This window comes from Budorcas taxicolor, chromosome 4 (genome assembly GCF_023091745.1).
Source record: "Budorcas taxicolor isolate Tak-1 chromosome 4, Takin1.1, whole genome shotgun sequence".
Taxonomy (NCBI): domain Eukaryota; kingdom Metazoa; phylum Chordata; class Mammalia; order Artiodactyla; family Bovidae; genus Budorcas; species Budorcas taxicolor.
The window spans coordinates 33,661,916-33,806,094 of NC_068913.1; the positions used below are offsets into that span (position 1 = coordinate 33,661,916).

General features: G+C 39.8%; 2 protein-coding genes across 2 annotated transcripts; both read left to right on the forward strand.

Annotated features, from left to right (window-relative positions):
* The first annotated feature begins 41,987 nt into the window (after positions 1–41,987).
* On the forward strand, positions 41,988–94,992 carry KLHL7 (kelch like family member 7). The gene is made up of 11 exons (XM_052638674.1): positions 41,988–42,277; positions 58,422–58,524; positions 59,416–59,509; positions 59,803–59,927; positions 61,628–61,803; positions 63,460–63,634; positions 71,992–72,134; positions 86,774–87,014; positions 89,250–89,451; positions 92,577–92,674; positions 94,605–94,992. The coding sequence occupies exons 1-11, from the start codon at positions 42,158–42,160 to the stop codon at positions 94,886–94,888; spliced, it is 1,761 nt and encodes a 586-aa protein (XP_052494634.1). The 5' UTR covers positions 41,988–42,157; the 3' UTR covers positions 94,889–94,992.
* A 6,417-nt stretch (positions 94,993–101,409) lies between these two features.
* Positions 101,410–115,420, forward strand: NUP42 (nucleoporin 42). Its single transcript, XM_052638675.1, has 7 exons — positions 101,410–101,580; positions 103,999–104,227; positions 105,575–105,669; positions 110,267–110,343; positions 111,103–111,189; positions 113,767–113,851; positions 114,782–115,420. The coding sequence occupies exons 1-7, from the start codon at positions 101,469–101,471 to the stop codon at positions 115,357–115,359; spliced, it is 1,263 nt and encodes a 420-aa protein (XP_052494635.1). The 5' UTR covers positions 101,410–101,468; the 3' UTR covers positions 115,360–115,420.
* Positions 115,421–144,179: the final 28,759 nt, after the last annotated feature.

Genomic DNA, 144,179 nt, shown 5'->3' on the forward strand with positions numbered 1-144,179 from the left:
CATATAACCACTATCACAATTTACGATAGAGTACATTTCTACCACTCCCCAAAGTTCCCATGTGCCCCTTTGTGGTCACTCCCTGGCCTACAGCTATTCCTATGGCTTTAACTTTTCCACAGTGTCACATAGGTTGAGACAGAGAGCATGTGGCCTTATAAGTGTGACTTCTTTCAGTTAGTGTAACACATTTGACATCTGTCCCTTGTGCTGCTGAATCATAGTCCATGGTATGGAATTCCATCGTACGGAATGCATTACAGTACATGTGTACACTTTGCAGACATACTGTTATTTACTCATCCTTTCACATGTAATGAACATCTGTGTTGTTTGCATTTTTTTTGGTGGTTATGAATAGGCTTCTATAAGCATTAATGTACACAGTCTTTTGTAAACATATATTTGTATTTCCATTGGGTAAAAACTTGGATGATGAGTTAGGTCATGTAGAAAGATCATGTTTAACTTCATAAAAAACTGTCATGCTGTTGTTTCAAAGTGGCTGCACCATGTTTCATGTTACCCACAGTGTGTGAGAGTTCCAGTGGCACGGCATCCCCTCACCAACACTAAGATCTGTGATGATATCTCATTGTGGTTTTAATTTATGAAATGTATGAAATTTCATTATGTATGAATTTATGTATGAAATGTCTGTTCACATATTTTCTCTGTTTTTTAAAGAACTTTGTCTGTTTGTAATTATTGAGTTGTTAGGGTTCTTTACACATTAGGCAATGGCACCCCACTCCAGTACTCTTGCCTGGAAAAGCCCATGGACGGAGGAGCCTGGTGGGCTGCAGTCCATGGGGTCGCTAAGAGTCGGACACGACTGGGCAACTTCTTTCACTTTTCATTTTCATGCATTGGAGAAGGGAATGACAACCCACTCCAGTGTTCTTGCCTGGAGAATCCCAGGGATGGCGGAGCCTGGTGGGCTGCCATCTCTGGGGTCGCACAGGGTCGGACACGACTGAAGCGACTTAACAGCAGCAATGATGGAAAAGGCAATGGCAACCCATTCCAGTACTCTCGCCTGGAGAATCCCATGGACGGAGGAACCTGGTGGGCTGCCGTCTAGGGGGTCGCACAGGGTCAGACACGACTGAAGCGACTCAGCAGCAGCAGCAGCAGCAGCAGCAGCACATTAATGAAATCAGTCTTTTACTAGATAGTGTTTTACAAGTATCTATTTCCAGTCTGTGGCTTCTCTTTCATTTTCTTAATATTGTTTTTTGAAGAGTGGATGCTTTTTATTTTGATCAAGTCTTATTTATCAACTTTTTCTATTTTGGTTTGAATTTTTTTGGATGCTCTTTACAAAATTTTTGCCTAACCCACGTTCATAAAGATTTTCACCTCTTTCCTCCTAGAAATGTTATACTTTAGGTTTTACATTTAGGTCTGTGGTCTATTTTGAGTTAAATTTTTATTATAGTGTAAGGTATAAGTGAATGTTCGGATTTTTTGTACATGTATGTCTAGCATCTGTTGTTGCAGCAGCAACATACTGAAAGCCTAGAATTTCTACATCACATGATTGCATAGTTTTCTCAGCATGTTTGTCAAAAATCAATTAATCATGTATGAGTTGTTTTATGTTTGGATTCTGTTCTAGGGTTTGGCCAACTTTTCCTGTGAAGGAATGGATAAGAAAGATTTTAGGATGTCAGGCTACAATCTTCGTTGTAACTAATCGACCCTGTCATTACAGCATAGCACCAGCCATGGACAATATGTAAACAAAAAAGCCCGACAATTTTTTTGTATCAAAACTTTCTTTTCGAAACAGAGAGCAGGCCAGATTGAGGCTTTTAGGCTGTAGTTTGACAACTCTTGGTGGAGTCTGTTTTACTGTTCTGTATCTATACTTTTGCCAGTACCACACTGTACTGATTACTGTGGCTTGTAAGTTTTGAAATCAGGTAGTCATGTGATTCTTCCAACTTTTATCTTTTTTCATAATTGTTTTACCTTTCATTTATTTTAGCCATTTTTCTGCAGAATTTTTTTGACTATCCTTTTCGCTTTCCTATATAAGTTTAAGATATGCTTGCCAGTTTCCAGAAAAGAAAAGAAAAGAAAGAATGCTGGAATTTTTATTAGAATTACAATGAATCTACAATTGGGAGTAATTGGAATCTTAACAATATTGAGTCTTCCAGTCCATAAACTCAGATACTTCTTTCTTTAGAGACTTTGATTCTACTATCAATATTTTGGACTTCCCTGAAGGTTTAGACAGTAAAGAATCTGCCTGTAATGTAAGAGACCTGGGTTTGATCCCTGGGTTGGGAAGATCCCCCGGAGAAGGGAATGACTACCCACCCCAGTAATCTTGCCTGGAGAATTCCATGGACAGAGGAGCCTGGTGGGCTACCGTCCACAGGGCTGCAAAAGGTTGGACATGACTGAGCAACTAACACTACTTATCAATATTTTGTAGTTTTCAGCATATAAAACTGGCACATATTTTGTTAGGTTTACACCTAACAAACAAAGTTAGACAAAGTATTTAATGGTTTTAGTCCTGTTGTGACATGGTACTTTTTATTTCACTTTCCAACTTTTGCTAACATATGTACACAGTTGATTTTTGCATATTGAGCATATCCTACAACCTTGTTAAATTCGCCTATTAGTTACAGAAGCTATTTTGTAAATTCTTGGGGATTTTTTACGTAGACAGTCATGTCACCTGCAAATAGAAACAGCTTAATTTCTTCTTTTTCAATTTCTGCATTTTTTTTTCCTTTCCTTATTGCACTGGCTACAACCTCCAATAAGGTAATAAATAGCAATGGTGGGAGAATACAATCCTCCCTTGTTCCTGAAAGTAGAAGAAAGTATCCAGTCTTTCACCGTTGAGTATAATGTTAGTTATAGCTTTTTCATAGATCTTTTATTAAGTTGAGTAAGTTTCTATTTCTAGTCTGCTTAGAGTTTATATCATGAACAAATGTCAAATTCTGTTTAATGCTTATTCTGCATCCACTGGAATGATCATACAGTTTTTCTTCTTTAGTCTATTGATAGTATAAATTACATTGATTTTGTTACAATATTAAGCCAACTTGCCTTCCTGGGACAAACTTCCTTAAACAGGATGCATTATCCTTTTAGGGTATGCATTATCCATACTGTTGGATTTGATTTGACAATACTTTGTTGGGAATTTTATGCAGAATATTAGTTAGTAGCTTTATTTTCTTAAAATGATTTTGTTTGATTTCAGTATCAGGATAACATCGGCCTCATAAAAACAGTTTCCTATATCACCCATCCCAATACAAACTAGACAGCTTTTCAATTCACACCCACTTACTTGACAAACATTGAAAAACAAAAGAGCCTCTTCAAAGTGACTCCCTTTTCTCTGTTTTAAAAATTTTGGCCATACCCTGCAGCATGTGGGACCTTGGTTCTCCAATCAGGGATCGAACCCCTGCAGTGGAAGGCGGAGTCTTAACCACTGGACTGCTAGGTAAGTCCCCCAGAGTGACTCCTTATATGAAAAATAGTATGCATCAACAAAGCTTCTTTAGGATGGGGATGACAAGCAGTAAGGTAGACATACTCATTGGTTCATTAACTGAATCTAGAACCTCAGACTCTTAGTATAAAAGAAAAGATTCTAAGTCTCAGCACAATTGTATATTAGTATACCTCATTTGTCTCTTACTGGCTTGAGACTAGCCAAAAAACACACATTAAATCTAATTGAGTCTGCGTCTCTGTAATTGCTACTCTAATTTTTGTTTTTAAAACAATTATTTCTCTCTAGAATATAATCTCTTTATGGACATGGCATATACTTTATTATCTTTGTATTTGCAAGGCTAGTGCTAGGCTTGGAAAATCTTGGACATTAGCATAATTTATTTAATGAATGAATGAGCACTAGAAAAAGCTATACTTTGTACAGCTTTTCCTTGTACATAACCCTTATTTCAGAACAGAAAAATACTCCTGAAACAACACATATGTCATAAACACTAAAATTAAAATCTTTTACTTTGCTAGAAGTATTCTATTTGTCTTCGGGTTTTACAGGAGAATGTCAAATTGTATTAAATATAAATAATGATAATTGTTGCTTTCTTTTAATGGAAGCTTTAATAAGCCCCAAGATCATATTGAAATCATAATAGTCTCAAAATACCAGCTACATTACACTATGAGTTACAATAGTACTGGTTATGTATATTCTTTTTGCAGAAATATTTTTTAGTTAGGCTTTAACATCTCCTTCAACTTTCAAAATAACCACAATTTTGTATTTATGGCAGTTCTATGTCTGTGTCAGTAAGAGAAAGAAATCTACATGAGAAATCTGCATGAAGACTTTTATGTCTGTACCTCATGAATCAAGACCAAAAAAAAATTTGAATTCCTTGTCTTTGAGGTAGCTGATCAGTGAGCTGGCCTATACTACAATGACATCTACTGGTACAAGTAGGACTGAACATCCAGAGATAATTTTAAAATGACATAGCAGTCTTTGAGTCTTCCTTTACGATTGCTGGCTGGTAACATGAGCTGCACCAGGCAGAACTTCTTAAGAACAAAGCTCATGTGTTTTTGATCTTTGACTCTCTGGTACCTAGTATTGTGCTTCTCACATTAAAAATGCTCCACAAATGTGTTGGAAGATCATGAATGTAATAGCTGGTAGTAACCTTTTTAAATGGCAACCCACTCTGGTATTCTTGCCAAGGAAATTCCACAGACAGAAGAGCCTGGTGGGATACTGTCCATGGGGTCATAAAGAGTCAGAAATAACTGAGCGACTAACACTTTCACTACTTTCACAACATTTTAAAAGCATGAAATCTGATAATATTGTAACAGTGGTTTACATTTTTAAAAAATAATAGAATATAATGGTAGCCCTTCATCTTTGAAAAGCTCATAAATTCTAACAATAAAAATAGATCCCATGTTCCAGAAAATTCACACACAATTTTACAAGCCATTTCACAAAGGTCCTGAATCCCATCTCTCAACTCCAGGTTACAAATCCCAGTTCAGGAGGGAGCAATATGCTTTAAGATATTTCAATATGTATGTGGACAAATTAAAACAGCAATGAGGGACTTCCTGGATGGTCCAGTGGCTAAGACTCTGCTTCCAATGCAGAGGGCACAGGTTCAATCCCTGGTCAGGGGACTAGATCCCACATACCACAACTAAAGATCCCAAGTGCCACAATTAAGATCGAGTGCAGCCTAATAAAGAATTAATAAATAAATAAAACAATCAGATGTCACTAGGTACCTATTAGAAAGGCTAAAACCCAAAACATGGACAACACCAAAGACTAACACATACGTGAAGCAACAGGAACTCTCATTTATTGTTGGTAGAAATGTAAAATGTTACAGTCACTTTGGAAAACAGTTTTGTAGTTCCTCAGAGAACTAAACATCCATTAATGTATGACCAAATACTCATGCTCCTTGGTATTTGCCCAAATGGGTTAAAAACCTATGTTCACACGAAAATTTGCAAGCAGATTTTTATAACAATTTTATCCATAATTTCCAAAAGCAACAAAGATGTCCTTTAGTGATAAAGGATGGAGAAACAAAAGATGAACAAATTGTTGGAATTTGTGCAATGAAATATTACTTAGCAATGAAAATAAATAAACTGTTAAGTCATGCAAAGACTTGGATGAACCTTAAGGATAAAGAAAATTTCTTATGGTCTTCTAGGTTCTTCTGGCTGGTCTGAGAACTAAATTGACATGAGACAGATTAACAGGAGAAGAATCACACGAAAGTTTAGTAACGTGTACATGGGACAGACCCAGGAAAACTGAGTAACTCAGCAAAATGACTGAAACCCTCACTGAAATGCCCTCTTTGGCTAAATACAAGAGTATGCTGGGGGTAGTAATTTGGGTCTTGAAAGCAGAGGAAGGCAATTCACATGAAGTTGGAAGAGCAAATATTTGGTAAACAAATGTGTGCTGGGCCACTCAATGTCAAGGGGACACAGAGTGTCACCACACCTCGCCCATGTTCTTTTCGTATATTGCTAGTGATCGCTCTATTCTGGGAACAGACCCTTTAAATTCTTTAGACAGCAAATGCATGCATGCTATGCATCCTAAGCCGCTCAGTCGTGTCTGACTCTTTGTGACCCTGTGGTCTGTAGCCTGCCAGGCTACTCTGTCCATGGGTTTCTCCCAGGCGAGAATGCTGGAGTGGGTTGCCGTGCCCTCCTCCAGGGGATCTATCTCCCTGACCCAGGGATCAAAAGTGCATCTCTTATGTCACCTGCATTGGTAGGCAGGTTCTTTACCACTAGTGCCACCGGGGTCAGAGTTTCTTCCTAAGTCTCTCAGGCCTTGATTGTTTTCAGCTCAAAAGAAACCACAAGCCAAAAAGATATTTTGGGCTGGCAAAAAACTATTCTGTTAGGATACGGTAATGATGGGTATATCATTCATTATCATTATACATTAGTTCAAACCCAGAGAAACTACAACAGAGAGAGTGAACAGTATTGTAAACTATGAACTTGCATCAATAATAGTTGATGACTATTGGCTCAATTTCAACAAGTGTATCACACTAATGCACAATCTTAATAGTAGGAGAAACTCGAGGGAAGGGAAGGCATTGAAGAAGGAGACGTATAGGAACTCTGTGCTTCCTGATTAATTCTTCTAAAAACCTAAAACTATTGTAAGAAAAAATAGTCTGAAGGAGTGGTAGGGAGGCTCAAGGGAAAGGAGATATATGTACACATATAGCTAATTCTCTGTGTTGTACAACAGAAACTAACACAACATTGTAAAGCAATTATCCTCCAACAATTAAAAAATGACCTGCCTCTTGAGAAACCTGTATGCAGGTCAGGAAGCAACAGTTAGAACTGGACATGGAACAACAGACTGGTTCCAAATAGGGAAAGGAGTACGTCAAGGCTGTATATTGTCACCTGCTTATTTAACTTATATGCATAGTACATCATGAGAAATGTTGGGCTGGATGAAGCATAAGTTGGAATCAAGATTGCCGGGAGAAATGTAAATAACCTCACATATGCAGATGACACCACCCGTAATGGCAGAAAGTGAAGAACTGAAGAGCCTCTTGATGAAAGTGAAAGAGGAGAGTGAAAAAGTTGGCCTAAAGCTCAACATTCAGAAATCTAAGATCATGGCATCCAGTCCCATCACCTCATGGCAAATAGATGGGGAAACAGTGGAAACAGTGGCTGACTTTATTTTGGGGGGCTCCAAAATCACTGCAGATAATGATTGCAGCCATGAAATTAAAAGACGCTTACTCCTTGGAAGGAAAGTTATGACCAACCTAGACAGCATATTCAAAAGCAGAGACATTACTTTGCCAACAATGGTCTGTCTAGTCAAGGCTATGGTTTTTCCAGTGGTCATGTATGGATGTGAGAGTTGGACTATAAAGAAAGCTGAGCACCCAAAGATTGATGTTTTTGAACTGTGGTCTTGGAGAAGACTCTTGAGAGTTCCTTGGACTGCAAGGAAATCCAACCAGTCCATCCTAAAGGAAATCAGTCCTGGGTGTTCCTTGGAAGGACTGATGCTAAAGCTGAAACTCCAATACTTTGGCCACCTGATGCAAAGAGCTGACTCGTTTGAAAAGACCCTGATGCTGCGAAAGATTGAGGGCAGGAGGAGAAGGGGATGACAGAGGATGAGATGGTCGGATCGCATCACCGACTCGATGGACATGGGTTTGGGTGGACTCCAGGAGCTGGTGATGGATAGGGAGGCCTGGTGTGCTGTGGTTCATGGGGCCGCGAAGAGGCGGACACTACTGAGCAACTGAACTGAACTGAATTTAAAAAAAGGAAAAGAAAAAGTAGTTTATTAATTTAAAAAATAAAAAGAAATAAACTACTATCATACTGACATATCATTTGTTACAGTGAAGAAAGTGCATGTGGTCCTATGAGGGATGAATTGAACAAGTCTACCTTCTAACGTTATTCTCTGCTACAATTTTAAATGATACATAATCTGTTGGGGTAGCAGGGTTTGCTCAGTCATGTCTGACTCTTTGCAGCCCAGTAGCCTGCCAGGCTTCTCTGTCCATGGAATTCTCCAGGCAAGAATATTGAAATGGGGTGCCATTTCCTACGCCAATGGATCTTCCCGGCCCAGGGATTGAACCTGTATCTCTTGCATCAACAGGCAGATTCTTTACTACTAGCGCCACCTGGGGAGCCTACATACTCTATGCAAAAAGTTTACTTTATACATAATCCTGTAATCAAGTCTGTCTAACAGAAAGCTATTATAAACACTACAGAGAAAAAGATGTTGTACTTAACTGTTGGGCTGACGAAATTAAACACTTCATTTAGTGTGCTTTTCATTTTGATGTTCCTTAGGACTGAGACTTGCCTTTCTCAGAAAGCACTGTAAATCAACTGTGGTTTGCAGATGTGACAGAGGGAAGAAGGATGATTTAATGATGGCTTCCGCCAAGAGCTCTCAAGCCCATCTAGCAAGCTGCTGCCAAGAAATGTTTAATCATGTAATAGGGAGTTCTACTCCCTGGATCTTTGTGAAAAACTGAAAATTGCTTTTGGCCTGTCAGTTGCATTGTAAAAAGTCTTAGGCTTAAAAACTGATCTTCACTTTATCTTAGAAAGCAGAATGGCAGTCTAGGAAATCATGATTCCTACAAGTCCTCTTTTGAACCCCTGGTGCTTACCAAAGTAGAACTATTTTTAATGCTTCCCCATAAAGTTCAAAGGAAGGTGGACCTTTGGGCCATAGCTTGAGCAATTTCAAAATAGCAGTTTGTCTTCTGGCCTGAGTTACTTGAAGTTTGGGTCTATTATTTGAAAAAAAAAAAAAAAAGAAAAACCTTCATGTCTTCACCAGGGAGCAGACCTAAACTTAGGTAACCGGGAAAAAAGTAAATAATAGTAAGATAAGCTTGGGCTTTTCTGGTGGCTCAACAGTAAACATCAACCTGCGGTGCCAGAGATGAGGGACATGCGGGTTAGATCTCTGGGTCGGGAAGATCCCCTGGAGGAGGAAATGGTTACCCACTCCAATATTCTTGCTTAGAAAACTCCACGGACAGAGGAGCTTGGTGGGCTACAGTCCATAGGGGTCACAAAGAGTTGGACATGACTGAGCAACTGAATGAACACACAAGTTAAGCTTATGGCTATAACTGTTCATGTTATTTAGGTTTAAAGATATTATTTTGCTGTGACTAAATGTACTTGGTTGGTGTCTAAGGAAAAGACTCTGCCCCCAAAAGAAGAGATAAAGCCAAAGGCAGTGAATCTCTGCACTCCCACTGGAGTCCTAGCTTGCGCTCAGCTTGCTGGGTGTGCGTATACAGAAGTCTAGTCCACCAGGGCCAAGGGAAGCTTTCTGATGGAGAGCAGACCTCATGAGATGTGACCAGTCTCAGAGAGTCTCCTTTAAGACCTCTATCTACATTAACATCTCTGCCTTCTCAGACTTCTGTTAGAAATGCATTTGTCTTGTTTTGTTAGTTGCAGTTCTTTCTGCTCACTCTCTGTAACACTCTGGAACGAATTCATCTGTCAGATTTCACTCTTGCAGCATCTGGCCAAAAAAACAGGACTCTAAAGAAACTAATATACTCTTACGTATCTATTGAAGACAGGAAGGAGGAATGATTTTGGAAGAAGAAAGTATTGGGATTGCCCCAAAGCACTGTCACAGCAGCACTTCTGCTTACAAGTATTTATTACAATCTGCAATAGCAACTAGGCAGGTGTGTTTGCCTCCTACTCAGTATCTAGATTCCTTTGCTGAGAAACTCAGAGGGTGAAATAACTAGTTGATAACTGTTAGTGACGTGGGAGATAGATGGGCTCCAGATTAGACATTCACTGGCCTCCTGTTTACATCTCATGGGCACAAAGAAGTAGGCTTCAGGCTGGATACTTAAAACTGTTAGCATTTTCTGAGAAAAGACATAGGTGGGCTCCAGTGAAGGTATTTACAACCAGCCTCCTGTTTGCTCTCCAAAATGGAAGTAACAGCAGAAACAAGGTAAATAGCCAGTGTTTGTCTCTTGAAAACACCTTAAGGTAATTGTCACGGCAAGGACAAAGAGGGGCAAAGCCCTGTTTGAGTAAAGGATTAAGGGATCTCTGCTCTCCCCTTATCTGGGACAAGGGAGACACTATATATGCGCAGAAAGCTCCCTGTGGATCAAAAGAGTCAGGGTATAACGCCGCCGTAATGAGTCTTGCTCCTCCCAGAAACCTTTACTTCCAGATCCATCTTGGCTGAGGGCTGCATGAGCAGCCAGGGGGTGGTCTCAAATAGGTAAGGTATAGAGGAAGAAACCAGATAATTGGCCCGAAAGAAGACAAAGACCCGGAAGAACTGACTGACAGAAATGACTTTTACTGCCTCTTCACTGCGTTCCTCCTCGCTGAGGAGGACACCCACACCCTTTCTCTCCAGGTGTACATCTCCGCCTCGCTCTGTCTTAACTAAACAAACCGTTTCTCTGTGTGTTCTCCGGTTGTTGTGCTGTCTCTAATAATAAACTTTGTACCTGCTTTTACAGTTTCTGTTTCTGTGACTAATGCATGTTTCACTGGGGACAAAGCTCCAGGGAAAAAATAGCTTCTAGCCTCTAACCCTTGCTAATCTGGTGGCTAGGGTTCCTGGTTTTCATCCAGGCTCCCCAGCTTCAATTCCTGGATCTCACTTCACACCCCTGCTCACTGCTGCCTCGCCGAGATCATTGGCACCTTTACTAACATTTCCCCTTCCTTTCAGCACTAAATGTTTACCTCGTGAAAATCCTTTGGCCAGACATTAATTTGAGATACTATCTGCTTATCTCTAAGGTAGAGGAGTCTGAGTTGCTATACTCAAAGCAGCTGCTGCTGCTGCTAAGTCACTTCAGTCGTGTCCTGCTCTGTGCGACCCCATAGACGGCAGCCCACCAGGCTCCCCCGTCCCTGGGATTCTCCAGGCAAGAACACCGGAGTGGGCTGCCATTTCCTTCTCCAATGCATGAAAGGAAAAGTGAAAGTGAGGTCCCTCAGTCGTGTCCGACTCTTAGCAACCCCATGGACTGCAGTCTGCCCGGCTTCTCTGTCCATGGGATTTTCCAGGCAAGAGTACTGGAGTGGGGTGCCATCACCTTCTCAGACTCAAAGCAGCATCAACCTGATTTTAATAAGTAACTTGTTATTAATTAAACCTATCAAAATAGAAAGAAATGATTGTAGGGAAAGCGGAAATGTTGTAGACATACTACTAAAACAGGTCATATTCTTAAAACCTATTTATTAACATAAGCCATATATTTGATACTAAGAGTCTGATATTTTGGCCTAGGTCACACAATTGCTAAGTAACAGAGTCAGGATTCAGGCTCTAAGCTCATCTGACTCACACTATCTCCCCCATTATTACAACATCTGCTCAATGACTCATTAAATTTCAGTCACTGTTTTACATGCTTTGTGTCCATTAACTCTTTAATCATCCCTGTAGTTCTATGAAGTAGGGACTATTATTATCTCCATTTACACATGAAGACCCTTGAGACAGTGACAGCAAAAATAATCTGCCACAAGCTCTGCAGCTAATAAATGGTAAAGCTTGGATCTGACCCCAGATAACCTTCCTTGGAGGTGATAGAATTCCAGTTGAGCTCTTTCAAATCCTAAAAGATGATGCTGTGAAAGTGCTGTACTCAATATGCCAGCAAATTTGCAAAACTCAGAAGTGGCCACAGGACTGGAAAAGGTCAGTTTTCATTCTAATCCCAAAGAAATGCAACGCTAAAGAATGTTTAAACTACAGCACAATTGTACTCATCTCACATGCTAGTAAAGTAATGCTCAAAATTCTCCAAGCTGGGCTTCAATAGGATGTGAACTGTGAACTTCCAGATGTTCAACTGGTTTTAGAAAAGGCAGAGGAAGCAGAGATCAAATTGCCAACATCTGCTGGATCATCGAAAAAGCAAGAGAGTTCCAGAAAAACACCTATTTCTGCTTTATTGACTATGCCAAAGCCTTTGACTGTATGGATCACAACAAACTGGAATAATCTGAAAGAGATGGGAATACCAGACCACTTGACCTGCCTCTTGAGAAATCTGTATGCAGGTCAAGAAGCAACAGTCAGTACTGGACATGGAACAACAGACTGGCTCCAAATAGGAAAAGGAGTACATCAAGGCTGTATATTGTCACCCTGCTTATTTAACTAATATGCACAGTACATCATGAGAAACACTGGGCTGGATGAAGCACAAGCTGGAAACAAGATTGCCAGGAGAAACATCAATAACCTCAGATATGCAGATGACACCACCCTTAATGGCAGAAAGTGAAGAACTAAAGATCCTCTTGATGATGTTATGCCCAAGTCGCAAAATCTCCCAATGACCACCAGGGAGCCGATATCTGATGCAAAAGCAAGAAAGTTTTTATTACCAAGCTTGAGCTGGGGCTCCCACTGTTACTGACGCAGCGGCTAAGGAGAGGAGCCCCAAGTTTTGGGTTACAATGCTTATATAGGGAATATTCAGGTGAAAGGGTAACAAAGAGGGTGTTCAGGCTGAAGGACTACTGATTGGTTACCCTCTTCTATAGGGTTGTGTGTGGATTTCTGATTGGTTTTTTTACTTCCACGGTAAATCATTACTTCCAAGGTAAATCACAAATTCTTGAACTTAAAGTCAGGAGGTTTAACCTAAGGGCTGATTGGCTCGTGCACAGTGGGGCAAGTTTAGGCAATATCCAAAGTCTAAGTCTGTTTGCCCGGTACCTTTGCGAAATGGAGCTCTTTTACAAGATGGAGTAGCTTAGGCTCTTCAATGAAAGTGAAAGAGGAGAGTGAAAAAGTTGGCTTAAAACTCAACATTCAGAAAACGAAGATCATGGCATCTGGTCCCATCACTTCATGGGAAATAGATGGGGAAACAGTGGAAACAGTGACAGACTTTATTGTCCTGGGCTCCAAAATCACTGCAGATGGTGACTGCACCCATGAAATTAAAAGACATTTGCTCCTTGGAAGGAAAGCTATGACCAACCTAGAGAGCATATTAAAAAGCAGAGACATTACTTTGCCAACAAAGGTCTGTCTAGTCAAAGCTATGGTTTTTCCAATAGTCATGTATGGATGTGAGAGTTGGAGTATAAAGAAAGCTGAGTGCCGAGGAATTGATGCTTTTGAACTGTGGTGTTGGAGAACACTCTTGAGAGTCCCTTGGACTGCGAGGAAATCCAACCAGTCCATCCTAAAGGAAATGAAGGATGCTAAAAGGATGCTGAAGCTGAAACTCCAATCCTTTGACCACCTGATGGAAAGAACTGACTCATTTGAAAAGACCCTGATGCTGGGAAAGATTGAAGGCAGGAGGAGAAGGGGACAATAGAGGATGAGATGGTTGGATGGCATCACGGACTCAATGGACACAAGTTTGAGTAAACTCTGGGAGTTGGTGGATTGACAAGGAGGCCTGGCATGCTGCAGTCCATGGGGTCGCATAGTCGGACATGACTGAGTGACTGAACTGAACTAAACTGAACTGAACCTTCCCTGGAGGCTCAGCAGTAAAGAATCCACCTGCAATGCAGGAGACATTGGTTCGATCCCTGGGTCAGGAAGATCCTCTGGAGGAGGAAATGGCGACCCACTCTAGTATTCTTACTTGAAGAATTCCACAGACAGAGGGTTACAGTCCATGGGGTTGCAAAGAGTTGGATACGACTGAAGCAACTAAGCATTCACGCACAGCCTTGACAATACAGTAATGTTTCTCTAAAACTACAACTTGAGATTTGTCTTCTTACAAATGAATTTTGAATTCCTCCCCCGTGGTGATCAGTTTCAGCCTTTATAAGACGTCTCGCTTCCCACTTCCTTTCCACACTCTCATCTTCACCTGTAGCTGGTGAGTTTAGTGAGCGCAGCACACCTCAGACATTCAGCAGGCTCGCTCTGAGTCAATGGACAGGATTCAGAGCCTAACTCCTGGCTGTGTACACATGGGCACGTTCCAGAACCTCTCTTGTCTATAAAATGAGGATGTTCAACCTTATCTCATGTAATTGTTATGAAGATTAAAAACGTATGTCTGCATGCACCCCAGTGTTCATAGCAGCACTATTTACAATGGCCAAGACATAGAAGTGACCTACGTATCCATCAACAATAAATGGATAAAGATGTGGTACATATATATACAATGAAATACTACTCATCCATAGAAAAGAATGAAGTGATTCCATTTGCAGCAACATGGATGAACCTAGAGAATATCAAATTGAGTAAAGTCAGACAGAGAAGAAATATACCATATGATATCACTTATATGTGGAACCTAAAAATTAATACTAATGAATTTACTTACAAAACAGGAACAGACTCCCAGACACAGAAGCCAAACTTATGGTTACCAAAGGGGAAAGAGGGGAGGGGTAAATTAGGAATATGGGATTAACAGAAACGCATCACTATATACAAAATAGATAGGCAACACCATGCTTATATATGTGTATGTATGTATATAGTATATTAATATAGCTAAATCATTTGGCTGTACATCTGAAATTAACACAGTATTATAAATCAATTATAACTGTACTTCAATCAAAAATGAAAAAAAATGTATGTGTGTGAAAATATTCTCGGACCAGTGACTGGCTATCATTATTGTTAATCATTATGATTGTGATTATATTACTGCTCTACTGCTATACTGGGAACATAAAATGATGAATGCTTGCCATTTTCAGTTACATATTCGTGTACGGTTTCCATAGGAAGATATTCACATTTTCAATCCTGAGAAAGATCACTCACGTTATTCTTTCTTCAAAAACATTTGAAGCAAAGCACTAAGAATTTGGAACAATAATATGCTTTAGGAAAAACATCATATACCAAAGAATGACAGTTATTTCTCACAAGTGCAAAGTCAGAAACTTGAACTTAACTTTTTGCATTAAGCGAACAGATCAGGGATGACAGAGAAGCAGTAGTTATTAAGGAGTATCATCTCCAACCCATAAGCAACAGCGACTCAGCACAGTGACACTGCCTACGCGGGTCCGCCGTCATGCGCCTTTCACTGGTAGTAGACTTTAGCGTACGACCCTGTAGCAGACACTGTGGATCCAGCCGCCTTTCTTCCTTTCTCCATCACTACCAGAAAGCCAAACTCCATCAAGCATCAGGCAGCAAAATGCTCAGGGAAGTTCGATTCTGCCTCTGGGAATCAATCATAATTGGCCTAAATCAGTACTGATAATCTCATTGCCCTTAATTTCACTGCCAAAGGATGAAAGAATGACACAATTGGGGTCAATTAATTATAATGGAAAATAAACTGAAGGTTATTTGTTAAATTCTCTGATAAAAGAGTCAAAGGAAAAGAAAACCCTTTCTTTTTGCTCATGTCTGATGAGGGCATACTGTTTAGAATGTTAGCAGTTATCTCATGAGCATGAGGAGAAAAACAAGAAAATTGCGGTGTAGCTGATCAAGAGCTCAAGAATCATTAATTCTGGAATGTCCCACCTCTAGAGTTTTTATATAAGATAACAGACTTCCATTGTTTAGCTATGTTTAGTCAGTTATTCCCATTACTTGCAGCCAAAAGCTTCCTAATTAATTCAAACCATAATCCACTCAATTCTAAACTAAAATTTATGGGTGAAGTTAGAAGAGTCCCTAAAGCTCTCTGTGAAAGTGATGTATTACGGGGAAATAAATAAAACAATTAACTCTGGCTTATAATAAATATCCCAAACATTCCTCACACATTAGGATGGGAAAAGAATGAAAAGAAAGTGAATTTTAGGATGAGACAGATATGGACTTAAATGGACTGTATCATTTAACAGCAGTGTGATCTTAAGCAATTTATTTAACATCTCTGAGCCTCTCTCTTTTGACCATGCGGATACTGGGACGTTGTTATTCAGTCGCTAAGTCATGTCTGACTCTCTGTGACCCCACAGACTGTAGCCTGTCAGGCTCCTCTGTCTATTGGGTTCTCCAGGCAAGAATACTGGAGTGGGTTGCCATTTCCCTCTCCAGGGGATCTTCCCGACCCAGGGATCAAACCCAGGTCTCCTCATTGCAGGCAGATTCTTTACCATCTGAGCCACCAGGGAAGCCCATTGTATAGTAGGTTATTTAAATCAGGACTGTGTTTAGTGTTTCACTATATTGTGCCCCCTTTAATATACGTAAGTGTCATGGTCCCGGAGTGGGTTGGAAAAGAATTTCCAGACGTGAGACAGAATGAGAGGGAAATAAAGTGTGTTAAAGTGGGAGACGCTGTTAGAACAGCGGGCCAGCTCAAGCAAGATCTGATGTGGAACAGGGGTCCTTAGTCCACTTTTATAGCCAGGGTACAAGGAGTGGGATGGGGTCTTGCGGGTCATTTGCTGATTGGATTGTTGTAGCCACATGTTCCGGGAAACAAACTCACTCAGAAGGACAACGCAGATAGTGGAGTGCGGTTTATTACACCGGTGGGCCCAAGGCAGAGTCTCCTCTTAGCCAAGGACCCCGACCAGTTTTTGTGAAAACCTTATATACCCTAAGTGCACATCCCCAAATCCACTTCACCAAATTCCCTGAAAGTAATCTGAACAAAGCAAAAGAAAGATACAATCAAAGTTACCCCGTGATTCATATGCCTTAAGCCTAGGTAGTTAACAGTGGACAATTATCAATAGGCCTGTGGTCATACCCCAATAAGCCTAATAGAATTTATGATTCTATTCAGTTACACAGATAATTAGGGTATTCTTTTAGGTGATAGAGAGTCTAGGTACGAGCCCTGGGGCTCTTCCATGGGGGTGGAGGGGCGGGATGTGGGGTGGAGGTGGTGAGGGGGTCTGGTTTTCCCGTTGGTATGTCGTTTCCATAGATACTGGGCATACAGCTCAAAGTCCACAGTCCAGCCCAAGATGGAGTCCTGCTTTCAAGATGGAGCCTGTTCTGTCTGTTTCCTCCTTCAGGATGAGGCATGTGATACTGGGCTGGGGAAGAGTAGGGCAAATACCTTCTCCCTATGGGGTAGAAGGTGAGACAGGTTATAGTCTAACATTAATAGTTACAACATGGGGGAGGGAAGGATGATAAGGATCCGGTTTTTCCATTCCTGCATTCCAAGACCCTCCTTGGTTTTATCTGCTCTTTCTTCCTTGGGTCACCACAGTAAGTATCTCAACTCTTTCTGTAGTTTGTTTTAGGAAAAATATACAAAATATATATATTAAAATTTAAAATCATAACCATACTGAGCAACTGAACAACAGCAATTGAACCCAGACTCCACAGGGGGCAAGCAAAGAACAATATAGTGTTTTTCTCCCCACTGCCCTTGCAGATCCTCTCTGATTGTTCTTTCCTGTCCCTTGATTAAAACCTTTGGCAGATCTCACAGCTTTTTCTTGCCATTCTTGGTAAGAAAGGAATGTTCTCCTTATTTTCAGGTCTTAAATAATTCAATTGAGTGAAATATCAAAACTTTAAACCCTCATCCAGCTGAAAACGTCTCTCCTGCCTCCTCTCAGCTAGGATGGAATCAAGACCTGCAGGAGTAATGCCTCTGCTTCTCGTCTCATATTATCATTTCCTCCACCTGCTGGCTGCCATATAAGATCTCTTAAAGGTTTGGAGCAGGAGTGAAGGAGAAACATAACGCACAGGAACAGTCCTTGACCAGTAGTTTTAATCTGACTGTGCTAATTTCCAAAAGCACCCTCTTCCCCTGTGGGGCACCATCTTGGGATCGCTGGTGAAGCCCCACCCTTACCTCCTCTGCACCCACCTACCTCTGGGACCAGCTGTCTCCACATCTGTTGAGATAGGTGATGCATCCTGAGATGGCCCTGACTTTGCTTCTGAAAGGTTGTTGCTGAACCACAAAAGACATTGGGATTCTTGGTCTCCGGAGGAGAAGAATTCAATCTGGGGCCAGGGACAAGGCTTGATTGCTCAGAGCTTTTGTGTAATAAAGTTTTTCAGTTCAATTCACTCACTAAGTCAAGTCCGACTCTTTTTAACCCCATGACTCACAGCACGCCAGGCCTCCCTGTCCATCACCAACTCCTGGAGTTCACTCAAACTTATGTGCATTGAGTCGGTGATGCCATCCAGCCATCTCATCCTCTGTCATCCCCTTCTTCTCCTGCCCCCAATCCCTCCCAGTATCAGGGTCTTTTCCAATGAGTCAACTCTTCGCATGAGGTGGCCAAAGAATTGGAATTTCAGCTTCAGCATGAGTCCTTCCAATGAACCCCCAGGACTGATCTCCTTTAGGATGGACTAGTTGGATTTCCTTGCTTAAAGTAGAAAAGAGAGAGAGAAAGCTTCTGACATAGATATCAGAAGGGGGCAGAAAGAGTGCCCCTCTGCTAGTCTTTAGCTGGATATTATATAGCTACTTACAGTCTACTAATTATAGAAAGGAGATGCCTCAAAACAGAGACTGGCACCGGGCCCCTCGTTCACAACATGCATTTTGAGATAACATTGGCCTCAGGTTAGTCATCCCAAGCCATAAAATGATTGACATGAATCTTGAAGAAAAGCAGGTTTCCAAGCAAGTACAGTCTCATTAACATAGCTTAAGAGAACATTTGCATGAGAAAAACATACTAGTTTGTCAAGGTGGTTCTGAGTCTTAAGTGGAACCGACTTGAAGACTGAGTCTACATTAAGTACATAATTCATTAACATAGCTTAAGACAAACATTTCCGTAAGAAAACCGCATTGGTTAGCTCAAGGTCTGAGGAAAGTTAAGTTCAGGTGGAACCAGGTGTTGTCATTGTCACACAAAATTTTAAGAGAAACCTTTTTAAATTTGTATAGAGAAGGGGAAAAATATCTAACACTTGTTTGTTTCCACCTGCTGCTTAAGAGAGAGAGAAAAAAATGTCTGACACTTGCAGCCTATTTCCTCCATTTGGAGACCGCTGGCCTTCCTGCCTGTTACCCTCTCACTTCCGCATCTGAAAGTTCATCTGTAGCTTCTTCCCACTATGGTTCCCTCTCCCTTATCAGGAGGTCTCTTCAGTTCAGTTCAGTTCAGTTCAGTCGCTCAGTCATGTCCGACTCTTTGAGACCCCATGAATTGCAGCACGCCAGGCCTCCCTGTTCATCACCATTTCCCGGAGTTCACTCAAACTCACGTCCATCGAGTCAGTGATGCCATCCAGCCATCTCAGCCTCTGTCGACCCCTTCTCCTCCTGCCCCCAATCCCTCCCAGCATCAGAGTCTTTTCCAATGAGTCAACTCTTCGCATGAGGTGGCCAAAGTACTGGAGTTTCAGCTTCAGCATCATTCCCTCCAAAGAAAACCCAGGGCTGATCTCCTTCAGAATGGACTGGTTGGATCTCCTTGCAGTCCAAGGGATTCTCAAGAGTCTTCTCCAACACCACAGTTCAAAAGCATCAATTCTTCAGTGCTCAGGTTTCTTCACAGTCCAACTCTCACATCCATACATGACCACTGGAAAAACCATAGCCTTGACTAGACAGACCTTTGTTGGCAAAGTAATGTCTCTGCTTTTCAATATGCTATCTAGGTTGGTCATAGCTTTCCTTCCAAGGAGTAAGTGTCTTTTATTTCATGGCTGCAATCACCATCTGCAGTGATTTTGAAGTCCCCAAAAATAAAGTCTGACACTGTTTCCACTGTTTCCCCATCTATTTCCCACGAAGTGATGGGACCAGATGCCATGATCTTCATTTTCTGAATGTTGAGCTTTAAGCAAACTGTTTCACTCTCCACTTTCACTTTCATCAAGAGGCTTTTTAGTTCCTCTTCATTTTCTGCCATAAGGGTGGTGTCATCTGCATATCTGAGGTTATTGATATTTCTCCCGGCAATCTTGATTCCAGCTTGTGTTTCTTCCAGTCCAGCGTTTCTTATGATGTACTCTGCATATAAGTTAAATAAGCAGGGTGACAATATACAGCCTTGACGTACTCCTTTTCCTATTTGGAACCAGTCTATTGTTCCATGTCCAGTTCTAACTGTTGCTTCCTGACCTGCATATAGGTTTCTCAAGAGGCAGGCCAGGTGGTCTGGTATTCCCATCTCTTTCAGAATACTCCACAGTTTTTTTGTGATCCACACAGTCAAAGGCTTTGGCATAGTCAATAAAGCAGAAATAGATGCTTCACTGGAACTCTCTTGCTTTTTCAATGATCCAGTGGATGTTGGCAATTTGATCTCTGGTTCCTCTGCCTTTTCTAAATCCAGCCTCAACATCTGGAGTTCACGGTTCATGTATTGCTGAAGCCTGGCTTGGAGAATTTTGAGCATTACTTTACTAGCATGTGAGATGACCACAATTGTGCGGTAGTTTGAGCATTCTTTGGCATTGCCTTTCTTTGGGATTGGAATGACAACTGACCTTTTCCAGTCCTGTGGCCACTGCTGAGTTTTCCAAATTTGCTGGCATATTAAGTGCAGCACTTTCACAGCATCATCTTTCAGGATTTGAAATAGCTCAACTGGAATTTCATCACTTCCACTAGCTTTGTTCGTAGGATGCTTTCTAAGGCCCACTTGACTTCACATTCCAGGATGTCTGGCTCTAGGTGAGTGATCACACCATCGTGATTATCCGGGTCGTGAAGATCTTTTTTGTATAGTTCTGTGTATTCTTGCCACCTCTTCTTAATATCTTCTGCTTCTGTTAGGTCTATACCATTTCTGACCTTTATCGAGCTCATCTTTGCATGAAATGTTCTCTTGGTATCTCTGATTTTCTTGAAGAGATCTCTACCCTTTCCCATTCTGTTGTTTTCCTCGATTTCTTTGCATTGATCGCTGAGGAAGGCTTTCTTATCTCTTCTTGCTATTCTTTGGAACTCTGCACTCAGATGCTTGTATCTTTCCTTTTCTCCTTTGCTTTTCACTTCTCTTCTTTTCACAGCTATTTGTAAGGCCTCCCCAGACAGCCATTTTGCTTTTTGCATTTCTTTTCCATGGGGATGGTCTTGATCCCTGTCTCCTGTACAATGTCACGAACTTCCGTCCATAGTTCATCAGGCTCTCTATCTATTAGATCTAGGCGCTTACATCTATTTCTCACTTCCACTGTATAATCAGAAGGGATTTGATTTAGGTCATACCTGAATGGTCTAGTGGTTTTCCCTACTTTCTTCAATTTCAGTCTGAATTTGGCAATAAGGAATTCATGATCTGAGCCACAGTCAGCTCCCGGTCTTGTTTTTGTTGACTCTATAGAGCTTCTCCATCTTTAGCTGCAAAGAATATAATCAATCTGATTTTGGTGTTGACCATCTGGTGATGTCCATGTATAGAGTTTTCTCTTGTGTTGTTGGAAGAGGGTGTTTGCTATGACCAGTGCATTTTGGGCAAAACTCTATTAGCCTTTGCCCTGCTTCATTCCATATTCCAAGGCCAAATTTGCCTGTTAACTCCAGGTGTTTCTTGACTTCCTACTTTTGCATTCCAGTCCCCTATAATGAAAGGACATCTCTTTTGGGTGTTAGTTCTACAAGGTCTTGTAGGTCTTCATAGAACCGTTCAACTTCAGCTTCTTCAGCGTTACTGGTTGGGACATAGACTTGGATTACTGCGATATTCAATGGTTTGCCTTGGAAACGAACAGAGATCATTCTGTCATTTTTGAGATTGCATCCAAGTACTGCATTTCAGACTCTTTTGTTGACCATGATGGCTACTCCATTTCTTCTGAGGGATTCCTGCCCGCAGTAGTAGATATAATGGTCATCTGAGTTAAATTCACCCATTCCAGTCCATTTTAGTTTGCTGATTCCTAGAATGTCGATGTTCACTCTTGCCATCTCCTGTTTGACCACTTCCAATTTGCCTTGATTCATGGACCTCACATTCCAGGTTCCTATGCAATGTTGCTCTTTACAGCATCGAACCTTTCTTCTATCACCAGTCACATCCACAACTGGGTATTGTTTTTGCTTTGGCTCCATCCCTGCATTCTTTCTGGAGTTATTTCTCCACTGATCTCCAGTAGCATATTGGGCACCTACTGACCTGGGGAGTTCCTCTTTCAGTATCCTATCATTTTGCCTCTGCATACTGTTTATGGGGTTCTCAAGGCAAGAATACTGAAGTGGGTTTGCCATTCCCTTCTCCAGTGGACCACATTGTGTCAGACCTCTCCACCATGCCCGCCCGTCTTGGGTGGCCCCACAGGGCATGGCTTAGTTTCATTGAGTTAAACAAGGCTGTGGTCCTAGTGTGATTAGATTGACTAGTTTTCTGTGATTATGGTTTCAGTGTGTCTGCCCTCTGATGCCCTCTTGCAACACCTACCGTCTTACTTGGGTTTCTCTTACCCTGGACGTGGGGTATGTCTTCACGGCTGCTCCAGCAAAGCTCAGCTGTTTCTCCTTACCTTGGATGAGGGGTATCTCAAGGAGGTTTCTTGGGCATGGCGAATTTCAAGGTAATAACCCATGCCCAGATTTAATCTGCAGCATCCACTCTAGCCCAGAGGAAATATGGTTGTGTTTCTGACCTGCTGAAACACTGCCTACCCTGTCAAATCCAGGTGCAACTTCAGAATTTTCAGGTATGAGCCCAGCATCAGTCGTGTCCATGCCCCAACTCCAGGGACATATGCCAAGTTCTTCAAGTGGCTCCACTATTGTGCTGGCTCAGATTGTTAGGTAGGGAGAATAGGGGAAAAGGAGTCCAAAATGGCAGTGGCTAAAAGACAAGGAAGGGAAAAGCCCACGAAAATGGAACAAAAGAAGGTCCAAGAACTGGAGTGAGGACCTCAGGTCAAACAAACAAAATTCCTGGCTGGCACAATTTACGTAGGACAGGCCCAGGGAGAGATAAACATATAAACAGAGGAGCCAAAGCCAGCTCTCTCTCTCTCCCCCGCGTGCTGGGGCGCTCTTCTCCTCGTGTCTTTGGATCAAAGTGTCCTCATGCCCTGAAGATGGATTTTCCTGCTATCTTCTAAATAAAATAGAGCTGTAACACTGAGCTGTAACAGTGATTTGTCTAAGAGCTATAACATGGTCCATTCGAGACCTGAGACCTATACACGGTCTATCCAAGACCTGAGAGTTGTGACAAGCCGAGGGGGCTTTAATGTCCGTCACTTCAAATCTTTGTTGTGACGAGACAAAGAACCGAGGAACATACACTCGCGTGACGAGACGAAGGTTCAGTCTCTCCCTTCTTCATCCCTCCTTGGAGGCAAGAAGAAAGGTACAGAACCCCACCCTCCTCCCAAACCTCTTTCAAACTTGAGTGCCCACATCTTCTGTGATAGCCTGAAGTGGGACGTGGGCAACGGCAGCAGTGTGAGGCCATACTGATGTAGCCTTGCCTTTTCTTCAGGGTGTGAAAGTTATTAGCACCTGCTGTATTATTTTTGCCCTTTGAAACTGAAGGGATTCAGAACAAGCCTCCCAAAAAATGTGCCAGTGTGGCCAATGGACTATTTTGAGTTGAAGACAACAGAGGCTCAAAAGACTTAGGAAGAGTTTTGTCTCTCCCCCTCATCTGCCTAAAAGAATTCAGATGAAGGGCCTGATCCAGGAAGAAAACCATTACACAAGATAACTACAAAGAACGTGGGCTAAGTGTGATGGGCGGGGAGGAACTCAGCAGGGCCCATTTATTCAACTGCATGGCAAGGCAAACATTTGTTTACCTAACATTTGCTCTTGCCATCTTCTGGTGAATTGTTTTCCTTCCCTTAGAAGTACCAGGACCCTACCTGCATCTTCCTAGCTCAGAAAGGCATCAAAACCTCAACTGTCTAACTGTTAGGAACTGTCTCACTGTTTTTGTGGGACTCCCATAATATGTAATTAAATTTGGTTATCTCCTATTCATCTCTCATATGTTAATTTAGCTGATAGGCCAGCTGAAAGAACCGCAGAGGGTAGAGAACAATTTTTCCTCCCTTACAAAGCTTCTGCTAAAACTTTGAGATAACAGGAAAAGTTCATTCAATATCCAGTTCCCAAGGTATATTATAATATTAAATGAACGTTATAAATGAATATCTTCTCTTGGAGATTGTTTAATACCCCTTCCAGGGGCAATGCCCACCCCCTATGTAGTTGAGGAAGATCACTGTTTTATACATCGTCGCGCTTGTGTTCAGTCATGTCGGACTCTTTGTGACCCCACGGACTGTAATCCCCCAGGCTCCTCTGTCCATGGGATTTTCCAGGCAAGAATACTGGAGTGGGTTGCAATTTCCTCCTCCAGGGGATCTTTCCAACTCAGGGACTGAACCCACGATTCCTGTGTCTCCTGCATTGGCAGGCAGATTCTTTACCACTGAGCCACCTGGGAAGCTCCGTTTTATTCATAAAAAATACTCAATCTTCTGGACATTCTTCTTGGGGCCCAGGCATGTTTGAATCCACTCAGATTTGGTACCTGGGATCAAGGATCAGTAGAGACCTCTGCCCAGATATAATATCTGACTTTGGCGAGCTGTAACTGGTGGCTGAATTTAATGAGGTTTACAACAAAACTGAAAATGCTGAGACTCTTCAGCCATGGTACAGTTAGGGTTCCCTAGGTCATTAGAACTGGAAAGACTTTGTCTAAGGGATCAGTAAGATCTGAGCTTTGAGACATCATTTCAGCCATTGTTTCCTTTTGCTATGATCAGGAGCATCTTGGGGTTGGAATGCTCATATAAAGCCATGAAATTGAGTCAAAATGACTGGAGATGTGAACACATGATTATATCGTCACTGGTTTCATGGTCATGGCAACTGAATTCACATTGCAGAGACCATTCCCTAGAATGCTGTTTCTCATTTTGCCCAGAATGGTTGCAAAATATTTGCAGTTCTGCTCCTGACTAGATAATCTAAGAGTCTGGATTTTCCCATAAAGTCTATATCAATATGATTCTGAGTTTTGAAAGGATTTTATAGGCCCAAAGATATGGATAAAGGAGAAAAAATTCTACCAAGAAGGTTATAACTCTCAGAGTATCATTCCACAGGACATAAGGCTATCAAAGTTGTTTGTTTGATTTTGTTATCAAAGTATCTCTGCTCACCCTAGGTGTCAGCACAGTAATGGAACACACAGTAGCTGCGGCATTTCCTCGTTGGAGGAGTCAGTTCATTTCCCAGATCTTATCAAGTCCTGATGGAGTTAGAAATTGGAATCTCCTCTACGAGTTTCTACAACACTCATCTCTGGATAGGAGCCTGTATGAAGTGATTTCCGTTTCTTAAAAGCCCTGAACAGTAGGAGCAGTATTAATTCTGTGAGTTATGGCTCCTGTTGGGATTCCCAGGTGGAGCAGTGGTAAAGAATCCGGCCGCCAGTGCAGGAGATACAGGAGACTCAGGTTCCACCTCTGGGCTGGGGAGATCCCCTGGAGGAGGAAATAGCAATCCACTCCAGTATTCTTGCCTGGAAAATCCCAGGGACAGAGAAGCCTGGTGGGCTACAGTCCATGGGGTCTCAAAGAGTTAGACACGACTGAGCGCGTGCGCCCACACACACACACACACACACACACACACACGCATGCATGCACACCATACGGCTCCTGTTAGAACACTGCTTCTAATCTTCCCAGATGTCTGTCAACCAGGAGAAGAGGCAGTATCTCCTTCTGAGATGACAAATGTCACAGTGAAGCAACTCATTGTCCTGAAGTCGTCTATCCCAGAGCCTGACCACCATGGGTTGCACAGGAAACATAACAATGCAAATGAGACTTCTTTTGATCAGAGATTAAGGATGGGTGATAAATGAAAATGATTCCTATTGCCTAGCCTATAATGACAAGTAATTTGGAGATAACAAATTTTTCTTTCGTATTCCTAAATAAATCTCATCACTCCTGGCTGCCACCCAACCTCAAAATACTCAGGCACCTAAAAGCAAACGTCAACCTTCAGGTCAGGTATATCCTAAATTGTGCTCCACCATGTTGCCTAAGAACAGATGAGACCTAAGAGTGGAATACAAATCTGATTTGCTAAAATGTTATTCAACTTGAGCCCTGACAATGTAAAGTGTCAGTGTAACAGCAGCTGTACTTTGAAAAATCCACATAGTCTCCTCTTTTGCTTTTCCTAGTCATGACCTTCTCTTTAAAGAGCTAAAAGCACCCATCTTCCATCTTTGGGAAAGGGTAGTAATTAAGAATGAAAGAAATAACAGGCAGCTTCTGACGTGGAAGCTAGGATTTTACAATGAGAAACAGTCAAGGTGAATAAGATTTTTTTTTTTCTACTTCTCTTTGACTCCCATTTAACATGCTAGGAGCTAGACTTGGCAAACCACATCATATAGGTTTTCCTATTTTGCTTAAACACTGTGCCAAGAAACCTCTTACTCTGTAGGTGGGTAGAAAGAAGACGTGATAGAGAAGAAGTACAAGAAGACCGTCCTCTTGGCCTGGGGGATGTTGAGAAGGGAAAGAGGGATCAGAGGAAGGGAAGGGGACAGAGAGAGACTCACACTCCAAGGCAGTCATCTTGTCCATGTAGGGTCCCGGGAGAGTTATGCCAAGTGGCTCCACTTCAACAAGTTAGAAGGCCTCTGTGCTGAGGTCCCTCCCTGGGAGAAAGAAAGAGGGAAAACTTAATTTGCACTCCAAAACCTGCTGTGGTACCCATGACATGGACACAGAGCTTGGAGCCAGAAGCTAGCCATGGGACCTGTTGTGGCAATAGATGATCCCACAGTGCTCTCAGGATGGAGAGCCTGGCCAGGGGCTGGATGGGGAAACACCCAAAAGTTCTGCAGCCAGAGAGAGTCGAAGGAAGGCCAAGCAAATAAGGAAGGATGACCAAGCCCTGATAGAATCAGGGGGAAATAGACCACTTCAGGAGCCACTGAAGTCTGTAGACAAAACTTGGATGAACTGACCAGAACACAATCAAGAACCAGGACAAGGGCATACAGATCCCCTCTCCCTACCCCACACCATAAGAATACAATAAGCTGCATCCTTCCCCATGTCAGGTAAAAGGGCAGCGAGAAGTGAAAATGTGAAAAATCTGAGAACCGAAAAATTTTCTAATGAGGTGGTTAAGTTATTGGTTGAAATATGAAACCAGATTAGTCAAGTTAGTCTTGTTTTGTTTTTTCTTTCCCACCACCTACCAGGCCACAAGACCAGATCAACTATAGACAAAATAAAGAAGCTAAATTTTTTCTTTTTTTTTTTTTAGCTAAATTTTTTCTAAATTTCTGTATTGTGAGTAACTTGCAATCCTGCTACAAAACACTGAGATCAAATAATAAGTTCACATCAGACTGCATTTAACCCCACAGAAATAGTTTTTTATTCCTCAGGACTTTGTTATTAATAAAGATCTTCATTTATGAGAGATTTTAGTACATGAAATTGGCTTCCCAGGTGGCACTAGTGGTAAAGAATCCGCCTGCTAGTGCAAGAGATGCAGAAGACTTGGGTTCAATCACTGGGTTGGGATGACCCGCTGGAGCAGGAAATGGCAACTCACTCCAGCTATTCTTGCCTCGAGAATCCCATGGACAGAGGAGCCTGGCGGCCCACAGTGCACAGGGCTGCAACAATTCAGACACAACTGGGCACACACGCACTATTACGACTTAGTACATGAAGAATGGTCGCTACTATTTGTACATTTGTATCCAATGTTTTAATCTCATGGATGTAATAAGAGTGGTAGACTACATTACTTGCTCGCAAGTCTTCCCTCCCTCCCCTGCTTTGCCACGATTCACTGCAGGCAGCGCATTTCTTACCTTTTTGATGTTGGCCTTGGCCGTGTGACTTGCTTTGACAATGGAATGTGGGTAGACAAGAGAGCCTGTCAGTTTCGAGTCCAGGTAATTACCCATTTCTACTCTCTTCTCTTGTACTTCAGTGATTTGACTTGAAAAGATTCTTGAGTATTCACTGATCCCACAATAGAAACACATGGAACATACTTAATGCAGAGTTTGAAGGCGACTCACCAGTCCCCACCTATAGGCCATGAATATGAAATAAGAGATTTAGGAGTTGTATTTTATACATCAGTATTATATGATCAGCAGGAACCTGACTGATGCATTAAGCAATCAGCATTTCTTTAGTTACTAAGCAATAAACGTTATCCAAAATATTCATACATTCAAATTCCCAATAAATCACAGATTTAACAAGTCAAAATTTCTCAGATACTCAAGCACTGATTACAAATTTATTTAAAATTATAGTGTCTAAATAATGGCTTAAGGACTTCTCTGGAGGTCAGGTGGTTAAGAAACCACGCTTCCAATGCAGGGGACCTGAGTTTGACTCCTGGTCAGGGAACTAAGCTCCCACAGGTCACATGGCCAAAAAATAAAGGTAAATAAATGATTTAAAATCATAAATTAACATATCAGATTCTTATAAATGCTTTCAAAACCTATAATGAGGACAAAACATACACACATATTATGCTGATTATTAGCACTGAAGGATTTGGATAGGCAAATTGTTGCTTCTCAATTGGATTTGGAATTCAATTATACAGTTCTACTGCAAACCAGTGCTGCTGCTGCTGCTGCTGCTAAGTCGCCTCAGTCGTGTCCGACTCTGTGCAACCCCATAGACGGCAGCCCACCAGGTTCCCCCGTCCCTAGGATTTTCCAGGCAAGGACACTGGAGCGGGTTGCCATTTCCTTCTCCAATGCATGAAAGTGAAAAGTGAAAGTGAAGTCGCTCAGTCCTGCCCGACTCTTAGCGACCCCACGGACTGCAGCCCACCAGGCTCCTCCGTCCATGGGAGTTTCCAGGCAAGAGTACTGGAGTGGGGTGCCATTGCCTTCTCCAGTGACTCTACCCCAAACCACAGGTTACTAAATTAAACCTCTATTATAGTCAAAACTCACCGTTACTTTTAATTAACTGCCTCTCATATAGATTTTAATGTTTTGATACATAGTTTTTCTCTACAAAATATTACGTTCTTTCACATTTTCTATGCCTGGCCATAAACCAAATAGCTTACCGCTCTGACTTAACAGTTTAACGTGAAGGTTTAATTGAAGGCTTCCATTTGATGTGTCTCACTATAACTAGCAGAATATGTAGATCAGGGTTTTGCAAACTTTAAGGTACATGAAAATCACCTGTGAAACTTGTTAAACTACAGACTTTGATTCTTTAGGTTTATAGGACCTGAAATTCTACATCTCCTTTTCTTTCTTTCCTTTTTTTTTGGATTCTACATTTCTTGCAAGCTCCCAAGTGATCCTAATGCTACTGGTCCTTGAACCACACTTTGCATAGCAAAGATATAGATATATCTTCTCCTGGGTGGTTAGGGGTTGAGTCTATGTAGCCAATTCTCTTTGGTATAAATGGCTCTTTTATTTTCTTGGAATACATTATCTTCTTGCACAACTAATGGGTGTGCTGAAAAATTGTCAAACCCTCATTCTGTCACTTCATGTGGCTGCTGGTGTTGATCATTTTTTGTTTCTTGTAACAATATCTACCTCTATTAATGCCTGTATATATTCTTCCCTGTATACAGACATAAAAATAAAGACATTTATATGCTTTATATGGAGAAAGCAATGGCACCCCACTCCAGGACTCTTGCCTGGAAAATTCCATAGACCGAGGAGCCTGGTGGGCTGCAGTCCATTATGTCTTTACAAGTCGGACATGACTGAGCGACTTCACTTTCACTTTTCACTTTCCTGCATTGGAGAAGGAAATGGCAACCCACTCCAGTGTTCTTGCCTGGAGAATCCCAGGGATGGGGGAGCCTGGTGGGCTGCCGTCTACGGGGTCGCACAGAGTCGGACACGACTTAAGTGACTTAGCGGCAGCAGCAGTATATACTTTATAAACAGACTGTGAGGAAAAATTGTGAAAGACTTTGAAATTTGGAAAAAAAAATTGTTAACTGTCCTATCTAGTACAATTTTCTATTGATTCATTGATGGGGTTCAGGACATAGTACCTCAAAATATGGCACCTTGGCATATTGACTATATTATGCTGAAGAAATCTGAGAGACAGCATGTGCAGGACAGGCTTTGCCTTACTCTGAAGCAGTTTATAAGACCCTCATGTGAGGGCTTCTCTGGTGGTGCAGTGGATAGGAATCCACCTGCCAATGCAGGAGACCTGGGTTCGATCCCTGATCTGGGAAGATCCCACAGGCCACAGAGCAACTAAGCCCATGTGGGCCACAACTGTTGGGCCTGTGCTCTAGAGTCTGGGAGCCACAGCTGCGAAGCCCCCACACCCTAGAGCCTCGGCTCTGCAGCTAGAGAGGCCGCAGCACTGAGAAATCCACGCACCACAGCTAGAGAGTAGCCTCCGCTCTCCACAGCTAGAGAAAGTCCGTGCAGCAACAAAGACCCAGCACGGCCAGAAATAGATAAATGAAACAATTTAAAAATAAATCCTCATGTGAATGGTACACTCTCAATACTTCGGGAAAGGAACATCCTTATCTCCAAGAGAGGAATCTGAACAGGTTTCTATACGTGGCTCATATCCTTTCTTGTCCTATCACATTGTTGCACCACTCTCTACTCTTCATCAGACCTAGCCTTAAAACACTCAGACCATTTCAATTTTTTTTTCCTGTTTCTAATCTTGGAAACTGCTACAGTCCAAGGAGTCCAGGCTCGTTTTTGGTGGAGAAAATATCAAAGACCCAAATATTGGTATTATAAGTACGCATGAGAGTTAGTGGTGAGTCAGTGCTACTGCTGCTGGGGCACTGGAGAAGTCAGTGTCAGAAAACATATATGTTTTTGAAGTGTTGAGTTCATACTCATTTCCCCATGTATTAAGTTGCTATGTCATACTTTTCTTATAGGCTGAGGTTTTACTGACCCCTGAGACTCTTTACCATATGTCTGCTAAAGGAAACATGCTAAACCCTAGAAAAACTCCTAAACTTAGCTTTCTAGATGCACAGAAGGTGGCTTGGGGGAGAGCTGCAAAACAAATATTTGTATCTTAATCCTAACTTATATCCTTGTCCTAATCTTCTTCATAGTTATTCACATATGACCAGAGAACGGAACAGAGTTGGCAATCACAAAGATTTGGGAAAATCACTCAGAGACAGAATGAGGACAAGATATGAATCATGAACAAGAAATCAAAGATTCTGTCTTAATCTCCATTCCTCTGAGTTCAAACTGGGTTCCAACATTGGATGAAGTGAAATATTCATTCTAACCTCTCCCTTGGTGGTGACAGAGAGTCAGTGTTCTCTGAGAACACTGCAACTGTGGCTTGGGCTCCCCTGGAGCTTTCTCTAAAGCAGGAAACACAATTTTCTTTTTTACTGTTGAGGTTTTTCGCTTTGGCTATGAGAACCAAGTACAACTTGATTCTAAAGAGTTTTCCTCTTTTCAGCTCATTCCCTACTGAGCTTCCTTCCCTTAGTGGCACTTTCAGAACAAATTGCATCCTGCCTCACTCAGAGAACTGGAGCCGTGACTAATGTCAGCTTCTTAGATCTAAGCATTAAATACAGCTGCATCTAGTTCACAGACTGAGGCATCCTCTTAGTCCCCATGTGAGGCAGCCAGAGGGTGAAGGGATCACAGCACCTTCCATGGATTGGTTGTGCCTTAACACAGAGCTCCTGTGACTTGGGACCAATCTCTCTCTTAAAATCTAGATTATTTCTCAGACAATCGAATCAACATTCAAGTGCCCATCTCTTTCACACACAAACACGCACAAATACACACACAAACACACCTCAAATAGTTAAATGCTTTTGTGCTATAATAAGATTCTTCCTAAAACTTTATCACAGATTACCAGGTAACGAATGGACTTGAATGACTTCTACACATTTTGTGAGAATACTGTAGGGTCTATCAACAAATAATGATATTTCTGTCTTGAAAATGACTTCCTCTCTCCTTGTCTCTGTGAAGCAAGTCACAGTTAATGCCCAGTAAGTAGAAAGTACAAAGTGTTCTGTTCATTTCTGATGGCTTAGAAATTAATATTACCCCCAAAGAGAAGTTGTCCTTTAAGAACCACAATGAACCAAATTTGGGGACACATTTGATTACTATCTCTTTGAATCATTTGTGGAAGACAAAATTTAGAGGACTCAGCCTCACAAATGGAGGAAGATGAGGAAATGTATAGAAGATTTTCACTAATCAAAGACATGAAGGTGAGGGTAACAGGATACCTTATTGCCTTCAGTTCAGTTGCTCAGTCATGTCCGACTCTTTGCGACCCCATGAATCACAGCACGCCAGGCCTCCCTGTCCATCACCAACTCCCGGAGTTCCCTCAAACTTATGTGCATCAAGTCGGTGATGCCATCCAGCCATCTCATCCTCTGTCATCCCCTTCTCCTCCTGCCCCCAATCCCTCCCAGCATCAGGGTCTTTCCAATGAGTCAACTCTTCGCATGAGGTGGCCAAAGTATTGGAGTTTCAGCTTTAGCATCAGTCCTTCCAATGAACACCCAGGACTGATCTCCTTTAGGATGGACTGGTTGGATCTCCTTGAAATTTGAACAGGCAATTCACACGCTCTGTTTAGTACTAGGTTAAGTTTACAGACAAGAAGCATTAATGTTTATAGTCTAGTTAAGCTTGTATAGGCTTACTTCATTTTACTGAGTGTTTGCCATGTTAGGACTAAGCATACGAAGGTAAGAAGGAAAAACAAACCCTTGCCACCAGAATTTCACTTGGTCCTGACTTTACAAGCAGTTCTTTGACTCGTTTCTTTTTAAATTTTATTTATTTTTAATTAAAGGATAATTACAAAGAGTCAGACATGACTGAGCGACTGAACTGAACTGAACTGAACTGACAATGTTGTTTTGGTTTCTGCCATACGTCAACATGGATCAGCCATAGGTATACATATGTCCCCTCCCTCTTGGGCCCCCCTCCCACCTCCCTCCCCATCCCATCCCTCTAGGTTGTCACAGAGCTCGAGCTGGGTTTGAGTTCCTGGAGTCATACAGCAAATTCCCGCTGGCTATTTATTTTACATGACTCTTGAATTTAAAAGAAGCAGCTTTGGTTGTGAAGGCAGCTAGAAGGGAATGATCATTTTGCCTAAAGAGTTCTCAGTGGGGAATTACCTGGTGGATAATAGATGTTTCTGAGCAGCCAAAACCAATTTCACACGTTCCAAATACTGAAAGTCACAGGAAGAATCCCTAGGCGTGCCTCCTGGAGCCTTTATTCCTATTTTATACACAATTCTAGCCATGGTGGTATGTGAAAATACTGGCTCCCTTACAAAGACACATTTTGAGAACTTTCAAAGTTAATACTGGAGGGAGATTCTTCACTAGGGAGGTAGAGTGGAACCATGCAGTCCTGGTTTACCCTCATCTGATTCTAGTAGCTTTGTTTTCAAGGTATATTTGACCAACACCCACAACTGATAAAAGAGCAAATGGTGCCATAGCCCTAGAAAGTTGGAGGTTACCCTGAAGGATTTGATAAGGTGTTATGATTGTATAACCTTTAGAGAAATTAACCCAGAAGATACTATGGTTTTATTACCCTGTAGAATGTTCCCCAGGTTTGTATCTCATTTAACCACATTTCCTTTTGCTAACTGTATACACGTTTGTGTGTGTGTGAAGCAAGAAGACCAACTCTATTGTCTAATTGCTTAATTCCTGATTCCCTCACTAATAAAAATTAGATGTGTGAATGCTAAGTTGCTTTAGTCATGTCCGACTCTTTGTGACCCTATGGACTGTAGCCCTTCAAGATCCTCTGTCCATGGGATTCTCCAGGCAAGAATACTAGAGCAGGTTGCCATGCCCTGCTCCAGGGGACCTTCCCAGCCCAGGGATCAAACCTGCATCCCTCATATCTCCTGCATTGGCAGGCAGATTCTTTACCACTAGTACCACCTGGGAAATCCAAAAATTAGACACATTCGAACAAATAACTTTGTTCAAGAATTTTGCTTTTAAAGTTCTGTATTCTCATAGCTAAGTCGGTAAATAATCTGCCTGCAGTGCAGGAGACCTGGGTTTGATCCCTGGGTTGGGAAGATCCTCTGGAGAAGGAAATGGCACCGCACTCCAGTATTCTTGTCTGGAGAATCCCATGGACAGAGGAGAGCCTGGCAGGCTACCGTCCATGGGGTTGCAAGAGTCGGACATGACTTAGCAACTAAACCACTACCATTTGCTTTTATAGCTCTGTCGCACACAGTATCTGAGATACTTAGCTGCTCTTCAAAGACTGAGAGAATTTCAAGGATATCTCATCCTTGTTACTTTCTTCTTAGCTCCTACCCCATCTACAGAAGGAGGCAACCATCTCAACATTCATGCCAGAGTATCTTTTATTGGTAGTTTTGATGGCTTTGTGGTTGGGGCCAGTAGAGATGTATTCTTAGCTCATGGCAGCTGCTCAGGCCTCTCCTTCCCAGCCTCTCATCAGTTGACTGGCACTATGAAGGACCTGATCAGGACCTTTTAGATACTTCAGTGTGAGTATCTGAATGTAACAAAGTGCCAAAATTCTGTGCCAAGAGACACGTATCCAGAAGCATTTCTTAAAGAACTTTGTAATATTTGTAACTCCCATATATTTGCTGTTTCTATTACGGCTTTTCCCTGGTAGCTCAGACGGTGAAGAATCTGCCTGCAACACAGCAGACTGGGTTCAGTCCTTATTTGTTTCTCTAAAACAAATGTTAAAACTTCAAATAAGAAGAGCCTATGTTGAGAGATCATGAGAATAATTTTTCCTTTTTAATTTATGTTCTTCCTCTGTAAATAAGCACTGTTAGCAGTTTGATTTATAGTTTGGTTTCCAGACAGTTTTTCTACACATTTTCAATATGTTCTGCTATCTTTCCATATCATAGGCTGTCTCTTTGAACCACTTCCTCACAGTTATGAAAGTTTTTGCAAAAGACTTTGAATGTTGGTACAACAATGGATACGTGAAAATTGTGCTCAATCTATTTGGGGATTTATAAAAGAATTGCTTGGAATTTTTCTGTTTTGTCTATTGTTGGAAAGATTTATGAAGTATGGGGAAAGGCTGGTGAAAACATGGAGAAGACGATAGAAAAGAAACTTAGAGAAGCTGGAAAGAGCTACCTAGAAAGTCTGGTCTGTAAGTCTCCAGTGAGAAGGGGGTGTAGGAGCAGAATTCTTACTGACTTTATAGGGTCGCTCCTATATGTGTATTTGTCAGGGAGAGGAGAGGGCGGTGACAAATGATGAGGACAGATTAGTGCAGGAGAACACAACTGTCCTTAAAAACATGGGCGTGAGTGAAGCTGAGAAACTGAGAAAAGAGTATCAGATGGCTATTCCAGATGAGCTGGACAAAGATGCTTGTTACCAAACTCAGCTTCGGGTGTTCACTGCTCTAAAGCCAGTGCTGGAGAGGAAAGCGTTGATTGGAAAAGGAAAGCTTGCCTATATTCAGGAGGCCAGAAACCTGGGGAAAAGGAAGACTCGTATCCCAGAACCAACTCCAAAGATTCTGCTTGGCCATGAAAATTTTTCACTCAAAAGACCTGAACACTTTGATGGATTTCAGGCAAGTACCTATGCGAATTATAAGCATTTGAAGGTGGTCAGGCCGAGTCATATTGGGTGCACATCCAGTTAGTGTTTATAGCAGAGAAAGTTTATTCATGAGGCAACCAAGCAAGGAGATGGGAGAACAAGTCTCAGATCTGCCCTCTGGAAGGCAAAATATTTATGGGATATTAAAGCAGGGCAGGGCTTGCCTGGTGGCTCAGTGGTAAAGGATCCACCTGCCAATACAGGAGACATGGGTTCGACCCCAATTCCAGAAGAGCCCACGTGCTGCAGAGCAACTAAGCCCGTGCTCCACCACCACTGGCCTGGGTTCTAGAGCCCAGGAGCTGCAGCTGCTGAGGCCTGAGCACACTAGAGCCCATGCTCTGCAGCGAGAGCAGCCCCCGCAGTGAGAAGCCTGCAAGCAGAACCCCGGGAGCAGCCCCTGTTGGCCTCGACTAGAGAAAAGCCCGTGGAGCAAGCAAGGCCCGGCACAGCCAAAAATAAACAAAATAAACACTTTTTTAAAAGCAGGGTGGTTTTAGGTGTGGGGAAAGGTGATTGGAGGTAGGGAAAAGGTGAGATAATCATTGTTCTGCAGAGGTGTTTCTGGGTTATGTGCTTCTTCATGGGACACATGTTCAAAAATGGCAGTTTTTAGCCTCCTGATGTCAAAAGGTCATTCACTGGACACCTGGGCAGGCCCAGTCTGGGGGCTGGTGGTCCCAACCACTCTTGACCAGTTTGAACTGGATAAGAGTCAACTCTAGGTTTCTAGAAAACAACTTAAATCCACCTGTTACCATAGTGACCCATATGTCAGAGACATTATCTATAGGGGTGGTTAAGGAGCCCTGTAATATATTATCTGGGTTACATGAAGCTTGGAGGGTAGACAGTTAAGAAAAACAACAACTAAATTAGTTGTTTAAGAAAAACAACTCATTTACTAATTAGTAAAGGGAGGTTACAAACAGAGAGGGTTTTAATAAGCTATTCCCTTATCTACTGTTTTGTAAGACACACTTGGGATTTAAGATGCCAGTTTCGGTTAACCCTATAGGGTACAGTTTCAATTTCACATGACAACAAATTGTGCATTTCTCCTTTGTACAAAGAGAACAGCCATCGCCTGGGCTAGGATCTGTGGCATAATTATAGCCACTCTGTTAGGTTGGCCTGGGTCAGTAGACAGCAACCCTGAGGTTCAGGGTCAGCAAGGGAGTGACAGTGCTGATGGTCTCTGGGTAACAACAGCTTGGGCTGGTCAGGGCATGCCTGCAGTCTGCTCGGGTTTCAGAAGGCAGTGTACCAGGCATTTCGGTCCACAAAGCAACAGCAGCACGTTATGGAGTGTTACAGCATCAGGGCCTTTCTGCGGAATCCTCTGACCTCAAGGGGGCACTCTGAGTTTTGGGTTTAAGGAGGAAAAATAATAGCTAGACAAATATTTGGACATGAATCAGAACGCCCGGGGCTTCTTGTATATACAGTTCTTGGGGAGTAAAACTCAAAAAAGACTGGACTTCCTGCAGTCATGGATGCCACACTAAATTGTATAATATAGGGAAGCATGACTGGTAAGGATCATATGAGGCCATGCTTATCCAGATCACTCTGAATACTTCATTTTCTGCTTCTGCTGAATTCTTTTCTTCCTCAGGGTCAAATCTGTATTCTATTTTCCCTAGTGAGTATTCTTTTCTTGTTGGCCTTATCCTGTGTCTTCAATGACTTACTGGATATTTTATGCATATATTATCTCACACTTAATTTGCCTAAAACCCACCTTAACAAACCATGCTTGTAGCTGAAATTCAGCTTCTGTACCCTAGTACCAAACTGAATCTCAGAGACAGAGCTTTGGGTGAAATAGAAAAGAACAGCTTTATTGCTTTACCAGGCAAGGGGAAGCAGAGCAGACTAATGCCCTCAGAACTATGTGGTGGCTCCAGAGGAGGTAATGAGTTTTATAGTAACCGTTCAAAGAGGCGGGTGTGATCAGCTCATAGCCATTCTTCTGATTGGTTGATGGTGAGGTAATTGGGAGTCAGCATTGTCAATCTTCTGGTCCAACCAATCTGGGGTCTACATGCTGGTGGGACGAACACGGTTATCTTTTTCTGGTAGGGGTTTCAGTATCGGCAAAATAGCTCTAAGATATTGCTGTGTATATTCATTGAGGGGGTGGGGGGAAACCAGGAGCCTGCCCCCAGGCTGTACTATTGTTTCTTGATTGCTCTTCTCCTGTTTCTGCATCTCCTCCCTTCCTTGATTAGCAGCTCTTTGAACCTGCCCTTGGGAACTCAGGGAAGGTCATGGAAGCTATGTGAAGACTATTTCCTACAAACAAGAAATGCACTGAAAGACTTTTGTGCCCTGAAGACCCACAGGGTCCTGCTCGGTTTCATGCTTACAAATCAATAAGAAAAAAAATATCCAAAAGGAAAATGAACAAAGGACATAGACAATATAGAAAATGCATGAAATAAAAAACATAAATGACCAATAAACATGAAAAAATGTTCAGTCTCATTAGGAATTTCTAAAATAACATGCAAAAAAAAAATCACTTTTTTGCCTGTCATATTGATAAAGGTTTCTAAAACCTAGAGTTCCACTGTCATAATGTTGCAGTGACAAGGAAAAGAGGAATGAGGGTTTTTTTTTTCCCTTTCCTGAGAACAAAGAAGATAAAACAGTGAGTAGGCCTGAACATTCCTAGTTTTTTAACTTCTGCATGTCTTTAAGCTTGCTTTTCTGCCCCCTAACTGCAGGAGTTACAATTCACATTTTCTCCTTTGATTCTATGCTAAATACATCCCCTATCTGGTGTTTACCCTTACAACACCCTTCCCCTTAAAGTTACATATACGAAAGGAGGTCAGAGCCACTGAACTGCCAGAATCAGATAACCTGGTTACTGACATCAGTTTATGACTATCTCTGAAACAATGCAAGAGGAAGTAATCAAGATCCTGTCACCTTTGCTCCTCATCACTGATCCTGAATGCGAGCCCTTGCCTTACATAAGCCCCTAGACTCCTCGTGGAGGGGGAGCACAGTTCTTGAGGCATGAATCTACTGTATTCCCTTCTCTGCAGGCTGAGAATAAAAGCCATCTTTCTATTTCTTCAAACTCTGTCTCCACATTTTTCATTTGGCCTCGGTGGGCAGAGAAGGCAAAGATTTTGGCTGGCAACAATGATCCAGATTTAAAGTTCTTTTTCAGGTAGTGATTCCAACGTCTCCAAGACTGAAGTCAGTTTTCTGGTCTGCCCGGGATTCTTCCCTCCAGGTGAATGAGCCCTCCATTCATTAGTTAATGTTTACAAAAGAAACAAAGGAGGTTTTCAGACATTTCGAAAAGCTAAGAAACCTCAAAATGTCATCTACAACAGCAAATTATACCTAATCAAGTTTCAAGCAATAGGGATAAGTCATTTCCAAACACTTCACAGACAAGTATACTTGAGATTTTTCTCTGAGAAGGACACATTACTTGTTTCCCAAAGTAGTATTCCCAGGGATCCTATTTCAGGAGAGAGGAGGGGGATGGATTATAGAACTGGTTTCTGAGGAACACATTTTAGGAAATTCTGGATTAAATAACAATAGTTAATATTGTCAACTCAGTAAAGTGATACTCTTTGCCTTGCTCTGGCACCAAGCTAAGTGTTACAAGAAGCACACTGACTAAAACCGCCCACCCTGGCCAGGCACCATAGTAACCATTTGCATTAATTATTTTACAATAGGAGGTCCTGGTAATGAACATGGAAGTAATAATCCAGCACCAACCAGGAAAGTGAAGTGAAAGCCACTCAGTCGTGTCTAACTCTTTGTGACCCCATGGACTGTAGTCCTCCAGGCTTCTCTGTCCATAGAATTCTCCAGCCAACAATACTGAAGTGGGTTGCCATTCCCTTCTCCAGGGATCTTCCTGACCCAGCGATCGAACCTGGGTCTCTTGCATTGCAGGCAGATTCTTTATCATCTGAGCCACCAGGGAAGCCATGTGAGACATCAGGGAAGCCCCACCAACTGGAAAAGTTCGGGAAAGGTCAAAAGGAGACGCCACTATGACCTCCCAGAATCCTTCTCGCTGACATCCATCTTGGCTGAGCAATGCACGCACCACCAGGAAGGATTCTGAGTCAGAATGATTGGCCAAAGACAACCGGGAAACTAACCCCATCACCATAAAACCTGAGACTGTGAGCCACGTGTCACAGCAGTTCTCCTGGCTTCCTTTACCCTACTGCTCTCCACCCAGGTACCCCAATACTATCTCTTGCTTTGTCAGCACGTGCGTCTCCTCAGACAATTCATTTCCAAGTGTTAGACAAGTGCCCCCTTTCGGGCCCTGGAAGGGGTTCCCCTTCCCACAACATAAGTATTTTTGCAAACCTTATAACAGTTCCATGGTAAGTTTTATTTTTACAGATAAGGAGACTTAAACACAAGAGAGGCTAAGCAACTTGTTCAAAGTTGGCAGTCTAGAGAGTGGCATACTTGACTCTGCATCCAGGCAAGCCTTCGCCTAACCTCTGTGCTGTATAACTTTCATGGTCTCTAAGCTCTGAATCCTAAGGCTCTCCCATGGCCTTTAGTGTTCCGTGTTCTGCAGTACGTGAAAGGACTTTTTCTGACATCAAGTAGAGAGGATGCTATTCCTTGATTCCTTTGCCTTATTACAGAACTGCATGCTACCTCATCGCCTACATTTCTGCCTTTGAATCCAGGATCCTTGGTGTCTTCCAAAGCCTTAGAGTAAGAAGACAGGTTTCCACTTCCTTTCAATTAAAATAAAAAAGTTTAAATATACTCATTCTTCACTTTTCTAGGTCATTTAATAAAGTAAACAAAATTTTCCTCTAACTCCATTAGGGGATAAATGGTTTCTATTGTCAGGGTCCACTCTAAAGTCTCAAATTACAGTTGGTTCTTTAACAACAGGGGTCTGAACTGAGTACTGACACAGTGATTTTTATTTTAATAAGTACATGCAGTACTACATGATCCACAATTGGTTGAATCACCTGTTGCAGAACCATGGATATGGAGGGTTCGCTATGGGATTCTGAGCATTTGTGGATTTTGGTATCCCCAACAGCTTCTGGACCCAACCTGCAAATACTCAAGGATGACTGTCTTGACTAGTTAAAACAGAAGATCCAAGAACATTTAGATTAAAAAAAATTATAAGGTACACAGAGGTATAAATGTCTTATTCTTTTCTAAGAATGCTTATAATTTTTTTTTTTTGGCTGCACCTTCCTCCACCAGGAATCCAACCAGCACCCCAGGTGGAAGCAGTGGAAGCACAGTCATAACCATGGACCACCAGGAAACTCCCTTTTTTAAAGCTTTTTTTTTTTTTTTGCTTATATTTTAGTTTGTTTGTTTTTGGAGGGCCTTATAAGCCACTTGCTCTTTCATCTGAATTATACTGTATTGCTTTCTCCTAATCAAGAGAAAGTATAATGCTTTGATAGAGTAAATTATTTTACTTAGAGCATGTTTCTATATATTCCTATATGCATGCATGCATGCATGCTAAGTCGCTTCAGTCGTGTCTGACTCTGTGCGACCCTATGGACAGCAGCCCACCAGGCTCCTCTGTCCACGGGATTTTTCAGGCAAGAATACTGGAGTGGGTTGCCATTTCCTTCTCCCATATTCCTATACAGACCTAGGTAGAAAATTAAAGGGATATGTATAAGTTTTCAAAATGTAAATTTCAAATAATCTTATCTTATAGATATTATATGCTAGAAATAATATGATTTATAGTTACAAAAAGCATCTCATGAGTTCTGTGATTACTTGGGGAAGCCTAATTGGAGATTTCTGGAGCTGACACCTGATCTTAGTTTCAAACACTGAGAAGTAAACCAGCCTAAGCAGGCAGCCATTCCACATCAGGGAAACACCAATGGGGACTGTGCATCCTTGCTTTATGACTCCCAAGCAAATAAACCTTATTTTCCATGCAATAAACCTTAACTTGCAGTACGTGGTGGTCTACTCCCATTTAATATTGAGCGCCTACAGCATGTCATCTTCTGACACGGCAGTGAAGAAACACCGACGCTGGTCCTTACGGAGTTTACGCTAACGGGACGCTCTTTAATGCCTTCTATCACCCAATTATCCCCAAAAGATAATCTCGCCACGTCAGCCAAATTTGTAAAACCTGTCTTGGGCAAAGGGAAAGGAACGCGCAACTCCGGACCAGCTAGAAACCAAAACAGCCGGCGCACGGAAAGGACGTTCGGCACCGGCCTCCAGCCGCTCGGAGAGGCGCGCGGCTCTGACGCGTAGACCCCGCCCCCCACTCCCTCTTGGCGGCCCCGCCCCCTCGAGCCAAGTGCGCAGGCTCCTCCTCCGGGCTCCGGTTCTGCTGGAGACGCAGCCCAGCGACTACATCGCCTTACAGCGATCTTCTGAGCGGGTCGTCTGGCCTTGCCCTCCTGCAAGGTCTGCGGTGTCCCCGCGCTTCCGCAGGCGGAGTGGTACAGCCAGCCACTCTCCCAGCCTCGGTGGTTTGGTGAACACAAGCCCCAGCGTGCCTGGAGAGTGCAACCCCTCGCCCGGCCCGGCGAGTCCCGGGCGTGAGCCGCGCTGACCGAAGGAGGATGGCAGCCTCTGGGGTAGAGAAGAGCAGCAAGAAGAAGACCGAGAAGAAACTTGCTGCTCGAGAGGAAGCCAAATTGTTGGCAGGTTTCATGGGCGTCATGAATAACATGCGGAAACAGGTACCGCCTCTGTGGGAGTGACCGTCGGCGTGGGGGAGGTGGTCCGGGGCTTGGGCCCCTGACGGACCCGGCTGAAACCCGCGCCGCGTGGATCGCGACCCTCTTCTTCCTCTGTCCTCGCCCTTCCTTGCATTTTCGCACGCCGGCGAAGCAGCTGCTGGTGGAGGGTCGCGTTAAACAGCTCTCCAGCAGAAGTGCCTCGTTGTCCGCCGATGCTGTGGCTCCCAGGTCAGACTCCTAGGGGACCTCTCGGACTGGCGTCCGGCGTCGGGTATCGGTTGTATAACAGCTGTGCCCTAGTTATCTCTTTGTGAGCCGAGCATCCCTCCATTGGCCAGCCGTTTTTAGCTGCCGTGAGATCTCGTGCGAAGAATCCCATTGGCACAGCCCAAACCGAAGCCCTCGAGGAAGGGAGAAGCATTGCTGGCCCTGACATCAGCTCCTCTTAAATAAGGATCCCCGCCTCCCTTCTGTGTTACCGGGGTGGAGCTAGGAGAAGGCAGAGTCTCCTGTACGTGTTAATTTAGAGCAGAAACAGTCGTGGATAAATTCCGTGCCATCCATTAAGGGCCCCTTGCGCCTCTGTTATTTAAGAGGAGTCTTTGTTCTGTCTTTGATGTGTGGCGTTTTAGTGACAGTCTTCGGCACGTCGGCGAAAGGTGGGTTGTGAAAAGAACGGGTTTTAACGCCAAAGAATGTAACCAGAGAATCTGTTTGTTTATGAATGCCTCTTAGACCAGAAAAGTCGCTTGGTCATTTTCCTCATCCTGGAAGCTTTGTTTGTAGAAATGTGCGTCCAGGGAGATCTGTGGGAATGTTTCAGTTTTGTGTCTGTGGTCCTGTTTTTCATGACAAAAGCAGGATGTGAGTGTAACTGCAAAACCTAGCTTGCTCATTTGGTGGTGCTGAAACTGCACAAACCAGATTGGGACTTGAACTTAATTGAGAGCATACAGCTGGTCTCCGGACTTTATTGAAGGTCGGTTTCTTTTTTCCTGCGGCTTTGTAGGATTAGTTCCTCAGGTAGGAATTGAACCAGCGCCCCCAGCAGTGAAAGCCGAGTCCTAACCTCTGGGCCTCCAGGGAATTCCCAAAGCTCAGTATCTTTGTCTTATGGTGGAAGTGAAGTGACAGGTAAGAAGTGGATTTATTTAGAGGTGCACAACCCATAGACAGAATGCAGTCTGTCTCAGTACCTGAGAATGCACCTTTATATGGTTAGTTTTCCTGGGCTGGATAATTTCATAGGCTAACGAGTGGGAAGATTATTCCAACGGTTTCAGGGGAAGGGGCAGAGATTTCTGGGAACTGGGCCATCACCCACTTTTTGGCCTTTTATGGTTAACCTCAGAAGAGTCAGGGCACTGGTGGGTGTGTCATTTAGTTTGTGCTAATGCATTACAGTAAGTGTGTGATGAGGCTCAAGGTCCACTGGAAGTCGAATCTTCCACCATCTTGGACCAAGTTGGTTTTAACCAGTTTTTGTCGTGTCGAGTGGCTGCGCCACCCTTTTAAAGGTTGTGCCCTGCCTCCTTTCCTACCGTTTCTGTTCTGATGGGAATATGGACAATAATAGAGGAATTTCAAGATTTTTTTGAAGATAATAATTGCTGGTGTCTTTAAGCAAACTCTGCTGGCATCTTGTTTTTGTTCATTAGCTCCTGACATCGTGCATGAGTGCAGTAGATGGTAGTGGGAGTGCATTTAAATCTTTCCTGGTCTTTGGGCTGAAGTAGCTGTGAATGCCTGAATTCAATATTTTATGTAACTTTCATGGATAAATTTACATGTATACATTCATGTTCCTTTCATGTGAACCTTTTTTGTTTGACACCGCTGACATTATTGATGCATTTAACTAGTGTCTGCCTCTAAAAGGTAAATGAACCCTAGTTGACTAGCGCCCAGATTTGTTTCCAACAACCCTCCCATTCCCCCAAATGCGTGTTTTCATATGCAGACTATAGCATTGTGAAGCATTGCCTCATTCTGTAGATAGGGTGCGACTGGGCTGGAGCATCAAATGTCTGCTTGAGAAGGAGGGGATTGTTTGAGACTATGTTTAGCTTTGGGGGTTTAAAATTGATTCATAACCACTTTTTAGACTTAGCCTTAAGCAATATTAGTATCTATTTATTGTTACAATAGAAATACAGAATACTAAGTAGCAGGATTCTGTTACTGAGTGGGAAGGGAAAAATGGACCCTGGATGAGCCATCAGGAATTTCTTCCACAATGGCCTTAATCTGCCAGTTTCTGCTTTTTGTCGATGGCTTTGCTAACAGTTCTCCAGTAGCATTTTTACCATCTTAGAATCCTGCATCTTTTGTTAAGATGTGTAGTTTGACTTTTGCAGTTGATTTACGTTGTACACGTATTGTCCTGTTTGACATAATACAGAAGAGGCTCACCAAGGACTGACAAGGGCAGTTGATGGGAAGTGGCAGAGGAGAAGCTAGTGTAAGCTAGAGGAGGAATGTTGAAGTGAGGACCAGTTTTTAAATTGTCATTGTTCTCTGGTGAATACTTTTGTGTTATTACTATTTTTTGCATCCCCTTATGTCCTCATTACTTTGAAAATGGGATGACAAGGGCCCTTCTATACACACCCAGAAACATCCCTACAAGAATTGAAGAGCACTGTGAACTTAGAATTCCTGAATCCCAATTCCTGCTCTATCATTAAGTAGTTCTGTGATCTTAGACAATAGGATTTAGGTCATTCATCTCTCTGTGACACTTGAGTCAATCTGTATGTAGTGGTGAAAGGGGATGCTGCTGAGCCAGCTGCTGCTGCTCAGCTTCCTGTGAAGCCTTTTCTTCCATTATCCTTTCAGTCATTTCTGGCCTCCTGTTTTTAAGTAAACTTGACAATGAAGTGTAAGATTGACAAAAAGGATCCAGATCATAAATGTGCAGCTCAAAGAATTACTGCAAAATGAACATACCCCCTCCAAGAAAAAGAACATGACTGATACACCAGAGGTCTCCCTCTTATGCCCTTCTCAGTTGCTACCTCCTCAAAGGTAACCACTATTCTAATTTCTGTGGCCACAGACTTGTTTTTCCTGCTTTTGAACTTGTGTACATTGAATCATAGAGCATACATTCATGTGTCTTGGTTTCTTAAAGCTCACATTTTGTTTGGGAGATTTATATATATTGTCGTTTGTTGCTCTAGTCCGTCTTCATTGTATGTAGTTTGCATACATACAGACTTGCATGAACATTGCATGAACACACCACAATTTATCCCTTCTATCATGTTGGGTATTTGGGATTATTAAAACTAGTACTACTGTGAACATTTTTGTAAATGTCTTTTGATGTGTACACACGTGCCTTTGTTGGGAAATACCCAAGAATGGAGTTGCTGAGTCACAAGGTAGGCTACATTCAGCTTTACTCGGTATAGGGGTACAATTTCTGAAGTTGTGCCAGTTCACACTTCAGCCAGTTCTGTATGACAGAGGCTTTTGCTCTGTCTTAGCCAACACTTGGTATCGTCAGTCTCTATGACATTAGCCATTCTAGTGGCTGTATGCTGCTGCTGCTAAGTCACTTCAGTCGTGTCCAACTCTGTGTGACCCCAGAGACGGCAGCCTACCAGGCTCCCCCGTCCCTGGGATTCTCCAGGCAAGAACACTGGAGGGGATTGCCATTTCCTTCCCCAGTGCATGAAAGTGAAAAGTGAAAGTGAAGTTGCTCAGTCATGTCCAACTCCTCTCAACCCCGTGGACTGCAGCCTACCGGGCTCCTCCGTCCATGGGATTTGCCAGGCAAGAGTACTGGAGTGGGGTGCCATTGCCTTCTCCGAGTGGCTGTATAGTAGCATCTTATTTTATTTGGTGGAGTGCCTTGTCATTTTTCCAACTTTTTGTTTAGGTTCACATTATCTGTTACACTAGAAAGGGGCTTTTCAAAGCAGGGCAGGGTCATTAGTCACTACTGCACGTATCCAGTGCTGATGCTGTTTGTTAATGCAGTGCGGAAGATCCTTATCAATTGAGAGATGTTTTGAGAACTTGGAGTACCACTATAGTTTAGTTTCCTCAGGTTAAATGAATTAAAGAATAATTAGAAAGTAAGAGCTTATGGTAAAGCCCCATTGAGGGTGAAGTGAGAGAACTGCAAAGCTAATTTTGAGGACTGGATGCTTGCTGAGCCGTCACCTCAGTTCTCTTACTAACTGTTATTAAAATAACTCAACCTCTGTATGCTCACTTCTCCAAGACTGTCAGTTATTACACGTCGGTAACCCTTAGGGTCTCCTGCAATGATCGAAGCCTTCTGCATCAAATCCTCAATAATAGAAACACTTCTCAAGCATTTACTTTGGCTATAACAGCCATTCTGCAAAGTGTTTTACAGGCTTTTCTCATTGAATTTTCATAACAATGCCCACTGACAACTCCTTATTATCCAGACCTCCCTATCCTTAACTCTTCTCAATTTTCTCTTTTTGTCTGTCCGGTTTAGGAGATATATCTCTCTCTTTGCTCTCTTTTCAGTGTCCCAAGCTTTCTTGGCCCTCTGTCCTTTTTTTCACATCCTTTGGGCAAACAGCATTGATGACTGTTCACCTTTGTGCAAGGCTTCCAAGCACAGCTGAAGAATATCCCATTACTGGGCAGCCCTCCACCGGGTGAGTCCTGACTTCACCTGGCCTGGCAGTACTACTTACTGGTGAGCAATCCCACTTACCTATTTATTTTACTGTTTTCCTCTAACCTGAACCCTGTATCCTCACTTTCAGTAGATCATCCCTCTTTTGACATCACAAATAAATATAAGTCATTAGTCTGGAACTATCTATCTTTCATCTTTCCACCACCAAATCTGTAAACTTGTTTTGGCACTTTTAAAAAATTCTGCTACAGTGACTAAGGCCATTGAAAGCCAGCACTTCCATCTGGGCCTTGACTTTCTCAGTACTAGTCTAATCAGAAAAGTTGCTGCACCGTTGATTACACTATCCTTGTTAGGCATCATTAACTTCTCCTCTGCTGGATGCTACTGTCAGCATTTAGGCATGTTTTAACCTCTCTAGCTTGTAAACCAACCAATAAACCAATCCATCTATTCTTCGTCTCTGTAGTTCCCTGTAAATACCTCTCTCCCTGTTTGGCTCACTGGTTATCCATCCCCTGTTGCAGTTTGGCTTTTTAACTCATCCTTTCAGGTGAGTATCTGTTGAGAATCATTGTGTGAGACCTACTTAACATAAAATGGCAGGTACCAGAGACTGGTAAAAGGCCAGTGTGACTGGAGCACAGAACGTAGCGGGAGGATGGTGAAAGATGAAAATGGACAAGTTGCTAGAGATCTACCCGGGTACAGCCTCATAAGTCAAGTTAGTGGGTTTTGCCTTTTCTCTGATACCCTTTCAAATATATCTGTGAGAGGAGGAAGAGGTGTTATCAGTTTTTCTTTTGACAGAGATGATTGACTGTTCTGTGAAATAAGTGAATTAACTAGGTAGTTGCTGACAGACCAAACAGAAGTTCCCAGTGAGATGGTCCTTTGGACAGAGGTGAGAGCAGCAACAGCAATACCAGTGAAGTTGTTGTTCAGCCACTGAGTCTTGTCCAGCTCTTTGCAACCCCATGGGCTGCAGCACACCAGGCTTCCTTGTCCTTCACTGTCTCCTAGAGTTTGCTCAAACTCATGTCCATTGATTGAGTCAGTGATGCTGTCTAACCATCTCATCCTCTGCCGCCCCCTTCTCCTTTTACTCTCAATCTTTCCCAGCATCAGGGTCTTTTCCAGTGAGTCGGCTCTTCGTATCAGGTGGCCAAAGTATTGGAGCTTCACCACAGGTGATATATTCAAGAGATTTAGGAGATAAGATCAACAGGTTAGGCATAATAACCATCCTGTGTGGCTGTGATGACTAAATTAGATAATCAAGATAACTTAAAACAGGACTTGATAATGCATACGTTCTCAATAAAAGTTGGCTGCTTTTTTTGCTTTTGTGAAGGTGGTGATTGATTGAATGCGGAAGACTTCTGTACAGGATGTCAATTCATGATCCCCAGGGTTCTAGAGTGCATAACTAAATGGATCATGACACTGTTTACTAAAAAAGGAGATACTAAAAATGGACCACGGCTTTTATTTTTTGGATTAAGGCTTTGAGGATAAGGTAATTTGCATTTTAATTGGTTCACAGTGCTGCTGAGACATTGAGGTATCTGAGTGGACAGGTCTGGAGAATTGTGGGTTAAAAATATGAATTTATGAGTTACCTGCAGATAGAAGATAACTTCACTGAAGCTGTGGAGACTTAAGAGACTAGGATAAAGGCTGGATGGGGAATGAGCCTGTAAGGAAAACAAAGAAGGAATGGCTGGAAGAGTAGGAAGAAGGTGAGAGTTTTGAGACTCAGAGAAGAAATTGTTTCAGAAAGAAGAGGGCAAATTTTGAAGCCTATGAGAAGTCAGTAAGACAAGAACTAAAAATGCTTGTGGGATGTAATAACAAAGAGGGGTTTATTGACTTTGATAAGGAGAATGGAAGTCAGATTAGTGTGAGTAGGATATCAGAAAATGGAGACAGTTCATTTGAGAAATTTGACCCTAAATGGAGACAGGGAGTCAAATGAAGGCTTTTGATGTTATTTGTTTAAATGGGAGATGTATGTGTGTTTAAAAACTAGTAGGAAGAATTCATTTGAGATGGAGAGGTTGAGTTCTTATGAGACAGAACAGGTAGTTGATAGATAATTCCTGAGATGAAGTCCGAATTAGAGGTGAGTAACCTCATATGGAGGAAGGAGGATGGTTCACCTTCCATAGGACTAGGAAGGAAGAGAGGGTTGGTAACTAGGCTGCAAAAACCCCGGAGCCAAGGTTACAATGCAGGGACAGTCTTGACGACTAGCTCGTGCCACCATAAAGACGTCTCCATCTCCCCACACTCTGCCCTATCGTTCCATCATTCACTCGGGTTTCAAAATTCTGGAAGTAGGTGTCTAATTGGCTGGCCTTTGATTGTTGGCCAGATTAGGTCTTTGCTAAGGAGTGAAAAGAAGAACTGTCTGACTTACGGGTTCCATAATGAGAGGCAGGCTCCGAGAATTGCCCTCTCTCCAGGATAGTTCATAATGAGGATTCTTCTCCCCAGAAATGAGAGTTTGAAGTTCTAATAGGAGGGGGAAATTGGAAGCTAGATTGCCAGAATCCACAGATACCCACTATGACCTCTACCTTAGGCTGTCCAATGCAAACATGCATGCTCTTATTCTCATTCCTATAATTAAAGATATGTATAGATACCGCCAAAATTTTTTTCACTTGTAGTGTCTAACTCCAGGATCACTTACTGATATCCATTCCTTCTAGGTCACTTTAAGATCCTAAGGGCTATATATGATAACTGATGGTTTATATGATCTTGGAGGGGAAGGGCAACTATTATGTAAATATTTTATAAAAAAGAAAAAAAGTAGAAGCCACGTTCATTGTTTATCATGGTTTATTAATTGTTGTATTTGTGACTTCTTTCTTCACTGGCCATCCTATTCTTTGTCTTTAGCCAACCCCTCAAGTTTCTTTACCTGATGGGGTGGTGACCTGATCTTTTCTTCCTAGGTATCTTGAACCTTCGGGCTTCCCTGTATAGGATTACTTTAGTCTCACACTAACATTTACCACGACATTTGGCAGCATCAGTGTTACCTCTGGGATCTGATTTTATGTTACTTAAAAGCTGACTGAGTTAGCCTGTTACTGTTGGATGGATGCTGGCAGAAGACTTGGCTAGCCGCTGCACAGCGTCCCCCGCGTCAGCGTGAATGCCCCAGTTCCCCTTGCCCCAGAAGTACTGTGAGGGTGACGTGGGGGGGCCTGGCTGGATATCACACACACAGTGGGTTTGTGTTGGAGCTAAGAGAGGGGAACAATGAGTTTAAGGAGTCCGCCAATTTTACAGCAAACCATAGACGGGCTTGCTTTTTATCCTCGAAGGGAGACGTTGTCTCACTGTCATGGTCACTTTCTGCCAGCAAAACCCTGAGAAATGGGGGCTTGGATAAAAAGCAACAGAACCTTGCATTCTTGGCATGTTCAGGAACTCGAGAACTGTAGAGGATTGTCTCTCCCAACAACCAGAAGGAGTCCAGTGGGGGTCCCTTGAGTTCCAGTCATCTTTTGTCTCATGGAGAAGAATAATAATTTTTTTTCTTGACGGCCAGGATCAGGCACCTACCCCACTGTAGTAACTTTTTACCTGGTGGCATGAGGAGGCCAAAATGGCCAGGTCACAGTTTTAACTTTGAATTTTGTGGAAATGCTGTTTTATCACTTGATTAAATGATTCTTTTTCTGGGTCCCCAAATCTCTAAACTGCTACCATAACGCACCTCCAGAAGGACTAATTGCTGAGATCAGAAACAAAAGTTTTGTAAATGAATCATTAAGCATATTAGTGAGGGGAGCCTCTGCCATACCTTGGTTGCCAGGCTAGTTCTGGCTAGAAACCATTTTGTTTATACAAAATAAATGAAATCAAATCATTTGAAAATAGATTCAACTGCTTAAAGAAAAAGCTTTGAAAACCACTCATCCAACGTTTTTCCCAGAAAAAAGAGTAAACTGCGTGTGTCTGTCTTTCTGTGTCTATGTGGTACTGAGAACAGAATATTTCTGATCATACTTCTCTCAAAGGAAAGGCGCAAGGTGTCTTGAGTTCACATCTCTCTTCCTGATTTTACCCAACAACAGCGAAGTTGCTAGTAAAATTAAATTAGAACAAAAGGCATTGCTGTTTTATTAATGATGAGATTCCTCACATACTTCTGCTTGAGTTCCCCATCTGCTCAATAGGACAGGTAAGATGTGTCTTACGGTGGACTCTGTATGCTGGACTTGGGCCCAGCCATCTTCCCCACTGCCCCCCTTGCAGGACACATGAATATTCAGATTATAAAATTTAGATTATTGGAATTTACAAGGTGTTCTTCTCAAGCAAAGCCTCGTCTTCCAACTTTATTTCACTAGAGAAGCACTGCCTATGGGGGATTACCAGGTAGTTGCTCATCTGTCACTAGGGTGTTGTATTATGTCTCTTTTGGCTGTTGATCTTCAGATAAACTCCCTGAGCTGAGATCTTAGAGCGGTGAACCGGGCACCAGCGCTCTTCACAGACGTTAAGTGGACACAGCACTGTGAGTTCGTATTCCCAGGTTTGTTTATCTTCCAGGTGCTCTGTTCCTGGCACAGGGGGTGCTTTGTTCTGTCTCAAATGCTGACGAGGCATCCTCCATCAATTGACTGTTCCTTTGTGTAGCCTCTGAAGAACAGTTCAGGAAATTATTTAATTTTTTTACTCCAGAAAGCTATGGAATGCAGAAAGGTGTGGAATGGGTAGATATCTGTTAACTCTAGACTTGGAAGGCCACTTCCATTTCTCATCTCAAATTGTTCTCAGCCAAGATGTCATTCATAGCTCTCTCGACTGTCTGCAGTGAACAAATGACAGTATTCTGTCTAATTTCATACTAGCAACAAAATCCCCCAAGTCTGCCTGTTATGAACCCCCTTATTGTTGAATTCCCACATCTATAATCTCCCTGTCAGTTAAAGCAGTTGATAGGCAAAAGTCTGCTCTCCCTATTTTCTTATGCTGCTGAGTGGCAGCCGTAAGGCATTCACTTAAGTGTTAAGGTCAAGTCAGGATAACTTCTTCAGCACCTTCAGTGTAGGTTGTCTTCCATCGGAATAGACTGTTAATTGAGCACTTCCAGAACGTCTCCAATTTCAAAGTAGTTTGTGTCACGTTTTCAGTATGGCAGAGGGTCTCCAGGACTCTTAAGATTAGCATAGTGTCACCCCCATCCCCACAAGCTTGAAACTGTACAAGCACATCTCCCACCTCTCAATAAATAGTAAAGATGTTTACGTAATACTATATGGTCCTAACCCACTGTTATTGTTGCCAGCCAAAAACAGAGCAGAAACTTTGTTTCTGGTGAAACAGTTTTCAAAGAAAAATCTTGGCTTTTGATTTTGACAGATTGCTAGCCTTTGTCAGCTGTCTGTAATAGATAGACCCTAAGACTAAACTCAGCCTGGAGGAATCACTTTGATCAGGAGGCTAATGGGCAAACTGTTTCCTGGAGAAGGAATTTCATCTATGCATAATAATGCTTTGTTGGCATAGGATACATTGTTTTCCATGGAAATTTGCCAGTGGAGTTTCTCAGCTGCTGACTCTGCTAGAGTCTCTTTTCTCCTTGTGGTCCATCGTGCACGTTTAAGATTAATTTTCATTTTCTTATTTGAACCTTGTGTTCCTGGCAACTTGGTGCCAAAATAGTTGAGTTTTGTCTAGTGACAAAGTCTCTCCTGTTTGGGAGGAGAGGGATTCACATTCGTAACGGGCGGTTGTGCAGAGCAGTTTGTGGCCTTGAATCCTCCACAGTTCTGATCCTCCTGGTTGTTCTGCACCTTTGTGTCCTTGTTACAATCCTCACCTGCTGTGAAATTCCTTATATATTCATATATATGTGTGTATAAAATACATTGAAGTATAGTTACTCTATGGTGTAGTTTCAAGTGTACAGCAGAGTGATCCAGTCTCCTTCTATGTATTAATCTTAGTTCATGGAAGAGCCTTTTCTTTTTTTCCCCTCCGTTTGTCTCAGCTGGAGTGTGACCTTTAACAGACTCCTCTAAGGCCTGTGGCCCTTTACAGCATGCTCCTCGAAACCTTGCCTTTCTTCTTCATCTTTTGTTTGCCAGGCCTGGAAAACTTGGTGATAGCAGACACATTCCTTTCTGTTTCCTATTTGTGTCGAAGTGGGCTGTGTCTTTGTGTCCATTTGTTCCTTCCAGACAACCCCAACTGAGTTGCTAGCCTGTTAAAGTTGAATACTTTCCTATCCTGTAGAGCTAACATTGCTTAGATCAAATGCCTCTTTTCCTTTTCATTTTAGCCCCAGATGTTTTGCTAACCTATTTCTTCTACTAGTGCCTTTCAAAGTCTATAGACATTGCCATGGTAGAAAATATAAGAGGTCTGTGTTAGGTTTACTGCCAACCCTTAACCACCCTCAGTAAGGTAATTTTAATTATGGGGAAGCCCAGCGTCTAACAGGTCTGAATTATTTGGCTCCCCTTAATGTGACCTAGTACTCTCTTGTAGTCTTAATTTCCAGAAACTTCGCCGATATGTTTCGGTAGAGCGTTTACCATTCCTGTCTTCTCGCCAGATCACCTTGCAGAGTATTTAATAATGCATGTGATACTCTACTGCTGATCTTCATTTCCCCTTTTCAAATCAGTCTGAACTTACTGTAATCACCTACTGTAACTGCCCCAGTCTTTCGAGGGCAGTCCTGTAATTGTGTGTTTGATTTCTTACCTTTAGCTTTAAAAGAAATCTTATAAAAAATTCCTAGGTCAAACTTTTTTCTGAGAGAGATTGTTTAGTCTGCTTCTGAATTCTTTCTTCCTGTTATGTATCTCTTTGGTCCACATCACCTTCATTGAATAAATAACAACAAAAGTAACCTTTTTTCCCCTCTAATCTCATCTTTTAAAGATCAGTTGCACCAAAATTTATCTGCTTTTCTTTTCAAAGCTGTTTGACTGAGCTTGTCATATATTTCCCTTAAGGAAGGAAATCTCCTTTATTAATCTAGGTATGTTCCTATGTTTTTCTTTTACTTTCCCACTTGCCTTATCCTGATTATACATGTATTTAAGCCCAGTGCTGTTTTTCTTGCTTTTCTGAACAAAAAAGATTTCTAAAGTCATGTAAATTATTTTTTTCTCTTAACCTTTGGGTTTATTATTGCTTTGTTGAGGCTTTTCTGGGCTTCCCTGAGGCTTTTCTAGTAAATCTCAATCCAAAATGATGATTTATTCCTGTGTAATAAGGGTTCCATTTTCATTTATCCTTTCAGTGATTTAAATCCACCACCCAACTATAGTTGAATCTACAGTCTACCCAGGGATCTGTACCCAGGGTCAACTTGAATTCACGCTGGGAGGGACTGATTGCAGAACCTTGTTGACAAGCCACATAAATCCAAAGGTTAGTCATTCCTCAGTCCTCTCCTTGGGATACAGTGAAGAATAGAACTTGGGACTGCTGCTTGCATGCCTTCTCCTAACGCCAACACATACTGCAGAGAGCTAGAACCTCATGCAATGCTGTGGAATTTACAGGAACCTAAAGTGCCTTTTTGCAGGCCTATCTGGCAACTACTTAAAGAGAGCGAAAGGTCATTCCACAAATGCATGTCTAAAATGCTTGCCTTTAGGGGGGTTTTGAGGGGCATCTTTTCAAGCCAAAGGACTTTCCCCACAAAAGTGCCTAATACCTGCAAACCCTAAGCAGCCCCAGAGTTGCTGTTTGCCTTGGTTTGAGTGTCTATCCATAGTGGTTTGAGGGACCCTCTTCTGGTTCTAAATATTTCAGAAATAGACACAGGAGACATAAATTAAGGGTGATGACAGACTAGTGAGCATGGTCTTGACTTGAGCATAAAGAGGCTTCCTCCTCTTCTCCCCCTTAACTAAAAACTTTCCCACCCAATCTGAGGCAGAGCAGCTGAGGAATGGAAACAGTCCTCTCCTGCCATAGGCGGAGGCAAGCCTGTCCCAGTGAATTCAGTTCTGCTCGGGGAGCAGATTCCTGGAAGAATGAGCTGGGAAACCTGGCTCTGTGTGGTCAGTGACCTTTACCATGCTCTTGCTCATCCGGCAGTCACTCTTCCACCAGCGACGGATGGAGAAAAGGACTGAGACGTCCTTCCCAGTATTTACCGTCACCAGAGGAAGAGAGAGCACTTTGAGAGAGAAAACTATTATTTATTTTCTCATAAATTGGTAACAGCCACTCCAATACCATTTTGTCAGTTATCAAATCTCTCTCCACCTTTTTTAAATTAAACTTTTTTTAGAGCAGTTTTAACAGAAAAATTGAGCAGAAAGTAGTTTCCATTTACCCCTTTCATCCCCCTGCCCCAGTTTCCCCTTATTAACATCTTGTCTAAGTGTGAGGCATTTGTTAAAATGGATGAGGCCTTGTTACATTTTTAACCATAGTGTATCTTAGAGTTCATTCTTTCTACATTCTGTGGTTTTGACAGATGTATAATGACATATATCCATTGTTAACAGTATCAAGCAAAATAATTTCACTGCCTTAACCGTTACCTGTGCCCCACCTCCTCACCACATACTTGAAATGGTATCTTTATCATATGCCAAATTCCCATTAATGTAGATCCCTCACATTGCTTAGGTTTATTTCTAGATATTTAATTATTTTCTTACTGCTGTGATTAGGATTTTTTTTCTCATTTGTGTGTTTTTTTTAATGGCATATTACTCACATCTAATTGGCTTTTCATATTTATCTTCTTTGTCTAGCCACCTTACTGACTTTCAATATAAGTTCTAATAGTGTTAAATTGATTAATCTTTATTTCTGTACTGATTTGGCTAAAAATTCCAGGAAAATGTGACAGGATGTATGTATATGTGTATATATATATTTCAAACTTGAATGAGAATGCCTCTTCTGTTTCACTATTAAATGTGTGTTTGCTGTTGATTCTGATGAATGACCTTAAGCGGACAGATACATCATTTTCTTTATTGAAGAATCTCAGGAAATGAATTTTTAATATTATCACACACCCTTTTGTCATATATTGAACCTTTTCTACGTGAAAAATTTCTTTTAACCCATCAGTATGATGAATTACATTAATAGATATATTGTTCTTGAACCCTTCTTGCATGCCTAGAACAATACCCTGCTGGACTGAGTTTGCAAATACTTGACAGATCTCTATATAAGTCCCTGATAGAGGAAAAAAAGCAAAGAATACGTGACCAAAATAACAACTGACAGTTAAAAAAATGAAGATAGCAAGGAAATAATAAATAGCTTTTAAAAAGTAGCATATGTAAAATGAAATTAAGTTATTAGTGATAAACAGGATTATGTTAAACTCTATTTAAAATTATCTTTGTGGGAACCTCAGGCAAGGTTACACAAAAATTATGCTTTTATAAGAGACTTAAGATTCAAAAGCTGAAAATAATAAATACAAAGATGTAACAAATATGGGAGGACATAAACAGAAATTGCAAGTTTTTGGTGTGTTTAATCTAGTGAAGATATGTTGTTCAAAAGGTAGTTTTGTTTAAGTTTCTGTTCTATTCACCTTGGGCTTTCATTCTCCAGCTTCCTGAGTCTCTGTCTCCCCATTTCCTGTTTGTGCATACCGCTCTTTCCCAAGGACAGATAGCAGGAGGGACCTCTCTCTTTAGGTCAGTCCCATTTCTTGTTGAATAGGACCTATTAATCTGTTGTAGTCCAGTCAAATAAATGTACCATTTGGATGTAAACGATTGCTCCCATTTCACCTCCTCCCACTTGCTGTACACATTTATATCCAGCTAGAGATTAATCTTAGACTAAGACTAAATTGTACAAAGATTCTTCTGATTTCCCTGACTTCCTTCTGTGTCTGTTAATTCACTACACTAACATTTCCCATCCCCAAGTATGCCTTGGGAAGGTTTTTTGCTCCTTTTCAGTTTAACTTGACGTTTTCTGGAACTTCCCTTCAGCAGCCATAGGCCCCTCTCCTATCTAATTTGCTTGCTATTCTGTTGGTATTCTTTCTTCCTCTTTTTTTCTTTCCTTCCCTCCTTCACTTCTCCCTGTCTTTTTCTCTTTCTTCCTCTTAAGCAAACTTGATCAAGCTTGTTTTTGATGGTAACCAAACAGTTGGCTTGGTTTTGCTACCTAGTATTTTGTGGTGCAGCAAAATCACCTGCAAGCTATGCCTATTCTGTATCCCTTCCCCAAATAAATGGAAATAAAAATGTAAGACATTATTGGAGTAACAGTGGCTTTAATTATGATCTGCATATAATGTCTAAGCAATAGTCTATAGTTCCTAGTAGTGTTAGTCACTCAGTTGTATCTGACTCTTTGTGAACCCATGGACTGTGGCCCACCAGGCTCCTCCATCCATGTAATTCCCCAGACAAGAATATTGGAGGGGACTGACATTTCCTTCTCCAGGGGATCTTCCCGAACTAGGGAGCAAACTCTGGTCTCCCACATTTGCGGGCAGTTTCTTTACCGTCTGCGCCACCAGGGAAGCCCCTTAAAAAAAAAAAAAGTCCTTAAGTAAGCTGTAAGAATGAAATGTTCATTTCTTAGCCCACTAAGAACCCATTTTAGGGTTCTGAAAAAATGGGACCCATTTTTTTTCTCATTCTAAGTGTTAACTATCTTATTTGGGTTTTTATTCGTGGAATAGTAATGTAGGAAATAGTGATTTATCTATCAGAAACTATATCAGTAGTTTTAGTAAAATACCTAAATTTGCAAAATTCCGTATCTTCTGAGCTATTGGGCCATTATTTAGATTTGTGAGTACTATTACTCTGAAAATATTATTTGCCTCGTATTCCCAGTGCCTAAGAGAGCGCTTTACATATTTTTTTCTGAGCCAAATCTATACATTATATCTTTAACTTCATTAAGAAATTGAAATTTTATTTGATAAATAAGACATTTCTTTTTTCTTGAAACTCATCTTTAAGTAAGTAAATCTTAAGCTTTAATGTTCCCCATTTTTCTAACACTTTTAAGTATACAATCTAGGTTTGTCTTCTTTCAGTAACCTACAGTGACACATTTATCCTTGGTTAGATATCACAGTTTAAAAGTGGCTGCTATCCAGGTCTTATCAGAAGTGCATATTAGAAAAGTGTTATTTAAGGCAAGAGTACTCAGTGGACACTTGGTTCATCTACTCTATGTTCTGAGTAGTTCCTGTTTCGGGTTAGGTCTATGAAGGCAACTTTCTTGGAAAATGCAGTGTGTACTTTACATTTTATCAAGGACAGTTTTTAAAAACTATATTGTTTTGTTTGAAAAACTGGGAGCTTTAGTGCCAGATTTTGATACACCAAACTCATGACAGCAACTCTGTAAGTCCTTTGTAAATAGATTTTACATTATAAACGAGATCTGTGCTGGGGAAATACTGGATTTAAATGGAAAACAGAGATAAAGCATTTGGTCAGCACCTGTTTTTTTCCTTTGCCTAGCCATTCCCATTGAGCCCTTTTTAATTGTATTTATTTCTCTCTTGATTAGAAAACACTGTGTGATGTGATCCTTATGGTCCAGGAAAGAAAGATACCTGCTCATCGTGTTGTCCTTGCTGCAGCCAGTCATTTTTTTAACTTAATGTTCACAAGTAAGTATCTGAAGATAAAACACAATATTTTTTCTATGAGATTTAGGTGAGGTCTAAATGGAAATATGCCATTTTCATATTTAATATGCCAGTTTTAAAAGCACGTAAGGCCATAGAATGGTGAGGAGATTGAAGAGTGGTCACGGTGGTGACTGCTCGGAGGAGAGCTGTCCTTTTTTAGCCCCAAAGGCCTCTAAGTGTTTACTAATGAACATATAGCTTCTAGTTGAATACTGGGTTTCTTTCTTAATTTCAGATGAAAAGGCCAAGGAGCAGATAGTCTTATGGCCTTTTATCTAGCAAGTTAAATGAAAAATGAAATATACTAAAAAAAACCACATATTTTGGAGCTGAGAATTGGGTCCGAGTCCTGGTTTTTCTACTTAGTACTGCTTATGAGCTTGATCAAGTTATATAATATATTTGCCTCAAGTTTTCTCTTTAATGCCCTGGCTACCTACCAGGGTTTTGGGGAAGAATGAGAGCCTTGCTGTTGAAAGCTGACTATGTATATTTAATTGTCATTGTTTTTATAGGTCTGTTCCAGCTGTATCAGAGGCATTTTTCCCATAGCAATTTAAGAGAATGCTACCAAATTAATTTAGGAGTTGGGGAAATACTAAATCTAGATTTATGTCTTTCTGTTTACTTGGCCTTTTTTTTTTAAAGTACACTAATTGACTAATATTTTAAGGCACATCTCAAGTATGGAGAATTAATTTGCATTTATTTTAGGGGAGTGCTGGTTAGGCTTTCCTAGGGTGTTTTCTTTCAGAGAGGTGTGTGTCATTCTATTTTTCTCTAACATTTAACACAGCCTAGAATGATCTGTTTCTTCAGTTAGACTCATGGAAGTACTCATGCCACTTATGTTTCTTCTCTTTGTATTAGCTAACATGCTTGAATCAAAGTCCTTTGAAGTGGAACTCAAAGATGCCGAACCTGACATTATTGAACAACTTGTGGAATTTGCTTATACAGCTAGGTAAGTTAGGGATCATTTCTGCTATGAAGGATCATTTCTGTTATGGAGAAGTAAGGTCAGGATCTGCCATGGCAAAGTATTATTATAATAAGTTGGTGTGTTCCACATTCTTCAGAATGAAAAACTATAAGGGTGGTAGGGGTGGGGTTTGAGGATCCTATGCTATACTAGTTCAAAGGCTGAAAAATCTTAATTTTTTGTTTAATTTTAGGGGCCAGTAGGATACATTTTAAAGCAGCATTATTTAAACAGTAAATTGTAGGAAATTAATATTCATTTCACCTTATTTACAGAATTTCTGTGAATAGCAACAATGTTCAGTCCTTGTTAGATGCAGCAAATCAGTATCAGATTGAACCTGTGAAGAAAATGTGTGTTGATTTTTTGAAAGAACAAGTTGATGCTTCAAACTGTCTTGGTAAGAAATGAGATTCCTATTTAAAAAAAAAAGTTAATTTGTATTTTAATAAAGAAAAAAGGCATGGTTATAAGTATCCTTATTTAATCTTTTTTCCTCATTTAATCTTGAGATGTTCACTAAAATATTTTCCAGGAATATATTTTAAGAGGAGGTTAGGGAGATGCCTATTAACCTCAGCAGAAACAAGCCATAAAATACTGTATCAGCATTTTCCAAAATAAAAAATAACCTTAGCAATGATGTTTTTGTATGTATAGGAAGAGGAGCAAGGTTTTACTTTAGAAATGCCAGAATGATTCAATGTTAAAAAAACAAACATAATTTACTACGCTAACATGCTATACTTATATAAAAATACTTACAGCCGTAGCAACAGATGCTGAAGGCACTTTTGTATTTCAGTACTCATTCCTATATTTATAAAAACTCTTAAACTAGAAATAAAATAGTTAACCTGTATGTGTCTGAAACTGATAGCAAATATTCTTTGCATGGAAACATGCTAGTGTTCACTTATGTGCTGAAGGTTTCCATCAGTGCAATCAAGAAAAAATACAGTAACAATAGAAGTTTCCTTATCTGGCATAATCAGAACAGTATTTAGTTGGCTAATTTAAATTTTATTAATGTAGTAAGTGGTTAAAGAAGGTTTTTATCAATTGTAAAGATTTTATTTTAGTGTAATACAAATATAGCAATCTGCTGTTTGATGCTAAGCCCAACTCTATAAATACTGATTTTACCTACATCTGTCTTACATAAGTCACACCAATAATATATCATCTATGATTTTTTATTCTTAATTTCCTTAAATTGATAACTCAGCAAGAAGTCTGATGACAGAATCCGTCTAGAATTTTGCAGTGTTTTCTCAGATTTTATCAGTTGTCTTGGTCATGCTTGATTTGAGCTATTTCAAGTCTTTCTTAAACCTCAGTCTTCATAGGAACAACTACTTTTCACATTCATATTTTATTGATCCACATGATACTTTATTTGGTCACATAATCACCATAAATTCAACTGCCAAAAATTAGTTAATAAATAAATACTGGTTTTTGGTGAAAGTATCATTTCCCTATTGGGATCCTAAACATTCATATGTAGCCGACTGCTCACCATGAGTATATAGCATGCCATCTTATTGGTTAATACATTCCCCTCCTTCTTTCTCTCCCCTCCTCTCCCTTTTTTCACAACCCTTTAAAAATAGGAAAAATATTCTTAGCTGCTGACCCTACAGCTAGAAGTGAGTGATTTGGCTCATGGACAGTACTTTGCAGATTCCTGATACAGAACATTAATAATCAATTAATTACATTGAAGATCATTAAAAAAATCTAAGTGGAGATCTCTCAACTGTCCCTAAAGTAATCCAAATATTTAGCAACCTTAATTGAAGTCATATTAGAATTTTAAAAAGTAGAACATTATAAGCTTATTTTAAAATTTATTTGCAAGAGAAAATGTTTTACTTGTAGCCAAGAAAAGTTTGGAAAAACATTGAAGAGGGTCTGTCCTACCAAGTACCAAATTCAGCCACATATAAGATGGTATCATGCTGGCATAACAATAGACAAATCAATGGAAAAGATTTATGAAATTTATTATCTCATTTTCCTAGAGTCAATTACTGTATCTTCACTGTGTTTTTTCTAAAAGGTATTTTGGTTCATTTATTTTCTTTCTATCTTCAGGTATAAGTGTATTAGCGGAGTGTCTAGACTGTCCTGAATTGAAAGCAACTGCAGATGACTTTATTCATCAGCATTTTACTGAAGTTTATAAAACTGATGAATTTCTACAACTTGATGTCAAGCGAGTTACACATCTCCTCAACCAGGACACTCTGACTGTGAGAGCAGAGGATCAGGTAACTAAATTGCCTTCCCACAATATTCTTAGTAAAAATGTTCCTATGGACTTCTTACACTTCATTTTTGGATACATGATAACGAAAAGAATCATATTAGGAGAGACGGTATTTACACTAAGTAGAGTATTCCAAATTTTGTTTCATGGCTGCTGAATGTTAGAAAAATCAAGAAAATGGTTTCTCCTCTAGGCCTTCAGGCAGCCTTGCTGACACCTAGATTTTTGCCCAGGGTATGATCCACTTTGGACTGTCATCTCCAGAACTGTCAGATAAACTGTTAGAGGTGTAAGCTGGGTGCAGGCGTTGGGAGCTAGATGGGGTAACGCTTTAATATGCAGACATTTAATTAATCTCTATTTTCAGTTCCCCATCCTCTGTAATTTAAGTCAAAAAGTTTGTGATAATGTATTATATAGCATGGAAATCAGTGATACCATGTTGATAGCACATACCCTTAATATAATGAGACTGGCATGTCATCTCTGTCTTCCTCCCAAAAAAACTACAGCCCCAGCCTAATCATGAGATAACCTAGATTGAAAGACAGTCTATACTGATTAGAACTCAAAACTGTCAAAAATCGTCAAAAACAAGGAAGGTCTGAGAATCTGTCATAGTCTAGAAGAGCCTAAGGTGATATGATGACTAAATGTAATGTATCTTCTTTGGAACTGAGGAATAGAAAAAGAAAATTAGACAAACTAAAGGATTTTTTTAAAGTATGGACCTTAATGTATCAACATTTATTTGTTAGTTATGATGAGAGTTTTTTTACTAATGTACCAATTAACATCTAAGTGCAGGGTATATGGGAACTCTCTATACTATCTTTCCAATTTTTCTGTAAATCAAAAACTATCCCCAAAAAGAAATTATTTAAAAATAAAAGACTAATTCCTATAAAAAGTTTAACTGACTCATGGGGAAACTAAATTTAGGCCTTATTAATATGACCTAAAAGTGTGTGGTGTATGAAATAATACATTTTTTTCAGTGTGTTTAAACTAGTGATTTGTAGATCAAATTATGTTAATAAACTTGGCACTTTTTTGGTAGTTAAATGAATTATTTTATTTTAGAAAGCAATTCTTAAATAAATACTCTAATTTACTTTTATATATATAGAATTTTTATATCATAAAGTTTGTGGAAAGCACATAGGTCTATCAGTTCATAATTTAGGAATATTAGATTGAAACAAAATCTTAGATGACCTTCATATCTCTTGGGGTAGAAGGCCTCTGAGGAAATAACACATTTTCCTGGTACCATATAAGCAAATAATTGAAACTAGCATTGATCAATAGATTTTTTCAGTGGGAAATGTATATCATATCTCCTTCCAAAACAGAAGTTATATTTTGTTTAAAAGCAATTTAAAAATATGTATTCAACATCCTCCTTATCATTATATTATGCAGTAGTAATAAGTTCTATAAAGCATATTACCTAGAAGAATCACTAGAGCATTGTATAAACTGTTCTGAAGTAAAGGTGGGTATTCGGGGATGAAAACAAGTATCTGAATAAGATGTTTGGGATAAGCAGTTATGTCTTAATGAGATTCTTTCCCTTCACTGTGAGAGTAAACATAGGTAATTGGAAGTGCTGCTGCCATCTAAAAATTTTACCATGCTTTTTTTCTCCCCTTAGGTTTATGATGCTGCGGTCAGGTGGTTGAAATATGATGAACCTAATCGCCAGCCTTTTATGGTTGACATCCTTGCTAAAGTCAGGTTTCCTCTTATATCAAAGAATTTCTTAAGTAAAACAGTACAAGCTGAACCACTTATTCAAGACAATCCTGAATGCCTTAAGATGGTGATAAGTAAGTTTCCTTAATATCCATTTACAACCTGATCATCTAGCCAGTTTCTCATGGACTTAAAACCCTTCAGATTGGATCAGATGGGGCAGCCAGGGAGAAACACTTGAGACTTAGCCCTTCTGTATAGTTAATCTATTGGGATTCTCAACTGTCTATCTGGAAGGAACTTAGCCTCATCCCTTATTTTATAGGAACACCTGGGATAGAAGGTAAAAAATTAGACTTTGTCTCCTTTCATGTACAGCAACTTTTGTTTTATGTGTTTTATTTCCTTTTTAAAATAATTGAGCCAAGTAGTGTACTCTGATCACATTTTCTTTTTGGAAGAAAAATGTTGGTTTGTTGCACCTGGAGCACATTTTTTGCCACATTCATTTTTGATTCACTTAATTTTTCTTGATTTGCAGACTTGAATCCCAACCCCTCTGTAAAATGCCACTTAATAAAATTGTACAATTAAACAATCTGTTGCTTTTCTTTCTTTGGCAGCACTGCTCATAGAGCCTTCTTTCTGCCTGTTCCAGTATGAAGTATTTGCATTGTAGGTGTAAACTTAAGGCACAGTTCTCATCATGGGACTTCTCTGCCACCCTGGGATGTTCTTTCACTCCTTTCCTAAGTTAGATTTCACTATTTTCCTCAAACGCAGGTCTTCCCCTTCCTAAATTCTGTTTGATTGGATATATCCTTAAAAGCTTCCTGAGAAAGAGTATATGATCAGTAAATATTTGGAAATTTGACAAATCACACCTTTATCATAAAATGTTGAAGGATAGTTAAACTGGGTATAGAATTATGTTGAAAAATCATTTCCAGTTAGAATTTTAAGGCATTTTCCATTGTTTACTAGCTTCCATTGTTACTTTTGAGAAATCTGATGCCAGTTTATTTAGTGTGCTTCCTTGTAAGCATGTAACACTTTATTTCCTTTTAATCCCTGGTATTTTGAAGGTTCACAGTAATGTACCTTGGTTTTCATCTTTTTTTAGTTATCACACTGGCATTCTGTATCTATTCAGCCACAGATTTCTCAGTTCTTTATTGCTGGTATTGTGATTTTTTTTAGGGATTGAGTCTGTAATCTTTTCTTGTCTCTCCTATCCATCTTTGCCTTTTCTATTTTCTTGGAAATAGACTTTTCTTTTAGCACTTTTATTTCAGTTATTTTGTATTTCTGTGAGTTTTATTCTCTTCTTATTTCATGGCTATAATACTTATTCCAGAGTAGCATTATAATGCCTTTAATGTTTTCTTATCTTGCCTGCATTTCCTGTATTGCCTTTTTTCTTTTTTTCTGTATTGCCTTTGTTTTTTCTTTTTGTTGTTGAAAACAATTATTTTATATCATCTATGAATCATATTTATAAGAGTGTGTTATTATTAAATTGATAATACTATGTATGTGAGTGGTCTTCTCATTTATCGGGCTAAACTGTAAGATAATCAGGCTAGCCAGACAGTTTTTAAATTGGGGACCCCCAAAGGTCTTTATCTGTAGTTACTTTCTCAGGTAGTTGGGTTGGAGGCATTTGGAACTGAATGGGGAAACATTTTGACTTGAAGGCTTTCACTTAATCCCTGTTTTCAGTTTTACACCCTTTTTTGTATGATTCCCTGAATCTGGACATCTCTGATTCAGAATCTCCAAAGACCAACCCTTCTGTCTCCTATAGTGGGAAAAGCATAGGTATCTGACTGAAGTAGGGAAAGGAGACCTGGCAATTCAGCGGTCATTTATTTTAGGACTTTAGAGTTGTCTTGATTTCATCCCCACTCCAGCTTTTGGGGTACTCTGTATCATTCCAGGGTTCTGCAGGATCACTTGGCTTGCTTCTCACTGGTGTCTGTTGCCGTAACTATTCAGGTCTACCGTTCTGTCTGCTAGCTGTCTTCATTAACTGTTTCGGGAGTTGCAGATCTTCTAGCACTATCAGAGGTAGAGTTTGTTTGCTTCTTCTTTCCTTGTTTTTGGAGAGTGGCTTTCAAGAGAGAGGAAGGAAAACGTCTTGAAATGGCAAGTCTAATCTCAAGTTGTTTTTGTGTTGATAAATCTTAATCAGTCTTTTCCTTTATATCCAGCTTTAGAAATATGTTTGGAAGGGTCTTTCTTGGTCCAAGATGATTTTTTAAAATTTCCTAAATTTTCCTTTTGTGCATTTATGGATTTTTTTTTTTAATTTCTAAACCTTATATGCAACTGAGATTGATTACATATAAAATAATCTCATGCCACCCAGAATAAATAAGAGCCTAGCTTTATTTTCCCTCCTAAATGTTTGGCAAGATTCTAACCCAGGATCATTGTTGAATGATTCATCTTTGCATTGCAGGCAGATTCTTTACCATCTGAGCCATCAGGGAAGCCCTTAAATATTGTTGTACTTCATTTAAATTGTTGTGTGTCCCTAGAGAACTTGTAATTTTCTTACATTTTATATTTTTTGAAAAAAAAGTTCAGATATTTTTATTGTTGCTATTGTGATTGTATTTTTTCTTTAATTAGTCATTATTGATCTTTTTTTAAAACTTCAGTGGATTTCTTTTTTCTAGGAAATAATTAATGATCTGCAAATCATGATTTTAGTTTTCTCCCTTAATATTTATACTTTTTTCTTTTGTTATATTGCCTAATTGCATTGAATAAGTTTTTAATTGAACAGTGTTCAATTAACTATGGTGGTGTTAAATATTAGCCTTGTCTTTCCCTTACGCTGATGGGAATACCTTTAGTTCTCACCTAGAGCCATGAACCTGGCTTTGACATTAGCTGGGTACATGTGTTGGGGTATGTAGGTGGATATGAGTGGAGTAGGTAGGAGATGTCTATAATTAAGAAATTACTTTTGTTTCCTGAATTTAAACTTATTTCTAGTGGATACCGATACTGCTTTTTCTGAGAGTTTGAGGATTTTGACAAATATTCAGTTCAGTTCAGTCACTCAGTCGTGTCCGACTCTTTGTGACCCCATGAATCACAGCACGCCAGGCCTCCCTGTCCATCACCATCTCCCAGAGTTCACTCAGACTCACATCCATCCAATTTGCCTTGATTCATGGACCTGACATTCCAGGTTCCTACGCAATATTGCTCTTTACAGCATCAGATCTTGCTTCTATCACCAGTCACATCCACAACTGGGTATTGTTTTTGCTTTGGCTCCATCCCTTCATTCTTTCTGGAGTTATTTCTCCACTGATCTCCAGTAGCATATTGGGCACCTAATGACCTGGGGAGTTCCTCTTTTGGTACCCTATCATTTTGCCTTTTCATACTGTTCATGGGGTTCTCAAGGCAAGAATACTGAAGTGGCTTGCCATTCCCTTCTCCAGTGAACCATGCTCTGTCAGACCTTGCTATAGTGCTATTTTAAAATTTATGTGTATTTAAGCTGTACTTAAATCTATGAAGAATAATGCAAACACTAAATGTTTTTTGTTCTGTATTTTAGTGTTTTTTTTAACTTTTCAAATGGGGCTTAATTTTTTTTAATAGTATTTAAATTTATCCATATTTGTCAATCTCTTTGCATACCATTTCTTCTTGTATCTTAGACCTTCTCCCTATATTCTTGAAAAGCATCCTTTATAAAGTTCATACATTGACAGTCTATTGATTTTAAACTGTTTCAGTTACTAGTTATATTAAAATCTTTTTTTTCCTTTTATTCTTAAAGGTGAACTGGGCATGCAATTCTAGGTGGAACATATTTTCTCTCAATACTTTGGAGATGTTTCACCCCACCTCCATCATTACTACTGAGGTCTCCTGCCAGTGTAGTTGTCATTCTTTGTATACAGTGTGAATTTTTTGCCTGTGGCTTTTTAAAAGGCTTTCTGTTGGTTTTGATGTTTTGCATCAAATATATAGCTGGACATTTGTTTGTGTTTATCCTGCTCAGTGTTTGTTCATTTTCCCGAGTCTGAGGAATCCATGTTTTTCATCAAGTTTGGAAAATTCTCAGCCATTTTCTCTCCCAATAGTGTCAGCTTCCTCGGGAATTTTAATTAAAAAGATGCTGTCAGTTCTCCACTCCGTAATTTCCAAGCCTTTCGTCGCACCTGGGGTGGTTTCTCCACATCTGTGCTCCAGGTCCCTAGTTCTGCTTCCTGTTTCTCCTCCTGCTGGCTGGGCTGTGCCTTCATTGCTGAGTGCAGGCTTTCTGTAGGGGTGATGAGCCGGGCACTACTCTAGTTGTAGCGCGTGGGCTTCCCGTGGCGGCGGCACCTCTTGTTGCAGAGCACAGGCTTTAGGCACTCACCTGATTGTTAAATACTATCACTTTCCCTTGATTTGGAAGTAGAGTGAAATTTCTGTTAGACTTATCACATGGCTACTAGTTGATAATATTATGGTTTTAGGGTAAGTTGACCCAATACTGTCCCCTAGTTTGGGAAAGTATGATATATCCATACAGTGGAATGCTCTATATTTACTAAAAATATCTTAGATGAATATCTAATAATAAACATTTTTCATGAGTGGCAATAGCATAAAACAGTGTATGGTATAATAGCTTTTGGTTTCAGTTAAGGTGTCGAGGGGAAAAACAGGTATGAATCAAGAACATATCCCTTAAGGGGTGATACGAAAAGAACTGGAAAAGGAGAGTTCACCCAGGCTGCTATCTTTAAAACCAAGGTGTAGGGAGTTTAAAGAAGTAGATTTAGGTAGTACCTAGTTTCTTTAAGTACAGGGAGGTGAAAGAAAAGCAAGACCAAGAAGACGCCTTCAGATTAGTGCTTTCATTATGTGGATTTCGTATGTGTTCATATCGGATTTTTTATTATACCCCTATTTGCATACTGTGTCATACTGCTGGTTTCACTGGGTGGAGACCTGCATCTGTTTATCCACACATGGAGTAAGCTGTTGAAGATAAATTAGCCAGTCTAAATGAAGTATAGTGTTTAGTTCTTATGTGAATTCTGAATTGACTTAGAATATTGGGATTATTCCAGAAATCCAGCCAAGTGTGGGGTTAGGCTCTTGAGCAGGAATCTTTGTTACATTTTCCTTTTTTGTTTTGTCTTGTTCTAATAAAGAACAGTTCTAAAATTCCTTGACTAGGCACACGCAGCTTTGAAGCCTGAATAAAGCTCAGTGGAGAGAAGGCCTCCCTTCCTCCGACTGTTACCTTCCTACCATCTGACCTAGAGGCTGCCTTCTGAGAGTAGAAGAAAGACAGAAAAGATGATAGGAATATAGAATGAAACTAAACTGAGAGAATTTACAACTAAAAGAAAATGAGTCCTAAAATGAAGATCATAGTCAAAGCCACCACAAAGGGTCAGACCAAGTCCTTACTCAGAATCTTCAAATGACAGTACCTGCCTCTCGAAGGATTAACTCCCAAAGGAATAAGCCTAAGGAGCAAGGTGCTTCTCAGGGAAAGGTCCCAGAGAGCTTGTCCTCAGCCCTGTCCTGGGAGAGAAACAACCCGTCGGTGAAGGAGCCACAGTCTGTGCTTCCTCCAGGGGTGGACACAGTTGGCCACAGTCGGCCCCTTGCACCCCTGGCCTGTTGCCTGGAACCTTCCCCTTCTGAATCTCTTCTTCCCCACTGCCTGTGTTCTCTTGTTGGGAGAACTGTGTTCATAGATTGCACAGGACACATCCGCCCTGTGTGGAGCCCTCCGAGAGCAGTGGAGTGGCTCTCAAACCCCACAAGATCTGTTCTGGGGTAGCGTTCCATAATTGGGATTTCTAACAAGTTTCCAAGTGGTGCTGCTAGTCAGGGAACTACACTTTTAAGTACTACAGTCTTACACCTGGAGTGGGAGAGGAGGGGATGAGGAAAAGTGGCTTTTTACAGTTGTAAAGGATTGTGGAAAAACAAATCAAAAATATATGACAGAAACCAAATGTGACTTACAGAGCCCAGAATATTTGCTGTCTGGCCCTCTGGAGAAGGTTTGCTGACCCCTGACTGAGAGTAGGCATCTGAGTCTTGGCTGCTGAGGGTGCCAGCTGTTCTAATGCACAGTGGATCTACTAATGCTCTAAAGTGGAAAGAAACGCTAGAAATACCGATACTGATTTTCATTCATTCACAACCTGTTATCCAAAACTGTCTTCTCTCTATATTCCTCTTATAAAAGCCCAACACAGCATCATGAACAGAAGTGTTTTCTGCATGTATTGAAAATTGGTTGCATTATTTTATTTTTGGACCAGTAATACTGTACATCATACACAGTTCAAGGGTAGATAGTGGAAAGTCTAAGTAACCATTATTATCTTGTATTCCTTCTAAAAGAAGTCTTGAGTCTGTGCATACACAGTCATTTATTGACAAATGCTTGTATAAATTATGTCTAAATATATATAAATAAAGATATAAATTTTTAAAATAAATAATGTCACACTCTGTGTACTCTTCTATGTCTTTCTCCCTTGCCTTCCTTCCTGTCAGCTTGTGGGATCTTGGTTCCCCAACCAGGGAATTTTCCCATCTTGCTTCTTTTCATTCCACGTTATTTCTTGGAATTCATCCTATGTGTACATATTACCCTTCCTTGTTCATCTCAATAACCATGTTTAGTATTCTATTGTGTGGATAACCATAATTTTTAACCACTTCCCTGACAGTGAACTTTAGGTTGATAAAATCCTAAAGGGGGAACTTGCTGGCTAAAAGGTATGAAATAATAATTTCACAGATAATTTGCACTCACCCACGTCTCCACCAGCAGTGTAGGAGAATGCTGCTTCCTTTATCATACCCTGTGTTCCAGATAGTTTGATCTTGTGCAGTCTGACGTATGAGAAAGTCTGATTTTAATGTGTATTTCTCTGACTAGAGCACATGAGCATCTTTTCATATTTTCAGAGTTACTTGTAATTAGTTCTTTTTCTATGAACTTTGTTCAGATACATGATCTAACTTTGTTATTTGATCATCTTAATATTATTGAGTATCTTTTATATGTCTTTTATATGATTTATAAATTCTTTTCTAGTTTGTCATTGTCTTTTTCTTTTAACATTTACTTATTTTTTTGACTGCACTGGGTCTTAGTTGCTGCATGTAGGATCTAGTTCCCAGATGAGGAATCAAACCTGGTCCCTCTGCATTGGGAGTGCAGTCTTAGCCACTGGACCACCAGGGGAATCCTGTCATTGTCTTTTAATTTTTTGTTTTTTCTTTTTGCTATGAAATAATTTAACTTAAAATTTTATGTAGTTCAATTTTTTTTTTTTTCTTTTCTTTAGCTTCTGTGTTATTTGTCTTTTCTTAGGCTTCCTTGGTAACTCAGACGGTAAAGCATCTGCCTGCAATGCAGGAGACCTGGGTTCAATCCCTGAGTTGGGAAGATCCCCTGGAGAAGGAAATGGCAACCCACTCCAGTATTCTTGCCTGGAGAATCCCATGGATGGAAGAGCCTCGTAGGTTACAGTCCGTGGTGTTGCAAAGAGTCAGACACGATTGAGTGGCTTCACTTTCACTTTCAGGCTTCCTCATTCTGGGCCTATTTTTTTTTTTAACTTTTCCTGTTTTTCTTTTAGTTCATTTATAAGGCTTTAAAAAAAACATTTAAAAATATTCTGTTGATTTGGGTTTGCTTTAGAGTAAAATATGAAGTTGGGTATCTTCTTCATATCACTATCATCATTTATTGAATAATCTACTTTTCCCACACTGATTTGAAATGACATCTTAAAAGTTTTTAATTGTTGTGTGTCCCTTGACTTGGCAAAATTAAGTAATTGCTTAAAGAATGATTTTAGATCACAGTAGTTATGAATCCTCATTGCATTTTAGGATCATCTAAGCAGTAAGTACTTCTCCAAGTTTTATGTGCATCTGAGTTACTTTTGGATTTTGTTAAATATGCAGATTCTAATTCAGTAGCTCTGGGATTCAGTATTTCTAACAAGTTCCCAAATAATGAAGTTGCTAATCTTTTAACCACATATAAGGGGCAGTACCAGTGCCTCCACCCTTCCACCAGAGGTTTCAATTTAACTGTGCTGGGGTAGGCCCCAGCGATAGTTTCTGAGATTTTCTAGGTGACTCTAACGTACAGTGAAGATTGAGAACTGCTGGGTTAGGAGATCTGAATTTCAATAATTAATATTATGGCTGCTGTTGCTTGAAAAGCCAGATGATTCACTTATATTTACTAAGTGGGTAGGACAATCTTAACATTAATGGTGATGACGGAGAATGATAAATTGATTAGCACTCAGATTATTATACATTTCTCCTGCCTCATTCCCCCTCACTCTTTCCATAAATGTCAGAGAGATGATAGAAAAAAAAAGTTACAGAAATAAGAGCACTGCTTTGTTTCCTTTTCAAAGTAAGTGTTAAAGTGCCCGAAGTTCTTGAAGAGTTGCCATGTATTTTTCTACAGGTGGGATGAGATATCATCTCCTTTCTCCAGAGGATCGAGAAGAACTGGTAGAAGGTACAAGGCCCAGAAGGAAGAAACATGACTACCGCATAGCCCTGTTTGGAGGCTCCCAACCACAGTCTTGTAGATATTTTAACCCAAAGGTAACTAACTTTTATCCTTGTTTTTGTCTCTAAAAGCACTGAGCAGATAGACTGGCACCTACCACCGATAGTAATGACTCAGAGATGTTATAATTTATGGTGTTCTTTCATAGACCTTATGAGATACATAGTTATATCTCATTTTACATATAAGGAAACTGAGGCTTAGTCAGATTTCAAATGTCTCTGTGACTGCTCTGGAGTGCTACATAGTAACCATTATCAAAAAAGGAAAGCAGCTCTTCTAATTTGCAACTCCTTGCTTTACTTATGTGCCATTTTCAATGAAAATCTGCTTCTGGAGCTATGGGGTTTTATTTTCCCCTTTAGTAATTATGTTTGAATATAAAATAATACAGTCTTTCTAGAAAATGTGAAAAATCTAGACCATCATGAGGAAAAAGATAAAATTACCTTTAGTCCAACCATCTAGATATTATTACCAATTTTAATGTGTTTTACATTATGCCATTTGGGCAGCAGAGTTTGAGTCACAGGTCTAGGAACACAATTTTTAAAAATAGATTATGAGCAAGTCCATTCATATTTCTACCTCTTGTTTCTTAGACCCGTGACTTTTGGCTGTTGGAGAGATAATACTGTATTTTGCTATTGCTATATATACTGGCCAAGCAGAACACATACCATAATCCTAAAAAGATAGCACCTGACCTTGCAAAATGGTACCCATAACTGATGTTGAGTCTCAGCATTTAACAATCTCTTTCATCATCTTATAGCCCCATTTTTTGTTGATGATAGATACCTGGATGAGTCCAGAGCATCCTTTTTACATCAGGATACTTCTGATACTACTTTCTCCGAGAAGTGGGTCCTTGGAGGCTTTCTAGATAATACGATAGTGGTGATACACATAGGGTAGTGTTGTCAAGAGTGCAAAAGACAGCATGGGCCAGTCCAAATCCAGAATAAATATCAATTCCAATGAGGACGGAGCTTTGTCCCTTCAATAATGGGACAGTTCCAGTGTAGTCAGCATGGCATTAGGTAACTAACTGGTTCCCTCAAGGTATGATAACAAATCAGATTCTTAGAATCGGTCAGTATTGCCCACAAAGTGGGTGCTAGCCAGTAGTGGATAGCCACGTAGGCCTCAGGTAAGGAAGGGCCATTAGCTGTTTTTTTTTTTTTTTTTAACTTTTTATTTTATATTGGAGTATAGCCGATTAACAATGTTGTGACATTTTCAGGTGAACAGCAAGAGGACTCAGCCATACATATACATGTATCCATTCTCATTAAGGTTCATTAACTTCTGTAGCCACTGACTTATGTAGATAATGCATGCATCTATCACTGCACTGTAGTCACTCATAAGCCCACTGAGCAAGCATCACACTGGGGAGGAAAGATGCAGACACAGTCCTAACCACATGATTACTAAGACTTTGCTGCAGCTGTGGGCACTCCAGTAAGAATTCATGTGGGACTCAAACTTGTTTCTTTTGGAAGAAGGGGGTGGGGCGGGCTTCTACATTATCCTTTCTCAAATCTCCTTGTCAGCATTTTTTTTTCATTTTTGCTTATTTCAGGTATAACCATCTGGGTAAACCATTAGTCACTGTCTGACAGTTGATAAAAAACTGACCTGAGGCTTCCTCTACTGAATGACATACTGAACAATTAAAGGAACTGCTTGAAAATCTGCCATATCAGGATATGTCTTTTCTATATTATGCCTTAGTACCATTCCTGAAGGGACTGTAATGCTTAAGCTAGTACTTTTGGCTAGTACTATCACAGATGAACCAAGCTCAGGTCTCAAATTTGTCAGCTGATGTGGAAAGACTACCTCCAAGAAGACATAAACCTGGGTGAGGGAGAAGCCTACTGAGGAAGGGTCTGATTATCCCATTTGGATGTTCTGTGCCTTTGAGACCTCCAAAAGCCCAGTTCTGTGTCTAAATACTAGATCATGGATTGAAACCATGCTATTGCTGATGTGGTAGGTCAGGTAACACTATTCAAAATGGGTTAACGATATGCTCACCTGGTTTCCCTTGGTGTCAGACATTTGCTGTCTGTCAGACCCTAGTGGCCAGCCAGGAGCTATTTCCTGAAAAAATGGTACCTGCCTAAAGTAGGTTGGCCCTGCTCTAGAATCCCAGGGGTGTGCTCTGTGGTCATATTGGGACATGCCTCAAGTTATAAGCAGCAACTCAATGCCCTAGGGTCACAGGCTAGCCTGAGCAGCTGAGCTGTACTTCTGTCACCTGTCCCACTTAGAAAGCTGCTCCAGGTTTTGCTCACAACTGGCAGCTTTTTGGTTTGCCCAGTTAGAGCGTAAATGTAGGACACCCAAACACAGGATATGTGTCATCTGTAAAGTGTTAGAAGATGCCTGGGGCAACAAGCTGTCCTTCATTTCCAAGGGGTTATACCAATATGATGTAGATCAGGGCTTGGCTAACTTTTTCTTAAAGAGATAATAAACAGTTGCAATTTTATAGTCTACATATTCTTTGCTATAACTGCTCAACCTGATGCTGTAGCCGGAAAGCAGCCATAAATAATACATTAAAAAATGGGCATGGCTGCATTCCAATCAAACTTTATTTACAGAAGCAGTCAGTTGGTTGGATTTAGCCTGCAGTTTGCCAACCCCTGCTGCAGACCCGTGGACATCTAGGAACCCTGTTGTGAGCAACACCATACTTTAGGATAACTTTTGTTTTGGGAAACACTTGTCTTTCCAAGACATGTGGGATCCCTTCTATTTTCTGTTCATTTCTGTTTCCAGAACTGATCAGTGTTACAGGCATCCACATAGGAGACCTTTGGCAAGGTGAGATAGACCAGGGCTCCTGCAGCTGAGATTATAGCATAGAGTTAGAGTCTAGAGATCTTGAAGTCAGACTATGAAATAACTTTATCTTCTCTGTCAGTTGAAAAGAAATTCCATCTAATGATCTTGGGTAGATAGTAACAGAAATACACACTAGCCAGAGTGTAAGCTATAAACCAAGTTTTAGTGATTGCTTCAGTCTAGTCCAGTGAGGAGACCACAACCTGGCCCTGATGCAACAATCAAGAGTCACCAGTCAGTTCAGCTGCTCAGTCATGTCTGACTCTTTGCGACACCATGGACTGCAACACGCCAGGCTTCCCTGTCCACCAACCCCTGGAGCCTGCTCAAACTCATGTTCATTGAGTCGGTGATGCCATCCAACCATCTCATCCTCTGTCGCCCCTTCTCTCACCTTCAATCTTTCCCAGCATCAGGGTGTTTTCCAATGAGTTGGTTCTTTGTATCAGGTGGCCAAAGTATTGGAGTTTCAGCTTCAGCATCAGTCCTTCCCATGAATACTCAGGACTGATTTCCTTTAGAATGGACTTGTTGGATCTCCTTGCAGTCCAAGGGACTCTCAAGAGTCTTCTCCAACACCACAGTTCAAAAGCATCAATTCTTTGGTATGCAGCTTTCTTTATAGTCCAACTCTCACATCCATACATGACCACTGGAAAAACCATAGCTTCGACTAGATGGATCTTTGTCGGCAAAGTAATGTCTCTGCTTTTCAGTATGCTGTCTAGGTTGGTCATAGCTTTCCTTCCAAGGAGCAAGCATCTTTTAATTTCATGGCTGCAGTCACCAGCTGCAGTGATTTTTGCCATCCCCCAAAATAGTCTGTCACTGTTTCCATTGTTTTCCCATCTATTTGCTATGACGTGATGGGACTGGATGCCATGATCTTGGTTTTTTGAATGTTGAATTTTAAACCAGCTTTTTCACTCTCCTCTTTTACTTTCATCAAGAGGCTCTGTAGTTCTTCACTTTCTGCCATAATGGTGGTGACTCATAACCCACGGAAGATATATGCTGCCAGATACCAAAAAGACCTCCAGGGAAGGAGTGGCAGGTTAGATTGGTTAAATATCATCATATTTGGACTGTCCCTGTGACTGGCTTTTGGGTCATATATCTATCTACAGTCAGAATATAGGCTGATTTTTTTTTTTAACTGAAGACATCTAGTTTCCTTCCTTAGAAGACTGAGTGAATGGCAGGTACCATAAAGCCTGATGGCCTGTGCAACACAGGGCAATAAGCACAATGTCAGTGCGCTTAACAGGTTGATACACCTACGCATCTATTTCATACTAGGTAATGTTAAGACTGTTGACATTTCAGTGGCTATTTAATTTCATTGTTTTTTAATTTTTCAGGATCCTTATGAGTCAGGAGCAGGAAACTTATCAGTTCTTTTTCTCCCCCAAGAAAAATATGAAGTCACAGGAGCTTAAATTATAATTCTATGACCACAGCTTTCAGGTGTTGATGATAGTTACACCCCTCCTAACTCTGGTGTCAATTTTGACAGTTAAAAATGCAATTAAAGTATATTTTGGTAAATTAGTAGATGTCTGCTTTGATGTACAGAGGTACAAGGAGAATACTGATTTCACTTGGGAGACAGCATTGTTTTTAGAGTAAGGCAAATATGGAATGACTACTAGCACTTGTTTCTAGCCTGTAGTTGTAACAATTTCCTTGATTTTTTTTTTTTTTATTGAACAGTTGAAAAAAGATGAGTGTGCTGCACAAGCCTGGAAATGAGACTGTAACTTCAGAAATCTCATTTGATGTCTTGCTTTGCTCTTATAAATGGCACATACTTGGTGCTCTTCTGTATATTCAATCACAAGTTCTTAGACTTATAGTGGAAAAATTTAAATAATTGAGGATATAACTACCAATAAAAACATTCTTATTCCATCAATTATTACTCATTTCCTAATGTTAACACTATTAGCACCCCATTATAATATTTATTAAATATTTCTGATGGAAGTTCCACCCTCTCCTTTCTTTTTGCTAAAACTACATCTTAAAAATTTTCACCATTTACTCTTATTTAATATAAGTTGATTGTATTTATTATTTCAAATATTTAAAGTCAGGAGGCTGATTTCTCTAACTTATTATTTACCTTGAATCCTCAAAGTGAACATTATTTCATTTTCCATTTCAGATTTCTCTAGAAGTTATTATTTACCTTGAATCTCCAGAGTGAACATTATTTCATTTTCCATTTCAAGTAGACTGCTTAATAATAAATACTGTATAGGAATTGTTTTAAAATTCTTGAATTTAATATTTTCAGAGATGTTAAAATGGTTTTAGCTATCAATAATGGAACCCATTAATATGTGTCCTATACCTGTTCCAAATGATTATTTTGACTGAATTGATCTCCTTTAAAGAGACAATTTAAGCAGTACTACTTAATTGAATTATCTAGAATTAAGCAGTATCCCTATAAAGTGTTGTCTTTAGATATTCCTTGGATATCACTCATGAGAAGCAGCAAATATTTATATTAATTGCTGATTGAAAGATAAGAAAAAAATGAATATGTTCTTGTCGTCCTTTCATGAATTCTGCTGAGTCTCCTCTTCCCCTTCCCCACTGTCCCTGTTGATATTTATCAAGTATTTAATGATTACTGAAGAGTTATTTGTCTGAATCCAGTGCTCTGTTCTCAGAATTTGTGTTCTCAATTGTAGCATGGGAATGTTTTATAATACTGATGCCAAAATAAAAGTTGACTTAATTGACCAGATTATTTGGACTATTCCTGTCAGTGAAATGATAAGCTTTGAGGGCTTAAAACTTTGTAGGGGTCTTGGCTCACCACTTTCACATGGTGGAGAAATAGGAGACTCTGCCTCAGAGAAAAAGGGATTCTGCATATACCCTGCTAAAACCAGACAAGGAGTAAGAACAACACAGTGAGGACCAGTCCTGGTTGCAAAGGCAGAAAACCAATGGTGCCATGTTTTACAGAACCATCAGATTCAAAAGGTTTATGCTGAGTGTCTTTTTCTTTTGGCTTCACTACACAGCTTGTGGGGCTTTTAGTTCCCCTACCAGGACCCTCGGCAATGAGAGAACGGAGTCCTAACACTGGACCACCAGAGAATTGCCTCTAAGTACCTTTTCCTGCTCACAGCTCTGAAGTAGACTCATCACTGAGCTTAGTGTCTGGCCCAATGTGTACGGAGACGTTCCTACACTATCATCAAGGTGGAACTTGGCAATTATATGTTGCATATGATTTTAAAAGCCTTGTGCATAAAAGAAGTATAAACCTTATAGGAAAATGTTATTACATTAAAAAATTAGAGAAGTTTTTGTAAGAGTGCATCAGTGGTGTTTGTCACCAGCAGAGTGTTGTACAAATAGTGTACTGAAGTCCAAGAGGGAGTGCTGCTGAAATGATTAGGAGCATCTGTCAGAACAGAATCTCCACAAAGGACAGCAGTAATTCCAGGTGGGTTGGACCCATAGCTGTATCCCCCAGGGACTGACATTGCTGGAATACAAGTATGGGTCAACATGGGTGTCCTTTAAACATTCTTAGTTGTCAGTATAATAGGTAACAGTGGTAAAACCAGTGTTCTTTGCAGCTTATGCACATTAAGTACTTCTCACACCTGATTGTTTGCAGGCAGTTTGGTGGTCCTCAAGTTCAGACAGAAGAGATTGGAACACATTCTGAGGTGAATTCTCAGTAGAGTACCTTCCTAGAATGTTTTCCAAAACAGGAATATTGATAGCCTCTTTTTTTTTTCCTTATCAAGCATCTCCATAACACACTTTTGTAGTTTTCTTCTAAAGTCAGCCTCACAGCCCTTGTACCCCACATAGGTGTGGTACCTGAAGTTCCCCGCTTCAGGGATCAGTTCCTTTTGTGTTTAATCACTGTGTCTGCACAAGAAACTTTGAAAATACAACTTACCATAGGAGGGATGACTTCAGAGTCACTCTCATAAGCCACAGTCAGCCATAATTATTACCAATTAACAGATGAGTCCCCTTAAAAGACTGAGAGAAGACAGAAACAAAGTTGTAGGCATTTGATTGACGGCCCTAGGTGGGAAAGGATGAGGTGACTAGGAAAGATAAATCTATGTGGTGTTTCGAAGGATTCTAGTCATCCTGGAATTAGCTAGAGGGTAGTGGGTACATAAATGCAATGCTAGCGGGGCAAGAGTCAGGCTGAAGAAAACCAACTGGGAATGAAAGAAATTATCCCTATTTTTACTATATCATGTCACTTGGAAATGACTATTGGCTACCTTTGGTAATTGATCATATCATGATCCCAAGGCACAGTAAGAACTATTATTCTAGAAGGATTAAATCGTGCTCAGAGAGGTTTCTTGTGATGATTTTCTTTGAAAATTGGTAATCAGTATAAAAGATAATTAACTTGTTATAAATGACAAGAGATTGTATGACAGCGTACTGTACCAGTCAGCTGGTTGTAAAGTGCAGTTTAACCAGAATTTGAAATTTTGGGGTTGGGCAGCAGCAGGGATTGTGAAGGATATATATCACAGTCCTGTCCCTCAAACTCAAAGTGTATGAGGTGTACACAACCTTGAAGCAGTTAGAGAAGACGGAGGCTGCAGTCAGTAAAGCAGCCACTGAATGTAACCAGTTAAAAGTCGTGATACTGATAGCTTACCTTGAACTGTGTCAGAGTCATGATCTCTGAAGAAGAGAATTTAGCTTCTGGACCAGAGACAAGGCTTGATCACTTAGAGCTTTTGTGTAGCAGAGTTTTATGACAGTGAAAAAGGGATAGAGAAAGCTTCTGATATAGACATCAGAAGGAGGCAGAGTGTCCCACTCAGTCTTATCAAGACCGTATATACTTCTTTAACTGGTAACAATAAAAATATCATACCAGGCCCACTCCTACAACATAAGTCTTAAAATAACATGATTGGTCAGAAGGTTCCTGGTAAGAGGGAGAAACTGTCCTTGAGCAAGATACATTGTTGTTATATAGTCATTCAGTTCAGTTCAGCTCAGTGTCCCACTCTTTGCCACCCCATGGACTGCAGCACACCAGGCTTCCCGGTACATCACCAACTCCCAGAGTTTATTCAAACTCATGTCCATTGAGTTGGTGATGCCATCCAACCATCTCATCCTCTGTTGTCCCCTCCTCCTCCTGCCTTCAATCTTTCCCAGCATCAGGGTCTTTTCCAGTGAGTCAGTTCTTCGTATCAGGTGGCCAGAGTATTGGAGTTTCAGCTTCAACATCAGTCCTTCCAATGAATATTCAGGACTGATTTCCTTTAGGATGGACTGGTTGGATTTCCTTGCAGTCCAAGGGACTCTCAAGAGTCTTCTCTAACACCACAGTTCAAAAGCATCAATTCTTCGGCACTCAGCTTTCTTTATAGTCCAGCTTTCACATCTGTACGTGACTACTGGAAAAACCACATCTTTGACTAGATGGACCTTTGTTGTCAAATTAATGTCTCTGCTTTTTAATATGCTATCTCGGTTGGTCATAGCTTTCCTTCCAGGGAGCAAGCATCTTTTAATTTCATGGCTGCAGTCACCATCTGCAATGATTTTGCCGCCCCCCAAAATAAAGTCTGTCACTGTTTCCATTGTTTCCCCATCTATTTGCCGTGAAGTAGTGGGACCAGATGCCATGATCTTAGTTTTTTGAATGTTGAGTTTTAAGCCAACTTTCACTCTCGTTTTTCTCTTTCATCAAGAGGCTCTTTAGCTCTTTGCTTTCTGCCATAAGGGTGGTGTCATGTGCATTTCTGAGGTTATTGATATTTCTTCCAGCAATCTTGATTCCAGCCTGTGCTTCATCCAGCCCAGCATTTCTCATGATGTACTCTGCATAGAAGTTAAATAAGCAGGGTGAAAATATACAGCATTGACATACTCCTTTCCCGATTTGGAACCAGTCTGTTCCATGTCCAGTTCTAACTGTTGCTTCCTGACCTGCATACAGATTTCTCAAGAGGCAGGTCAAGTGGTCTGGTATTCCCATCTCTTGAAGGATTTCCCACAGTTTGTTGTGATCCACACAGTCAAAGGCTTTGACGTAGTCCAAAAAGCACAAGTAGATGTTTTTCTGGAACTCTCTTGCTTTTTCGATGATCCAACAGATGTTGGCAATGGATCTCTGGTTCCTCTGCCTTTTCTAAATCTAGCTTGAACATCTGGAATTCACGGTTCACGTACTGTTGAAGCCTGGCCTGGAGGATTTTGAGCATTACTTTGCTAGCCTGTGAGGTAGTTTGAGCATTCTTTGGCATTGCCTTTCTTTGGGATTGGAATGAAAACTGACCTTTTTCAGTCCTGTGGCCACTGCTGAGTTTTCCACATTTGCTGGCATATTGAGTGCAGCAGTTTCATGGCATCATTTTTTAGGATTTGAAATAGCTCAACTGGAATTCCATCACCTCCACTAGCTTTGTTCATAGTGATGCTTCCTAATGCCCACTTGACTTCGCATTCCAGGATGTCTGGCTCTAGGTGAGTGATCACACCATCGTGATTATTTGAGTCGTGAAGATCTTTTTAATATAGTTCTGTATATTCTTGCCACCTCTTCTTAATATCTTCTGCTTCTGTTAGTTCCATACAATTTCTGGCCTTTATCGTGCCCATCTTTGCATGAAATATTCCCTTGGTATCTCTAATTTTCTTGAAGAGATCTCTAGTCTTTCCCATTCTATTGTTTTCCTTATTTCTTTCCATTGATCACTCAGGAATACTTCTTATCTCTCCTTTCTATTCTTGCTATAATTTGGCCTTGGAGTACAAAATGAAGCAGGACAAAGGCTAATAGAGTTTGCAAAAACCCTCTTCCAACAACATAAGAGAAGACTCAACACATGGACATCACCAGATTGTCAATATGGAAAGCAGACTGACTACATTCTTTGCAGCCAAAGATGGAGAAGCTCTATATAGTCAGCAAAAACAAAATTGGGAGCTGACTGCGGCTCAGATCATGAGGTCCTTATTGCCAAATTCAGACTTAAATTGAAGAAAGTAGGGAAAACCACTAGACCATTCAGGTATGACCTAAATCAAATCCCTTATGATTATACAGTGGAAGTAAGAAATAGATTCAAGGGATTAGATCTGACAGACAGAGTGCCTGAAGAACTATGGATGAACATTGTACTGGAGGCAGGGATCAAGACCATCCCCAAGAAAAAGAAATGCAAAAAGGCAAAATGTTTGTCTGAGGAGGCCTTACAAATAGCTGTGAAAAGAAGAGAGGTGAAAGGCAAAGGAGAAAAGGAAAGATAGACCCATTTGAATGCAGAGTTCCAAAGAATATAATCATTAGTACAGAGCTTAAGGAAAAACATACCGCTGAGCAGGGTGAGTTGTTTTGTTGTGTAATCATTAGTTCTGGGCTTGAATAAAGTTGGTCTTAGGCAAAATAGATTGTTGCCATAATAACTCAGATCTTAATAAAAAAAAAACCATCTTATGTGATTAAGGTGAAGGAATGCAGAAAAATAAAACATTTGTATAAGGAGGGCCCCAGACTCCTTATCAACCTACCTCAGAATTAACTTTCTCAGTACAAAATAGGTAATGATGGCAGTGGTGGTCTGAAAAGAAGAGATCCCTCTGGGATGCATTTGCCCAGCAAGCTTCATGGAACTTTGAGGGGAACTTACTGATAGAGTTTAGATAGATAGAAAGAAAAGAATATATTTAATCCTAAGTATGAATATACCTTAATTGTTAAATTTTTTCATAAAAAGCAAAAGCATACAAAATATTAACTGAATGGATTCTAACTTTTTCCTTTAAAAAAGGAATTTAGATATAGGTGTACTTTTCATGAAACTATGTCTAGGAATGCTGAGGCATCTGGCATAAACCTCCTTTCTCCCCTAGTTTTGCTTTTCTCTCAAAATGATACAAAAGTTCTCAAGTCTTTTTTTTAAAAAAGTTTTTTTCATATTTTGCTTATTAAAATTTACATGTGTAGTGTTTCTATTATTTGAGGATTCATGTGTTTTCAGAATGCAGATTATATAAAATCAGACTTCTCTCTTAAGGAAAATATCAGGCTGATATTTTTGCCTTAAGGCATTTGAAGAAAAATACTACATCCTATCAACTCAGGAAGCTTTTCACTTCCTGTAGCAGTGTCCTACAGCTGAAAAATCACACAAGATGTAATGAAGTACACTGTCGTCAACTCCAAACTTCAGTGTGGTAGGAATTCAGAAAAAGGAAATCAGAGAAGCTTGCAAAAAAAAGTCTTGATCCTGAAAAAAGTCTAGAATGTGATGTATCACAGCAGAGGCAAGAAAGGTTGACTGGTACCGGGAAAGACAGGACTTTATACTTGGGTGTGTCTCTATAGTATGTGGGGATGCATGCAGAGGTGATTTTTCAAAACAAATCCTTCTACCTGTGTTTTTTCTAGACTTCCCAGTTTTCTCATTTTCATATCTTCTCAGCAGCTAAGCGTAGAACCTTGCCTAGTTCAGTTTAGTCACTCAGTTGTGTCCAACTCTGTACAACCCCATGGACTGCAGCACGCCAGGCTTCCCTGTCCATCACCAACTCCCGGAGCTTACTCAAACTCATGTCTATTGAGTCGGTGATGCCATCCAACCATCTCATCCTCTGTTGTCCCCTTCTCCTCCTGCCTTCAATCTTTCCCAGCATTGGGGTCTTTTCCAATGAGTCACTTCTTTGTATCAGGTGGCCAAAATATTGGGAGTTTCAGCTTCAACATCAGTCCTTCCAATGAATATTCTGGACTGAATTCCTTTAGGATGGACTGGTTGGATCTCCTTGCAGTCCAAGGGACTCTCAAGAGTCTCCTCTAACACCACAGTTCAAAGGCATCAATTCTTCGGCACTCAGCTTTCTTTATAGTCCAACTCTCACATCCATACATGACTACTGGAAAACCATAGCTTTGACTAGACAGATCTTTGTTGTCAAATTAATGTCTCTGCTTTTGAATATGCTATCTAGGTTGGTCATAACTTTTCTTCCAAGGAGAAAGCGTCTTTTAATTTCATGGCTGCAGTCACCATCTGCAGTGATTTTGCTGCCCCAAAATATAAAGTCTGTCACTGTTTCCATTATTTCCCCATCTGTTTGCCATTAAGTGATGGGACCGGCTGCCATGATCTTAGTGTTTTGAATGTTGAGTTTAAGCCAACTTTGCCTAGAATGGATAATAAAACTTAACTGAATTAAATTATATTTTTAGGGTAACAATTTCCTGCTCACAAATATACAGTGTGACTCTAGTGCTATTCATCCATCTGTTGCTAACATGAAAGCTCCATGTGCTTTTACCTTGCCCATAGTCCATGTGTGCAGACAGCCGTAAGTAATTCTTCCTCCACCTACAGGATTGGGAGTGGTCCCGTCAGTGGAATAAGACCTGGCACTCACATCCACTAAGCTGACAGGCCTGACTTCCCATCTGTTGTTTTCCCCTCTCTGCTTGCTTCTTCAACTACGCACATCTCCTAGACAGTATATAACTTATTAAAGGGCAGATGTTAAATCACATTCTCTATTTTGGATGAAGCGTAGATTGAAGGAATTGGGCATATTTCCAAGGGAGCTTGGCCCATACACACACAGGAAAAAATACCATAAACTCCCCTGCATACAATCTAAGCCAGATGATACAGGTGCATTTAACAACACCTGACAGATACATATAATGAGCCCAAGTATGAAACATTACTGTTTATGTGAAATGAAGTCTTATTTTTCATTCTAGGTAGAAATTCTTACAAAGAAAGGTCATTTCACTTATCTGCCTAGAAGATGAACTATTAGGCAGAATATTATATATGGCTAATATTTAGCAAGCATAGTGTTTAACATGTATAGTGGAAGAGTCAGAAAAGATTTAAAAACTTTGAGGACTTCTAGAGAAATCAGAGCCCAAATTGCAAGTAGATAGAAGTATATGCCTATTCCTGTGTCTCACACACACCATGCATACACACTAGCTAATCAGTTCCCTTGGACTTAGAGTTCTGAGAGAGTAGTTTATTTCAATTCTTAAGTAATAAGCATAACCTAGCCCTGTATGACTTAATAATCATCCATTCCCTACTCAGGTCCTTGAGTAGTACTGGAAGGTTAGAATTATTGTTACCAAGCTCTTTCAAATTACTTCACTCTTCTGAACCTCATGTCCTTGTGTCTATGTAAGTTCATTGAGCTAAAAAAAAGTAGCATTTTTGTTTTCTTAGTTCCAGCATCTGCATGGGTAGCTCTTTTTATTTTGAAGAGTAGCAGATGTTAGACACCATTTCAAAGAATGTCTGACCAACCTTCTCATCCTGAAGTTAAGGAAGCGCTTGGAAACGTTCTTAAAGATATCTTTGGAATCGTTTGCATATTACTTTCTAATATCAAATAAATTGGGTATAAGAGTGGCAAGACTTGAGGTTCACTAAATATAACATTAATAAAATTGTATTTCTCTGCTATTCAACCTGGTCACGTAGGAATTATGAGTAATTTGCATAATATGGTAGAGATTAACTTTGTTTGCTTTTGAGATATTGCTCCCTATAGAATATTCTATTGCTTACTTTTTCCCATTCTGTACTATGCAGTTTCCCTAAGGAAACAAATTTCTAAAATATTCTTCCTCAGTTTTTCAAATCCACTGACTATAACTGAAATTTCAGGATGATGTTTACCTTACAGTTTTGTGTGCCTACCGATAAACATACCACTGAGTAGCCCATGGGGACTCAATAGACTCTACTTTGAGAATAAAAAAGGGATTAAGGCTCTGTTTCTCTGGTCACCTAAGAAGCAGAATGTTTATCATTACTGGGAGTCAAGATACTCTACATCAGGTGCTCTTTTTCCTGAAGAGATCATTTCTTATGCCCTATGATGCTTTGATGAGCTAGCATGATAGGTATCAGTCAGATTTTCCCAAAGGGAACTCAGCATTAATCAATCACACACAGTGCTTTTCTTGATAAGACTGGGAATTGTCTGGATTTTGGTCTGACCCTAATTATTTTCAGCCATTTTCAGAATGCATCCAGAACACTGTAGCTTCCTTGCTTTAAAAGGGGGAGGATCCAACAAGCTGTAACTTTGGAAGCATTCCCCCACATATTTTCATAGAAGACAGGCATGGGCTTCAAACAAAAAGCGGTGGTGCTGTGAGCAGCGTTTTTTGTGAAGTGCTGATAGGCGCTCATTTCTTCTCATTGAGAAGGAAGCATTTGAGCTTTCAGATTACTCCAAGTATATCACAAATATCACAGCTTTAAGAGTCTGGCTGACTATACTGACTCAACTGAATATTTACCAAAAAAATCTCTCTCGGAAGTCTACAAAATGCCTTCTGTCTTTAGACATCAGTAGGCTAATGGCAGTTAAGCTTCAAATTATCCATTAATTCTTTGTATCACTATACATCTGGCAAAGAAGGGATGCACATATTTCTTTTTTAAAAAAGTCTTTAACAAAACTACTTATTTTAGAATTTTCTTGTGTTATTGTTCTCAGTAACAGAAGGGATAGAAGACTGGGTGGTAGTGATGAATGCAAATGTATTATAGTTTATTTTAGAGCCAGAAAAAACCCAAAGCCATCTCTGTCTTCCTCTTGCCTTCTGCTACAATTAACCAACATTCTGAAGAAGAAATCACACAAAATTAGATAATAGTTTCAAGCCCAACATTCTTATATATACTGATAAACTAACATATTCTTATGTTTTGTATGTTCTCAACTGTATCTTTGCTTCCTCCTTTTCAGTTATATTTTTCCATCATTGAAAGCTTCCTGTCCTTTCCTATTACAGGATTATAGCTGGACAGACATCCGCTGCCCCTTTGAAAAACGAAGAGATGCAGCATGCGTGTTTTGGGACAATGTAGTTTACATTTTGGGTGGCTCCCAGCTTTTCCCTATAAAGCGAATGGACTGTTATAATGTCGTTAAGGATAGCTGGTATTCCAAACTGGGCCCTCCAACACCTCGAGACAGCCTTGCTGCGTGTGCTGCAGAAGGCAAAATTTATACATCCGGAGGTTCCGAAGTTGGTAAGGACTTATTTAGTATTTGTATTTGTGCTTTAAAGCCAAGTGTATATATAGGCTTTTATATCTAAATAAAGAGTTGGTATTATTTGTCCAGATACTCTTTGACATAATTTAAATACATAGCTGTCATATTTTAGAGCACATTTCCTTGAAGGTTTACCTTAGCCTATATAAATCATTAAGAGAACTTCATCTTAAATTATGTTAATTATCCAATTTCTGTCATGATAAAGCTTTCGTTGACGTCATCTGGATTTGAACTTCATTGGTGCCATGTGGATTAGTTATTTTATATACCTAATCTTGGAGAAGGGAATGGCAACCCGCTCCAGTATTCTTGCCTGGAGAATCCTATGGACAGAGGAGCCTGGTGGGCTACGGTGCATAGGGTCACAGAGTTGGACATGACTGAAGTGACTTAGCACGAACGTACACATGGATGCATATTATTTGCTTTAAAGATTTCAGAGTTTGGCTTACTTGTAGACCCTTTAAGATCTCTTTATTATAGTCAAGCTTTTAAAATCTAGTATCTTTGTTTTTTTTGTATCAGAAAAAGGTAAGACGAATCTTTTTTATTTGCGTCATGCTTTCACTTTTTAATGTAATGACTGGTAATGGTATCTTGGGCTTTTTGATCAGAACGGAATGTAGGTATGGGTATAAAAACCATTCTCATTGATAATTTGTTAGTGTCTACTAGTGTTCCTTTTCTAAATGAAAAAAGTTTCTAAATCAATATTCTACATGCAGACTAGATGCATATTAGCTTTTATATGCTTTCATCTTTTCAAATAATTTCTTTAGCTAAATAACAGGCTTCCTAAAACTAGGAAGACCAAGTAACTATAAGATACGGAATTAAAATGTTAGTCTTTTTATTTTCTTTGATGATTTTTATATTAGCCCAAATAATGTTTTACTTTTGGTCAGCATATTTAGTTTTTACTCCCCACCCCCAAATGTTTGTAAAATGAGTACAAGAAAGGTTATATTTTCTAAATGTGACTTTAGGAGGTGACCTTTCCCCTCTTTAAAAGCATTCTTCACAGAATGTCTAATACAGCATATTTGAAATAACAATAAATCCTAAATGTAGTAGAAAGTTTTATAATTTTTGTAGAAAGTATAGTAGATAACTTCATTTCTTCATCATTTACTCTACTTAAATAGTAACTTTTTTTTGTATCTGCTATATACAGTGTATTTCCTTTGTGTCAACTGACTGAATCTACTAGATTGGAAATGTTTGAAAAGTTAAAAAGAAGTTATTGTTAGTCATGATATTACTTCTTCCATTTGGTATTCTTTGCTCTTTGTAGGCTTTGGTTTTGATAGAGAATTACAAGGGTGCTATTGTTTTTAAACATTAGGAAAGTCGAGAAAACTTGGAGATGAGCAATAATTTCATTAAGTTCTAACTTCTTTTTTTCTTGGGAAAGAAAAACACACTTGACCTTTAATAGTATCATTTCTTAAAAAAAAAAAACTTTACTGAGCTCCTGTAATGTACAGAAGTTGTAACACAGGACGAGTGTGTTTTACCATTAAAATGTATAATCAAAGAACACCAGAAACATACAACAGTGCTATGAGCGTATACTTAAGAATGGCCTAGCATGATTTCAGAGCCTGCTTATACAACAGTATTCTCAACACAGCTGATAACAGTGAGGAAGAATAGTTTTGTTAGTGATGCAGTGGCTATTCCAGAACATCACATGACAATCCTTAGGATACTCTCAAATAGTAGTTTTATAACTTAAGGTATGGATTTGCCATCTGTAAACAGCTGTTTTTCTCCTCGATAGAAACATTTGAGGTTGAGTTAATTCCTATCATGCATGACTGGGCTGGAAGACATACATAACGTTTCTTACTTAATTTGAAAATCTTTTGAAATCAAACCAGTTTCTTTTCTGAAAGTTTAATTACCAATTTACCGATTACCAATTGGTAATTACCAATCACCAAGGATCTCCGACAGATCCTTTTTTGAATATTTCCCAAGGTCTATACAAACAAGGATAGCTTTTTCTTAAACTGTTTCTATGTTTGGCTGCTGTTGCTTGAGAATAGAAAAGACTCTACAACCTTCAAATCTTTCCTTTAGGAATTAATGATTCAGTTCCTCAGTCAGCTCACTCCAAGCTCCCCTCACCACCACACCCCCTCCCCCCCCACACACACATACACACACTAAGCTAATCAAGATGGGGTCCTTTTCTTTTACAGGAAACTCAGCTCTGTATTTATTTGAGTGCTACGATACGAGAACTGAGAGCTGGCACACGAAGCCCAGCATGCTGACTCAGCGCTGCAGCCATGGGATGGTGGAAGCCAACGGCCTGATCTATGTTTGTGGTGGAAGTTTAGGGAACAACGTTTCTGGGCGCGTGTTGAATTCGTGTGAAGTTTATGATCCTGCCACAGAAACGTATGTATCATCAATTTAAAAATCTTACTTCACTATTAACTGTATTCTTTAAGCTCCAAGGAAGAAAATCTTAAAAGGCAGAAGGAACCCAACAGAAGGATTTTGTTCTTATATTAAGAGTGTATTAATACATACACTTTAGAATGTGCTAGGTTCAGGGGCACATGTATAGGTTGGACCCTTCCTCCACACCTTAAGAAATGGCTTGACCTTGTATCTTGTGGGAGCCCCTCTTTCTTTCCTGCTTGTGCAATAAATAAATCCCTGAGGATGAGCAAGTATGACTGATTCATCAGATTCAAAATGCCTTTTTTTTTTTTTGAGATATCCATAAGTGTAGAGAGGGGAAAACAATGTATAATCAGTGGTAAATTTGCCTTTAATTATATTATATATTGGTTCTAGCTTAAATGAATGATAGCCCTAAATATAACGTCTTTTTTTTTGGTAATTTGTGCTGACTAGGGTATGTTTGGATTCACATATATTAAATAAAATTATTCTTAATCAACTGAGAAGTAACTCCTTTTTAAAAAGCAAAATATAAAGAAATAAATGGTTAACCAGTTTTTCTGATCTTGTTAATGATGGAACCCATCGAGTACAGCCAAAGGAAATGCACTAGTTACTGAATAGTGGGAGTGCTGGTAAGTATAGTGTAATTGACTAATGAGAAAATGAACACAGATGATACTCCAGTCAGACCTTTTATTAATAATCAGAAACATACATAGACCTTTAATAAGAAAATCCACTTGTTCATCTGAAAGGATTATTCTTCCTTTATCAGAAAAAGTTGTTGGGTGAATATGTTCAACTTAAATGTTATGCCAAAGAACTGCACCAAAACTCTTGTGCTCAAGGTTTGTATTTAGAAAATACTGCCAGGCTACAGAACATACAAGTCTTCTACTCTAGCTATTGCTTTTTTTAAGTTAAGAGTAAACACTTAATTATAAAATATGATTGTCATTTGCAGCTGTTTGTGCTTCCCACCTACTTTTGAAGGATTTAAGGAAGCAAAACCATTAACTCTTTTCCCAGAAAAAAGTGCAGTTGCAGTTGTTCTTTTCTCATTTTTTCCTCTACTAGTCTTCCATGTTAGGAACAGAATTGAAAGAAGCTTATCTTGAAACTTGGGGCTTCCTTAGTAGCTCAGACAGTAAAGAATCTGCCTGCAATGTAAGATAACGAGGTTTGATCCCTAGTTTGGGAAGATCCCCTGGAGAAGGGAATGGCAACCCACTCCAGTGTCTGGGAAATCCCATGGACAGAGGAGCCTGGAGGCCTACAGTCCAAGGGGTCACAAAGAGTCGGACACGACTGAGCGACTGGCACTTCTATCTTAAAACTTACATTTTGCTAAAGTGTTGAGACTAGGAAATCTCTTGAGATTATCAAACTTAATACTTCTCAATGTTTTTTAAAAATGTACCTTTGTACTGGCCAGGGATCACTGGGGATACCCCTTATCCTAATCCTATCATCCATCCAGCCAGATAGGTATCCAGCTATCCAGCCCCTCTTGTCCTAAACAGTAGGAGCAGGGTATATACAGATGGTCCTCCCTCCTCTATCAGTCTCTACTTTGCCTCCCATAAATTCTATACTCAGAAAGCATACAGGATGGAAAACTGTAATCTCATTCACTCTGCTGCCTAATTATTGTTTCATTTCTTAAAAAGGTCTTAAAAGTAGAACCCATACCATATAAACTCCAGGCTTCTAAATTTTGAGATCTGTATTTAGGCAGTATCAGTGTAAATCAATATATTCTTGTTCATAGTAGCGGGGGAAATGTATAAAGGAATCTACAGTATCAATATTTTTTTAAAAAACTAGGTGAATATAATCACTTTGGGGAATATTTTTAAATTTACACAACTTATGTATTAAATTTGAATTCCGTATATTTTCTATTACATTTAAATTCCCTAAATTTTCCTAAGTGAAAAGCTAGTGTAAATTCTCTTATATCATAAAGAAGAAAGGGGTATGTGTATTGAATTTTTCCCAGTCAGATACTCTGTTTAATGCACTTTGACAGCTCACTGAGTGTAGAGCCTGTCAGAGGTTGAGTACGGGCTCTCCCACTTCTGAGTTGTACACTGACCTTTTCCCCTGGGGGGCCCTGTGTGTTTATCCTGAAAAATGGGAGGTCTTTAACCAAATGCTCAGAAAATGAGAGTAGTGACTGTCAGAACTATTTTTAAAATAAACCAGAAGTATGTAAATATAAGGCTACAAGAGTTGTTGATATTTCAGAGTTCATTATGCTTTAAAAAGAAGAGTTATAAATAATGATATTAGAGAGTTATACTCATGCCAGATTCCACCCCCTTTTTTTGGGGGGGTGGCTGTCTGGAGCCTTTTGATTTATATCACCCGTTAAGAGCACCACCTGCACAATCACAGGTGTCAGTTATATGTCTGGGAGTTTAGGCAAAAAGAGAGATTGAATCTCATAAAAAAAGTAACAAAATGGTGTGTGTAAAGCTACCTGTGAATTATTCTCTGACGTGTGTCCACATTATATTCTCAATCTCATTCTTTATAATAGAGCCTGTGAACACAGCAGTGTGCTAATAAGTTATTAAATGTGACAGAATGATAGTAGTACTTTAGTTACTAGAGCTGCCTAAAAGTTCTAAGTGTATATTTAAAAATGGATGTGTGAATAGTAACACATAGGCTGATTTGCTGATTGCTAGAGGCCCATGATAAATTTGTGTTTTACTTACTTATGTAAATATTAATTAAAACTACATATGACAGTATTAATGCCTTATATTTCCTTACACATCTTCCTTTTCTTGTTTGTTTCTGTTTTACAAGTTATTGTGAACTACAGAAGTGGGTTTCTTCCAAAAACATGACAGTAGTCTCCAGATAGCCTCTATTTCCCATATTATTTTGGAGTTGAAAGAAGAAAATCTTTTTACCTGTAAATCACCAGTTAACTTTTGTTTTCTAGCTTTTCAGATGTGCATATTTGTGTGTGTATACACGTATGTGAGCTGTAACTGAGCACTTACTTGGGATAACAGATCTTTCCTGTAAATTCATATAAGTCCTTTTACTTCTTGTAAACAAGTATACTAAACACTTTCCTTAATTTTTTTCAGGTGGACTGAGCTGTGTCCAATGATTGAAGCCAGAAAGAATCATGGGCTGGTATTTGTAAAAGACAAGATATTTGCTGTGGGTGGTCAGAATGGCTTAGGTATGTGATGTTAATTCACTGTTCAACATTATCAGTGAATTTGCTGATGTTTCCTTATCCTAACTTATAAAAATGTTTCTTGAGATCTTGATACAAGCATTAATTACATACATCATTAGATTTATTTTTATAGTTTCTGGGAACTAACATTTTATGAAACGTCATAATACATTTAACATTCCTGTCCGTGAGTGTAGGTAGTAGCCAACAGTCATTGTGACAGTCTCAGATGGCTTCTATCTATTTCCAAATACCCTCTGGGGAATGGCATCACACTAGCTTAAGAACTGTTGAGTGACAGAAATATTTGAACTTTAATACAACATTTAAAACTTTTAAATGTAACTTTTAGGTCTTCTATCCAGGCTCTGAATGGCACTGTTTCCTAAACATTTTTAAACACTTCGTGAACATATCAGTATTACTCTTCTAATTGATTAAGTTTGATATTTTAATTTTTATAAATAATGTAGGTCCCATCACTTCATGGGAAATAGATGGGGAAACAGTGGAAACAGTGTCAGACTTTATTTTTCTGGGCTCCAAAATCACTGCAGATGGTGACTGCAGCCATGAAATTAAAAGATGCTTACTCCTTGGAAGAAAAGTTAAGACCAACCTAGATAGCATATTCAAAAGCAGAGATATTACTTTGCCGACTAAGGTCCGTCTAGTCAAGGCTATGGTTTTTCCTGTGGTCATGTATGGATGTGAGAGTTGGACTGTGAAGAAGGCTGAGCACCGAAGAATTGATGCTTTTGAACTGTGGTGTTGGAGAAGACTCTTGAGAGTCCCTTGGACTGCAAGGAGATCCAACCAGTCCATTCTGAAGGAGATCAGCCCTGGGATTTCTTTGGAAGGAATGATGCTAAAGCTGAAACTCCAGTACTTTGGCCACGTCATGCGAAGAGTTGACTCACTGGAAAAGACTCTGATGCTGGGAGGGATTGGGGGCAGGAGGAGAAGGGGATGACAGAGGATGAGATGGCTGGATGGCATCACTGACTCGATGGACGTGAATCTGAGTGAACTCCGGGAGTTGGTGATGGACAGGGAAGCCTGGCGTGCTGCGATTCATGGGGTCGCAGAGAGTCGGACACGACTGAGCGACTGAACTGAACTGAAAGAATCTTAAATTACAGCTTTAAAAAAATAATTGTATTTATCTATTTTTGGCTGTGCTTCGTCTTCATTGATGTGCAGCCTTTTCTCTAGTGTGGCGAGTGGGAGCTAGTTGCTAGTTACGGTGTGCAGGCTTCTCTTGTCGCGGAGCATAGGCGCTAGAGCATGTGGGTTCAGTGATTGTAGCTCCTGAGCTCTAGAGCTCAGGCTCAGTAGTCGTGGCACACAGGCTTAGTTGCTCTGCAGCATGTGGGGTCTTCGTGGATCAAGGATCAAATCCATGTCTACTGCGTTGGCAGACAGATTCTTTACCACTGAGTCACCAAGGAATTCCAAGAAATTGCTTTTAAAAATGTAGAATTTGGACTGAATCTACAGATAGATTCCACAAAGCTCATTTTAGTCAGTACCTTCAATATTTAAGAATAACAAATGACTTCTTTTCCTTCTTCTGTCTCTTTCCATTGCTATTTTTCATAAACTGCTGACAGATACATGGTAGAAGGAAAAAGAACATTTGGGTAATTATAATCAAACTTAATCAGAAAGAAACTTCATTGAGTGGTTTCCTTTTTAGTTTTTCCACAGCAGATAGAACATTTTTAGTTTTATAGAATAAATTTTAAGTATTTATGGTTCTAAAATGATAAATAAAAAATTAAGTTAAATTCCTATTGCGTTAAAGTCAGAATAAGAATTTAGACAGTAGATATGTAAGGATTCATTGTAAAATTGCTACAACTTTTATTATTACTTTAAGAGATGGTAGAATTGTTCACGTAGTTGTTCATGTTTTATTCTTTTGAAGGTGGTCTGGACAATGTGGAATATTATGATATTAAGTTAAACGAATGGAAGATGGTCTCACCAATGCCATGGAAGGGAGTAACAGTGAAGTGTGCGGCAGTCGGCTCTATAGTTTACGTCTTAGCTGGTTTTCAAGGTGTGGGTCGACTAGGAAACATCCTTGAATATAATACTGAAACAGACAAATGGGTCGCCAACTCCAAAGTCCGAGCTTTTCCAGTAACAAGTTGTTTAATCTGTGTTGTTGACACTTGCGGAGCAAATGAAGAAACCCTTGAAACATGAAAAGCTGAGTGAACTTCAAGATTCATTGGAGACTCAAAACTATGGCCACCCGTGCTTTGTTCCAAGAGTGCAGTCACAAAGTTTTAGTTTGGTGTGTTGTTTTTTTTTCCCCCCCAAGGAATTTTCAAGTAAAGTAAGATTCATGTAAAATAGATTTTCTATGATTTCCTTCCTCAATTGAAAGACCGTATTTCAGCTGGCCATATAACCAAGAACAAATCTAGCAAGAAAACTTGTAAAATTATAAGCACTTGGTGAAAATATGAATTCTTAAATGAATTTCACATTTGTAAGTATGATTATGGCAGAATGGGGGACTGACTCATAATTGAAGCAGTCTCAGGTTAGCTCTAGATTCTATTTTCATACATCATAGAAGTGCTATGTAGTTATGTCTGTTTCTCTTCAGTCAAAAACTAAGAAATAGTATGAATTGTAAGTCAAAGATAGTTCTGATGGAGCAGCTTAGTCTCATAATTTTGCTAGTCTTCATTTGTTCCATTTAGTGCCAAATGTATTCCATTTTAAAAGCAAGCCAGAGTGAGTCAAAGCATACACTTATATCTATCTCATAAAATCTCATAAATACATTTTGGGAGTTAAAATGTAATCAACTCCTCATGAAATATATTCAGTACAATTAAGTATTTTTAACACAAAATGTCAAGCTTAGCACCCATCATTAATTTACATCACTTTTTTAACCCAGGGATTAAAAAAGAATTATACCTCTTCAGTGCTCACTCTGTTAATATTACCTAGCAAAAGAAAGCTACTTATAGCAAATTCTAGGTCACTAGAATATCACTGATAGTTATACACTGTCAATGTTGAATTTGAACTTCTTATAGATTAAAAAGGTATATAATTTCTTTTCCTTAGCATAACATATCAGCAAATTTGACCCAGTTGTCTCTAAAAGTTTTGTAATTGAGTTACATATTTGTTATATTAATTACTTATATGTGATCCGTAAATCTTTTACAAACCCAACTGTTCATTTCTTTCCTAGTAATGTTTTGCCCTTTTACATTATGAAATGTATGGAATGAGCCATGTAAAGCTGTCACCATCAATGTTTTTAAACCTGATAATATTAAATATTTTTAAACTTCAAGTAGACTGCTAAGTTCATTCTTCACTTTAAATGTGTTAGGTAGTTTTTAACTTGTGAAGCAGTGTTTCTTTTTAAATTTTTATTCTTTATATGAGGATTATAATCTTAAGACCTAAAAATGTTTAAATGAAAAGGGAATTATGAAAGATTATGGCAGATATATTTCCATTTATGTAAGGTTTTATGTACATTATAGTTCTATTAATTTATGTGTCATACAATTCACTTGTTTAAAGTGTACCACTCATTGATCTTAAATATATGTACAGAGTTATGCAACCATCACCTTAATTATGGAACACTTTCTTCACCATAAAAAGAAACCCTATACTTATTTTCCCTGTATTACTTCCTGATGGCTCCTATAACAAGTTACCATAAACTTCATTGCTTAAAACAACAGAAATTTACTCTTTCACAGTTCGGGAGGCCAGAAATCGTAAACCAAGGTATTGAAAGGGTTGATTCCTTCTGGAGTTTCTGAGGGAAAAGCTTCTCCTGCCTCTCCTGTAGCTTCCGGTGGCTGCCGGCAAGCCAGGAATTTGCTGGCTTACAACTGCATCACTCCAGTCATTGCTCCTGGCTCCACATGGCCTTCGCCCACGTGTGTCTGTCTGTCTTCTGGTACTGTTGAAAGTCATTGGATTTAGCTCACCCTCCTCACTGGTGGAGGGCATGGCAACCCATTCCAGTATTCTCTCCTGGAGAATCCCATGGACAGAGGAGCCTGGTGGCTCGCAAAGAGTCGGACATGACTGAAGCAACTTAGCATACACCCAGCATACACACATGCACCTCTTTATATCTTTTAAATTAATTTATTTAATTGACGGATAATTGCTTTACAGAATTTTGTTGTTTTCCGTCAAACCTCAACATGAATCACACACTTCTTTATCTTAACCAATGACTGTCTCCAAAATAAGGTCTCATTTTAGAATTTTAGGGAGACATTACTCAACCCAGTTCTATCTCCCAAAGGACCCCATCCCTAGGTAACCATTAATCTTTCTTTTTCTAGATTTTGTTATTCTGAACAATTTTATGTTGGGTTTTGACCTTTGCTCTCTGTTGGGAAAAATGTGTAATATTTTTGAGGGTAGAATATTGATTTGTCATATCTCAATTTGGTTATATTATGTAGTTACTTAATATTACTTAAATAATTTCCCATATGGAATATACAACTGTTTAAGGTATTTTAAATAGATTACTCATTTCTTTAGGCTATATCTGCTGACTAGAACACACTGATAAGTATGCAGATAGCTCTGATGTAGGTTATAATAAAGTGTGTGTGTGTTTTTCCTTAGTAATCTTAGTAATTCTAATTATTGTCTGTTTTCTGTCCTGGAAATAGTCTGTGATATTGTTGATATCAGGATAATGAGCATAATATGTCAGTAAATATATTTTCTATTGCTCTCCCACCCAAAATTCCTATCCTATAAAGTGCTCTATTTTCTTTTTAGTAGACATGTTAATGTTAATATTGTATTTTTTATAGTGATACTACTTAGATGACATAACAATTCAGTTTATACTTTTGAAAATCAGTGTGAACATGAAATTTTAATGTCTTGAGAAAAAAGTTGTTGCTATCAAAAACATTAATTACAATTGTGACCTAGCTTTGAAAAACCTGAAAAATTTAGTCATGAAAAGGAGCCATTTTTAAAAACCAACAGTGTGTATTTCTGTTGAAATGTCACTCTTACTAACTAGAAAGCTTTTTTAGTTTCCAGAACTTTAGCCTCTTCTGATAACAAAGCTGTAAAATGGGATTCAAAATCTGGTTTATTCAGTTCTTAAGGGGATTTCCCTGTCTTCCAAACACCCATTGAATTTGTTAGCACTATCCATGTTTAATCTCCAAGAGCATTTTTCTTTTTATGATTGTCCTTTTCTACAGCATGTTGGTCTTGTTTCAGGTTGTCCTTAGGACATTTTAGTTTGCTTTTGCGTGTGTGTGTCACTCACTTGTGTCTGACTCTTTGCACACCCATGGACTATAGCCCGCCAGGCTCCTCTGTCCATGGACTTCTTCAGGCAAGAATACTGGAGTGGGCTGCCATGCCCTCCTCCAGATTCAGGGGATCGTCCCCACCCAGGGATCAAACCCAGGTCTCCTGAATTGCAGGCAGATTCTTTATCATCTGAGCCACCTTAACATTACTTATGCTATTGGTGTGTTTCTCTTTCTTCTCACTTCTTTTTCAATTGCTTTGATCTTTCCTGTTGGAATCGTTCCTCAAATATCTGGTCCTTGACTGTGCATTTATATTTAAAATGAGATGTTAAAAAATTGTGAACTTTCATGTACAAGTGTGAGCTGAAGTGTAAGAGAACTTCATCATATGATAAGGAAATGGCTGCCTATTTTTGTTGGAGATTGGTAAAAGATCCATAGATAATTTTCTGGGATGTCTGATTCTCCAGAAAATAAAACTTAAACTCCCACCTTTTGCAAGGGTTGGGTCCGGGGGGGCAAACTAGGAAGAGACTGTCCTCCTGGCTGAAGGATTTCTGAGCTCAGGCAAAAGCACCATTCAACAGGCATACTTTGGTTCCTCTTTGTCAGTACCATAACTTGCCCCTCTATATTTACATCCTGGACTCTGAAGCCTCTCTTCTTACATTTTTGTCAAGAAAAACACCTATCTCCCATCAGGTAGGGGTGAATAGTTCACCCTTTTGCAATACCTGGTGGTTCTTAATTGTTGAGGTCTCTTAATTTTCAGCCTTCTTTGGGGACACCAGTTATCCACCTTAAAGGAATATGACTCTTCCTCTAAGAAATTTACTATGTACTCTTATATGTACATTCAGTCTTCATAAATTGTGGTTTGAAATTATGGTTATCTCCTAGTATAGTCAAAGACAAAGTTTCTGCTTGTTTTCCCTCTTATTTTGAGATATTTTCAAGCAGAAAGGGAGGCAGAGGTATTTTTATTCTGTCACCTTGAAATTAGACATTTTCTTCCTATGACCCCACTCTCCTGATTTCCATCTGCTCCTCCCCTAGCACTAATAAGTTTTACATTCCTCAGCCCTTGACTCTCATCATCTCACACAGCACTTTATCTTCTCTACCCTCACCCTCATTTAAAGCTTCATCCTAACTGGTATTATTTTAGGTCTTTGATGCCAGCAAAGTCCTTATACATGCTGGCATCTGCACAGATGAGAAGTCATTGGCCACAAAGAGAGACTGGTTATCAAAAGGGGACTGCTCAAAAATAGATATGTTAAGAATACTGGGAGCCAAGTTTCTCACTGTGAAAGAGGAAAAAAAAAAAAACAACAGAAGGGAAATAAAATGAATTCTGTGATCTTGGATTGAAATTGGAGATTATCAAAGTGTGAAGTCATACATATAGAAACCGAAATGTGCGCTGATATAAATGTGTCTGTCTATAGTATATATTCTCTAGCAATGCCCATGAAAGGATTTAGGAACAAAGATATCACAAAAGCAATGAACAAACTTAAGAGCTCAGATCTTGGCTTCTAAGTACCACCAAAAAAGACCCAGGTCTCCTTGGAGAGCAGGGAAAGTGTCAGATGACCCTGGAACATCTTTTAGGCCAGAAAGTGAAGTGCTCAAAGAAGCATGAGATGATTTGCACATGAAAATAAATGATAGTAACACAGAATAACCCAGTGAATAAAATTGGAAACTCTTTAAGTCCATACTGATAGGAATAAATAAATGAGTGAATTAGAAGTTTGGTGAGGAATGAGGTTTTACATACTTTCAAAGTCTCTCCCTTTTGTTATTAATAACAGAAAGGAAAAGAGTAATTTTACAGTGGAGCAGCTTGCCAGATAACACCTGAAGTGATCAAAGTGAACATTACAACTAATGGGACAGACTGATGTGCACAACTTGACAGGTGCATTGTGAAGACCATGGATGCCAAAGATGCATAATCTAATTAACAAAACACTTAAGTCTGCATTACGGAAATTTTATAAAATAGCTGTAAGTCAAGGTAGTGAAAGTCAAGGAGAGACTGAGAAAATATTCCAGAATGAAGAAACCTGAAGAAATGAGTATGGCAATGATAATTTTGAACTGCATCTTTGTCTCTTAAAGGACATTATTGGGACATTTTTAAGGCAAAATATGAAAAGAATCTAAGGATTAGCAGTATCCAGCAATACTAATGTCCTGATTTTGGTTATTATATTGTGGTTAAGTAGAATGTCCTTGTTTGTAGGAAATGAAATAATTGGGTGGTGGGGCATCAAGTCTATAATATAGTCTAAAGTAGTTCAGGAAAACGTTCATGTAACTCTCCCACAATTTTTTTTTTCCCAAAAGAAATGAAACGAATTTAAAATATATATATACTAGATTGCACCAGTTATTCTCAGTGCTCTGTAGATTCCACTGTCTTCAAAATCCAAAGTATATGAGCAAGAACAATGGCTAATCTTTTAATTTTGAACTACCAGGGACAAACCTGTAATCCAACAGATCTATCAACTCATTGCAACCAAGGAGACAGCACACTAGAGGAACTATAGTGTGCCTCACCACACAATGGAGAAGGTAGTTGTAGGATTAGTAGGAAAGGTGGAGTTCAGGTAAAATCTAAATGAAACAGTTTTGATACTCCGAAGCACAGCAGAGCAGTGTAATGATTCATCAACACCAGATCTGGAGTGAGAAGTGGATGTAGGGTCATGTTTCTTTGGAAACCACAAAGTTAAGAGGATATGAACTGTTTGTCGTTTTTTTCCAGGAATCCCCCTATCCGCAGCTCTGCACCTGGTGAGAAATAGAAGCTGCTTCTCTGTGTCAGGTGTCTTAGATCCTCTAGGCAACGAGTGGAATGTTTCATTATTACTGATAAAAGTTCACATAGCAACGTTCACGTGGGTTTTAAAGGAACAAAGTTTCTCTGTTTAAGAATGTAGTACTCACCCAAAGATGCCCGTTGTTATGATACTTTTTAGTTGCAGTTTGTCTTTAATCTGCTTCCTGTAAACGTTACTACTGGCTTACATTGTTACCCATCCTGATGAACGGCTGGCCAGGTTTTTACTAAGCAGTTATAAATGAAAATACGACTCTGCTTCTCAAATCACAGCTAATACTCCTCCAGGGCTGAAGTCTTTGGTTTGCCTAACCAACTTTCTTCTCATTTGAGATCTCAAGCCTACCTCGAACGAGACCCTGCATCAAGCTCTTAAGCGCCTTTCTCCGCAAAACCGTTCAAGCATCCCGCCCTCCCAACGTTGCGCTCAGGGCGTGCGGGGCGGGCCCACTCTTCTCAAATCTTATTGGGTAAAATCCTCGCCTCTCATCACACTATGGGCGGGACAATAGAGAAAGGGCCTTTACCAGGCGCAAGAAGATGACATCACAGTAGCGGAGCCGGGACCTCCGGTTGCTCTGGGCTCTGCTCGCTGAGGGTGCCGAATAAAGACCGCTCCGTTCGCGACACCGTCGCCATGACCATTTGTCAGTTCTTCCTGCAAGGCCGCTGCCGCTTCGGAGACCGGTGCTGGAACGAACATCCCGGCGCCAGGGGTGCGGGCGGAGGACGGCAGCAGCAGCCCTCAGGTGATGTTTTCCTCAATCCTGCGCAGCTAGCCGAGCAGGGGAAGGCCTGACGTGGGGCCGGGCGGGCGAGGATCCGGCGCCCCTCCTGGGGCCAGCCGCTGGGCACAGCGCCGCGGCGTACCAGTCAGGTGACGCGGACGTGCCCGCGCCGTCCCCTCGCCCGCCCCGCCCACTGACGTTTTCGCCCTGTGATTAGGAATTACGGCTGATTTTGTTAAGCGGACTGCAGCTTATTCGTGGTTACAGTGAAAAACAACGAATTTTTAAGTCATAATTACATATCAAAACTACCTAGTCTTTGCACGGCAGTGGCTCCAGAATTGGCGTAAGTCGACCTAAACGCCTTCTTGCTGTAACATTGTACTACTTTTCTGGGTACTGGTTTTTCCCGTTGATGCTTTTAATGTAATTTTTTTTTTTCTAAACTTTTTTCTAGGGAGAGGCTAGTAAGTGGGGTCAGAGTCAGGGCTCTTTGGGGAAGTCGTGAACTCCTTTGAAAATCTAATAAAAGCTACAGAGCCGTAAACCTCATATAAATGCTCACGCTTGTAAAATTGGAGATAAAATCGGGAGAGTGGGCTGCTCAGTTAAGAACTCTGGGCTCTGAAGTAAAGGTATGCAGGACTACGGTGACCTGTCTTCTGGTCATTCTGCCTAAGTCATTGTCAAAATTGGAATATTTCACTAAATCAGTTATGGATGATGCAAAGGAACTGTCTTCGAGGAGAGGAGGGATCCGAAGTGAATCTATAGTACAATGCAAGGTTTTACAGGTCAGATGAATAGTTAGATTTTCTTATAACTGAGACTTAGTTCTTAAAAAGTACCACAGGATGCTGACCATCTCTCCCTTCTCTTTACTCCTGTACGGCTATTTATCTGACTTTTAAACCTTTTGTTACATTGTGGTTTCACTTTTATAGCTCTTCTAGAAGACAATCTTTTTGAATTACCGACAATTAGTCTAGTGAAATATTCCAAACCAAAAATTAGGACTCTGGCTCAGACAAATGTATTTCCAGGAACAACAAAACGTTATATTTAACATTCTGTGGAGACTTACTCTAAATACAGTACAGAATAAATGTTGAATAGATAGATTGATGGATTTTAAAAGTGTAAATAAAACTAGTTAAATAAACAGTGTCTCTAATGCCCAGAAATGAATGCTTGCAGAGTCAGTAAGTATGAAGGCCAAAAGCTATATCCAAATGATGGAATGAATTTCTTCAGTTGTGAAGGAAAAAAGATCACAAAAAAAGATCAAACTCTAGAAAAATACAATATTATTAACCCCTACTTGTGGGATCTAGTCTAGCAATGTTCCCCCTTTCCTCTTTGGTTTCGTTAAGTAGTTTTAGAATTGGGAGATGAATTTTTTAAAGGAGTGTTATCTCCCATCACTCCAGTTTTATTATACATATTTAATAGCATATCTCCTAATTCAGTTAGAAACATGGTGAATTATCTTGGCCCCAACTGAGAAGTGATGAATAAATAATATAGTTGAAGTGATAAGATTTTTTTTAAATATAGAGACAGAAAGGAGAAAGTCCTGTTGGCTCATTTTGATAGTTATAAGAATGCTAAAAATATGCTTATAATAGAGAAAGTCAGTGCACTTTATTCATATGTAAACTACTGCTACAATTCTCATATGGAAAATAGGATGATAGGTGTTTTCTTTCTCAGAATACTTTGTCAAATTTACCCATCTATCAAGGACAGAAGGTAGAATCTAATCTTTTCAATAAACTTCTTAATACTTTGCTCTTTCTTCAGCTTTTACTACTATATAGGGCCCAATTGGGGAGCAAAGAATGATACAGATACAGCTTTTTATCATGAAGGAGCTTATGATATAGGTTACATGCCTTCTGTCCACTCCATTATCAAACAATTGTTTAATAAACTTACATCAATTGAACTTAGTAATATATCATAATTCTTCTATGGATTTACAGTCCTCTCAGTCTTGTTAAATTAGATCATTGTGTGATTTGTTGCTACTGTGTGTGTGTGTGTGTGGGTGTGTGTGTGTGCGTGCGCGAGCACGCGCTCAGTTGCTCAGTCGTGTCCGACTCTTTTGTGACCCCACGGGCTGTAGTCCTCCAGGGTCCTCTGTCCATGGGATTTCCCAAGCAAGAATACTGGAGTAGGTTGCCATTTCCTTCTCCAGGGCATCTTCCCGATCCAGGGATCAAACCTGCATTACTACCAGGGAAGCCCCTTTGTTGATATTATACTTAATTATATATATTGAAAATGAAAAGTTTTATAATTTAAAATGAGTGGGCATGTAGTGCCTGTGGAATCTTTATATAATATCTGCATATAATAAGATAAAATATAATGAAATTTTTAGAGATTGAAAACATGAGTTGCTAGTAAAATTGTTTATTTTGTTGTTTATTTCAGGTAGTAACAGACGAGGATGGAATACCACCAGTCAGAGATATTCCAATGTTATCCAGCCATCCAGTTTCTCCAAGCCTACACCATGGGGGGGCAGCAGAGATCAAGAAAAGCCATCTTTTGCTGCTTTTGATTCTGGAGAGTCTGCTAGCAAGAACAGGGGATTTGGCTTATCTCAGAACCCATTTGCTTCACCTGGCTCTGATGACCAGAAAGATGATAAGAAGCTTCTGTAAGTGAAAGCCTTCAGAAAAATTACCAACCATTTGCTTATTTTTTCCCCAAAGCACCCGTAATATTTCCTTAAAAAAGAAGTAATCTTATTATTTTATTAAATTGTTATAAAATCAAAATAAGCAAAAGAAAAAGCATCCATGATCAGAGGTAATCTCTGTTTTTCAGGTGTCATGCTAGACTTTATTTCAACTTAAAATGTGATTCTTCTATGTCAGTGCAGTGTCTTCTTGGGGATAATTACTCTTTTCCACTTTTCTATCGATGATACTGTACTGTGAATATCTTTCTAAGGTAATCCTGCTTATGTTAAATTATGAGTTCTTTACAAACTATGAGGTAATTTAAAGCAGTTTGTGATTTTTGAGGTCACTTACAGCATCTTGTATTTTTCTTTCTATAATAAAACTTTTACTTCAGTTACTTCATGCAAACTGATTTCATTTGATTTCCTTCATTATTGTGGAGTATATTTCTTATCATTTATTGAGAACATTTGTAGTAGAATTTATGACTGGTGCTGAAACAGTGCCTGGCTGTATATAAGTGTTCCCTCAGCTCCCAGCAACTAGGACAGTGCTTAAATATATTCATTAGTCTTTTATATCCCATAATTAAATTAGAACTAGTTGTAAACATTTTGAGCCATGTATCATATACAATTGAGTAAGTAAAATAAAACAAATGAAACACTCCTTCCTATATTTGATGTTATTGTAAAAATCCTAAATTTTAGTATTATTTTATTATCAACTACCATTCTTACTTCATTAATTGTGCCATTCTGGGTAAGAGGGAAATATTTAATTTAGAGCTGAATATATCCATGACTTTGCTAACAAATTAACCATGGACATGAGTCTGTTCTGTTTTTGCAAAATGTGAGAATTAGACAAAATGATCTCTGAAGTCCTACCTACTTAAATATTTTATGGTTCTTTATTACTTACTGGTTCTTTCTTTCCCAGTTAAATGATCATTGATGTTAATTATAATGAACAGAGAAAATTAAAGTTAATATTGTGTATTTTTAAATGTTAAAGTTAATATTGTGTATTTTATATTTCAGTTCTTTAAGATGTATATGTATCTAGTGAGTTCTCAATAAATATATTGGTTAATGGTTCAGTGTACTGGAAAACCAAAATTATAAATGTCTTTGATATTATTTATAATCATGAAGTGCAGCTCATATTTTTGTAAACTTCTGCTTTGAAGGACACTTCAGAAAATATAGTGGAAAAATCTAAAATTATATATTTGCTATAACAATCACTGAAAATTATCAATGATAAATTTTACGAAGCAGAAGAAAAAGATCTTTTGCCATTTTTTTTTTTTTTAGGGAAGGTATTGTTAAAGATATGGAGGTTTGGGAATCATCAGGGCAGTGGATGTTTTCTGTTTATTCACCGGTGAAAAAGAAACCGAATATTTCAGGTAACTAGAAATTATGTGTTTTTAAAATGTGTTTTACCTGCTATTATTTTCTAAAACCAAGACCAGATCAAAAAAAGAAATTAACCAAAAATTTAGCTACAGTTAGGGGAGTTTGGACATTGTTTAAAATACCTGAGTATTCTACCAGAACTTTGTAATTCAGAGATTGAGTTTGGAAGCTATAGTTCAGGATATATTGATCCCTTGAGAAAACCAGTAAAATGAGGACTTGCCACTGGCCGCATTTCTAATTCTGTAAGCCTAAGAAGAGGCTCTACTTCCCTGGTTCCCTGTAGATACTACTTCGGAACCTTTAGCTGCCTACAGAGAATAGAAGAGTCATATTATGCCTGCCATTAGGCTTTGATTCTGTTCTCTTTCCTCTTTTTTTCTAAGGATAGTTATTTTTAATAAAGCATGTTGGTACCTCTTCTGGAGGTAATGTTTGAAGTTAGGGAGCCTTAGAATACTCCTTTCTTTCCCACTTTCTTTTGTCCATAGCTCATTTGGGCTGAAAGCTAGACTACCACAGTTTTCTAAGCCTGCTCTGAGTGGTCCTAGGCCCTATGAAGTTGAACAGGAGGTCTTTGGAAAACGAGGGCCCTTTCAGTCTCTCAGAACTCTGGAATTTCTGTCTCTGCTCTACCTGCTCATTCTCTGTGAGCATTTGCATCACACCACTCCTTAGTCATTTATTTACTAATCATTCAACAAATACTTATTGAATTTCTTTTTTGCCAGGCCTCATTCTAGGTGGTAGGGATATAGCAGTGAATAAGATAGCTAAGATCCATCCCTCATGAAGTTTATGTTCTTGAGGGATGGAGGCAATAAGCAATACAAATAAATAATTTTAAATAATGATTTTTCTGTAAAGTTAATAAGTGTTAAGCCTTTTTTAAAAAGTTGAGAATTGGACATGATGCCTAATGTCCTAAAGCGGTGGTTCTCAATATAAAATATAGATCCTTCAGCAGCATTGTTAGATAAAATATAGGGCATCCAGTTAAATTTAAATTTCAGATAAGTAATTATATTTTTAGTATATGGATATCCCATGTATTTGGGGCATACTTATACTTTTTTGTTTTTTGGCTTTGGCATTACCATATGGCTTGTGGGGTGTTAACATTCCCTGACCAGGATTTGAACCCAGGCCCATGGCAGTGAAAGCACTAAGTCTTAACCCCTGGACTGCTAGGATATACTTACCTTTTGAAGTATTTGTTTGTCAGAAATTCCAATTTAATTGAGTAACCTTTTTTTTTTTTGCTAAATCTTGCAGCCCTTTTCCTGAGATCCTTTTTAGGGACTATACAAGTTTAGAAATATTTTCCTAATAATACTAAGACATTAATTGCCATTTTCACCGTGTTGAGATTTGTACTGTTGGTGTAAAGCTGTTGATAAGGTAGAGGCAACAAACTACTAGTAGATTATAGTAGTCAATAAAAAAAATTTTTTTAATGACATTTTCACTTAAGAATGTCCCTGATAAAGAGGTAAAAGTTATTAATTTTATAAGGATACACCTTTTAAGTATTCTGTGTGCAAATGGGAAACACACATAAAGTAACATTAACAAATATGAATTTTTTTTCTATTGTAAGATGACATGTGCTAACATTTGGAAATTCTGGATAACTCAGTGAACCAATATTTTCCAAATGACCAGTGTGTGAAGTTACAGAATTGTACATGGTTGAAAAATTCATTCTAAGTGAAGTAATGTGAAAGCTACTCAGTTGCGTCCGACTCTTTGCAACCCCATGGACTAGAGAGTGCATGGAATTATCCAGGCCAGAATACTGGAGTGGGTAAACTAATTAATAGTTTGGTTCATTAATATGATATCATTAATATGATTTGAGTCCACATTATAGCTAATCTTTAAGAAACTATTGCCTGTCAAGTTTTGGTATTGTACCAAAGAGGAATATCCACAATTATCTGAAAAGACTACTAAAGTCATCCTTGCCCAGCTACATATCTGTGTGAGAAGTTTTTATATACTTGAACCAGGCAATGTATTGAAACAGATTGAAGCAGATTGAATAGCAGAAGCAGATATTATAATACAGCAGTCTTCCATTAAGCCATGCATTAAAGAGATTTGCGAACATAAAACAATGCCACTTATATCACTAAGTTTTTATTTTTTGTTTTGGAAAATATTTTTTTTTATTTATGTTGATACATTGATTTCTTATTTTTAAGTGAATATTTTCTATATTTTTCAGTTTTCATTTCAAATATGGTGAATATTGATTAATGTAACCTATGTAAGCAAAAGGTCTGGAATCCTTAATTATTTTTAAGAATGTAAAAGGGTCCTAAAGTCTGAAAGTAGAATTGCTGTCTTGTAGGCATCCTTTATAATGAATGAATTTTTCTTTTGCCACTAGAATGATACTGTATTTATACTTACCTTTGAAAGAATTGAGAAAATAGTCACCCAGATCAATTTGTGTCTTTGTGGTTCACCATGAGTGACTGATGGAAGGAAGAGAAAGTAACCAGAGGGACAGTGTTTCTTTACTTAGAGAGGTTATCTCTTTTTAGGAAGTAGTATTGAAGCTGAGTCCTGAATGAAGAGATGTCTCTTCTGGGAAGATTTGAGGGGAAATGTTCCTGGCAATATAATAGGTAGTGCAGAGCCCGTTGTGCAAACAGGATTGGCATACTTGTAGATTAGTGAGGCCTGAATAGCTGGAGGAGAGTAAACAAGAGAAAGAGTAACATAATGTTAGGCCAGAGAGAGGCAGCCAGGGGCCAGATCATGTTGGACCTAATTGCACTAGGAAGCCACAGAGAGTTTTGAGCAGGAGGAGGGATGTGATCTGATTAGAAAAAGCTTGCTTAGACTGTTATGTGAAAAGAAATGGTTTGCTGGGAGCAGGGGTTGGGGGCGCAAAATAGAGGAAGGGAAATGAGTTAGGAGACAGCTGCTGTTGACTGAGAGTTACTTGCAGTGGAGACAGAATGGGTCAAATCTGTGTTCTGTTTTGGAGCTAGAACTGGCAGGAGGCCTATTAGGTAGATATGGGCAACAAGAGAAATACAAGGTGATTCTTGGTTTTGTGGTCTGAGTAGTTTGTAAAGATAAGTTGTTAGAGAGCATCGAGGGTTCTGATTTGAATCTTTTAGGTTTTTTTATTCGAAGGTACGAGTCTTTGGAGTTAGTGCTATCTGGTTACCAGTAATTCTCTGTAGAAAAATATCCTGAGCAATTTTCTTTCTTCTTCTTCTTTTTTTTTTTTCCCCTCAAAAAGTTTTCCTATTATGAAAGTTATATCATAGAAAATTTGAAAAATACAGAAATATGTAAATAAAATAAAGATCAACTGATCTCAGAGTTAACAGCTGTGACATTTTAGTGTATTTCTTTCAAAACATGTATGCACTTATTTCTTATTATATATATAATTAGCAGTCATAACCTAGTGTTGCAGAAGCCTTGTTGTTTTCAATGTCTCTATTACTAGAAATACTAGAATGAACATCTTTTATATGTAACACCCTTTGTTTACATGTTCAATCATTTCCTGAGGTCAGATTCTAGAAATTCTGTTAGAATCGAAAGGTATGAGTATTTGTAAGGCCTTGACATTTATTGACAATTTTCTTCCCAGAAAAGTTTTACCATGATTCCCATAATGGCAACTTAGAAGAATGTCCATTTTACCATATCCTTAATAATAATCATCCATTTTTAATTTTTGCCAATCTGATAAATAAAACATTGTATCTATTTTAAGTTGTATTTTTATTTTAAAAAAAGTTTGTATCCACTTATTTTTGCCTGTGTTGGGTCTTCATTACTGCACAGGGGCTTTTTCTAACTGCAGTGTGTGGGGGTTGTTCTCTAGCTGCGGTGCATGGGCTTCGCGGTGCATGGGCTTCTCAATGCAGTGGCTTCTCTTGTTGAAGAGCACATGTCCTGGAACATGCAGGCTTCAGTGGTTGTGGCATGGAGGCTCAGTAGTTGCAGCTCGAGGGCTCTACATCTCGGACTCAGTTGTTGTGGCACGTCGGTTTAGTTGTCCTGTGGCATGTGGAATCTTCCCTGATCACCAGGGAAGTCCTGAGTTGTAATTTTAAACTGAACTTTTCTATTTCATTTGTATACTGGCTATTTGAGTTGTTTTGTGGATTGCTTGCCCATGTTAGCTTATTTTTCTTACTGATTTGTAAGAGCTATTAGCTCTTATACATTCTCATTAACTCTTCTGTCATATATGTTGCAGTTATGGTGTTCCCAGTTTACTGTTTGCCTTTTAATTTTGCTTGTTATAGTTTTTGACATACAGAATTTTTTTAATAAGTTCAAATGTATATGTAATCAACTCTTTTTCTTTTCTGTATTATTCCTTCCACTCCATTTATCTTTAGAAAATTTTACCCCTTCAATAATGAACTATATTTTATTCTAATTTTATACTTTATTAAATAGAGTCTAGTTTTTGAATTCTTTCCTTACGATTATGAAATTTTTGTACTGATCAAGATTAGCATATTTTCCTATCTAGCACCTCTCATTTTACTATACTATCAAAAGTATTGGTATTTAAAGATTCCAATTGATTCCTCACTTCAGGTTTTACAGACATTTCACCAGAGGAGTTGAGACTTGAATACCATAACTTCTTAACCAGCAATAACTTACAGAGTTATGTAAGTTTGTTTCCTATTCATCTAACCAACAGATTAGCTGTTAATTATTGTCTTCTCTATAGTGGCTCACTTGTGTGTTGGCAAAGTGGATGAGGTCTTATTTTTTTTTTCAGAAAACTATTTTCTAAATTATTTTCTTTACAATTGGTTGGTTATCTAAAGTGATGAGAGTATACTTTGATTATAGTAACTACCAATGCTTTTATTTTTATTACCAATTATCCAGCGATCAGTCCCAGAAATCATAGCCTTTCATCATTTGACAGACGTTTATGGTGCATCTCTTACATGCAGACACCATGATGAATGCTAGGAAAACAAATAAGATGCACTGTTGGGTATGGATTAGCCTTCTCATGTGTCAGGTGTCAAAAAATTGAAAAACTGGGGGAGAATAAGTTTAGTGCTTAAAGGAAATGACATAAACTGTATTTTCCTATTGTCTACCGTCAAAATCATATCAACCAGTACACAGGTTTGTCTCCCATCCAAACATAAGCATTAATAACTCTGTGCTACCAGGTACTTGGGATCTTAACTAGGTGATACAAGGAGCTGGGGAATAGGGAAGGGGAAAGGGGTCTACAGCAGGAGTGTCTGTGGCAAGCAGGGGTGGATTAATGAGGATTTTACAAGTTGTGGGCCATAAAAATGCTTTATAAATTTATTGTGACTTTGGGAATAAAGACATGAAGTTGTTCAAGAGATTACCTTAAACACTCAATACTGACACATTATTTTTCTGTCCTCTTTCTTCAGCTAAATTCTGTCCAGCAGTTAATAAATCAGTGGAGGAACAGGGTGAATGAACTGAAAAGTCTAAATACATCAACTGCAATAGCTTTGGTGAGTATTGGAGAATCTCCTACAAGGAAGTATCTTATCTGTTGCCTTTTTGCAGAATTTCATTTTGGATTTGTGAAACAAAGCTAAAATTCTCTATCAAGAATTATGATACACATTCTCAAGAACCGTAATATATTATCATTTAGAGTCAAGGTTCTGGAATTCCTTTCTCTCTGTTCCTTAGTCAGAAAAGCACAGATAATTATGCTTTTCTAAAACTATTCTTAGGATTAGGTTTTTAATTTTGGTAGTACTAGTTTTGAAAATTGGGAAATATTATATAATATAAATTCAAATATTCCAAGTTATCAGCATTTGAAAAGAAATTGCTTTGAAAAATGATATGAATACACATATTTAAATTTATTTATTTATTCATTGACTGCATTGGGTCTTAGTTTTGGCACATGGTATCTCCATTTCAGCACGTAGGCTCTCTGGTTGAGGCATGTGGGCTTAGGTGCCCCATGGTGTGTGGGATCTTAGTTCCCCAACCAAGGATTGAACCTGCATCCTCTGCATTGGAAGGCAGATTCTTAACCACTGGACCACCAGGGAAGTCACATGGAGACTAATGCACACTTTGGTGACTGAAGGACACTTACCCTATGTTCCTGTCTTATACAGAAATGCTGTTAGGAGATATATACACACTGGTCCCCAAAGATACATGATGCTGCTGTAGCATGTTCATTATCTCTGTTGATAAGGTTTATTTTTCTACCCCCCAAAATGTTCTTAAGAGCATTATTTTTAAATAAAATATTTACGTTTCGAATTTAATATATCCAGTTTCCTAGGTGATTTTTCTTTGTACTTTCTGAAAAAAGCTATGAGAGTAGTAGCAGCCTGAACTTAGTGAATGACTGAAAGTCCCAATACCCTGCTCCTTAAATATCTGCTTCTAAATGACTAGACTCTTGTGCAAGCTCGTTTCTTCTGCCTTTCAGTTGTTGTCATGCCATTTGAATTCAGTAGGACTTCTTGGAAGTATTTTTTCTCTAGATGAGAGGTGGCCCACCATCACCAATGCTAATGTGTAAGGGGTAACTGAGTTCAGAGAACTACGGAGCTTCCTTCAAGGTTGAAAGTTCTGTGTTCTTTGACAGCTTCCAAGGGGCCCTTCTGTAGGTGAGAATCTTGGATAGCCCACCTACAGCTGGCTTCAGTTCAGCTCAGTCGCTCAGTCGTGTCCGACTCCTGTGACCCCATGAATCGCAGCACGCCAGGCCTCCCTGTCCATCACCAACTCCCAGAGTTCACTCAGACTCACGTCCATCGAGTCAGTGAAGTGATGCCATCCAGCCATCTCATCCTTGGTCGTCCCCTTCTCCTCCTGCCCCCAGTCCCTCCCAGCATCAGAGTCTTTTCCAATGAGTCAACTCTTCTCATGAGGTGGCCAAAGTACTGGAGCTTCAGCTTTAGCATCATTCCTTCCTAAGAAATCCCAGGGTCGATCTCCGTCAGAATGGACTGGTTGGATCTCCTTGCAGTCCAAGGGACTCTCAACAGTCTTCTCCAACATCACAGTTCAAAAGCATCGATTCTTCGGTGCTCAGCCTTCTTCACAATCCAACTCTCACATCAGTACATGACCACAGGCAAATCCATAGCCTTGACTAGACGAACCTTAGTCAGCAAAGTAATGTCTCTGCTTTTGAATATACTATCTAGGTTGGTCATAACGCATCAATTCTTTATGTCCAATTATTCTTTTAATTCATTATATGGATATAATATAATTTGTTTATCCACATTGCTTATATGATAATTTGTTTATCACACAAGCTGAGAGAGAGAAGCTAGCCCCCCAAAAAAACCCCAAAACTGTAAACTATATGATTCTATTTATATGAAACTCTAAACTCTAAACCTCATTTCTAGTAATAAAAAGTGGATGAGTGGTTCCCTGGGACCAGAGGTTGGAAGAGGGTTGCCTGGAAATGGACACACGAGAACTTTTATGGCTGATGGAAATACTCTAAATCTTGATTGTAGTGATGGTCGTAAATTTATGAAAACCCATTGAAAAATAAATTTCTCAGTGGATGCGTCTTATTTTATGTAAACTATACCTCAATACCGTTGAATTTTAAAAAATGCTGGGGACTTCCCTGGTGGTCCAGTGGCCAAGACTGCGTTCCCAATGCAGGCGGCTGGGGTTCTATACCTGGTTGAGGAGCTAGATCCCACAGGCCATAACTAAAGGATCCTGAGTGCCACAACCGAGACCCAAGTCAGCCAAATAAATAACTATTTTTTAAAAACAATGCCAGTAGGGTTTTCAAATGAGAGAAATAATATATGCTTGTATTAATGAGGAAGGACTTATTAGAGGTCAGGATTAAGTGAAAAATTCATTGAAAAGGAGATTAACACTCACAATTCATCAGCCAGACCATCACTCTGAACTCCTTGAGAAGGGCCCATTTTTTCTATGCATATTCACTTGTGGGCATTTTTCTATGTTAAACAAAATGAAGACATTTTAAAGTGCACATTTGAAAAATTAAATTTGGCTAAAAGTGTACAGAAAAAGTACTTGAGTTATTCACTTGCCTACCTCTTTTTTAATAGCTGTCCGATTTACAGGATGGAATGAATCAAGCAGCACCTTCATTTGGATTTGGCAATAGGCAAACAGTAACATTTGGGTCACCAGGTAAGTGACAAAGTCATGCAAGACTTGACTGATTTAGAAAAATGGAATTTTATGGGTTTCAAATACAAAGTCTGAAGGTGACTCTGTGCCATTTTAAGTCACCCTTGCAAATTCTACCACCTTCCATAATAGAGCTTCAAAGATTTTGGCTCATCTAGCATTTGTGATTCGGAGAAGGCGATGGCACCCCACTCCAGTACTCTTGCCTGGAAAATCCCATGGACGGAGGAGCTTGGAAGGCTGCAGTCCATGGGGTTGCGAAGAGCCGGACACGACTGAGCGACTTCAGTTTCACTTTTCACTTTCATGCATTGGAGAAGGAAATGGCAGCCCACTCCAGTGTTCTTGCCTGGAGAATCCCAAGGATGGGGGAGCCTGGTGGGCTGCCGTCTCTGGGGTCGCACAGAGTCAGACACGACTGAAGTGACTTAGCAGCAGCAGCAGCATTTGTGAAATAGTGTTCAGAATGGGCACGTTCTTTGAAAGACCCTATGGCTCAGGTTTTAGATGTATATTTTAGGAATGGTTTTTCTAGAGTTTCATAGGACTACATAGCTACGGTAATAACACCTATGTGGACTTTCTCGTTTCTGTACGTAACAGCGTAGTTTTATCTTCAAATGACAGCTCCACGGAGAGGAGAGGACAAGCTGAAGTGAAGGTCCACTCCCTAATCCCTGAGATTTCTCAAGAGCTACCTTCTTAAGTGAAGGTAAATTAGAGTGCAAATGAGATCAGTGTAGCAGAAATACAGGCCAACAGGGTTTAGTGAGTTTGTCCTAACTTCTCATTTTCACTTTTCTTCCTTCCAATAAGTTTCTCATCATCTAAACATGGCAGAAATAAGAAAAAGAAAAGGTGGGGGCAAGGTGGTAATATAGCTACATTTTTTGACTAATAGTTTCTTTTTTCTTTTTCTGGTTTTCATAGGTTTTCCAGTGAATAACAGCAGCAGCAACAGTGCTCAGAATTTTAGTTTCAAACCAAGCTCTGGATTTGCTACAGCCTCTTCTGGAAGCCCTCCTGTGTTTGGGAATACTCCTGCATTTGGAGCTGTACCTGCTGCCAGTTCTGCCATCACTGCTGCTACTCCGACTTTTGGCCTTAGGAAACCCGAAATCACATCTGCTTCTTCATTTTCATTTAAAACCCCTGCAGCTTCTGGTTTTGGGTCATCTGGATTTTCAGGATTTTCACCTTCTATGGCAGCAAGCCCTGTTGGATCTCCAGTGGCCCCAGCCTTTGGAAATGGCAGTTCTGCAGCTGGTTTTGGTAGTCCAGGCTCACAGCCTCACACTGCTTTCTCTAAGTCATCCAGTGACACCTTTGGAAACAGCAGCGTACCTGCCTCTCTCTCATTCTCGCTTGGCAGTACCACAACAGATAATGCATTATTCACACCCAAGGATCAACTAACAGCAGAAGAACTGGAACAATTTCAATCCAAGAAATTTACTCTGGGAAAAATTCCATTAAAGCCACCACCTGTGGAACTTCTAAATATTTAAAAGGACAATTTTAAATACAGAAAAAAAAAACCAGCTTTTAAAATTGTTTTGAGTGGTTCATATGAAAGAGGAGGTGTATATATATATATATATAAAAAAGTGTGTGTATATATATATATATATATATACATACACACAGACACATACATGTGTATATGCATATATATTGCATGTATATTTATAAGAAGTATAAATTTTCAATAATATTAGGAGTTCTTAAATTTAACATTTTTCCTTGAGTCTAGCTATTTAAGTAAAACAACAAAAAGTAGCAACAGATTTTTTCTTTTTTTTTTTTACTGTAATGATGAATGGAACTGAAAAAACTGTCAGGGTGCACTGAATAAAGTACTTTTCTCATTCTGTATCACTTTATACTGTCTTACCCTTTAAATTTTTACCTTTAAACTTTTTTTTTTTTAAAGGAAAGAGATAATTTCTAGAACCAGTAGGAAAAAAATGCTTGTTTAGTCTACCTACTGAATAAACATCAGTAGCATGGTGACTTTCTTTCATGTAAAGAAGATTCTCTTAAAGAGAGAAATATAATTTTTAAAGGGTAAAAGCTTTTATTTTTAGTACCTAAGAAGCATTTTCGCCTCAAAATTTTTCCTCCTCAGTTTTGGCCATCTCGTGAACCATTTGAGTTTTTGTCAACAGCTTCATGCTAGTTTCTATCTTGGCCTAATTTTTATGTAATTCTGTTTTTTCCTCACATTGTCTCATCAAGTGGATGGATTGTAAGAGGACTAGAAATTATGATCTCATATAGATGAAGAGCATTTGTGTATGTATATATCCTTTGTAGATGCATAAGACATTTCTGGAAGAATAAGAAACTTGCTAATAATGACTACCTCTGGTAAAAGAATTGGTGTCTGTTCGGAGAAAAACTTTATATACCATTTTGAACTGTTTGCATATTTTACCATGTACATGTGGTACTTTGTTTTTTTAATTAAAAGAAGATCACGGAAAATTAGGAAGCTTTTTCCAACTAAACATTATTGGCAAGTTTAATGATACTATGATCAAGCTAGTTTTTCAAGATGCATTTTTGAAAAGCATTTTTTTTTAAACAAGTATTCAAGATGCATCTTTTCTAGGCTTTTTTCTTTTCAAGTAACGGAGAAGTAACTTTATAACTGGAGAAAGGTCATTGAAGAACAAGTCTAGGCTTCCACCTCCATTTACATTATTAAGGTATGCTCATTCCTTTTGGTGTATTTCTTAAAACCTTTCTATAAAATGTTTATTATAACAACTTTGGAAATTTAAGGAAATTAAAATGATCAATAACCTCTTCCCCCACCCAAGAATAGTGTATATTGAGGGATGAGGACTCACCAGCTGTTTCTAGAGTTTTTATTAGAATTTTCAGATGTGTTTGGGTCTCCCTGTGTCCTCAGATTGAAGGAGTAGTATCTTATATATATGGTTGATCCAAACAGCCAGAGACGTCATTAGTTGAAGCATATGTGTCAAGAGTTCTGTGTTCCTTTTTCAAGCCTCAGAAAATCATATAACTAGCACTGTGAGAACAGTTTCTTTACACAGATCAGGTATTGAACTGATTTTTAAGTGAAAGTCTTACCTATTAAAGATATATGCTCCACGTGATTTTAGCATATATACAAAGGATTTGGTCCTCAGGGGATCCAGATTCTCTGTTACACTTTTTGAAGAACTTTATGACTCAAACTAAGTTTTGGAACCCCAGCATTCCAAATAAGGGGTATGTTTGAAACCATCCTTGGTATAGAGATGATAAATAGACCCTAAGTTTCTGTTTTGATTTCAAGTTCTTTATAAGGACTTTCAATGGTTTGGTTTTTTTTTTTTTCAACTTACAGTTGACTCCTAGAGTTCTCCTACTCATGGTATGAGCCCTGCATAAAGGTAGATTAAGTTTCAAGACCTTAAAAAGGAGTGGAAGGGAAGAGGCAACCAAAAGGTGCAAGAGCAAGTACTGCCATCTGGGTTTATTCAGTGAGGCAAGAACCAATTCTGACAGCTGGTCACATTGAACGTATACTCCTGAGTAAGCACAGACAGCCCCGTTTCACAGCTTCTACAACAGCTGCCTCAATTCTGACAGAGCTGGTCACACTGAACGTATACTCCCGAGTAAGCACAGACAGCCCCATTTCACAGCTTCTACAACAGCTGCCTCTTTTCCCTAGGACTTAAGAGGAAGGGACAGAATTGCATATAAGGTTTTATTACAGGTAAAATGATCTAACTAGCTTGATTATTTGATCACAGAAGGATAGAAGTATAACAGCTGAGAGCTAATTAGAAAGGGAGAGAGAAGCTGATATTAAAACTATTTAAAAGATATATGATTTAGCTACAGAGTATGTATTGTTCACGTATTGTTCATAAATTAATCTGTTGTCCAACAACAGGAAGTTGGTTAATCTGGTAGATTCATAAATTGGAGTACAGCTTTTCTAAATGACCTGGGTTTTCACTCTGTAGTCAATGGACAAAAGCTTGTTATTTATTATTTTATTATTATTACTCTGATTGCACTGACTGGGACACTCAGTACTGTGTTGAATAGTAGTGGTGAGAGGGGGCATCTTTGCCTTGTTTCTGATCTTAAAGGAAAAACTTTCTTTCATGATTGAATATGATATTAGCTGTGGCCTTTTCATATATGGCTTTTATTATGTTGAGGTAGTTTCCTTATTTTCCCCAGTTTGTTGAGTGTTTTTGTCATGAAAAAGTTTTTACTTTGTCAAATGTTTTTTTATGCATCAGTTGAGATGATCTTAGGAGTTTTGTCCCCATTTCGTTAATGTTGTGTATTTATACTGATTGATTTTGTATGGTGAACCATCTTTGCATTCCAGATACAAATCCCACTTAATCATGTGTAAATACTTTTAATGTGCTGTTGAATTCAGTTTACTAGTATTTTGTTGAGGATTTTTGTATCATTATTCATCAGGAATATTTGTCTATAGTTTTCTTGTGTCTTTTTTTCTGGTTTTGGTATCAGAACAATGCTGGCTTCATACCGTGAGTTTGGGGATGTTCCCTCCTCTTCAGTTCTCTGGAAAGATTGGTATTAATTCCTTAATTGTCTGATAAAATCCTGCAGTGAAGTCATCTTGTCCTGGTTGGCAGTGTTTGATTACTGCTTCAATCTCCTTGTTATAGGTCTGTTCAGATTCTTTACTACTTGATGATTTAGTTTTGGTAGTTTGTATGTTTCCAGGAGTCAATCCATTTCTTCTAGGTTGTCTAATTTGTTGATATTTAATTGTTCACAGTAATCTTTTATAATCCGTTTCTATTTGTGTAACATCAGTTATAATATCCACTCTTTTGATTCTAATTTAGTTATTAGAATCTTTTAGCTCTTTTTCTTAGTTAATGTAGCTAAGGATTTGCCAATTTTTGTGGTCTTTTTAAAAGACCATGTCTTAGTCTGCTCATGCCACCGTAATAAAACACCATAGACAGGGTGGCTTACAAAACAGACATTTATTTCTCTCAGTAGTGGAGCCTTGAAGTCCATGTCAGGGTGCCAGCATGGTCAGTTCTGGTGAGAACCCTCTTCCTAGCTTGCAGATAGCTGCCCACTTGGGTACTAAGATGGCCTTTTCTTGGTATATGTGCATGAAGAAATTGATTCCTCTCTCTTTCTCTTCTTACAAGGCTACTAATCCCATCATGAGGTTGCCATCTTCATGACCTAATTTAAACTAATTATCTCTCAAAAGACCCCCACCTCCAAATACCATCACTTTGGTGGTTAGGGCATCAACGTATGAATTTGGGTAAAGGACACAAACACTCAGTTGGTTTTATCAGTTATTGATTTTTTTCCACTTTTTCTATTCTCTATTTCATTTACTATCCTTTCATCTTTATTATTTCTTCTGCTAAACTTAGTTTTTTTTTTTAAGGTATAAAATTAGATTATTGATTTGAGATCATCTTTTTAATGCAAGCATTTATCTCTGTAAACTCCTCTCATCACCGCTTTTGCTTTCGTATCACTGCTTTTGCCTAGGTTTTGATGTGTTGTATTTTGTTTTCATTTGTCTCTAAGTATTTTCTAAGTTCCCTTGTGGTTTATTCTTTGACCCATTGGTTGTTTAAGCGTGTGTTGTTTAGTTTTCACTTATTTGTGTTTTTACCTTTTGCTGTTGACTTCTAGTTTCATTCCACTGGTCAGAGAAGATACTTGGTATGATTTCAGTCTCTTAAATTTGTTAAGACTTGTTTTGTGGCGTAATATGTGGACCGTCTTGCAGAACGACCGTGTGTACTGGAGAAGAATGTGTATCCTGCTGTTCTTGGGTGAAGTGCTCAGTATATGTTTGGTTCAGTTATTCTGTAGTGTTAAGTCCTCTGTTTTTTTCACCGATCTCCTCTTTGTTCTATCCATAACTGAAAGTGGAGTATTGAAATATCCTATTCTTACTATGTTGCTGTCTGTTTCTCCCTTCAGTTCTGTCAATGTTTGCTTTATATATTTGGGGGTTCTAACGTTAGGTGCATGTACATTATAATTGTTATATCTTCCTGGTGAATTGACCCTGTTATCATTATATAATGTCCTTCTTTGTCTCATATGATAGTTTTGGTTTTAAAGTCTATTTTATCTTAGTATGGCCACTTCTACTCTCTTTGGATTCCTATTTTCATGGAATATTTTTCCATCCTTTTAGCCTGTGTGTATCTTTAGATGTATAGCATCCCTCTTGTAGACAGCCTATTAGTTGGTTCTTATTTTTTATCCATTCAGCCAATCTGTGTCTTTTAATTAGTATATTTAACCTATTACATATAAAGTAATTACTGACAGGAAAAGACTTACTATTGCCATTTTGTTCATTGTTTTCTGTATATAACTTTTTTGTTCTTTTCTTCCTGCTGCCTTATTTTGTGCTTTGCTGATTTTTTTTTTTGTAGTGACACATTTTGATTCCCTTTCCATTTCCCTTTGTGTATATTCTATAATTTCTCTGTGGTTACTGATGTAATTACATAAAGTGTTTTAAAATTATAATATATTTTATACATAATTTAACTTCAGTGACATAAAAACTGCTCCATTTCAGTTCTGCCTCACCCACTTTATGTTTCTGAGACAGATTACCAAATTATTTTAATATTGCATGTTTGTTAACATAGATATATAATTACTCTTTATGCTTCTTTTGTTTTTTTAAATTCCGTGCCAGATTTAAAAGTGATTTATGCACTTACATTCCAACACTACATAATTCTAGATTTATATTTTTACCTTTATGAAGGAGTTTTATGTTTTTGTCTGGTTTTTGTTGCTCTTTATCATCCTTCTGTTTTAACTTGAAGGACACCCTTCAGCCTTTCTCTTTTTTTCCAGCCAGTTTGTTTTCTGTTGATACCCCAGTGGTCAGATCTTGACCTTGTACTTCCACAGTGGTCACAACCATTCCTTCCGCTGCTGCTGTGTGGTTTTCCAATTCTCATGCATGTTGAGCTGGCAGTGCATAGCACATATTTTCTTGGGCTGCAGTTCCAGGGGTTTGTACTTTGTGCCCTTGTAGAATTTCCTAAGATTTTCTTTCTGAGTCTGGTTAATGGCAGTGAGAACAAAGGCAATAGATTTGCAAACAAGTTGAGTCTTAGAGAGTTTGGATGCTGTGCTGCCTGGCAGTTCAGAAACATGCAGCTGGGACAGCGCCACCTTCAGGTCATCCATCTGTTTGAGCAACTTGTCTTTCTAGCCTGAAAGTCTCAAGACTTAATCTTGGCTATGGCTGTACAAGGTTGTTTTTAAAGTACGAAACAGATGAATGAAGACATTTTCTTTACCCAGACATTAGTTTATGTTAAAAATTATTGCAGAAGAAGCTCAAGAGATCTGACTTCAATATTATTCATCAGATTAATATAATTTGATCAAATCAATAATACTCAGCAAATTAATATGACAAAATACCACTTCCTATCCATTAAATTGGTAAAATCGGAGTCTTGCAATGATGGTGTTAATGAAGATGTGGTATTTTGGAGACTGTCGTGAGCTGTTGACAGGAGTGTGGATGGGTGCAGGCACTTCAGAGACAGTTTGGCAATATCCAGTAACATTAAAGATGATCATCCTCTACAACCTAGAAATTTTTACTCCTCTGCCTGGCCCTTGCTCCTCGAAGTGTGGTCCTAGGACCAGCAGCATCAACATCATCTGGGAACTTAATACATATGTAGAATTTCAAGCCTCATCCCAAAGCTACCAAATCAGTCTCCATTTTTATGAGATTTATGGGAGGATGGTATGCACATGAATATATGAGAAACTACTGCACCTGGGAAAAGGAGACATATAAAACTAAATAGTATTATTCATAGTAGCAAAATATTGGAAACAACCAGAAGTTCATGCACAAGGTAACAGATACCCTTTGGTATAATGTGATACATCTGTACAACTTAAGTTACACATATAAACAGCCAAAAAAGCACAGGTGGTATAATATACCACTGAAAGTACAGAGTACAAAACAATGCTACATATTGTTTATAAATTTATAAACATAGTAAAGCAATAACAGCCTGAGAAAATTAGCACCAGATTTAGAATAGAGTTTGTCCAGGAAAGGGGGGAAAAAAGAATAAGATTTAGAAGGCATATATAGGGAACATTATACCTGTGATTTTTTTTTTTAATTTAAACTTATGACAATAGTAGAATTTTGTAGAGTGGGTGATGAGTACATAGCTATCCATTAGTTTCTATGTTTTTCCATATACTTTAAATAAATTTACAAATTTTTAAAGATTTAATTTAGAAAAAAAGAAGTCTTCTTTCCTACCCTAAATTGTATTATAAAGTAGCTGTTAGATTGCTGAAGTAATCACTATGAATTGAGTAGTTTGTCAGATTGTTTCCAAATCTTGAATTGAATAGTCCACCCTGATGATTCTTGTCACTCTAGTACTAAAGTATAGGGAGCACAGCTGTTCTAAAGAGCAGCCAACTGTGGGTGTAGACCATGTTATTTTTGCTGCTAATGACATCCTGAAAGTAATTCAGATATTTGTGGAACAAAATAGAAATTATTTTTGATTCACTTGTGTGGGAAAGAGTATGTGTTTGTCTGCTTATACCTGATGAAGAAGATAATCTAGAATCAATATGATAACTAGTTACCTTGAGGTTCTTTTCTCAACCGCATATTATCATCCGGCTGGAAATCTATTCTTATTTATTTGGTCATTTATAATGTAAACAGCACTTAACCCTGTCAGCACTGAAACAGAGAAATAGAGGAATTATATATATATAAATATATATATATATATTTTGTAAACACAGTAAGTATCAAACTTTTTCATTTGGAAACCTTCTAGTGATTCTATATGACTCACACCTCCCCTACACTAAGAAAAAAAATCAAAAGAAGACATGACTTTACTGGAATTATTAACTCAGAAGCTACTCAACTGAAGGACATTTATATACATAATTCAGTAGAGAAAACATAGAGTGCTGTGTAAGAAAAGGTTTGCTTGATTTACAGGAATTGATGATCGTTAATATTAAGGACCCACCAAATGCAAGTGTTACATTAAAGATTCAGTCCTAAAATCTATTGAGAAGGTTTAGAAACAGGCTATGAAGGATTATCATAAGTTCTAAACAAAGTGTCAAGTTCCTCACCTGGAGCTCATCCTCAAAGATGAATGAGAATCAGTGCAGTTCAGTCACTCAGTGGTGTCCTACTCTTTACGACCCCATGGACTACAGCATACCAGGCTTCCCTGTTCACCAGCTCCCAGAGCCTGTTCAAACTCATGTCCATTAAGTCAGTGACACCATCCAACCATCTCATCCTCTGTCATCCCCTTCTCCTCCCTCCTTCAATCTTTCCCAGCATCAGAGTCTTTTCCAGTGAGTCAGTTCTTTGCATCAGGTGGCCAAAGTATTGGAGTTTCAGCTTCAGCATCAGTCCTTCCAATGAATATTCAAGACTGATTTCCTTTAGGATGGACATGTTAGATCTCCTTGCAGTCCAAGGGACTCTCAAGAATCTCATCCAACACCACAGTTCAAAAGCATTAATTCTTTGGTGCTCAGCTTTCTTTATACTCCAACTTTCACATCCATACATGACTACTGGAAAAACCGTAGCTTTGACTAGACGGACTTTTGTTGGTCAAGCAATGTCTCTGCTTCTTAATATGCTGTCTAGGTTGGTCATAGCTTTTCTTCCAAGGAGCAAGTGTCTTTTAATTTCATGGCTGCAGTCACCATCTGCAGTGATTTTGGAGCTCCCAAAAATAAAGTCTCTCACTGTTTCCCCATCTATTTGCCATGAAGTGATGGGACCAGATGCCATGATCTTAGAATGTTGAGCTTGAAGCCAACTTTTTCACTCTGCTCTTTCACTTTCATCAAGAGGCTGTTTAGTTCTTCACTTCCTACCATAAGGGTGATGTCATCTGCATATTTGGAGTTATTGATATTTCTCCCAGCAATCTTGATTCCAGCTGTGCTTCATCCAGCCCAGCATTTCGCATGATGTACTCTGTATATAAGGTAAAAAAGCAGGGTGACAGTATACAGCCTTGGCGTACTCCTTTCCCAATTTGGAACCAGTCTGTTGTTCCATGTCCAGTTCTAACTGTTCCTTCTTGACCTGCAAACAGAATTCTCAGGAGGCAGGTCAGGTGGTCTGGTATTCCCATCTCTTTCAAAATTTTCTACAATTTGTTGTGATCCACACAGTCAAAGGGTTTGGTATAGTCAATAAAGCAAAAGTAGATGTTTTTCTGGAACTCCTTTGCTCTTTTGATGATCCAACAGATGTTGGCAATTTGATATCTGGTTCTTCTGCCTTTTCTAAAACCAGCTTGAACATCTGGAAGTTCACAGTTCACATACTGTTGAAACCTGGCTTGGAGGATTTTGAGCATTGCTAGCATGTGAGATGAGTGCAATTGTGCGGTAGTTTGAGCATTCTTTGGCATTGCCTTTCTTTGGGACTGGAATGAAAACTGACCTTTTCCAGTCCTGTGGCCACTGCTGAGTTTTCCACATTTGCTGGCATATTGAGTGCAGCACTTTCACGGCATCATTTTTTAGGATTTGAAATAGCTCTACTGGAATTCCATCACGTCCACTAGCTTTGTTCGTAGTGATGCTTCCTAAGGCCCACTTGACTTCACACTCCAGGATGTCTGGCTCTAGGTGAGTAATCACACCATTTGGGTTATCTGGGTTGTGAAGATCTTTTTTGTATAGTTCTTCTGTGTATTCTGTGAATGAGAATAGAACCATGCAAATTCAAATGGTAGAAAATGAAAGTGAGAGTCGCTCAGTCATGTCTGACTCTGCAACCCCATGGACTAAATTCTCCAAGCCAGAATACTGGAATTGGTAGCCTTTCTGTTCTCCAGGGGATCTTCCCAACCCAGAATGGAACCCAGGTCTCCCGCCTTGCAGGCGGATTCTTTACCAGCTCAAATGGTAACGTATATGCTAAAGCACAGTGGTGAGTACATCAAAATGCTACAGAGAAGTTAATGAGCCAGGAGTCTGTGGTAACTTCCCAGAGGAAATGAATTTTAATAGTTGTGAGAGGAAAGTGAAGTCACAATGGGAAGGAGAAATAGCCAGAAGAGCCAGCTTCTAAAAACAGAGAAGCTGAGCCTGGGAAGACTATATTCACTTTATGATACATAGTTTGAAAAGATTATCTCTTTAAGTAAAGAATCTAAACTTGAACTTGGACGGGTTAACTTTCCTAATCCTCTTATCTGTAGAATAGGTAATATACACTACCTACTCATTGTGTGACCAATAATTAATGTAACATGCTTAGCAGAGAAATTATGTTCAAAAATTCCATTAGTCACTAAAATTATGCTTGTTCACTATAGAGAATTCAGACCACATAGTAATACATAGAATGAAAAGTACACTCCACATTCCTGATAACATTGTCTTTAACACTTTTGTGTACATTTCTTCAATCTTTATTCCTTATACATAGTCTAATAGTAACTATCGTTATCAATGCTATAATACTATTTTGCATCTTTACACTGAACAGAATGTTGGGAAGAAACTTCTGTGTCAGTACATATAGGCTTACCTCACTTTTTTTTTTAATATAAGAAGTGAAAGTGCAGTCGCTCAGTTGTGTCCGACTCTTTGCGACCCCATAGACTGTATCCTACCAGGCTCCTCCGTCCATGGAATTTTCCAGGCAAGAGTACTGGAGTGGGTTGCCAGTTCCTTCTCCAATATAAGAAGTAGGTTTATTAATATAGGATACTTGTGAAGGATAGAAGCAGGCAGGGAAGAGAGCTCCTCCCCAAGAACTAAGTGGGCTACATTTTTATAACAAAAGGAAAAGTGGGGAGGGAGAGAAAACCACCTTCTTCTGCTTGCTTTGTAAAGCTATTGCAGGAAAATTGGTCCCAAGAGGATGGTCATGTCCCAGGTCTCCTGCAAGTTCCTGGGATGGGCCCCCAAGTGAGAATCCTTGGCTTTACACAGGAAAGAATTCAAGAGCAAGCCATAGAAAACAAAGCAGAGATGCGCATTCCATGGGCAGCCTGTGGGCCGTCGTAGAAGGCAGGAGCAGCTTACTTCACTGATTTAAAGGCCGTATAGTGTTCCATTGTGTGTCCCCTCCTTGATTTACCTAACCAGGCCCCTCTACGTGGGCCAACAGTCTTTTACTAGGACATCCTAGAACATACATCTTTGCATTGTGGGAGTACTTTGTAAGAAATGGAAATGCCGAGTTAAAAGTGTGAAAAGTTTTCATTTTAATAGAGTTTGCTAAATTATTCTTTGAAATGTCTTATTGATTTATCCTTCCCACAATATAGGTCCAGAAAACAGAAGACAACCTATTTACATTTCAAAGCATAGTAGATGATGTATTTGTTATCATTGAAAATGCACATTGATAAGAGCCATGAAGACTGGGAGCTTGATCAGCAGCATTTCCGTAAGTCCCTTCCAGTGAACCCCTGGACCAACCAGTCCAGTACGGACATTGCTTCAGCTCTTATGTGCTTTTTTCATTAAAACAAGAGATCCATATACATATATATGTAATATACATGCATAAGCATACATTATCAGATACATTATTGGTATTATTATTTTGAGCAAACTGATATCTGTTAGATCAATTAACAATAAGAAAAATAATTATTTTACTTCCAAAAACAAAGAAACTGAGAACTCCTCTGATGGTCCAGTAGCTAAGATTCCATGCTCCCTGTACAGGTGGCCTGGGTTCCATCCCTGGTCAGGGCACTAGGCCCCACATGCTTCAACTAAGACCCAGAGCAGGCAAATAGATAAATGAATAATATTAAGACATACAGACAAAGAAACAGTCCAGAGACCCAGAGAGACGGGATTCCCAACTATTATGAAGATGCCATCTGCCCTGTATACTATTTTTTATGCTTGACCATGGAAGCTAAATCTCATCAAAATGAAAAGGAAAAAAAAAAATCACTTATTGGCAGAAAGTACCACCTTAGGCAGCTCACTGGTGGGGGCAGAAGTGGATAGAGGTGGCTTTAAGAAACACCTCCAGCTTTCTAACTTGACTAAGCAGCTTCTAACAAGCCCAACCTGAGACAGAAATGAGTAAAAGCTGTCAAAGGGTGAGAAAATGAAATTCTGTCAGGGAGGAGAGAACTATCCCCAAGTGACTGAGGCACCTTCTGGCCTCATGTGCTTCCTTGTCTAGCTTAGATCCCAGGGCCCATCAATCAGTCACTTTTTTTTTTTAACATTTTAATTAATTTATTTGACTGTGCTGAGTCTTAGTTGCAGCATGTGGGATCTAGTTCCCTCAACAGGGATTGAACACTGGCCCCTGCATTGGGAACTCGGAGTCTTAGCCACTGGACCACCGTGGAAGTCCCCAGTCAGTCACTGAAGGATATGTACCTTCTGCACCCCCTTCCTCCAGGCGCTTGTGAGGTCAGCCTGAACCCCTGGGAGCCTGTCTTCCGTGACCCTGACACCATCAGGGCAGAGTGCTGCTACAGACAGCGGCACTGTGGGTCCCGACCTGCGACCTCAGTGACACTGCCCAGGAACCCACACAGTTCCTCTTGGGTGCTGGGCACCTGCTCCCACCTAAGCTGTTCTCCACTGTCGCCTAATCTATCTTCTCTCTGAAGGAGGGATCCCTCCTCATGCTTCACAGAGAATTCGAAGCCATCCAAGAGGACATCGGTCATTCTCTTCTGCACTCCAAGTTCAGTGCTTCACACATGCTATGTGACACCGCTAGTTATCCACTCCCCCGCTTTCTGGAGTCTCCCAGAAATGTCCCCCGTGCTGTAGCATCTCCTTGCTTGAGAGGGTGGGGAAACAGATGCAAATGCTCTCCATCTTCTCGCCACCACTCCAGCTCTCTACTCCCTGTAACAGCCATGCTTCTCTGAATGTTTGCTTCACTTGATCGCTCCCCTCCCCAACCCAGTCTTGCCGCACTGTTTAACCCATTCTGATTTGCCTCCCACCCACCATTCCTCTGAAACTGACCTTGCTAAGCTCTTACTACCTGTTAGACTTCTTTTCAGACTACCTTTACATCTGACAGCATTCCTGCCACAGCTCCCAGACTCTACGTCTTCTCTGAGAGTCAGTGAAGAAAAATGATCCCCAGGATTCCCTACAAAATTCTCACAGCCTCTGATCCTGGATCACTCATGGAACACATAGGCTCTTCTGATATCCTGGCCAAAGAGTTTCGTATGTACATATGATATGAAACTTTTTAACAGTTACCTAGTATTCTGTTGCAAGAGTGTGTCATAATGTATTCAGCTTCTCCTTTGATGATGGACATTTAGGTTCTTCTAGCAATTCACTAACATAAATAATGCCGGGATGCACTTTCTTGTACCTTGACCCCCCACATGCACTCTCATACTCATGCTGTTCTTTCTTCACCAAACTCATCAAGCTCATAACTGCTGAATTGTGATTTTTGTGTTTTTAAGGAACTTTCCATCACACCACCAACGTGTCACATTGTATGTTCCTGTGACCACTTTGAGGAAGGGAAGGGGGGAGGGGACACCAGGGGCTGCAATATCTAGACTTTGTCTTCATTCTCTTCGGGTCACCAAATGTAGTCCAGCTGTAAAGACATGAGCTCTAGACTGGCGATTCGTTTCTTATATGATTTTATACAGGATGCTTGGGGCTGGTGCACTGGGATAACCCAGAGGGATGGTATGGGGAGGGAGGTGGGAAGGGGTTCAGGAGTGGGAACTTATGTACACCCGTGGCGGGTTCATGTTGATGTATGGCAAAGCCAATACAGTATTGTAAAATTTCAGAAAAAAAAAAAAAATTTCTCACAAAAAAAGAAAAGACATGAGCTCTATAAAGTTTACCCTAAAATTATAAGAAAGAAAAGGTTCAATTTTCTATAGAAGCCCCACTTGCCTTCTCATCTCCCTGGGCCACCTGGGAGTGCAGGAGTGGTACCTTTCTCCTAATCTCTTCTTCCTCATAGCCTCTGCTTCCACCCTGTCAATTTACAAAAACTGTTAAAAACCTTGACGTTTTCAGTTTCCTTTCTTTTACCATTGTCTAAAAGCTGCAATGCCCCCGAGCCAGAGAAAGTTTCTGTCACAAGCCTTCAGCCTCAAAGAGGTAACATTGCCCCCAGAACAATGCCTGACTTCTTAGCCCTTGTCTTGGTCTTCTGCGGGATGATCCTGTCCTTGCCAATCCCATACTGCCTCTGTCCTGCCAGTCCATCACTCTGAAGCTATAAGTCAGCACTTCTGGCTAACTAAATGCAGCATCTCTCAGAAGAATGGAGATGTGTTCTTTCTGCTTCTGATGCCTGATATTTTCAAAATAATGTCTTTACAAATGCCATTTGTAAAAATAATGTCATTTACAAAAATAGTGTCTTTACAAACCTCTCTGGGCTAACTTCTGTTTAGGAATCCTAGAACTCGGCTCTAACACCCTCCAGATCTCCAGGTACTACCTGGTTACACTTTCTGTCCTTCTTTCATTGCTGATAAATAAGCTTTCTCTTCTTTAACTTGCAGAAAAATTTTTCCCCGTTTTTTTCTCTTGAGCTTCCACATTCTCAGTTCCATGACAACACACCACCAACCCCCTTTCCAGTCCTTAGAACAGCAGTCCTCTTCCTCCTCCTCCCCTCCATGCCCAACAGGGAGTGAAAACACAGACTGAAACTGTCCCCTCTCCTACCCCTGCCCTTCTCCATCAGCGTTCTCAACTGCACAGGGGCTCCCAGGAAAACTCCCAGCCCACTTTGGAGTATAGTCTTCCTTCAGGTCACAATATTTGCTGATGTTTCATAAATAAAACTTTCTTTTACTGGTACTTGGTAAACTGAATTAACAACTTGTTGTTGTTTAGTTGCTAAGTTGTGACTGACTCTTGTGACCCCCTGGACTGTAGCCGGCCAGGCTCCTCTGTCCATGGGATTCTCTAGGCAAGAATACTGGAGTGGACTTCCATTTCCTTCTCCAGGGAAATTTCCTGACCCAGGAATTGAACCTGTGTGTTTCCTACATTGCCAGGTGGATTCTTTACAACTGAGCCACCAAGGAGGCCCGAATGAACAAGTAACTACTCATAAAATATAGGGGGATCTTGTAACTGCCAGCATTCAGTAAACAGTCTGCCTGCAATGCCGGAGACCCTGGTTTGATCCCTGGGTTGGGAAGATCCCCTGGAGGAGGAAATGGCAACCCACTCCAGTATTCTTCCCTGGAGAATTCCATGGACAGGGGAGCCTGGCAGGCTACCATCCTTGGGGTTGCAAAGAGTCAGAGACAACTGAGCGACTAACCCTTTCTCTTTTCACATTGTTCTAAAGGGTATTACAAATGCTGCACTATTGGCATTAGTAGATACGTTTGCTTTAAAGACTCAGTTTTACCACAAGCTTCGAAACAGTCAGGACTGGTGTACAAGTTATGGTCCCTACCTCATGATTTTTTTGGTTTTCCCAAAGCCTAATTTTTTTTTTTTTAGATCTGTGTACATAAGTGATTCTTTATCCTGTGAAAGTAGCATTTTATCTCTGCGTGGGTCCCTAATTCCTATTTACTCATGAGATTTAGAAGAAAGGAGCTCAAGAAGAATGTTATTCAACTCGAAACAAAATTTTTTTACTGAGAAAATAAGGCTTGAAGCAGAAGAAATCCCAACTGGCCTATTTCCATTACCTAATTAAGAAAGTAAATCAAGGGAGTTACCGTGCTTCCCTAACTGAGCTACTAGGGAAGCCCTCCAGTGCAGGGAGCATGGGTCTGATGTCTGGTTGGGAAACTAAGTATACTGCATAATATGGCCAAAAAAAGGTGGGGGGAGTGGATCAGTATACGATTGTTTGCTGGTTTGATTAATTTGGAAAGTGAAAGTGAAGTTGCTCAGTTGTGTCCGACTCTGCGACCCCATGGACTGTAGCCTACCAGGCTCCTCCATCCATGGAATTTTCCAGGCAAGAGTACTGGAGTGGGTTGCCATTTCCTTCTCCAGGATATCTTCCTGACCCAGGGATCAAACCCAGGTCTCCCGTATTGCAGGCAGACGCTTTACCTTCTGAGCTACCAGGGAAGCCCCAGATTAATTTGGGGAGTGATCAGTTACATTTATGGTATTCAGTGTCTCAGTCTATAATAATGCATGTATGTATATATGGCTCTTTTAAAAGACAGAATCTCTGGTCTCCCCAGTTCTACTGGAACCAACACTTCTATGCTGTCCTATGAGACCCAGGATAGTTTCTCCTCTGGGGGTGCCAGGGTGTGGCATGTCTACCGCTAGAGGTGCCCGAGATGACTTTGGGAGGTATGTGAACACATTTTAAAATTTCAAATGGTTTCCAGTATTTATTTTACAATGGATTACTTTCCTTTAGCTACAGTGGATCATTTTTCTACTGATATTGATAGAAAAAATAAATAGTTTGTGAATCTACAGGCACTATTGCTTAGGATGAGATTAAGGTGTCACTAATAGAAACAAAGATAAATATTAAGTAAAAGCTACAATAAAAAATACACAAATATGACAGAAACCAGGAAGGTAGTACAAGGTGACCAAGGTTGAAAAGACCCTGCTGTCTTGTGCTGCCTGAAACATTACGAGTTCAGAAATGTGATACCTGACCCTCATCCATCCTTCTTCCTGCAATATTCCAAACAGCCAAGGTAAGTTAATTTAGTGGCTGGCTCTCTGTGTTCCCCCGTTTCCTGCAGAGATGGTGCAGCAAAGCAGAATCCACAGACCAAACTAATTGTGCTGCATTTAGGTATCAGAGGCGACACCAGGGATTTATCTGTTCGGTGGCCGGTGATTTCACTTGGGTTTATTTTACTTTTGAGAAAGACGAAGAAGGAAGTAGTAATCTCTTTCCCAGGAGCCCCAGTCAGCTGATTCGGGGTCACAGGACTTGCTGGCCTGGAGGCATTTCAATACCACGCTCAGGCCCTCGCAGAGCAAATCCCATGACTCCACGGGACTGCCCACACTCACAGTTGTGCCAGAATGCCCCTGTGAATGATACTGCTGAAATGAGTAGGTCCTGCAAAACTCTTCATATTTTATAGGAATTTTATGGGAAGAAGGTGCTCAATTTTGGTGGATTTAGTTTAGTTTAACAATTGTCATTTATTTATTGAAGTAAAACCTTTTCCAGAAAGGATATGAGATGACTTACAAAAATACACATAATAAGATTAGAAGTTTAAACAAGTAAGTAAGGAAACCAAAGCAAAAAGAAAGTGCGAAAGTGACAGCAGGAAAGATAAAATGGAGCCAAGAGTGAGATCTGTCACCAAAATGTATTGAGAACAGGCTCTGCGGTTGCTAACGGTGGTGGTGGAGTGGCCTCTTGGCTTCCTTACAGCAAGACAGTGAATCAGTAACAAGTGATGAGCCCATTGTGACCCTGATTTTTTTCCTAAAAGGAGAACACAAACAAGCACCTGCTCGGGACAAGGCTAAGCATACCATGTGCTGAGATCAGCGGAGGTTCTAGTGGACACGTGATGCCTTCAATAAAATCCCCAGTAATGCCCCTGGGATGCACCACAGTGGCTTCACAGGGCCATTTACTACCAGGTTCTTAAGCAGAGGTGGCCAGTTGATTTTTGATAAATATCTGAAGGCAGTTCAGTAGAGATAGGACAGTCTTTGAACAAATGGTGTTGGAACAATTAGATATTTACATGCAAATGATGAACTTTGAGTCTTGTCTCACATCGTATAAAAACTAACTCAAATAGATCACGTTTTCATTTTTATTTAATAGCTTTATTGAGGCATAATAAATAGTATATTGCTCATACTTATGTGTGCAGTTACATAACTGACACACACACACACACCCCCAGGGAAAATGGAACAGCTGCTGAGGGAAGGCAGACTATCATCATCAGTCAAGGTTCAGTTGCAGACAACAAAGTCTACTCTAACAGAAAAATCCACTCTAGTTTACACAGAAAAACATATTTCAAGGTATAAAATGACGTATGGGATCATTACAAGGGCAAACAATACAGGCTCTATACTGAGCTTCTAGGAACAGCTCTCAGTCTCGTGACCATAGTTGCCACGGTCAGCAAGCTGCCTCTGACTAAACTAGGAAGCCACCCAAACTCCCGCTGGCCTCAGAGCTGTGCCTCTTCTGCTGGGCTCCTCCTTAGTAAATAGATGGCATGTGTCCTGCCTCTCCTCACATCAGTTCCAAATTCAGGTCTTGCATCTGATTGTAGAAACCTAGCTGACATCTCAATTTAGCTTCAAGAAAGTCTGGGAAATGCAGTTTTTAGCTTTCTAGCTTCTGCAGTATTGGAAGGCACTTTAAAAGGAGCTTGGGGTAGACACTGAACAAGCAAATCCACAATTTCCATCATGCTGTGAAAGCAGTTGGTTTGAGGGGGAAATAAGGAGTCCAGTTTTGTACATGATAATTTCAAAGTATTTTTTAGATATGCTGGTAGAGATGTATAGTAGGCGGGGAAGAAGCTGCAGCATGATGTAGTACAAGCACAGATTCTGGGTTTGGGTTCAGTCTGAGTCTTGAACCCAGTCTGCTTGGGTTCATATCATACCTCTGTCATTTATTGAGCTTCCCTCATGTAAAGAATCCACCTGCAATGCAGAAGACTCCGGTTAGGTTCCTGAGTCGGGAAGATGCCCTGGAGAAGGGATAGGCCACTCACTCCAGGATTCTTGGGCTTCCCTGGTGGCTTAGACGGTAAAGAATTTGCCTGCAACATGGGAGATCTGGGTTCGATCCTGGTTTGGGAAGATCCCTTGGAGAAGGGAAAGACTACCCACTCCAGTATTCTTGCTTGAATAATTCCACGGACAAAGGAGCCTGGCAGGCTACAGTCGTTGGGGTCGCAAAGAGTTGGACACGACTGAGCGACTTTCACTTCCTTATATTAGCTGTGTGACATTGGAAAAGTTACTTGACCTCCCGTGCCTCCATTTTATCATTTACAAAGTGGGAATAGTAATAGCATTTGCCTAAGTGAGGTTGTTATGAGATCTTAAATGAGTTAAGGTTTGTAAAGTATTGTTTAAAACAGTACCTGTCACAGAATGTGTATGTGTTTGCTATCGTACTGACTACCATTGTTTTAATAATACATTTGGCCCTCCATATCCATGGATTCTGGGAGATAAAGAATTTGTGCTGTTTTAAGCCACTAAGTTGGAGTTGTTACACAGCAGCAGATAACTACAGTGGACTAAGTATGAAGTGATATTAAGGAAATAATAAATTAGAACTGTTATTATTTGGAGTTACAAAACAATGTTCTTTTTACCCTGGGGTGCTACCTGCCTGCCTCTCCCAGGGAGCCTTAGGCCCCGTGTTGGGCCCAGTGACGCCATGTGGGTGGTCTGTGCTGACCAAGGCAGCCTAGTCCGTTGCCACACGTACCTGTTCTCTCCAGCCCCAGGTCCTGGTGGCTTCTACCCCTGCCTCCAAACTCTTAGTTTTGCATGTTCCACTAACCCAGGTAGGGGTTGTGTGGGGCGGGGCAGGTGGAGGGCAGAGGTGTCAGGCTTCAGCTGCCTCTTAGGGCAGAACGCTAAGCCAGGTATGGCGGGCTTACAGTGCTGGCCCCAGTAAAAGCAATTTCAACCTTGAAAAAAGGTATTCTTTTTAATACATATGGAAATATGCAGGAAGTATCTGGGATTTATTTTAAAATAATGGTAAAGAAATAAATAGTTCAAAATATATGAAGAAAATACACTAAAACGTTAGCAATCAGTGGATCCAGGTGATGGATGTACAGCGAGTCTTTATACCATTCTGCCTTTAGATATGTCTGATAATTTCCATATTAAAATATAAATATATATACATATAGGTAGGGTGTATAGAGACAGAATTCCGTCTTAAAGCCCCTTTCCCTCCTCTTCCTCCTGCCTCTCCTGCTCCTCTTCCTTGTTCGTGTTGATGTTCCTAATTGTTCCTTTCATTTGTCTCACAAAGGTATCGCTCTAGGGCCGGCTGTATTTCTGAAAGATGTACCTAGCACAGCATGTTTTTATAATCTCCTGTTAAAAGTTGGATTAAGCCTTCAAAGCCTAGACTCCAGTGTGAGCCACCCCAGGGGGACCTCCTCTCAGCAGGTCTGGTTGAGCCCTGGGGGGCTGAAATGTCATTGAATAATGGCCCTTATTCGCTGCCTTTCAGGGGGCCTCGTATGCTCTCCTGGTGCCAACCCCAGCTGTCTTTTTCACCATTCTGAGGTTTCCTCCATCACCTCAGCCGAGCCTTAATTCTTTCTCAGAAACCCAATTCCTTAGGCAGAAGCCACGTGTTCCGCTCAGGCCCTATCTGACAGCTGTGGCCCCCAGCCTGGCCCCACAGACATTCAGTGTTCCCTTTCACAGGCCGTGGCGTGTTCCTGCCAGAAAAGTCCACTTCCTTTACGAGTCTCTTTTTCATGGTGTCGCTCTTTGTGGCCTTGAGTGTCATGCCAATTCCTTGCACACTTGATGAAAGGATTTGGGGGCAGAAAACTTGAATCAATGGGGTCTTTTTATTTTTGAACATCAGTAAACAGCACAAATCAGTTCAATGAGTTCAGACTCAGTTATTTCCATGCTTGCTGCAGTCTCTCTACCCAGCATTAAATCCCACTGAAAATGCCTCTTGTTATCTCCGGCTAATGAAGAATGTCGCTCTTTTTTCTTGGTTTGAACACACTCCAAAACATTGGCCTGAAAGATCAGTTTAACACTGGACAGCTCTGAATACAAAAATCTTTAACTTTGCCTTTTCTTCAGCTCACTGACATTATTCTCATCGTTTTATTTTCTCTTCATTATATTCTGCTCACTGACAGTATTTTCATCTATTTAGTTATACAAAATGCAGTCATTTGTTTTTGAGACTAATGAAGGCATGCCAAGATCCTTTCCATTGATTAAGTTACAAATAATATAATTAGAGATTAAAAGGTTTGTTAACCAGTTAATTTGTCAGAGTTGTACCTCCATCAAAACCACTCCTCACCTATGTCATTCTCAACATCCAAATTCAGGAAGAACACTTCACAGTATATTTAGTGGCACCAGCCAAGATGATGGCTCTCAATATTTTTTATTTAAAAATAGGTGGTGGCATATGAGTTTACTGAGAAATAAAACCACAGAACAAATATTCCTGAAAGATTTTAAGGCAAGAAAAAATCTACATACTGCTCCCTGCAATACGGAATGCCCCCATATTTTGAAAATATTCAACCTTTTATAGTTAAAGTAGTAATACCACTCAAGCAGAAGTTGAGTGGTACCAGTGGTATAGCTTTATCGGATACTTTCAATATCTAGTGAAAACTTCAGCCCTGTAAGAGGGTTCAGTGGCTGAGTCCAGAATCAGACTGCAGATGTCCAACTCTCAGTTCTGGTACTTACTGTGTGACCTTGGGCAAATTACCTCACCTCTCTGTGCCTCAGTGCCTTCATCTGAAAAATCAGAACAATGAGAGTAACTATTCTCTTACTACCTCAGCTTGGCAAGTAATTGTGAAGAATGTAAAACTGTATTGTCCAATATATGGAAAACAATCATTGTCATTGCCATTGTCATCATTCTGGATGGAGGCCAATTAACTCTGATCTCGTCTCACAACTCTGCCGAAATGGTCTTCCTACAGCCCTGCTCTCATCCTTTCTCACACTTTCCCACGCTTGACAAAACCTCTGGCATTTTTTCACTCATCAAGTAATCTGCCACTCCCCCTCAGAGGAATTTTGCTTTCTGTGGCAGGATAAGTCTGCAGGCTCTCCCTCAGAAGGCAGGAATGATCAGGAAACCCCAGGTCACAACATGAAACAGATCTGGTTTTGCAAGATCCTCATTAAGTTAAGCTAGATGAAGAGTTGAGCTAATTTTATTCCTCTGTTTGAAGCACATTCTCATTAGTCTACACAGAAGTGAATTCCCTTGTTTCATATTTTACTTACTCTCCTATTCACTCTCCTCCCTCCCATTCCACTACCCACCCCCGACCCCAGCATTCTGGGTTGAAGGTGACTCTCTGTTTGGGGCTTTGTGAAAAGGCTGTGTGACAGTGGTGAATGCACATGTTATATGTGTGTGACGTGTCAGGCACCCCCTACAGTCTTCAGGTCCACGCTGCTGTGAGCACTTCTAGGCTTCTCTTGTCCCTGCTGCCTGGTATCCTAGAATGCCCATGTATACATCTGACTCTCCTAGTCCCCAGGTGACAGACACACAAGTTGCCTCCAACGAACCAGGTTAAAGAGGGCTTCTCAGAAGATGGTCCTAGGAAATCGTGCTACTACGTGAATGAAAGTAAAATTGGATCCCCACCTACCACTACGTCCCAGGTAAACTCTAGATTGATTATAGACCAGTATCTGAAAGCTGAAACAATGGGATTAAAAGAAGTAAGTGTGGGTGAATATCTCAGTGACCTAGGAGAGTAAAAACTTCTTAAACCTCAAAAGCATGAAGGTCCTTGAACACTTTTTCCATTCACCTTGGTTTTCCAGTCCTCCCCCACTCTTTATCTGCCTTTCTCAATTGCCAAGAGATCATCTTTTGTTTAAAAATAAAAGTGGTCGAATAAAACTTTCAACTCTTCCTTCCTATGAATACAGTCTTTTTTTCAAGGCTTTTCTTTTGTCCAGAACAGGGGTCGGTAATCTTGGGCCCATGAACCAAGTCTAGCCTATCTCACAGTTGGTACAGCATGCTAACAAGATTTTTTACATTTTTAAATGGTTGAGGGGAAAAACTGAAGAAGAATATTTTGTGACACTTGAACAACCTATGAAATATCAGTGTCCATAAAGAAAGTCCTGTTGGAACCCAGTCAAACTTGCTCATTTCCATCTCATCTACACCTGCTTTTTCACTACCTGCAGAGCTCAGTATTTGTGATGGAGACTGTACAACTCACAAAGCCTGAAGTATTGACTCTCTGGCCCTTCATCTGCCAACTAGATTGCACGCCCCTTAAGGATAGAAGTCATATCCTATAGATCTTTTATTTCCCTGATGTCTTAGCGCAGAGCCTTGCAGGTAACCAGTGCTATTTAACACCTAGTGCTATTTATAACACCGAGGGCTATTTTTGGCTTCAAGTAACAGAATGCCCTATTGATAGGGTTTTTTATTCTAATATAACAAGGGAACCAGAGATAAGACTGGCATCGATTCAACAGCTCAAGCTCTGTTGCCCTGTCCTCTCAGGGTTGCAAGAAAATAGACAGCTCCTCAGAGAGTTTCTTCACGTGACCATGTTCAAAGCCAGAAAACTGGCAGCAACGTGAGTAAAGAAATGACCCAGTATACCCTCCTCTTTTAAGAGAAGAAAATATTCCCTGAGATGCCCCATCCCTGAGACTTGTGCCCTTGCTATTAGCCAGAAGTGGATGGTGTGACCATTTCGGCCAGGGGCTGGACCCCCGCCCCCTTCAGAGCTAGAGATCTCCACCCAAAACTCAAGTGGCATCAGAAAATGAGGAATAAGTGACAATGACTAGTGGCTGCCTAACAGTTAACTAATGATAAGGCTGATCTTTGAACTTGGAAAGGCAGTCCAGAAATTTGAACTATTTTTTTTTCTGAGTGGGACCAAGCAGTAGCTTGATTCCAACCCTCCCTACCATTGATAACTCATTTTAAAAGAGAAGAACTTAAGTTGTTTCAAATGGTTTTTAAGCTGTAGAAGCACTGAAGTTAGCTGAGTCACTTTTACAAGTGACCTCTGCATGGTCTTTTCTAATGCAATTTAGTGGTCCACAGTTGGGACCCTTCTATAACTGCACAGTCACATGGAGTGAGGTCATAAACCGAATGGCATCCCACAGCCTGCCCTCTTCTAGTCAGAACTCTTATATGCATAACAGCGGGTCCACCAGGATCACAGGGGTGCTGTTTTGCAATGGTTAAACAGAAGGATAGTAGTGGCTTTCAACCAAAGCATGCTGTTGCATGTAGGAAAGAAGGGCCAGGATGTGAACACACAGGTTCCAAGGAGACACAAAGCCGGTGCTCAGCATGTGATCCAGGCCCCCGGAGTCAGAGCCGCTGGCTCTGGGAGCATGCCACAACAGGTGGCCCCTTTGATTCTCCAGCCTCACATGTTTCACGTTCTGTTTATGAACATCTGCACACTCAACTGAGAAAATGAAGGCACACTCAAACGAGGACAAGTAATAACAAGCAAAGTAATATAACTTTTAAACCTAGAAATCTCAAAATGCCAACTCTGTAAAGAGAATGTTATGATGTGGTGGGTTTTATATATTAAAAAAATTTTTTTTGGCTGCTCTGCTTGCTGCATATCAATGTTTCCAACTTTTTTTCAGTCTGACTTTGTGGGATCTGTCCCCCTACTCTTGTCCCATCCTATTCCGATAGTCACACCTGCCTGTAAGACCCAGCGATGAACATAAATGAGCCAGTCTACTCAGTCGTCCCCCACAGAAACTTGGGGGAACGGGGGTCAGTGGTGAGAAATTACAAATTTGTGTATAACGAAAGAAACCCATTTTCACAAAGGCCACTTCTTGGCCAGTTCAGTGCATAGCCTTGACTCTGTAGATAAATGTTTCCAATGTCAGAAATTAGCCAAAAGAAAAACAGCAAAACATATTTAAAAATTTCAACTCTAAAGCATTGACTCCTGCCATGAACCACAGTCGATCCAAACTTCTCCCAGAAATTCAAATATGAACTCTGCTGGAGATTACTCTTGAGAGTCCTTTGGACAGCAAGAAGATCAAACCGTCAATTGCACAGGATTGGCCACCTGATGCAAAGAACTGACTCATTGGAAAGACCCTGATGCTGGGAAAGATTGAAAGCAAAATGAGAAGAGGGCAGCAGAAGATGAGATGGTTGGATGGCATCACCAATTCAATGGACATGAACTTGGGGGACCTCTGGGAGATGGTGAGGGATAGGGAGGCCTGGTGTGCTGCTGTCCAAGGGGTCAGAAAGAGTTAGACACGACTGAACGACTGGACAACAACAACAACTCAAAATGCAGAGCCTGAGTCTAAGCAGGAGGAAGCATGAGATAACTCCAAAATGAGGGGCATTCTGTAGAACACTGGCCAATATTAAAAAATATTAATGTCTTGAAAGATAAAATACTAAAGAGGCATAAGAACTAAACACAATGCAGCCATGATCTTGAACTGTATCCTAAGTCAGGAGGAGGGGGCAGGGGTTGCTATTGGGTTAGGAAGAAAAATTTGAAAATAAACTAGGGATTAGATAGTAGTAGTACACTGATGTTAAACTTCCTGATTTTAACAACTGCATTGTACTTATATTAACAGAATGCCTTTATCCTTAAGAAATATCAGTTGAAGAAAACAAGAATGAAGGAGCGTGGTGTCTGCAAGTTTGGTTCATAGAAAATAATAGGTATGTATGTATATATACACAAATATATGTAAACTAGATAGTGTGCAAAGTTGACAAAAGGTGAAAAATGGTAAATCTGGATAAAGATTATACAGGAGTTCTCATACTGTTCTTGTAACTGTCCTGTATGTTTGAATTATTTCAAAATAACCTTGAAGTTGAGAAAGGTTATGGGAACATATCTTACACTTCTGAAATCAGGTGCCTTGAGAGATTTCCCTGTTGTCTAACACTGAAACTTTACCTTTAGCAAGGCACTGATGACTAAGTTGAGATGAAAAAGTTTCACAACCAAGTTTTGCAAGACTTATTTCCACTTTGAAGAACAATGATGGAGACGTACAGTCGGGTGTGGGGAGTGGTCATTAAATCAATTATTTGTAATGGGAACTCGACCTCTGTTTCCTCTTCTTTATCTCCATTCCTGGGAAATCAGAGAAAAAAATACCAGATGTGCATAAAACATCCTCCCTATTACACTCCCTTTCCATCAAAATCAGGCTCCGCCCTCTGCCCTGGCTGTAGGGTTAGCACATCACCCTCATAGCTTGCAGACCTCAGCTCCCATCGGGCCATGACCCCCACCCGCAACTTGGTCTGCCTGGAGCAGCATAAGCTCCGGGTCACTCTCCCCCGCCACCCCGGAAGCTCTTCCTGTCCCTCTGAAGCTGCTCTGGGTGACACAGCAGCCACTGGCACGTGTGGCCAGTGAGCACTTGTCACTGGCACGTGTGGCCAGTGAGCACTTGCAGTGTTGCAGTCTAAACTGACACATGCTGTAAGTAAGTGTAAAATACACACTGGACTTCAAAGACTTCACATGAAAAAATACATGCCAAACATATATACAATGTCTCAGTAATAATTTTACACGTTGATTACTTGCTTGAATGATGTTTTAGAGATATTGAGTCAAATGAAGCATAGATTTAAAAGAATTTCAGTTGTTTCACTTTATGTTTTTTAACGTGGCTGCCAGGAAAATTTAACGTTACACACTTGACTCATATTTGTCCGGGACAGTGCTACCCAGATGGAACTGAGCAGCCCCTTTCTTCATGTCCTTCCTGCGCACCTCGACACATTTCTGCTGTAGCATCTGCACGTGGTCCTCCACCTGGGTGCTGCCTCCAGCAGGACTGCAAGCCCCCAGAATGGTGCCCTTTTATCCTTGATTTGTCACTTTGTGCCTGGAACACCTCACAAAGGGAGTTAATCATTTATGTTCATTTATTCTTTTTGTAATCGGAGTGAAAGTCTCATAATATAATATTAACCATTCTAAAGTGAACAGTTTACTTCTAGGACATTCACATGTTGTGCAACCACCATCTCAATCTAGTTCCTGGACTTTTTTGCCACCAATATATAACCCATACTCATTAAGCAGTTACTCCCCCTTCTTACCTCCCTACATCCCTGGCGATCATCTGTGTTCTTTCTATGGGCTTGCCTATTCTGGGTATTTCATCTAATAGAATCATACAGCATGTGATCGTTTTGTCTGGTTTCTTTCACTTAGCGTATGGTTTTCCAGGTTCATCCACATTATAGCATGCATCTGTACTTCATTCCTTTTTTTTTCCCGGTCTCACCTTGTGGCTGGCAGGATCTTAGTTCCCTGACCAGAGATCAAATCTGTGCTCCCTGCGTTAGGAGTGCGGAGTCTTAACCCTGGACTGCCAGGGAAATCCCCATTCCGTTTTTTGTTTGTTTTTTTTTAATGCTCCTTCTTCTATTCATATTTTTCTCTCCCACCTCCCCGTGCCTCCTCTGTGCTTATCCAACGTAACTCATCACCCAAGAACTAAATCACGTCATACTTTTTTCATAAAGATTTCTGCATCCTCCATCTTCCCTGAACTCCTTTAGCTCTATCTACATTACTTAATGTAAATGCCATACACGAGCGATGTGTAGGATTGGTTTTTAAGTAATCCAGCAGGTATCAGGGTGGAGAGAAGGATGAATGAGACCAGGTGGGCCACATATTGATGATCATTGGAGCAAGGGATGGGTACATGGAGGCTGGTAATGTCTTTCTCTCTATATTGTGTATGTTTGAAAGTTTCCAGAATAAAAATTTTCAAATGGTGTTTCATACTATTACCTGTTCTATGAGTCTTATCCTCCTCATGAGATCTCCTGCTCCTTTGTGGCCAGAGATTGTCATTTGTGCCTTGGCTGATGATGGATGCCATAAAAAGCAGACCTCCACTGATGCTTGCCGAAATAAATTTTGTCTGAGGTTTTAAAAAGTTTCATTGAGAAAAAGCCAAATTCTGACATGAGAATATAGATCTAAAAAGCTATTCCAACTTCAGTTTCCTGGCCTTTCTTCTACAGTTAAAATCGCTTTTGATTTTTGCTCTAACTTCTTTCTTGGGCTCCAAGGAATGAGCACAATGCACTTGCTCCAGTGTTCTGAGACATTTCTGGATAATCCATAATAATCAAAAACCTGGAAGCCAGCTTTCCATTCAGATTTCTGTTTTGTCCCCCGTTTCCCTCTGCATAGAGCCTGTTCTGGTTCTCCCTTCTGTCCCAGAGATCTACCAGCACCAAAGGTGGGGAAGAAAGGTGCCCATCCATTATTGCTTCCACATCCACACATTAAACTGTCCTGTCTTATTCTCCTTCTACACTAATAATTCGGAGGAAGTACTTTAATAACAGAACTAAGACTCAGTATGATAACCCACAGTTTTCTACACCTGCCACTCTTTGTAATTTCAAACGGGCAACTCTGTAAGAAGAGCCATGTCAACAGATGTTTGTAGCCAGCGCCCCAAGAAGAAACTACTTTATCAGAATCTAGCGTCTACTTCCTTCAGATAGAAAAAACAGGCTGAAAATACAACAGCCATTGCAGCTTTATGATGGCAGAGGTGGCCAGGAAATGATGCACTGACCTTTTCTCCTCTTTCCCTGAAAAGTGAGGGAAAATATTTTTGTGGAAGAGTAATTTCAAAGCTTAGCAAACCTAGAAACAAGGGGGTTTAATTACTTATTCATCCAGGGAGCACCTGGACAGGAGAGGCCAAGGAACTGGACACGAAACAGAAGTCTGTGAGTCATTTGTTAATGCTTAAATCTGGAAACTGTGACTCTGATTATGCAAGCATGCGTGCTCAGTCGATTCAGTTGTGTCCGACTCTGTGACCCTGTGGACCGTAGCCGGCTTGGCTCCTCAGTCCATGAGATTTTCCTGGCAAGAATACTGGAGTGGGGTGCCATACCCTCTTCCAAGGGATCTTCTCAACCCAGGGATAGAACCCATGTCTCCTACCTCACCTGTATTGCAGGTGTATTCTTTACTGCTGATTCACTGGGGAAGCCCGTGACTCTGATTATAAAACACGTTAAAAAGCCCACATTAGGACAAAGTAGTCACATGAGCTTTCTCTCCCTTTGAACTGATTCCTTTATCTTCAGTTTATTCTTGCCTTTGTGCTCTGCCAAATAACAAAGGCTTTGTTTCAACAAGTCTCCTAATATTTGAGAGTTACTTCCCATCACTGCTCTTATCACATGCTCTTTCTTATGAATAGAATTTTTGCTAAGTCACGTGCTGGATAACTGTGATAGGCAGAATAATGCCCACTCACCCCTCTACCCAAGATGTCCACAGAGCTTCCCTGGTGGCTCAGTGGTAAAGAATCTGCCTGCCAACGCAGGAGATGCAGGTTCAATCCCTGAGTCAGGAAGATCACCTGGAGAAGGAAATGACAACCCACTCCAGTATTCTTGCCTGGAAAATTTCATGGACAAAGGAGCCTGGCGGGCTGTAGTCCATGGGGGTCACAAAAGAGTCAGACATGAGACTTAGAGACTAAATAAGAACGACTGATACCCACACCCTAATCCTGGGAATCTGTTAAA

Excerpts from the sequence above, each read along its gene's own strand:
- KLHL7 (XM_052638674.1), top strand. The coding sequence starts at position 42,158 with ATGGCAGCCTCTGGGGTAGAGAAGAGCAGCAAGAAGAAGACCGAGAAG. Across the intron at positions 63,635-71,991 it reads ATGCCTTAAGATGGTGATAA|GTGGGATGAGATATCATCTC; the intron begins GTAAGTTTCCTT and ends ATTTTTCTACAG. Across the intron at positions 87,015-89,249 it reads ATCCGGAGGTTCCGAAGTTG|GAAACTCAGCTCTGTATTTA; the intron begins GTAAGGACTTAT and ends TTTCTTTTACAG.
- NUP42 (XM_052638675.1), top strand. The coding sequence starts at position 101,469 with ATGACCATTTGTCAGTTCTTCCTGCAAGGCCGCTGCCGCTTCGGAGAC. Across the intron at positions 104,228-105,574 it reads AAAGATGATAAGAAGCTTCT|GGAAGGTATTGTTAAAGATA; the intron begins GTAAGTGAAAGC and ends TTTTTTTTTTAG. Across the intron at positions 113,852-114,781 it reads AGTAACATTTGGGTCACCAG|GTTTTCCAGTGAATAACAGC; the intron begins GTAAGTGACAAA and ends TGGTTTTCATAG.